The sequence below is a fragment of the Arachis stenosperma genome, chromosome 9, assembly GCF_014773155.1.
Source record: "Arachis stenosperma cultivar V10309 chromosome 9, arast.V10309.gnm1.PFL2, whole genome shotgun sequence".
Taxonomy (NCBI): domain Eukaryota; kingdom Viridiplantae; phylum Streptophyta; class Magnoliopsida; order Fabales; family Fabaceae; genus Arachis; species Arachis stenosperma.
The window spans coordinates 7,445,722-7,579,355 of record NC_080385.1 but is presented as its reverse complement, the minus strand read 5'-3'; the positions used below and the strand labels follow the sequence as shown (position 1 = coordinate 7,579,355).

Below are 133,634 nucleotides of genomic sequence, written 5' to 3'. Positions count from 1 at the left end.
GAAAACCCAATATAAAGGTGAAGATTGAAGAAAACATCCTACGAAAAGTTAAAAGTTTTAAGTATCTTGGGTGCATCATACAGGATAATGGAGAGATTGAACAGGATGTAAATCATAGGATCCAAGCAGGTTGGTCAAAATGGCGGAGTGCATCTGGTTTTATATGCGACAAAAAAGTGCCTCTAAAACTTAAAGGTAAATTCTATCGCACCGCTATAAGACCGGCTATGCTGTATGGTACGGAGTGTTGGGCGGCTAAAGGGGAGCACGAACATAAGCTGAGTGTGGCATAGATGAAGATGTTGAGATGGATGAGTGGTCATACGCGATTGGATAAAATAAGGAATGAAGATATAAGGGAGAAAGTTGGAGTAGCACCCATTGTGGAAAAGATGGTTGAATTGCGTCTCAGGTGGTTTGGACATGTGAGAAGAAGACCGATAGAACATCCAGTCAGGAGGGTGGATGGGATGGAAGATGGACAAAAGGCGAAAGGCAGAGGAAGACCTAAGAAGACCATCCATGAGGTGGTTAAACGAGATCTACATGTAAACGGTCTCTCTGTAGACATGATACATGACAGAGCACAATGACGTCGTTTGATTCATGTAGCCGACCCCACTTAGTGGGACAAGACTTTGTTGTTGTTGTTGTTGTTGTTTTGATTTATTTTATACGGAGTTAGTTGAAAATTTACTAATATTATCAAAAATTTTCGAAGAACCAAAAAAATCAACAGATAGATGCATTTGTTTATATAAATTATTTTCTATGTTTTTAATAAAATAACTAGTCATCAAAATAAATAAAATGTTTGTATATATGTGTATATATTATTTTATATCTTTTTTTGAAAGGAAAAGAGTTCAACACACTATGGTGAAGCAAATAGGATCAAACCAACTAGAAGACAGACAACTCCCAAAGACTCATACCCTAACGATCCAAAATCCCCACGTCATCTCCAGCATAACCATCAACAACCCTAGAGATGCATACCTCTCCACTCGTCACAACTCATGGCAGTCATTGAGATGATCTCGTCAACACCTTTACCTGCATTCTGAAAAATCCTCCTATTTCGCTCCATCCAAATGTGCCGGATAATCGCGCAGAAGCATCTCAGGCGCTTCTTCCGGTCTTCCTTTCTTCTCGGCTCATCTGTCCAACTCAGAAAGTGGTCCTTCACTCGCTCCAGAAATACCCAGGGCCGGCCAAACACAGATATCCATGAACTCCACACCTACCAAGCAAAATCACAGCCAAGAAACAGGTGATGGACTTGCTCGTCATCCTTATTACACAAGACACACTGCGTATCATCCTGACTAATAATCCCCATGCGGCTTAGCCGTTCCTTTGTATTCACCCTGCCTACCAGGACAAACCAGACAAACAGCTCCACTCTTGGCGGAGCCAACCCTTTCCAAATGGTCTTCGTAAAGCTGTAACTGGTGATATCCTCTAGTAGCATTCTTTCTTGTAGCACCTGCACAAAGGAGTTAGTCGAAAAAATACCAAGTCTATCATATTTCCACACGACTCTATCCTCCCTATTATTCGCTAGCCTCACAGGTCTCAACACCTCATGTAGCTGACTCAGTAATTCTACCTCCCACTGAAAGAGCTCACGCCTTCACTAGAAGTTCCAAACCCACTCTAACCCATTCCAAAACCCACAATCCCCAATAACCGACCCACATTAGTTTGAAACAGAGAAGAGCCTGGAAAATCAATCTTTCAAGGAACCACAATGCAACCAAACATCCTCCCAAAACTGAGTCCTTCGTCCATCACCAACCTCCATAGCCAGACCTGTAATCATCTTATCCCTCAGATACTGCTCCTTGAAATCTATATGGCAGATATCCCTCCAAGGGCCTCCTCTAGTAGGGAGCACTTGCGTGGATAGTAACTCATTAGGCCTCAAGTTATTACATGAACAGACCACCTTCTTCCATAAAGGGCACTCTTCCTTCGTAAAACGCCACCACCACTTGAACAATAGTGCGGTGTTCCGAACCATAGCATCTCCAACTCCCAGCCCACCAACTTTTTTAGGGGCATGCACCAACTCCCATTTTACCAACGCCATTCCCTGTCCCCCGTCCTCCTTACTCCACATAAATTTTCTTTGTAGGAAAATCAACTTCTCTGCAACCACTTTCGGCATCTTGTATAGGCTCAGATAATACACTGGTAAGCTATTCAAGACCGATTTTATAAGTACCAGCTTCCCCGCTTTGTTTAGCACCTTAGCTTTCCATAGGCTTAGTTTCTCCTCCACCTTATCAATGATAGGCTTCCAGGTCTTAACCAATCTCGGATTAGCTCCTAAGGGAACTTCAAGGTATTTAACAGGGAGGGTACCTTCCTTGCAACCCCATAGTCTACACATCCACTGTACCCACTGCTCTTCACAATTGAGTGGAATCAAACTGGACTTGTCAAAGTTGATATTGAGCCCTGACATTAGCTCGAACCAGCGTAGCAGCCGCTTGTAATTCTGCATGGTCTCATCATGTGGTGGGCAAAACAGGATAGTGTTGTCAGCAAACTGGAGGTGTGAGAGCTCCACACTGTCTCGACCAACCACCAAAGGGGAGATACGACCATTCCTAACTGCCTCGCTAATCATTCTATGCAGGACATCCACAACCAGCACAAACAGGAATAGAAAAAGCGGGTCCCCTTGTCTCAAGCCCCTTTCCATCTTAAACGGTTTAGTTGGTGATCCATTAATCAAAACTGACATCGAAGCTGTAGTCACACACTCCATAACCCAAGCCCTCCACCTGTGACCAAACCCCATCTTCTCCAGCACAATATCCACAAAGCTCCACTTGACTCGGTCATAAGCCTTTTGGAAATCTAACTTGATTATGGCTGCCTTCCCCTTTCTCCTTTTAAGCCAGTGCACTGTTTCACAAGCTATGAGAGCCCCATCATGATTTTTTCTACCTTGCACAAAAGCACTTTGAGTCCCCCTTACTAGCCTAGGCATCACTGCTCTCATCCTCCTAACACGTACCTTTGAAATGACCTTATACACACACCCAACCATACTAATAGGCCTGAGGTCTTTCATCTCCTTTGCACCAGTGAACTTAGGGGCTAGCGCCACCCACATAATATTGGAATCTGCGGGTAGCCTGGCTATCTGAAAAAACCCATAACCGCTCCCGTGAATTCCGCTCCAATCTCATCCCAGCATCGCTTAATGAAATTCATGTTGAACCCATCACATCCTGGCACCTTCGATGACTCACAAACCCATACTGCCTGCCTAATTTCCTCAGCTGAAGGCATCACCTCCAAGGACTCTGATTCTTCCACATCTATCCTTCCCACCAGCCCATCTCGGAACCCCAGTAAAGGAGAGCTCTCCTGATGATACAGATCTTTATAAAACTCTCTAATAGCTACTTTAATTCTAGTTTGGTTCCTTATCAGTCTGCCATTGACTACCAAATTATCAATCCGATTATTCCTCATTCTTGACGATGCTATATTATGGAAGTACCTTGTGTTTCTGTCCATTTTCTTGGCTTGCTGAGATTGAGACATTTGCTTCCAGTGGATTTCTTTCCTCACATACCATCGCTCACAGCAAGTAACTAGCGCCTTCCTTCTAGCCTCTATAGTAGCATCATACACTCCAGCACTTATCATATCATCAACCTTTTTGATATCTTCCTCAAACTTCAAGATCTTATTATTCATCTCGCCAAAGTTATTCTTGTACCAACTTCTCAACGGGCCCGTTAGCGCCTTTAATTTATCCGTAAATTGCAACTCCCCTAGACCCCTCCATTCCTCCTTAACCATACGAAGGAAGCCGTCATGTGTGAACCACGCATCAAGACTCCGAAAATGCCTAGGACCTCCCTTCATTCTCCGCTCCTCCACAATAATAGGGTAGTGGTCTGACAAGCCTCTTGGTCCTCCTCGTAGCCGAGTCTCAGGGAACTCCTATAACCATTCCACACTTACCAAAACTCTATCAAGTCGACTGCACGAACGACCTCAAAACCAAGTGAACTTGCGGTTTGTAAGTGGCAGGTCCACTTAGTGCATGTCCTGAATCCAATTCTTGAACTCTTCTGCGGATACAGGCAGACTAACAGTATCTTTTCATTCCTGGCACAACCCAGCAATGTAGCTCAACTCCTCCCACACCTGACGCTTCTCTTCTCTACTATGTGCACCATAGATCAAGAAAAAAGCACAGTTGAAGCTATTCTTTAGCACAACACCTTCAACACATAACCATCTTTTCCCCTTATAACAGTTGTTCATCTGAAAAAAATGTGTCATCCCAAATCATTAACAGTCTCCCAGATGCACCGTCCGACTCTATATATTCCCACCCTATCCCGGTACATCCCCAAATCCTATTGATGTCAAACCTTGTCACCACCTGTCTCTTAGTCTCAATCAATCCTAACATGCTCAGGTTAAATTTATTTTTCAAATCATTCACCATTCTCATCTTCCCATCATCCCCCAATCCCCTAACATTCCAAGAACAGAAAGTCATTTTGAACTATTTTTACACACCTAGTTTTTAGTTTTTGGTCTGCACCGCCGCAACTTTGCCTCTTGCTTTGCCAATTTTCTCTTTTGTGCTATTTCTTCATTTTGAGCCTGAAGAATTGTCATTATGTCCTCTTCCTCATTGCATAATATAGCCCCTGATTCGAAAGCCAGCTCCAATATTTTTTTATTTTCCAATAGTTGCTCCCCCAAGCGCTGGTCATCTGTGTGCACCCCATCAACCTGCTTACTATTCAAGGCTAGCGTATTACTGGTCAGCCTCCGCTCCGTACCCCCCTGTTTAGCCTGAATCCTACATGTACCCCCTAGTCTAGCATCCCCATCCGCCATGCTTACCTCTCCCTCTTCCACCGCACCATGACTGTCTCCACCCTCTTCGCCGCTCCCCATTTCCGATGCCGATGCTGCACACTCCAGGTTCTCCGCCACTATGCCTGGAGGACTGTCTTCCTCCTCGTCAATACCTGCCCACCCAGCATGACTCACCCTAGATCTTCTGCCAGTGCGGGTTCGGTCAACACCGTCGCAGACCAGCCAACTCCCCTGATCTGACCTTCCCCGGCTCCCTTCATTCCCAGCCCCGCAGTAGGTGTCGCACTCCCTAGCAAGGCAGTGCACCTCGTTCTCGAGGGAACCCTGCTGCGCCTTAAGGAGTGGATTGGTGGGTTGCAGAGCGCTCTTCTCCCAACCCGGTTCAGGTCCAGCGGCTGATGGAATAAGGCCTAGCCCAATATAGCAACCTTCCAGCCTCCTGTCATTTTTCCTGGCCCATTCTTTAGAGCATCCTCCCTTTTTTGTTTTTGTTTTTCAAAATTTTTTGTCCATTGCAGCCCATTAAGCAAGGAAGGGAATTCACAAGTAATCGTACGATTAGATTCTCCATCATAACTGGAAACGTTTTCACGCTCAAAATCCGGGATTTCTTGATTGACGCCATCAATGATTTGATTCGTTACTATTTTTGCGCAATTTTTATTTGCACTGCCTTTAACCCAATCATTTAAAAAATCAGCAGGAATTACCATCCTACCCTCGTCATCTTCCCCTCCTCGGTTCACCACCATCAGCGATGCTTCATCTTGCTCAGCTCCCTTTGATGAAAATAGTCACTTTTCCTGCCGATAAACTCCTTCCGTACTCGTAATTGCTATGTTCCGATACAATATCTCATCGGTTATGACTCTACTGTCCATAAAACAATCCCTGGCCTGTATGCCACCCATTCCATGCCCAACCTCCTTGACCAGAACGTCGTACCTCCCGGATCCAACATCGACACAGATCCGCTCCTAGATCACTTTCATAGTGCCCGTATCAACTAAGACACGGCCTACAGTGAAAGCACTGCATAATTCTGTCTCTTTCGCACACCCGACTACTGTTCCCCAAAGACCGCCTATCAAATTAAAATTGTCAACTGACCATGCATGCAACAGGAGGTCGTAGCATTCGAGCCACACCCTTTTGGTAACACTGCGCTCTGATTCATTCCACTTCCTTACTTTGTGAAAAGTTTGCAAGAGATCATTCAACTTAAACGTGTAAGTTTCATCCGCATTCAGGACAGTATCAAAGGTCAAAAGAGCTTTATGATCTCCCAGATCCCAAACTTGGACGATAGAAGGCAGCTGCCTAACTATTGTACCTCTCAAGGAATTAAAATCAATCGGCTTCGTTGTAATCCCTACAAGGCTTTTCTGTAGCCATTCAATATTATCTGGCACCACTGCAACTTCCAGTACCTTAGTCTCGCCAATCTCATGCCCAGTCTTTATAGTTTCCTTCGTCCTTCCCTCTGTCCCAGTGAGCAAGGATTCTTCATCGTGTCTAATCCGTTGTGATTGCTTAACCGATGGGCCTGGTGCATGATCTTTCTGTCGTTGCTTCTCCACGTTCGTTGGTCCCGAGGTTCTTCTGTACTTAGCCTCTCCTACAAAGAGGATCTTGCTTCTCAGCCTCAGATGATTCATTTTCGCTATAGCTTTCGATGCCCCTCCTTTCGTCGTGTATCGGATGAAAGCAAACATGTAGATCTCTCCGTTTTTCTATTTTCTGGACAGATATATATTGTTGATGCGCCCAATCCAGTTGAATAACTGAAACAATTCTCTTTTTGATATATCTTCCAGGAGATTATCCACAAAAATAAAGAAAGACTCAGATTCCAGCCGATACTCTTCTCTGTTCCAAAACTTTGAATTCCTTGCTCTGTTCCTTAGACCTACCCCTACTGTGTTTCTTTCTCTCGCTCTCGCTCTCTCTCTCTCATCATGCCTCGGTTAATTTCGCTCTCATCATGCCTATATTATTTTATATCTATATAGCACGTTAATAATCCATAATAAAATATTATTTTTCTTGCAATTCCTGGGTGCCTGGAAACTTAAATATGGAATCAGATGCAATGGAAGACCCAAAGTAAAAAAACTAATTAAAAACTTGAATAAGATATTCAAATGAACCACATCGCTAATTCTTGACCGGTGTATATATATACACACAGCACTATAGCATAAGGAGGATCACAAAGCTCTAAAACATTAAATACATCATTGAATTTAATTAATTAAGGTCTTCATCACAATATATCATAATCATACACAACAAAGCAGCAACATGAGTTCTAATTTCTCCAGCAACAATAGCGGGGAGCAAACCATGACAGGAGTGTTGAATTCAACTGGGCCCACATCTGGAGAAGGAAACAACTCCATATTTTGCTCCAATTGTATTAAGCTGCGAGGTGGTGGCTTTAAGTCATGTTTCGCAAAAATTAAAATTCGAAGCTGCTTTATTACCTGCTGTCCTTGTCCCTGTTGTTGTTGTTTTGATAAGTCATAATCATCTCAATTAAAATGTTTTAGAATGATGTTAATTATATAATAGTAACTATCGTAATATTTTTCTTAGTAAGATAGATTCTATTACTATATATATAGGTGGATTCTAATAAAAAAAACACTCTTCCTTGTCTTTGAAATGTAATAACTATCATTATCTTAAATTTTGTCTTATTATCTTTGCATTGTGATCCAATTATTACTACTATCTAATATTGTGTTTTATAGAAGTTTTCATATATCTGAATGCTAATAATATAATAATGATTGTAGCAATTCTGATCTAATTCTACTCATAATAAAAAGCTCGCATACATGTTAATTGTGTCTTTAGCATCATATTTGTTGTACTAAGTTCGGGTTTTTTCCCTAAAAATACAAGTGGAAAAAAATAGTTTTATGTGAAAAAGTTTTTAAAAAAATGGATCATTATATAAAAAATGTATACATGAAAAAAAAAGGAAGATTCAAAATATTATAAAATGGACACTAAAATCAAATCAATGTATTTGAACCTTAATTCAGTGTAAACATTAACACTCTTTCTTTCTCCTTACTCATTTCTTTATTTTTAGTCCTTAATTTTTTTAAATGACCACTTTAGTTTCCAATATGAGAAATGTTATTTATACACTAAAATTAACTAGTAAAATCAGTCACTAATGTATTTGTGTATAAATACATGTGTGGTTTAATTTATTTTTAATGTGTATTTGTATTTCAACATGTATTTTATATTGGTAACTTATTTTAGTAGCTAATTTTAGTGTACACATAGCATAATCCTTCTAATATTTGTTTATTACTCATTAGTTCTTAAACTTATTAAAAGATATTTATTGCATAACTAATTTGTTCCAAATTTAATAATTGTTACAATAATTAAAATGTTAGAGAGATAATAATTTAAAATTATTTTATTTAATTTAACATCTATAATCTAATATGACAACATACATTTATAATTATACATTTATTCTAGAAATAATTAATGAAGGCAAACAAAGACCAAAAAATAAGTTATGATTACGTATAATGAAAGACAGAATAATGTCTTTCAAATCATTTGGGGAAAAAAACTAGGGGTGGCAAAAATCTCCAAGAAGCGGGGATCTCCGCGGGACCGCTTCGAATGGGTTCTGATGATGGGGAATTTTTTCTGTGGGGATGGGGATGAGGAGCAAAATTTTCCCGAGACAGGTGCGGGGACCCGAGCGGGGATCCCCGCCCCATCCCCGATAATTTCCTGAATGTTTGAAATTTCTTAAATAACCTTACTTTATTTCTAACATAGGGTTTTTTAATAATTTCACCAATTAAAAAATCCTAACCCTATTATTCAGTCTTCCCTACTCACTGTGTTGTTTGCTACGCCATCTACTCTCTATTTCCAGTCCCAACTCTCTTCCATCTCCACTTTGTTCAAATTCCAAAACTCCCACAGCACCATACGTTGTTCTCTCCCACAGTCCCAACTCTCTCCAGTTTCCACTTGATGTTAAAGACTACATCTTATTGTTTTTTCTTAGAATGGAAATTGTATTTTAAGATTTTATTTTATAGACTATAATTTACTATGTTGTATTTGTGGACTTATAATCTTGGATAAGATATGTTTGTGTGTTTGAAATAGTATTTTCTAGTTTGTTTTTTTATTTTTTTGATATTTTTTACTATAATTTTCATATGAATGTTACACATAAGAGAATGGGGAGCGAAATGGGGCCCTGCGGGAAATACGGAAAACACGGGGAATGGGGATGGGGACAATTATCCCCCCACGGCAGGGATCGGAGTGGGGATGGGGATTAATTCTGGGGACGGGGACGGAGAGCAGGAAGGCATCCCCCGCCCCCGCCCCGTCCCATTGACATCCCTAAAAAAATCCCTCAAACTTGTAGATTCAAGTTCAACATGAGTGAACATTGAATTTTCAACACGAGTGGCGATAATTTCAAAATGACTCCCTTAAGATAGGCAACTCAGGCCAAAATGAATTGTTTTCGCAAGAATTTGAATAATATATAATTATTGACTATGTTACATGTCTACTAAAATTAATAACCAAAATTAGTTATTTGTACGGTTAGTCAGTTATTGGACGGTTTAGAGATGCTTGTCGGGTGCAAAGGTAGAGCCTGGTATCGGTTCGGGTCTGGGGCGCGAGTTGAGAGAGCAACCGACTTCTCGAGCTCTTCGTTAGTTGAGGGGGGTGCCACCTGCAATGACACTCCAACGCTCAAGTCAGAAGGTGTGCAGGTGGTATGAGAATAGGGGATATGGTGACGTACCTCTGGGGAGGGGTAGGGCCCTCCCCTTATATACCCTGTCAGTAGGGCGGGCCCCACAGGGGGAGGCCACCTTCCAGGAAGTTTTGTGCCCCACAGCTGTTATGCAGTTGGCCAAAGGGACACGTTTCTGAGTCGCAGAACCAGACGGGTTGTAGACGCCCTTCCGATCGCGCAGATCGGGTTATTTGTGGGCCGGGCCGCAACAGTGCCCCCAACACGCCAGCTATGGCCGTGAACACCGTTGGTGTCGCGTTTTGCTTTCTCTTTCGCGAGTCGTCGCCTAGTCGGTCGTCCGTGGGAAGGACGCGCCTTCTGCGCGCGGGTATGCCTGTTTGTGATTTGGGAGCATCTTTTGTCGCCTCGTTCTTCGCGTTGAGCATGTAATGCTCTTAATGGGTAATTCAAAACCCCACGGGAAAAGACTAATTTGCATCTTCCTTTTGCGCTTCTTAGAGTTGGTTTCTTTTCAGTTTTTCTCTGGTTTCATTTCGGTTTCATTATATTGTTGCTACGTTTCTTTTGCTTCCTCCATTTTCTTCCAAAATCTTTACTACGAGCCCCTGCTTTGTTCAGATCTTCCCCAGCTTTTTGATCCTCCCTGATCATTGCCAATATCCTGGCAAGCTCCCTATTCTTTTCTTTGGTATTGGTATGGAGTTGCTTATTTTCATCGTTCGTCTTCCTGTCGTTGCACTCTTGATTTGAATTGCATGTTTGCTGGCGTTTTAGCATTAGGTAGATACTGTAGGGGGTTACCATTCTAGGATTTTGTTTTTCTGGCCTTGCTCTTGGTTGTAGATTTATACCTTATTTTGTAGTTGTCGAATAGGTGAGTTATATTTTCTGGTATTAGTACCGGCTTCTCGGCCTCTTAGACTGATATTGGGTGGTGCCTCCACTGTAGGTATGGCCCAGCGTCCTGTCGTGAGGGTCGTGAGACCGGCACCCTATGACCGATATGCTTGGGTGACTTCGGATGTGAAGGACACCTCTAATCAAATGTCCCTAGAGGAACTTACGGAGTTCCGACAGGCCGACTATCTTTGTGGAGGAACCGACGAGGAGGCTAATTACGCAGCTTTCGTTCCTGCCAACAACAAACGAATATATCAATTAAATCTGCACTCTCCCCAGGTCCCCGATTGGATGTGGTTGTATAAGACCATGTTTACTCACCTGGGAGTTAGCCTTCCCTTCTCCCTTTTTCAAATGGTGCCATTTAATCGTTGCGACGTGGCGCCGTCCCAATTGCATCCGAACAGCTGGGCTTCCATCCGCTGTTTCGAGATGGTATGTGAGCATCTGGAGTTTTCGGTCTCTGTCAAAGTGTTTCTTTTTCTTTTTACTTTAACAAATTCTTCAAAAGAGGAGAGAGCTAAAAAGGGCTACATGTCCTTCTAGGCGGCCCAAGGCCAGAGGATCTTCGGCGTCTTTGAAGATTCTTATAACGGTTTTAAGGATAAGTATTTCAAGGTCTGTCCCGCAGAAGGTCGGCATCCCTTTTGGCTGACATTAGAAGGGGAACGTCGCATACCGATTTACTGGAGTTTCGGGGCGGGAGCTAACGCCTTTACCAAAATAACATATAAAGGGTTATCTCCTGAGAACAAGAGGGTTGCCAACGTATTATTGGCTATTTTTGGGAAGAATCTCGTTAATCCCCATCTCCTCATGGGTGATCGGGACATGGCTAGGAATTATATATGGAGTAGCCGTATGGTGATTTACCCGTGTTTACAATTGTCCTTTTTGTTGTTTCGGTTTGACGATTAACAGGCTCTTGTGTTTTGTTGCAGTGTCAATGTCTGTCGAGGTAACAGGACTTGATGCTTTGTTCAACACCTTCTTAGCTGATGGCAGTGATAATGACTCTGCTACTCCTGCCCAGGAGGTGCCAGCTGACGATGTCATTGAGCCTGAGCTCCCGTCCCAGCCTACTCAGGGGGAGGGGCCTGGAACCAGCACCACTTCGGGTCCTCAACAGGAGGCAGGGGCTGGTTCGGGTCCCCGACCAAAGGGGGATCTGGGGGACGAGGAAGAGGGTGACGAATCAAGGAAAAGGAAATCGCCTTCTAGTCCTGAAATTGAAGTGTTGGTTGAGAATCCTAAGAAGAGGAGGCCGTCTTCCAGTCTGGAGGGGGTTCTGGTGCACGAAATTGCAATAACACTTTTGCAATCCCGCACAACTAACCAGCAAGTGCACTGGGTCGTCCAAGTAATACCTTGCGTGAGCAAGGGTCGATCCCACGGAGATTGTCGGCTTGAAGCAAGCTATGGTTATTTTGTAAATCTTAGTCAGGATATCAGAAATTATCAGGATTGATTGTAAAAAGCAAAAGAACATGTAATGGTTACTTGTACTGCAGTAATGGAGAATGGGTTGAGGTTTGGAGATGCTCCATCTTCTGAATCTCTGCTTTCCTACTGTCTTCTTCATCAAACACGCATGTCTCCTTCCATGGCAAGCTCGTGTAGGGTCTCACTGTTGTCAGCAGCTACCTCCCATCCGCGCAGTGAAAGCTAATGCAAAGCACTCTGTCACAGTGCCGCCAATCACCGGTTTGGTTCCCTCCCCTACCGGAATAGAATCACTCTTTTGCGTCTGTCACTAACGCCCAGTAGGTTACAGGTTTGAAGCACATCACAGTCATTCAATCATTGAATCCTACTCAGAATACCACAGACAAGGTTTAGACCTTCCGGATTCTCTTGAATGCTGCCATCAGGTCCTGCCTATACCACGAAGATTCCGATTAAAGAACCCAAGAGATAACTACTCAATCTAAGATAGAACAGAGGTGGTTGTCAGGCATATGTTCATAGTTGAGAATGATGATGATTGTCACGGATCATCACATTCATCCGGATTAAGAACAAGTGTTATCTTAGAACGGAAGCAAGCATGATTGAATAAGAAACAGTAGTAATTGCATTAATCCATCAAGACACAGCAGAGCTCCTCACCCCCAACCATGGGGTTTAGAGGCTCATACTGTGGAAGAAACGTGTACAAAATGTTATGAGGTCATAAGGTTCTGATTACAATGTCAAAAGGTCCTATAAGTAGTAAACTAGTATCCTAAGGTTTACAGAAATGAGTAAATGACAGAAAAATCCACTTCCGGGCCCACTTGGTGTGTGCTTGGGCTGAGCATTGAAGCTTTTATGTGTAGAGACGTTTTCTGGAGTTAAACGCCAGTTCTCATGCCAGTTTGGGCGTTTAACTCCAACTTTTAATCCAGTTCCGGCGTTTAACGCTGGAATTTCTGAGGCCGGATTGCTACGCGGGTTTGGGCCATCAAATCTTGGACAAAGTATGGACTATTATATTGCTGGAAAGCCCAGGATGTCTACTTTCCAATGCCGTTGAGAGCGCGCAAATTGGGCTTCTGTAGCTCCAGAAAATCCACTTCGAGTGCAGGGAGGTCAGAATCCAACAGCATCTGCAGTCCTTTTCAGTCTCTGGATCAGATTTTTGCTCAGGACCCTCAATTTCAGTCAGAAAATACCTGAAATCACAGAAAAACACACAAACTCATAGTAAAGTCCAGAAAAGTGAATTTTAATTAAAAACTAATAAAAATATACTAAAAACTAACTAAAAGATACTAAAAACATACTAAAAACAATGCCAAAAAGCATACAAATTATCCGCTCATCACAACACCAAACTTAAATTGTTGCTTGTCCCCAAGCAACTGAAAATCAAAATAGGATAAAAAGAAGAGAATATACTATAGACTCCAAAATATCAAAGAAACATAGCTCCAATTAGATGAGCGGGACTAGTAGCTTTTTGCCTCCGAACAGTTTTGGCATCTCACTCTATCCTTTGAAGTTCAGAATGATTGGCATCTATAAGAACTCAGAACTCAGATAGTGTTATTGATTCTCTTAGTGAAGTACATTGATTCTTGAACATAGCCAGTGTATGAGTCTTGGCTGTGGCCCAAAGCACTCTGTCTTCCAGTATTACCACCGGATACATACATGCCACAGACACATAATTGGGTGAACCTTTTTAGATTGTGACTCAGCTTTGCTAAAGTCCCCAATTAGAGGTGTCCAGGGTTCTTAAGCACACTCTTGTTGCTTTGGATCACAACTCTATTTCCTTCTCTTTTTTTTTTCTTCTTTTCTTTTTCTTTTTTTTTTTTTTTCTTCTTTCTCTTTTTTTTTTCGAAATATTTTTTTTTTTTTTTCACTGCTTTTCTTGCTTCAAGAATCAATTTGATGATTTTTCAGATCCTCAATAACAGTTCTCTTTCTCCTCATTCTTTCAAGAGCCAACAATTTTAACATTCTTAAAACAACAAATTCAAAAGACATATGCACTGTTCAAGCATTCATTCAGAAAACAAAAAGTATTGCCACCACATCAAACTAATTCAACTAGTTTCAGAGATAAATTTCGGAATCCTGTACTTCTTGTTCTTTTGTGATTAAAGCATTTTTCTTTTAAGAGAGGTGATGGATTCATAGGACATTCATAGCTTTAAGGCATAAACTTTATTAATTTTATTAATTAAGAACAAGACTCAAATATAGATGTAAGATGAGACTAAAAATAAAGGAAAAAGGATAATAATAAAAACGAAAAACAGAGGCCTCTAATGATAGAGGTTTCACAGAGTTAGGACTCAACAACCTTGATTTTGAGAAGTGGATGCTCCCCCAGCTTGAGAGGAGAGCTTTTGGCGTTTCAGTTCCTTGATATCACGCCCCTGCTTCTCTTGTTCCTTCAGCAATTTGCAGATCATGCAGTTCTGATTCTGCTGTTCTTCCTTCAGTTGCTCCATAGTCTCTTGCAGCTTGTTGATGGATGCTTCTAGGCTGGCCCAGTAGCCAATTTCAGGGAATTCAGGGAGGAACTCACGCGCCCTCCTTTTGATGGAGTTGTCTTGCACTTGTCCTTCCATTGACTTCTTGGTGATTGGGTGTTCAATGGGTATGAACTCATCTACTCCCATCTTTACCCCAGCCTCTTTGCAGAGCAAGGAGATTAAGCTTGGGTAGGCCAATTTGGCTTCAGTGGAATTCTTATTTGCAATTGTGTAGATCTCACAAGCAATCACATGATGCACCTCCACTGCTTTTCCAAGCATAATACAGTGAATCATCACTGCTCTCTTGATGGTGACCTCGGAACGGTTGCTAGTGGGCAATATGGAACGCCCAATAAAGTCTAGCCAACCTCTTGCAATTGGCTTGAGGTCTCCCCTCTTGAGTTGGTTTGGGACACCCTTAGAATTGGTTATCCACTTAGTTCCAGGGAGGCATATGTCCTCTAGAACTTGATCCAACCCCTTATCTACTCTCACCATCCTCCTATTGAAGGAATCAGGATCATCTTGTAGTTGAGGTAACTTGAAGATTTCTCTTATTTTGTCCAGATGGAAGTACATAACTTTCCCTCTGACCATGGTTCTGTGGGTAGGAAAAGCGGTTCCAGTCATTCTTTGCTTATCTGTGAGCCACAGATTTGAGTAGAATTCCTGAACCATGTTCCTTCCAACCTTTGTCTCAGGATTGGTCAGAACTTCCCAACCTCTGTTTCGAATTTGCTCTTGGATCTCCGGATATTCATCTTCTTTCAGATCAAATTTAACTTCCGGGATCACTGACCTCAGTCCCATTATTTTGTGATAATGGTCCTCATGTTCTTTGGTTAAGAACTTCTCTTCATTCCAAAGATTCTTTGGATTGGTCTCTTTCCTTCCTCTTGAGTTGGTTTGTTTTCCCTTGGGAGCCATGATATTGATGAATCTTGGCTTAGTGATCACGGAAAAGCACACCAAACTTAGAGGTTTGCTTGTCCTCAAGCAAAAAGAAAAGAAATAAGAGAAGAGAGAGAGAGAGGGAGAGAAAATTCGAATGGTGTGAGGAAGGAGGGGTGAGGAACGTTCATTTATAGAGTGGGGGGAGGAGAATTTCGAAAACAAAAGAGAGATTTGAAAGGAAATTTGAAAAGATATGAAAGATTTTTGAGAAAAGGGTGAGTTTTTGAAGAAGATTTGGGATTATTTTGAAATAGATTTGAAAAATTGTTTTGATTTTTGAAGATTTGAAAGTGAATAATGAATGATTGAAGTGTGATTTTGTAGAAAAGTATGGGTGAGAAAAGGAAAGTTTGAAAAAATCTAAGTTGAAAACAAAAATGTGGTCCCCCCACCAAGCTGGCGTTAAACGCCCAGAATGGCACCCATTCTGGCGTTTAACGCCCATTTGTTGCCCCTTTTGGGCGTTAAACGCCAGAAAACCTTCCTCACTGGGCGTTTTTCTGAACGCCCAGTGATGCTGCACACCTGGCGTTAAACGCCCAGAATGGTGCCCATTCTGGCGTTTAACGCCCAGAATGGTACCATTACTGGCGTTAAACGCCCAGAATGGTGCCCATTCTGGCGTTTAACGCCCAAAATGCCCCTTACTGGCGTTTTTTCGCCAGTAAGCTCATTTTCTCTGCTTTTTGAGCTGAATCCTTCTGTAACTCTGTGAATTCCTTCATTTTTGATACTTGCCTCTGTAAGAACTAATCATACAACTTCCTAATGACTGGGTTGCCTCCCAGCAAGCGCTTCTTTACTGTCTTTAGCTGGACTTTCACTGAGAATCACTCAAGTCTCAGTTCTGAGCATTCCTGCTCAAAATTTCCTTCAAGATAGTGTTTGATCCTCTGTCCATTAACAATGAACTTACTGTCAGAATCAATATCCTGAAGCTCAACATACCCATATGGTGACACTTTTGTAATCACATATGGACCCCTCCAACGGGATTTGAGTTTTCCTGGAAACAGTCTGAGCCTAGAGTTGAAGAGGAGAACTTTTTGTCCTGGCTCAAAGACTCTGGTTGACAATCTCTTGTCATGCCACTTCTTTGCCTTTTCCTTATAGATCTTAGCATTTTCAAAGGCATTGAGTCTGAACTCTTCTAGCTCATTTAGCTGGAGCAATCTTTTCTCACCAGCTAACTGTGCATCCATGTTTAGGAATCTGGTTGCCCAGTAGGCTTTATGTTCCAGTTCCACAGGCAAATGACAGGCCTTCCCATACACCAATTGGTATGGGGAGGTCCCTATAGGAGTCTTGAATGCTGTTCTGTATGCCCACAGAGCATCATCCAAGCTCTTTGCCCAATCCTTTCTTCGGGACATTACAGTCCGTTCCAGGATTCTTTTTAGCTCTCTGTTAGAGACTTCAGCTTGCCCATTTGTCTGTGGATGATACGGAGTTGCCACTTTATGGCTGATTCCATATCTAACCATAGCAGAGTATAGCTGCTTATTGCAGAAATGAGTGCCCCCATCACTGATTAGCACTCTGGGGACGCCAAACCTGCTGAAAATGTTTTTCTGGAGGAATTTCAGCACAGTCTTGGTGTCATTGTTGGGTGTAGCAATTGCTTCTACCCACTTGGATACATAGTCCACTGCCACCAGAATGTAAGTGTTTGAGTATGATGGTGGGAATGGCCCCATGAAGTCAATTCCCCATACATCAAACAATTCTATCTCTAATATCCCTTGTTGAGGCATGGCGTATCCGTGAGGCATGTTACCAGCTCTTTGGCAACTGTCACAGTTACGCACAAACTCTCGGGAATCTTTATAGAGAGTAGGCCAGTAGAAGCCGCACTGGAGAACTTTAGTGGCTGTTCGCTCACTTCCAAAGTGTCCTCCATACTGTGATCCATGGCAGTGCCATAGGATCCTTCGTGCTTCTTCTCTGGGTATACACCTGCGGATCACTCCGTCAGCACATCTCTTAAAGAGATATGGTTCATCCCAAAGGTAGTACTTGGCATCTGAAATTAGTTTCTTTCTCTGCACATGACTGTACTCTTTGGGTATGAACCTCACAGCTTTATAGTTTGCAATATCTGCAAACCATGGAGCTTCCTGAATGGCAAAGAGTTGCTCATCTGGGAAAGTCTCAGAGATCTCAGTAGAAGGGAGGGACGCCCCAGCTACTGGCTCTATTCTGGACAGATGATCAGCTACTTGGTTCTCTGTCCCTCTTCTGTCTCTTATTTCTATATCAAACTCTTGCAGAAGCAACACCCATCTGATAAGCCTGGGTTTTGAATCCTGCTTTGTGAGTAAGTATTTAAGAGCAGCATGGTCAGTGTACACAATCACCTTTGATCCCACTAAGTAGGATCTAAACTTGTCAATGGCATAGACCACTGCAAGTAACTCTTTTTCTGTGGTTGTGTAATTTTTCTGTGCATCATTTAGAACACGGCTAGCATAATAAATGACATGCAGAAGTTTGTTATGCCTCTGTCCCAACACTGCACCAATGGCATGATCACTGGCATCACACATTAATTCAAATGGTAATGCCCAATCTGGTGCAGAGATGACTGGTGCTGTGACCAGCTTAGCTTTCAGGGTCTCAAATGCCTGCAAACACTGTGTGTCAAACACAAATGGTGTGTCAGCAGCTAGCAGGTTACTCAGAGGTTTAGCAATTTTCGAAAAATCCTTGATAAACCTTCTGTAGAATCCTGCATGCCCCAGAAAGCTTCTGATTGCCTTAACATTGGCAGGTGGTGGTAATTTTTCAATTACTTCCACCTTTGCCTTATCCACCTCTATTCCCCTGCTTGAAATTTTGTGCCCAAGGACAATTCCTTCAGTCACCATAAAGTGACATTTCTCCCAGTTTAAAACCAGGTTGGTCTCTTGGCATCTTTTCAGGACAAGTGATAGGTGGTTAAGGCAGGAGCTAAATGAGTCTCCATATACTGAAAAGTCATCCATGAAGACTTCCAGAAATTTCTCTACCATATCTGAGAAGATAGAGAGCATGCACCTCTGAAAGGTTGCAGGTGCATTGCACAGACCAAAAGGCATTCTCCTATAGGCAAACACGCCTGAAGGGCAGGTGAATGCTGTCTTCTCTTGGTCCTGAGGGTCTACTGCAATTTGGTTGTAGCCTGAATAGCCATCCAAAAAGCAGTAATAATCATGGCCAGCTAGTCTTTCTAGCATTTGGTCTATGAATGGTAAAGGAAAATGATCCTTTCTGGTGGCTGTATTGAGCCTTCTGTAGTCAATACACATGCGCCACCCTGTGACTGTCCTTGTAGGAACCAGTTCATTTTTTTCATTATGAACCACTGTCATGCCTCCCTTTTTGGGAACAACTTGGACAGGGCTCACCCAGGGGCTATCAGAAATAGGATAAATAATCCCAGCCTCCAGTAATTTAGTGACCTCTTTCTGCACCACCTCCTTCATGGCAGGATTTAGCCTCCTCTGTGGTTGAACCACTGGTTTGGCATTATCCTCCAACAGGATCTTGTGCATGCATCTGGCTGGGCTAATGCCCTTGAGATCACTTATGGACCACCCAAGAGCTGTCTTGTGTGTCCTTAGCACTTTAATCAGTGCTTCCTCTTCCTGTGAATTTAAAGCAGAGCTTATAATCACTGGAAAAGTATCACCCTCTCCCAGAAATGCATATTTCAGGGATGGTGGTAATGGCTTGAGTTCAGGCTTAGGAGGCTTATCTTCCTCCTGAGGAATTTTCGAAAATTCCTTTGCCTCTTCTGGCTCTTCCTGATCAGTTGGAGCATCTTTGAAGACGTCCTCAAGCTCTGATTCTAGGCTTTCAGCCATATTGATCTCTTCTACCAGAGAGTCAATAATGTCAGCGCCCATGCAGTCCTCTGGTGTGTCTGGATGCTGCATAGCTTTTACAGCATTCAACTTGAACTCATCCTCATTGACTCTCAAGGTTACTTCCCCCTTTTGTACATCAATGAGAGTTCGTCCAGTTGCTAGGAAAGGTCTTCCTAGAATGAGAGTTGCACTTTTGTGCTCCTCCATTTCCAGCACCACAAAGTCAGTTGGAAAGGCAAATGGCCCAACCTTGACAATCATGTCCTCTATTATGCCTGATGGGTGTTTAATGGAGCCATCAGCAAGTTGGAGGCATATCCTGGTTGGTTTGACTTCTCCAATCAACCCAAGCTTTCTGATAGTGGATGCAGGTATTAAGTTAATACTTGCTCCAAGATCACATAAGGCTACCTTGGTGTAAGTGCCTTCCAATGTGCATGGTATCAGAAAGCTTCCAGGATCTTGAAGCTTTTCTGGTAAGCTTTTTAGAATGACTGCACTGCATTCTTCAGTGAGAAATACTTTTTCAGTTTCTCTCCAATCCTTCTTATGACTTAAGATCTCTTTCATGAACTTAGCATAAGAGGGTATTTGCTCAAGTGCCTCTGCAAAAGGAATCTTTATTTCAAGAGTCCTTAAATAGTCTGCAAAGCGGGCAAATTGCTTATCCTGTTCCGCTTTGCGGAGTTTCTGAGGATAAGGCATCTTGGCTTGATATTCTTCAACCTTAGATGCTGCAGGTTTATTCCTTACAGAAGTGGTTGAAGAAGCCTTGTTAGAGGGATTACTGTCAGCACTCTCAGGTGTCTGATTCTCCTGGGGCGTTGAACGCCAGGAGTGGATGAAGTTTGGGCGTTAAACGCCAACTTCTCCCCTTTTCTGGCGTTTGAACGCCAGAACTGGGCAGGGAATGGGCGTTTAACGCCAGCTTTCCTCCCTGTTCTGGCGTTTGAACGCCAGTTTTGGGCAAGGAATGGGCGTTTAACGCCAACTTTCCTTCCCTTTCTGGCGTTTGAACGCCAATAATATTCCTCTCTGGGCTCTTACTGTCCTCAGAGGGATTTTGAACAGTGGCTTGGTCATCCTCTGTCAACTGTTCCTTAATTGACTTCTTGCTCTTTTGAGCAGTGGCTTTCAGTGTTTTCCCACTCCTCAGTTGAACTGCTTGACATTCTTCTGTTATTTGTTTAGATATTTGCTGTTTTGCTTGATTCAACTGCAGTTCTATGCTCTTGTTAGCAACCTTAGTATCATGGAGCATTTCTTTAAATTCTGCTAACTGTTCTGTCATCAGGAGCAATTGTTGACTGAGCTCATTCATCTGTTCCTGAGGATTAGGATCAGTGACTAATGCCATGATCTCCTCCTTTGGAACGTACTCATTGCTAGAATACAAGTATTGGTTTCTAGCAACAGTGTCTATAAGCTCTTGAGCTTCTTCAATTGTCTTTCTCATGTGTATAGATCCACCAGCTGAGTGGTCTAAAGACATCTGAGCTTTTTCTGTAAGCCCATAGTAGAAAATGTCTAACTGTACCCACTCTGAGAACATTTCAGAGGGACATTTTCTTAGCATACCTCTATACCTCTCCCAGGCATCATAAAGGGATTCATTATCCTCTTGTTTAAAGCCTTGGATGTCTAGCCTTAGCTGGGTCATCCTTTTTGGAGGGTAAAAATGATTCAGGAATTTTTCTGATAACTGTTTCCATGTCTTTATGCTTGCTGTAGGTTGGTTATTTAACCACCTTTTTGCTTGATCTTTTACAGCAAATGGAAACAGTAACAGTCTGTAGACATCCTGATCTACCTCTTTATCATGTATTGTGTCAGCAATGTGTAAGAACTGTGCCAGAAACTCAGTAGGTTCTTCCTCTGGAAGACCGGAATACTGGCAGTTTTGCTGCACTATGATAATGAGTTGAGGGTTTAGCTCAAAGCTGCTTGCTTTGATGGGAGGTATACAGATGCTACTCCCATATGCAGCTGTACTGGGGTTGGCATAGGACCCCAGAGTCCTTTTGGACTGGTTATTTCCACTTGAGTCCATGATGGACAGAAGGGAAATGATAATAATTGCAAAGAGATAAATTTTGTTTATTTTTTTATTATTATTATTTTTTTTTTTTTGAAATAACCGAAAAATTAAAATAAAATAAAATAAAACAAAAGGAAAATAAAATAAAATTCGAAAATTAAGAATAGAATAAGATCAAAGCAAATTGGGAACTGAATCAATTAGTAAAGAAAAAGATTTTGAAAACAGCAATTAAGAAGATATGATTGAAAAATTTTTTTGAAAAAGATTTGATTCTTAAAAAGAGGAAAGAGAAAAACACAAAAAGACACCAAACTTAAAATTTTAGAAAATCAAATAATTTTTTCGAAAATTTTTAAAGGAAAAACACAAAGAGGACACCAAACTTAGAACTTTTATGAATCAAAAAGGGCTAAGAACATGCAAGAACGAAAATTTTAAAAGAAAAACAAACGCATGCAATTGACACCAAACTTAGAATATGAAACTAGACTCAACTAAAAAGACTCTAAACCAACAAAAATAAAAAAAAATCCTAATCTAAGCAACAAAATAAACCGTCAGTTGTCCAAACTCGAACAATCCCCGGCAACGGCGCCAAAAACTTGGTGCACGAAATTGCAATAACACTTTTGCAATCCCGCACAACTAACCAGCAAGTGCACTGGGTCGTCCAAGTAATACCTTGCGTGAGCAAGGGTCGATCCCACGGAGATTGTCGGCTTGAAGCAAGCTATGGTTATTTTGTAAATCTTAGTCAGGATATCAGAAATTATCAGGATTGATTGTAAAAAGCAAAAGAACATGTAATGGTTACTTGTACTGCAGTAATGGAGAATGGGTTGAGGTTTGGAGATGCTCCATCTTCTGAATCTCTGCTTTCCTACTGTCTTCTTCATCAAACACGCATGTCTCCTTCCATGGCAAGCTCGTGTAGGGTCTCACTGTTGTCAGCAGCTACCTCCCATCCGCGCAGTGAAAGCTAATGCAAAGCACTCTGTCACAGTGCCGCCAATCACCGGTTTGGTTCCCTCCCCTACCGGAATAGAATCACTCTTTTGCGTCTGTCACTAACGCCCAGTAGGTTACAGGTTTGAAGCACATCACAGTCATTCAATCATTGAATCCTACTCAGAATACCACAGACAAGGTTTAGACCTTCCGGATTCTCTTGAATGCTGCCATCAGGTCCTGCCTATACCACGAAGATTCCGATTAAAGAACCCAAGAGATAACTACTCAATCTAAGATAGAACAGAGGTGGTTGTCAGGCATATGTTCATAGTTGAGAATGATGATGATTGTCACGGATCATCACATTCATCCGGATTAAGAACAAGTGTTATCTTAGAACGGAAGCAAGCATGATTGAATAAGAAACAGTAGTAATTGCATTAATCCATCAAGACACAGCAGAGCTCCTCACCCCCAACCATGGGGTTTAGAGGCTCATACTGTGGAAGAAACGTGTACAAAATGTTATGAGGTCATAAGGTTCTGATTACAATGTCAAAAGGTCCTATAAGTAGTAAACTAGTATCCTAAGGTTTACAGAAATGAGTAAATGACAGAAAAATCCACTTCCGGGCCCACTTGGTGTGTGCTTGGGCTGAGCATTGAAGCTTTTATGTGTAGAGACGTTTTCTGGAGTTAAACACCAGTTCTCATGCCAGTTTGGGCGTTTAACTCCAACTTTTAATCCAGTTCCGGCGTTTAACGCTGGAATTTCTGAGGCCGGATTGCTACGCGGGTTTGGGCCATCAAATCTTGGACAAAGTATGGACTATTATATATTGCTGGAAAGCCCAGGATGTCTACTTTCCAATGCCGTTGAGAGCGCGCAAATTGGGCTTCTGTAGCTCCAGAAAATCCACTTCGAGTGCAGGGAGGTCAGAATCCAACAGCATCTGCAGTCCTTTTCAGTCTCTGGATCAGATTTTTGCTCAGGACCCTCAATTTCAGTCAGAAAATACCTGAAATCACAGAAAAACACACAAACTCATAGTAAAGTCCAGAAAAGTGAATTTTAATTAAAAACTAATAAAAATATACTAAAAACTAACTAAAAGATACTAAAAACATACTAAAAACAATGCCAAAAAGCATACAAATTATCCGCTCATCAGGTTCTCACCGTTATGGAGAAGAACTTTGATGCCGGTAACTTTATCGATTCCCAGCTGCTTCCCGGTACCGAGGAATTCTTTTACGGTGGGGACCTTGCTTCCAAGCAAGGTGGATGTACCGAACTTTGCATCGAGGTGCAACTATAGCGAGGAAGGTGGAATCTGCCTTGGCGGAAACACGGTATTTGGGAACGAAACTTGAATCTTCTGTCAAGGCCAATGCCAAGTACAGAGATGAAGTGAAGTTGCTTCGGGAACAACTTGCTGCTGCCGAGGAGAGGGCCAAGGCAGCCGAGGAGAAGGTAAAGGTTGCTGAGGAGGAGGTCAAAACTGCTAAGGAAAAGGTCAAGACTGCTGACGCCTCCGTGGCGCATCTTACAGAGCGAGAGCTCACCCTGGAAAGTCAACTTAATACTGCTCAGGGTCGGGTGGTCACGCTGGAGAAGGAGCGTGGTGAGGCCCTCTCGTCGGCCAAGGCGGCCCAGGGTGAAGCTGTTGAATTTAAGAAGAAGTATAAAGACACCATGAAGCAGGGCAAGAGTGCCATCTTGATGACTGAGGAGGCCCTCAAGGCTCAAGTGAAGCTACTGGCTCCCAATTTTGATACATCGGCTGTTGGTGTTTTCAAAACTATTAGGGATGGCAAGATTGTTGACATGCCAACGAAGTAACTTTTAGCTTTGTAGACTGTAAACTTTTGTGGATTTAGAACTTTCGTAGTTTTAACAAATATGCTTGCCGTTTGGTCGGCATATACCAAACTACTTCTCTTCTAGCTTTGTTAGTAATCCTTTTATTTTGTATCCTCTTTACCGTTCTGTTGGTAGTCGGCTATTTGTTTATATTTACTTACCATTTTGCTGGTAATTGGTGAAGCTGGACCGGGGCTTTTATTGTTTTAGTAACCACGCACGGTGACGTTCTTTACTTTGGTGGTTTCCAGGGTGATCAGTCTCGGCATACCGTTTCGTCGTTTAACCGGCGTAGCCATTCAATTAGCAATGCTCAACGTAAAAAGGAAACGACAAATAGTAGATGAATAATATAGGTAAATGGTTCTAAGACAAGGTAATAGTAAATATATGACAAAGGCAAATAACTCAACAGAAAATAACACGGGTCTTACTAAACCGTTTACAGAGGCAGGTCATCTGCTCGGTTGGCGCTTCTTGCTTACTATGAATAGAATCTCCTTAAGTTACCCGCATTCCAGGTCCTCGAAACTTCCTTGCCGTCCAGCTGCTCTAACTTGTAGGCGCCATTGCCGAGGACCTCCTTTACCCTGTATGGGCCTTCCCAGTTTGCCGCTAAACTTCCTTCACCTGGAGTCGGTAGCCCTATGTCGTTGCACAGCAAGATCAGGTTGCCCCGTTCAAATTCTCTCTTGAGTACCTTGGCATTGTAACATAGGGCCATTCTTTGCTTTAACACTATTTCTGATAGATGGGCCGTCTCCCTGGCCTCGTCTATCAAATCCTTTTCTACGGCTTCCTCAACTCCTCCTAGAAGCATTTGTGGGCTAGGCTCGCCGATCTCCACGGGTATTATTGCCTCTACCCCATACGTGAGTACGAAGGGGGTCTCCCTGGTAGATGACTGCTGCGTCGTGTGACAGAACCAGAGGACTGAGGCTAACTCGTCCGTCCATGCCCCCTTTTCTGGTCAAGTCTCTTCTTGAGGCCTTGCAGGATAATCTTATTCGCACCCTCAACTTGACCGTTGGTTTGGGAATGCTCTACTGACGAGAACTTTTGCTTTATGCCCAGGCCGGCAAGGAACTCATGGAATTTTTTATCAGCAAACTGGGTCCCGTTATCCGAGATAACGATTTTCGGGATTCCAAACCTGGCTATCACCTGTCTCCACATGAACTTTCGACAGTTTGCCGAGGATACACTAGCTAACGGCTCGGCTTCTATCCACTTGGTATAATAATCGATGGCCACTAGGGTCGATTCCCCATTGCGAGAAAGGTCGGGAAACCGTTAGTAGGCTTAGCTCGGCCGCTGGTGCTTTGTGGAAGTTGGCGTTCTCTTGGCATCTTTTGCACCTTCTAACGAATTCTTTAGAATCTGCCATTATAAAGGGCTAGTAATAACCGACTCTGACAAGCTTTCTGGCTAGGGCCTTTCCTTCAATGTGGTGGCCGCAGCATCCCTCGTGGACTTTTCTAAGAACGTAGTCCATTTGGTCGGGACGCAGACACTTCAACAGAGGTTGGTTAAGCCCTTTCTTAAACAATTGGCCTTGTACAATTGTATACTTGGCCGTTTCTCGCCTTATTGTATTTGTCACCTTCTCGTCGCTGGGGAGTTTGGCCTTTTCCAAGAAATCGATGATTGGGCTCATCCAGGAAGGATCTACTTGGGTCAGATGCAACACTACTGTCAATTCCTTTATCAAACCCTGAATGAGAGATCGGTTCTCCGTCCCTAGTTTTGTGCTCGCCAGCTTTGATAGGAGGTCTGCACGTGCGTTCTTCTCTCTCGGTACGTGCTGAACTGTGACCTCCTCAAATTGCTTACTCCATTCCCTGACTTTCTCTAGATATTTCTGTAATAGTGAATCTCTGGCTTGGTAGGTCCCATTGATCTGCGAGGTCACGACCTGTGAGTCGCTACATATTTCCAGTCTGGTAGCTCTGACCTCTCTTGCTAGAGCTAGGCCACCCAATAAGGCCTCATATTCTGCTTGATTGTTCGATACCGGGAATTCAAACTTGACTGACTGCTCGTATACAACTCCACTTGGGTTCTCTAAGATGATTCCTACTCCTCTGAACGTTTGGTTGGATGCTCCGTCCACAGGGAGCTTCCACCGTGTGCTCGGAGTCCCGGCAGGGTCCCCTATGACCTCTACCAGGAAGTCAGCCATGGCTTGAGCCTTGATCACGTGCCTGGGTTCATACTGCAAGTCATATTGGGAGAGTTCAACAGCCCAAGTCATCATTCTACCCGCCAGATCAGGTTTCTGGAGTACTTGACGGATTTCCTGATCCGTCCTGACGATTACTTTGTGCCCTTGAAAGTACTGCCGCAGCCTGCGGGACAAGGTCAGGAGCACATATGCCACCTTCTCCAGCTTGCTGTACCTTAGCTCTGCTCCTTATAGTGCCTTACTCACGAAATATATTGGTTGTTGGATCTTCCCTTCTTCTCGCACCAAGACCGCCGCCAATGCCTCATCGGTTACTGCCAAGTACAAGTACAGTGCTTCTCCATTCTTAGGCTTCCCTAGGACGGGTGGTGCCGAGATTATTTCTTTGAAGTTCTTGAAAGCCTCCTCGCATGCCGGGGTCCACTCGAACGCTATCCCCTTTTTCATCAAGTTGAAGAAGGGTAGCGCTTTGGCTGCCAACACACCGAGGAAGCAGGACAGCACGGTGAGTCTGCCTGCCAACCTTTGGACATCTTTGACGCATCCCGGGCTCTTCATTTGTAGGATTGCTTTGCACTTTTCCGGGTTGGCTTCCACTCCTCTCTGGGTTATCATGAACCCCAAGAATTTCCCGGCTTCGACGGCAAAGGCACACTTGAGTGGATTGAGCCTCATGCCGTGTTGTCGAAGATAGGAGAAGACGTTCTCTAGGTCACTGATGAGGTCCTCAGCCTTGGCCGTCTTGACCAGGATGTCGTCTACGTACACCTCTACCATCCCGCCGATGAAGTCTTTGAATATCTTATTCATCAGCCTTTGGTACGTAGCCCCTGCGTTCTTTAGTCCGAACGGCATCACCTGGTAGCAGTATGTCCCTCCTGGCGTTATAAACGCCATTTTCTCCTCATCTGCCTGGTGCATCGGTATCTGATTGTACCCGGAATAGGCATCCATGAAACTCAGATATCGGTACCCTGCCGTTGCGCCAACAAGGGCATCAATGTTGGGAAGGGGGAAAGAATCCTTGGGACATGCTTTGTTGAGATCGGAATAATCCACGCGCATTCTCCATTTTCCACTGGGATTTTTAACTAAGACTATGTTCGACAGCCAAGTCGAGTAGTCGAGTTTCCGGATGAAGCTCGCTTCTAGTAGATTGGCCGTTTGCCTGGCCACCTCTTCTGCCCTTTCTTGGGACATTTTCCTCCTCCTTTGAGCTACCGGCTTTGCTTCTGCTCTTACGGCTAGTTGGTGTGACATGAACTGGGGGTTTATACCTGGCATGTCGACCGGGGTCCAGGCAAACAAGTCGCCGTTAGCTCTAATCATCTCCATCAGGGGTTTTTTCAAGTCGTGAGGCAGGTTTCTGTTTACAAAGGTGAACTTTTCATCCGAATCGCCGATCCTGAACTTTTCGAGGTCCCCTTCAGGTTCCGACCTGGACTTGTCATCAACCCTAGCGTCCAGGTCGGCGAGGAAGACACCGGATGCTTCCTTAGATTTCTTCCTCCGAGAAAGGCTGGCGTTGTCGCATGCGACCGCCGTTTTCAAATCTCCCCTGACGGTCCCCACTGATCCGTCATCAGCAACAAACTTCATTAGCAGCAGTTTGGTGCAAATCACTGCTCCAAACTCGTTAATGGTCTTCCTCCCCAAGATGAGGTTGTAGGCTTTAGAGTCTCTTAAGTCAACGAACTCCGCCATTAGCGACCTCTTCCCTCGACCTCCGCCAATGGAGACCGGGAGGGAAACTACTCCGTCAGGCTTGATGAAGTTATCGCCCAGGCCGACGACGCTGTGTTGGTGGCCCCTCAAGTCGGCATCCCGTAGGCCCAAAGCATCAAATACATTGCGGAACATGATGTTGGAATCGGCTCCCGTGTCTACCAGGATCCGTTTTACCAGGCCGGTGCCTACCCTGGTCGTGATCACCATCGGAGGGTTTTCCGTCGCATCGTCAAACCATTGGTCTTCGGGGCCGAATGATATCGACGGTACCCTCCGGGAGGGCGGCGTGGAGCCAGAAGACATAGCTAAGACCTTGGCGTTCTTCTTGCTAGCCGATTTTGATCTGGGGGAACATCTCTCCCGATCACTACATTTGCAATAGTGAGGCCGCGTTCATTATCTTCCTCGGGCTCTCGTCTTTGTCTCACGACGCGGTTTTTGTCCTTGCTGGACCAGTTGTGGTCCCGCCTCCTTGGTTCCCTTATAAGGTGGGAGAAATCGGCCAGCTTCGCCTCCCGAATGGCGTGCTCCAGGGCGTCTTTAAGGTCGAAGAAGTCTTGGGTTTTGTGGCCATAGCCCTTGTGGTAATCGCAATAGAGGTTTTTCTTTCCTCCCATCCTATCCTTGAGCTGTCGGGGCTGCGACAAGATGCCCTTGTCGGCAATCTGCTGGTAGACTTCAACGATTGGAGCTATCAGGGGGTATAGTTGGTAAACTTTCCTACCCGGGGAAATGGCTTGAAGGTTTTAGCTGATCCTCCGTCTTTGGAGTGCTCCTTCGACCTTTCCCCGCCACTGAGCGGGCGAGCATTGGAGTAAGCGGGGTGCCACTTATTGGCTGCCACGACCTGGCTGACTTCTTCATCATTGGTATATTCCCTAGCCACGTTCTGAATTTCTTGCATTGTCCAAACGGGCTTGGTGGTAAGGTGTTTCCTGAAATCCTCATTCAATAACCCATTGGTCAAGCACAGGCTGGCTACCGAATCGGTTAATCCGTCGATCTCTAAGCACTCGTCGTTGAATCTATCCAGGTATTTCTGAGTCGGCTTGCCGGTTTTTTGTGTTACTCCCAGCAGATTGATCGGGTACTTCGTTTTGGCGATACGTGTAGTGAACTGAGCTAAGAAAGCACGACTGATGTCAGCAAAGGAGGTTATGGAGCCCTGAGGGAGGGCGTTGAACTAAGGAATTGCCGGTCCAGCTACGGTTACAGGGAAAGCGCGACATCTTACTTCATCGCCCACCCCTTCCAGGTTCATCCTGGCCTCAAAGGTCGTTAGGTGCTTCTGGGGGTCTTGGGTCCCATCATACTTCATGTCCGTTGGCTTATCGAAGTGCTTCGGTAGCCGGACTTCCAAGATCGAGTGGTGGAAAGGAGTTGCTCCCATGACCACCGGTTATCGCCTTTTCCTCATTCTTTCTCTACTATCTTCCCTGTGTGGTCGGCTTCTCCTTGACCTCTCTCTGTTGTCTTCTTACTGTGGTCGGCTTCTCCTTGGTCTTTCTCTGCTGCCTTCTCGGTCTTCTTCTACGGCTTCTCTCGTCGGTGATCGGGAGTAAATCACAGGATCTCGTCGTCTCCTTGGCACTTCCCTACTTTCCTGGCTCTCAGACTCTGTCCGGGGGCTTGGAGTGCGCCTGGAGCGACTTCTTTCTCTCCTTTGAGAAGATCGGGAACGCTCTTGATTGGGAGTCGGTTGATGGCATTCTCTGCTGGCCACTTCCCGTTCTAGGTTTTGCACTCTGTGGCACAGTTCTTGTATTATTCTTGCGCTATCACTGCCCGTTCCTCCAAAGGGTCGTCTCTCGGGTTGTCGCGGGGGGGATCTGGTGCGCTCACGAGTGGGAACGCCTATGGCTACCCTACCGCTTCTGGGGTCCATTCCCTCCCTGTGGGGCTCGCCTCCGTTGTCCGCCCCTACTGTGCCCAAAATAAAGTCCATGTCCTCACAGACGGCGCCAATGTACGGTTAGTCGGTTATCGGACGGTTCAGGGATGCTTGTCGGGTGCAAAGGTGGGGCCTAGTATCGGTTCGAGTCTGGGGCGCGAGTGGAGAGAGCAGCCGACTTTCCGAGCTCTTCGTGAGTTGAGGGAGGTGCCACCTGCAATGACACTCCAACGCTCAAGTCAGAAGGTGTGCAGGTGGTATGAGAATATGGGATATGGTGACGTACCTCTGGGGAGGGGTAGGGCCCTCCTCTTATATACCCTGTTAGTAGGGCGGGCCCCACAGGGGGAGGCCACCTTCTAGGAAGCTTCATGCCCCACAGCTGTTATGCAGCTGGCTAAAGGGGTGCGTGTTCGGGTCGTAGAACCGGACGGGTTGTGGATGCCCTTCCGATCGCGCGGATCGGGTTGTTTGTGGGGCGGGTCGGCCGCTGTGCCAGTTGGGCCGGGCCGCAACATTATCAATATAAAATATATGTTAAAATATAAATACACATTAAAAGTAAATTAAATCACACATATATTTATACATAAATACGTTAGTAGTTAATTTTAGTGATTGATTTTAGTGTACAAATAATATTTTTGTATAATTATATACTATATGTATGAACAATTTCTTTTGCAAGAATATGAATAATACTATGTGAACAAATATGAAAAAAAAATAACTCTTAGTTGTATAATAATTGTACAAAAAGATTATTTATATAGCATTATTGATAATAAAAACTAAAAAGAAAAGAAAAGCAAGAATAAGTCAACTCAAAAGTGGCAATACTATATTATACAATAAATGAGTTTTGTATCATCATAGTGACCTCATCTCTTAGTTGTATCATTCAAAGAATATTTTTTAGTTTAGTCATGAAGCAACAAATGAGTTTCTTTTATATATGAGACAAAAAAAATTTAAAAAATTAGTCTAAAGTAATATAAAATTAATTATTTTATTTTTTGTATTTTTAATTATTGTAAAATAATTAAATAATATTAAATATAATAAATAACTAATTATAAATATCACATGTATAAAATTATAAATATTAAATTAAATGTGATAACTTTAATTATTGTCTCCGTAATATTTTATATATATGACATATGTTATATTATAGTAGTCTTCATGCAGTTGATATTTGTTCACACGCTCATACGCATACGAGCATAAAGTTATTATGTATCTCATTCTTCTTTTTACCTCTTTTGATTTTAGAAAAACGAATTCTTCTTTGTCACATTCTGAAGCTTTCCTTGTTCACACACATTCGCATATAGAATCTTTCAACAACCTTGAATATCCAAATTAAAAGAAGCCTGCAATATGCAAACGGTAAGCAACAAAGTTTATATCATATTCCATGTCATTTTCTTTTAAATTATTTATTCTTAAGGATGGAATAGGATGCAAAGTTAAGGAGGCGAAGTAAAAAAATTAACAAGCTAAATCAAATGCAAAATGACCCATCCTTTCCAATATACAAAACTTTTAAGTAAAATGACAAATAAGTCTTTGAAGATTTATACTTTAAATAAATTAATTTCTGAAAAAAATATTAATAAAGACTTCTATCATAATAGATAAGGACAATTATTAGTCCTTATAATTGGGATAGAAAATTTTAATTTGAATTTCACTTGTTTATATTCTTATATTAGAAAATTTTATTAGTCTTTTCTTAAGAATTAATTTGTCCAAAAGTATAACCTTTCAGAAGACTTAATGGATTAAAGTTTAACATAGCGCTCAAATATTATTTCATCCAATAAGAAGATATTCAATTCTTTATATATTGCAAGTAATTAAAACCTTATATATTAATATCAAAAAGGCAACTATAATCCATAAATAATGGTAAAATATTTTTGTTATAATCCCTGCCTGGATATATGGAAATCTGGAATCAGATGCAAATAATTAAAGTTAAGGATCTAAAGTAAAAAAAACTAATTAAAAACCTGAATAAGATATACAAATAAACCATGCCTAATCCTTGTCCAATGTGTATATATATACACTATTATAGTATAAGGAGGATCACTAAGGTCTAAGACATTACATCATTGAATTGAATTAAGGCCTCCATAATATATCATACACACCAAATTAAAGAAGCAACATGAGTTCTAATAATTATTCCAGCAACAATAGCGGAAAGCAAAACACCAAAGGTGCGGTAAATTCAAGTGGATTCACATTTGGAAAAGGGAACAACTCCATGTTCTGCAACTGTGTTAAGCTGCCAGGTGGTGCTCTTTGTGGTGTTTTATGCCTTTGGCAACAAGTTTCTGGTTGCTTTAAGTCATGTTTGGCCATTGTTAAGATTCCAAGCTGCTTTACCTGTTGCCCCTGCCCTTGTTGTTGTTGTTTTGCTAAGTCATAATAATCATCTCATATGAAATACTTAGCATCATCTTGTTATATTTAAATCTTTGTCGTTAGTTAAGTTGTCTTATATGTTATATGGTTCATGTTAGAATCTTTCTTACTAGCTAGTTTGTGTCAAAATTTTATGATATCATCATAAAATTTACTATTGATTAGTGAGATGGTGAATTCTACAATTGACTATTATTACGATAAATATAATAATAGATATATAATTTTAACAATATATAAAAATATTATTGAATAGTAAAAAATATAATTTTAATATATTTTTATGTATTGTCAAAATTTTAGAATTATCTTATGTTTTTATAGCCACTAAAATGATAGTCATGATAGTATTCACTTTAGTTAGTAAGATAGATTCTATTAGAGCTATACATATATAAAAGAATCTAACAAGTAACAAAAATCTAAGTATTTACATGAGATGATTTTACTCTGATATTTAAACAAAAAAAGAAGAAAAAACTCCTGTGTTATGTTGCTCCGGTTTGGAAAGAACTCCTTCTCTTTGAAGTGTAATAATTATCGTTATACTCTTGTCTTATTTTATCTCTGCATTGTGGTCTCATTGTTACTAATATTGTGTTTTATACTTTTATAAAAGTTCTCCTGTATCTGAATACTAATAATAATTGCAGTAGTTCTAATTCTACTGGTATTGAAGAGCTTGCATGTTAATTGTCACTTGAGCTTTATATTTGTCTACTAGTAGGCATACAAGGTTCAAACCATTTTCCCGTACAAATACAAATAAATAAATAAGAGAGTAGTTTTATATGAAAGTTTCAAAAAAAAGGATCTTTAAATCTTATATCAGTATCCAAGATTAGAACATATATAAGAGATGTATAGATTCTTTCTTTCTCCTTACTCATCTCCTTATTTTATGAATAAATTCTTAAATCAGTCCTTATTTTGTAATTGTTCCAATAATTCAATTTAATTCCATTTTATTTCAAACATCCTGATTCCTGAAGAAGCTTGAAATAGCTAACCCATCTTCGTGGATGAAAAGAAAAATCATAAGCAGGAATATAACTCGAATCAATTTATCTAATTTTCAAAAATTACTTTTGCACTCGTTGCATAAATCCAACGACTCACCATTAGGTGAGTGAACAGTTTCCTTTGTATCCTAAACTTACAGGGGAAAAAATGTGAATAGAAAGTCCTATTTTTTTCAATGTCTCTAAATACATTTTAAGATTTTCAATCTGCAACTATTTTAACAGGAATTTCAGGACTCAAAAAATAATACACAACAATGCCTTCATAAATAATAATTTAGGATAGCAGGTTAGATATCCAAGGCATCCATATCTGGCACCCGGCTGGGAGCTTTATTTTTGTCCTTTGGATTATCCACAATAGCTGCCTCCGTTGTTGTCAGTAGCAATGAGACACTGCAATTAGAAAAAATTAATTTAAGTATGATATTAATTCCCGAAAATTTTCATACTGCCTTGCTTAAATAAGTGCAGATTTCAGTTTCTGAGTATTAAAGAACAAGTTAATTAACAATAAACCACTGCTAATAAGATCAAACGTTTCGATTTAAGCATCCCTCGTCTGCACAACATTAAAAATATTGTTGTTGCGCACCAAGTCCATTCAACATTTACATTATCAAAATTTGTAATTATTTAAATTGTTATCAGCTCATGACAATTTCATAAATTGAATTGCATCTAGGTAAAAATAACTGCAAGGCGATCATATGATTTTACCTGGCAGCATCTACCAAAGCCGTTCTAACAACTTTAACAGGATCTATGATTCCAGCCTTTACCATATCAACATAGGCACCTGCTTTAGCAAAATAAGCATCATCATAAGCAACAAATAAAGCATTACGAATAACTCATGTATAAAATGTATTACTAGAGAATAATAATTCATAACTTCTTATAAAAATGTCTAGTACACAAGACACACAGGGTGTAAACTAAAAACCAGCGATAAAAGTTGTAGTCTGTAAATATATATGTAAACTGGTTACAAACCTTTGGAAGCATCAAAACCCAAATTATGATTGTCTTGTTCTAACAATTTGCTCTGAACCAAAGTGCCATCGAAACCAGCATTTGAAGCTATTGTAAGGGTAGGTGCCTATGACAAAATATGCACTATGAGGAAAGATGTTGGATTAAAAATCACAAAGCAAAGTAAAATAGACAGAAACGTCTTTTCTGTACAAAAAAAAAAAATAGTAAAGTAGCGTGCAAGAACCTTAAGTGCATTCTGAATAATCTGTACTCCTCTTTTCTCATCCTCGTTCTTTGTTTCGAGGTTCTCCAACACTTTTGTAGCATATAAGAGAGCAACTCCACCACCTGAATAAAACAAGATGATCAATAATACATGTCAAAGGTAGAGGCTGATTTGCTGGGTCACTGTATACTTTCCACCTAGTTAGAAAAAAAATAGCCAGAGTACCTGGAACAATTCCCTCCTCGACTGCTGCTTTAGTGGCATTTAGGGCATCTGTCACCCGATCTTTCCTTTCCCCAACTTCTGCCTCACTAGCCCCTCCAACCTGGAGATATTATTTGATGCCATTTCAAGAAACTTGTACAAAAACTATCACAAACTAAATATTTTCGGGAGGTGAGATACAAACCTTGAAGACAGCTACACCACCGGATAGTTTTGATAGGCGTTCTTGTGCTTTTTCTTTATCGAACGCGGCAGAACTCTTGTTCATTGCTGTCCTAAGCTATAAAACAATATCCATGTACTAAATCATAAGTTACATAAAAGGAAATATAACATGAGTAGTGGTAATTGGTAAACATTCTGATTATTATAAAAAGATTGTTAACTATTTTAAATGAAATGGTAGTGTTCAGATCACTTTTAAATGTCTATGCAACAAACATCACTCAATGCACAGAGTTGCACAATAAAAAAATTTGCAGAAGGAACAAAACACTAGAGGGAATGAATATGATCACTCTGATTTTGATATTTATAACAAAATAATTCACACGGCAAAATGCTAAACTCATGTCACATTGCATTATTCAGGGAATAGAGTTATGGCAGCAAATAGAAAATACTTGGTGCAAATATTGAATTAAGCCTAAGCTAACTGCAAGAAATAGATATAAAATCACTAAGCTAAATGACTTTGAACAAAATACTAGAATGAAACACTTCCAAAAATTCAAAAAAAAAAAAAAATACCTCCTCACATCTCTCTTCAATAAGTTTCTTATCCCCACCTCCGTGTAGAATGATAGTGTCATCAATGGAGATAGTAACCTGTTGTGGATTCATGTCGTTACATATAATAGTATGAAGAACCAAAAAACCCGTATGTTCATTTGAGTGCACACCTTTTTGGCAGTACCAAGCATTTCTGGTAGGACTTTGCCAAGAGTAAAACCTCGCTCTTCTGTGATGACCTGTTTCCAAACCCATCATAATCATTTTCCGAGTAAATGACAAGCAGTTTCTAAAAATGACGCACCCTAACAAGAACCAATAAGCAGTATCTAAGAAATAAAGAAGCGGAGGAGATAATCACCTCTCCTCCAGTAAGAATTGCAAGATCATCTAGATTTGCTTTTCTGTTATCACCGAAACCAGGAGCTTTTATAGCACAAACCTAAAATGCAAGAAACATGAAATGAAGTAAGTGGAAAAAAAGCAACACAAAATCAAGTTTCAAGCTGTTGCCAATATAAAGGGCAAATACATGGATGACTATACAATATTCAACATCTAACGTAAGTAAACATAACAGAAAATCAGAAATCAGAGAGCAACACAAGAAAGCAGACTCAGGTTACCAACATAAACCATAAATGACTCTAAAATTAGAGGGAAATGAAACAGAATATATAACCAAGAGGAAAGCCATGTAATCACCTTAAGCCCAGCATGATGCTTGTTTAGTATGAGCATAGCCAATGCATCACTCTCAACATCTTCTGCTATAACCAAGAGCGGTCTTTTTTTCTGATTAACATTAAACAACAATAAAAACAATGAGAAGAATCAAACTGCAAATGGAAACAAGCACATTGTCAATATTAGTTTGCAAACCTCTACTGACAGCTCCAATATTTTCAATAATGAATTCATGTCTGAAATCTTCTTGTCATGGATGAGGATAAGGGGGTGATCCAATTCCTACAAAATCAAAGTTGTTATTATTAATATCACAAATAAAACCAAAAATAGATAAAACTACCCAAATTAATGAAGCTTTTAATTAACTTGATGTACATCACAAATATCTGAATAAACCAAGTTCATATTTGTGACATTGATTCCACTGCTTAGCATGAAGCTATAAACTTATACAATGGAAAATGAAAATAGGGTTCAAAACAATAAGCTGGAAACTTGCATCCTTGCCACATAATCATAATAATCACGAATAAGGCCATCTTTATAGAAACATTATTTCGCAGAAGATAATGCAAAACATAATAATAATTATAAATGAAACACCATCTAAGCATGCCAACATCAGATGCTTATGAAAAGCAAATATACTAGAACATAATATGTCAGTTCAGCCTTTTAGAATATTTGATATAGTCATATAGATGCTAGTGACAAAAGAAGTATTATACACTTACACATTTCTGGGTTTTTTGATCAGTAATAAAATAGGGAGATATATAGCCTCTGCCCAACTTCATTCCTTCAACAACTTCCAACTCATTGTCCAAAGTGTTTCCATCCTGAAAGCTCTGAAAGTTAGCTAACCTGGACTTGAGAATGGTAAACAAGTTCACAGAAAAAGACAAAACATTCACGTACAGCAACGGTAATAACTCCTTCCTTTCCAACTTTTTCCATTGCCTTTGCAATCAATTCACCAATGTCTCTCTCTCCATTTGCAGATATAGTCCCAACCTGCAGGTTATATAAGTGAAATAAATGGGCAACAAACATAGTTCAATAGATAATAGATAATTGTCAGTAAATATATTGTAAAACTTCCCACTGTCAATAGTATTTAGTGTTTACGCTCTTAAAATCAATGATAGAAGGGCATTAGGGAAGTAAACCAAAAGTATACTTCATATATTTTTAAACAAAAATTCATTTTTCTGAAAGACGCTTGTACCTGGGTTATCTCTTCAGGTGTGCTTATCATTACTGCCCTGCTTTTCAAATCAGTAATTACAGCATCAACTGCCTTATTTATTCCATTTCGCAAATCCATGACATTTACACCAGCTGCAATCGATTTGCAACCTTCTGTCAGTATTGCCTGAGTTAACACAGTCGCACAAGTTGTACCTGGAATCACAGAAGAAACATAGACTTGTTAGATAAATAGATCTAAGTTATGAACAACATGGAAAAATACCTTAAAATTTTTTTGATACTTGAACAATCATGGAAAATACCTTCTGACATTTATTTTAAAAATAAATTTATAACTTGACTGCCTCATGATTGAAAACAATTCCTTCTGAGTTCAAAATCGCTTCAGCTAGAATTCATACTAAAGCAATATCATCAAAGAAAACACAAATCCTTAATGAAAAGTAAAATCACCATCTCCAGCAGCAGCGTTGGTAGCCTTGGCAACCTGCTTAACAAGATCAGCACCAATATTCTTAGCCTTATCCTGAAATTTGATACTCTTAGCTACTGTCACACCATCCTTTGTGATCCTTGGGTTCCCATAACTTTTCTCAATAATCACATTACGACCCTAATTCAACCAACCAAAAAACAACAAACATTGAAAAAAATAACTAAATAAAGTAAATTTGCACACTAATCATGTCAATTTCATTTATTCAATCCCAAACAAACTCAAGAATACCTTAGGTCCCATCGTAACTTTGACAGCATCAGCAACCTCAGTGACACCCTGAAGAATTGCAGCACGAGCTCCGACGCCAAAGTTGATGTCTTTGCTCGCATAGTTTCTACTTGAAATAACCCTGCAGCGTATCTGTTCCAGCAACACATAAATAAAAATGAAGATTGCAATTCGTAGGATTGGAAGAAACAAGAGTGGAAAAGGAGAGTGTAATTGTTCATACAACGTTCTTTGAGGTTGAGGAAGTGATGGAGGAGGCTAGCTTGGAAGCTAATCGATACATTGAAACAAAAATTGGGAATCAGAAATGAAAGAATGAATGAAATGAATGAATGGAACTCAGAAATGACGGAGACAGATGAGAGTAGTAGGGCTTTACAGAGGGTTTAAGCTTCACTATTTTTTATTTTTTATTTTTTTATTCTTTGGTTATTAGTATTACTATTATTTTGTCTGCAGATTCTTGAATGTTCTTTATTTTTTTGTTTTCTTTTGGATTTCCTGTTTATACGAAGCGAAAGCCCAAACTTTAAAAGACAATGGGCGAACCTTAATGGGCCTCAACTATCACTTATTTTTATTAGTAAATTATATAAAAAATATAACTAAGTTGGTTGGTGTTTTAACTTTTAACTCACTAGTCTGCTTAATCAAGTATTGGAAGTTTAAATCTCTGCGACGGATTAGTCATTGACTTATTGGATTAGAAGATCCTGTGGGTAACCAAAAAATAAAATATTGTTAAAGATAATTGGACAAATTAACCCTTGATTTATCGAATTGGCGGATCCGGTGCTTAACCAAAAAATAAAATATTATTAAAAATAATTGGACGGAATAGTCTTTGATCTATTAAATTAAAAGATTCTGTCGAGTTGGGAGATCCTCTGGATAACCAAAAAATAAAATATTATTAAAGATATTTAAATTATTTTTATAGAATAAAAGTGACACATTTAAAACAACATTTTTGTATTATTTACTAACAAATATACATGATATTTATCATAATTTTTATTTTTCAAAAAATTTATAGTTTTATTAAAATGAATTTCTTATTCAATAATTTGAAATTCTAATCATAGTAACAGTGAAAACTGAAAAGTAACCATAGTATCTATGCGACTTCTTTTAGCAAAGTATAATTTAAAAAAAGAATCGATTGATAAAAAATAGAGTAAATGACAAATTCGTCCCTGGCCTTTTTTTCTGCGGACATTTTCGTCCCTGAGGTTTGGAAAATACTTTAATGTCCCTGACCCTTTAAAAAAGTGGACATATTTACCCCTTCGTTAGAGTCGCTCCGTTTGCCCTGACGGAAAACGGTGACGTGGCTCCCGTGGCGCTGACCTGGCCGTTACGAGCTGCCACGTGGGATGGACTTTTGAAAAGAGGACGTATTAGTCCTTTCACACCAAAACGTGTAGCTTTTCGAAACAGGACATATTAGTCCTCTCACCCCAAAACGACGTCGTTTCTCCCCCACCCCCAATCTATGAAATCCTTGAGCCCTAATCCTTTGAATTCAGTGTGAAGGTGAAGTGGGTGAAGGAAGAAAGGAAGCATTCCGACCCATGGCATCCGACGGAGCTCGGCCACAAGTCCGACGGCCAGACCATCGAGTGGCTCCTCTGCCAGGCCGAGCCCTCAATCATCGCCGCCACCGGAACCGGAACCACTCCCGCCAGCTTCTCCTCAGTTTTCGTCTTCGTACGCGGCGATGCTGGCTCTCTCTCTTCTCCTTCCTCAACCTCCGCATCGTCTTCGCTCGACCACAAGCCCTTGCTTACTCCCACTCCCTTCATACTCGGCAAGTGCATACGCACTGACGACGACGCTTCCGCCAAGGACGATGACGTCTCCGTGGGTCGGCGTGGGGTCCTTAGTGATTGCTATTTCAGATAAAGTTGAGATTTTTTCTATGTGCTTCTTCTAAGCTTTTGCCTTTTTGTAAATTAGTATCTCTGTGCTCCAAAGTTAAATTCTTTCCAGTTGATGGTAAAGTTACTGGCTTTGTGGTGAAATTGCTTTCATAAAGTCAGAGAATTTTGTGTTTGTTGAGGAGGATTTGGATTTTGGGGGGAATGAAATCAAGTTTAGTTGTGAAAGGGAGGGTTTAGGTGATGTGTGTATTTAGATGAGAAAGGTATTGGATCCTCTCACTGGAAATTGGCGCTCTATCACCAGCATAGGAACCAATATGGCATCTTATGATGCAGCAGTTCTCAACGGGAAGCTTCTCGTCAAGGAAAGCTGGTTATGGCCCTTTTATGTCTCTCCAAGGGGACAAGTCTATGATCCCAGAACAGATAATTGGGAAAACATGGCTGTTGGACTTAGAGAAGGCTGGATCAGTTCAAGTGTCGTTGTTTATGGCCACTTGTTTGTTGTCTCTGAGCTCAAAAGAATGAAGCTAAAGGTCTATGACACGGAAACAGACTCCTGGGATGCCATAGATGGCCCCCCTTTGCCTGAGCAAATATGCAAGCCTTTTGCTGTCAATGCTTGCGATTGCCATATTTATGTCGTGGGCCAAAATCTTCATGTTGCTGTTGGTCATAACTCTAGACTGCTTCCAGACGAAAATTCTGACGAAAAATGGAGCTTCAGTGTTCGGTGGCTTGTAATCGATGCATCGGAGAGTTTATTTGATCACACTCCTCTAAGCTCGGAGAGTTTATCTGATCACACTACTTCAAGCTCTCAGGTGCTGTTTGCATAATTTTTCTTATTCTCTCAGATCCGTTTTCTCCATATGCAATTTTTGGTAAGTTGCTGATTCTATTTGAGAGTGTAGCAATTTTTCTAGAATTATAAGGAGTTCTTACATGTTCTTCATAAATTGCACAATTTAGACTGGTTGAATTGTGAACTGAGTCTGTGAAATTGAATTTGTGCTCTGTTGTTGGTGAATATGTCGCTGAATTGCTTGTTGAATCTAAATTTGCTTAGACTCCAGCCTCTCATTTTTCTTGAAATTTCGTTAATGTTGCTGCGATTTGTTACTCTATTGATTCTTTGTTTATGTGTTTTGGATGCATTGCTGATGATTCTGGAATTGCAGAACTGGAAGTGCTGAATTTGCTGCTTCTGGATTTGGTGAAGTATTGTTGATTGGAAATGCAGAAGGAAATTAAAGTGTGTTTGGAGGGGTGGGGAGAAACGGCGTCGTTTTGGGGTGAGAGGACTAATATGTCCTGTTTTAAAAAGCTACACGTTTTGGTGTGAAAGGACTAATACGTCCTCTTTTCAAAAGTTCATCCCACGTGGCAGCCCGTAACGGCCAGGTCAGCGCCACGAGAGCTACGTCACTGTTTTCCGTCAGGGCAAATGGAGCGATTCTAACGGAGGGGTAAATATGTCCACTTTTTCGGAGGGTCAGGGACATTAAAGTATTTTCCAAACCTCGAGGACGAAAATGTCCGTGGAAAAAAAGGTCAGGGACGGATTTGTCCTTTATTCAAAAAAAATAAATTCAAAAGTAGACAATTGATTTATTTCTCCTTATTTTAAATACTTTAAAAAGTAATAATGTTTCACTATTAGTAAAGTTTCACTAGGGGTCTAGGATGACACTTGTAGCCAGATTGTAGTAGAGTAGATCAATAGTTTAATAGCATGTATAACAAGCTGTCCCACTTAGTAAATTAACATCAGTATTAGTTAGAGTAGAGTAAGAAATTTAGTCAGGCAATTATCAAATGTGTGGCTCACATTGAGTGTATATATATCAGTTTACAATAATGAAATCGTACCTTTTGCTTCTCTCTGCTATTTCACATTTTCTGAGTCTCCCTCTCTTGCGTGGAGCAACTCCTCTACCTCACCACCACGCTCTGCAATCGAACAGAGTTTCCACATGGTGCGGTGAGCGTGGAATTGCAAAAAGAGTGTAACCACCCTGCGCAAGATCACATCTTTGAGGAGATTCGTGTGAAGTAGTGCTTACACGATTCGATCATCAATGGAATCGAGCGTGGATGACGGAGAGGCGAATTCGGAGAACCAAGCGTTTTCGGCGAGCGATATGCAGAAATTCGCACGCATGATGGTCCAATTCAACGCGTTTCAAGCACAAGCGTCAAGATCCAACACGAATTTACTGCAAGATTCGCCTAGTCACTTCTATTTGCACCCTAGCGAAACCCCTGGAATTTCACTCACGGATGCTCCATTAACCACCTCGAACTACCATTCGTGGTCAAGGTCAGCGACACTTTCACTCAATGCGAAGAACAAACTCCGATTTATCGACCGAACCCTAGTGAAGCCAGAGAGAGATGACCCTTCCTTCGGAGCCTGGGATCACTGTAATACATTTGTTCTATCTTGGCTACACAGATCTCTCAGTCCAGAAATTCTCCAGAGCGTCTTATGGTGCAACAACGCTTACGAGCTATGGATGGACCTGAAGCACAGATTCAATCAAGGGGACCTGTTCATAATTGCAAATCTGGAAGAAGAATTGTTTTCATTGAGACAAGGTGAACTCACTATCACTTCTTACTATACTAAGTTGAAGAGTATTTGGGAGGAATTAGATGAGTTTAGACCTATTGCATTGTGTTCTTGCCTTCATAACTGTGAATGTGGAAAGAATCTTGAAATGATTAGAGAGCACAGAGAGCAGTCCCATGTAATTAGGTTCCTTCGAGGATTGAATGATCAATATGCGAATGTACGCTCCTAACTCATGCTTGTAACACCCTTACCAACTGTAGCAGCAGCTTTCTCCTCGCTTTTACAGCAAGAGAGTCAATTGATGCACTCAATAGATCCTGAAGCAAGAATGATGGCAAATACTGTCAATACGAATGCATTTGGGATTTATCAGAATAATGGAAATAGTTCAATTAGAGGAAGAGGTAGGGGCTGTGGGGGCAGAGGTAAAGGACATGGCCAAGGAACACCAAAATTATGCTCTCACTGTGGCAAGACTGGTCACCTAGTAGACACCTATTATTACAAGCATGGATTCCCACCACACATGCAAAGGAATCAATTCAAAGGGAATACTGATGGCCCAAGTGCCATGAACTCAGTAAATTCCATAACTGCTACGAGTAATGAAGAGAGCAGCATTGAACCTTTAATCCAGAAGGATGAAAGAGTCAGTCTTGATGGGTTATTTTCGGATAAGCAAAAAGAAGCCCTATTTACCTTGTTCCAACAACAATGTAGTGACCCCCCAAATAATGGAAATTTGGCATCTGTACATGCACCATCCGCAGGTACCTTCTATCTTTTATCAATTTCCAGCCATATTTTAAATTGTCATGACTGGATTTTGGATACAGGAGCTAGTGCTCATGTGTCATTCTCACTCGATTTCTTTCAATCCGTTAAAACAATAAAACATGTTCAAGTCATAATGCCAAATGGTTCTAAAGTTGTCACAACCATTTGTGGGACAATTTTCTTTTCAGCAAGTTTCTACTTGACTGATGTCTTATATATCCCTACTTTCAAGTATAATCTCATTTCAATTTCAAAAGCAGCTGATGCACTTTCTTGTTCCTTTTTGTTCAATGCACATGATTGTGAGATTCAGGAGCGACTTACCTTGAAGACGATTGGAGCTGCTGATCAAAAGGGGGGATTGTATACAATGCGGATCAAACCTGTTTTGGCAGCAACACCGGAACTGATGCATACAATAAAGGGTGATGTAGCTAAATCTGTGCCTCTTGTACACACACACAATATCATTCATACATTAGATGATGCAACACTTTGGCATCATCGTTTAGGACATATCTCAAGTAATAAGATACAACAAATGAAAGTTGCATATCCATTCATTACATATCATAGTAGTGATGTACCATGTTTTCCATGTCACTATGCAAAGCAGAAACACTTGCCTTTTAATGAAAGTCACACCAAATCTGAAAATGTTTTTGATCTAGTGCACATGGACATTTGGGGACCTATAGCTATACCATCTATTTCGGGCCACAAGTATTTTCTCACAGTGGTTGAAGACAAAAGTAAATTCACTTGGCTATTTTTTTTGAAAAACAAATCTGAAGTCAGAAAATTGATTGAAAATTTTGTCCAACTTGTTGAAACTCAACACAATAGAGTCATTAAGTGCATTCGATCTGATAACGGTCAAGAATTTTTGATGCCCTCATTCTACCAAACCAAGGGTATTATACACCAAACCAGCTGTATGGAAACTCCACAACAGAATGGGGTGGTAGAAAGGCGACATCAAGAAATCTTGAACGTAGCCAGGACACTTATCTTTAATTCAAACTTACCACTTTGTTTTTGGCACTTTGCCGTGGCTCATGCCGTCCACATTTTAAATAGAACACCTCACATTAAGATAGCACCTTGTAGTCCCTATCAGGTCTTATATCATACCTTACCGGATATTAAACGCCTAAAGGTATTTGGTTGTTTGGTTTATGCATCAACTTTGGTTTCTCATAGAAGAAAGCTTGACGCTAGAGCTAGAAAATGTGTTTTCTTAGGATTTAAGTCAGGAACTAAAGGATATGTTCTGCTAGACACAAAAACCCGCGAGATAATAATCTCAAGGAATGTGAAGTTTTATGAACAGTTCTTCCCTTTCAAAAATACCACTGGTCCCATTTCTTTAAAAACAACTACTAACTATAAATCACATGAACATGTTGATCCTTTTCTCCACCATGATCCTACTTCGCATCCCTGCACTAATACACATCGGCTGGATAATATGGTGCTGCCGGCAGCTCTATATCCGCCCCCTAATCCGTCTCCAGATTTTGATTACACTCACACACCAATGGCAGCATCTCAACTCACTCCTCATGCATCATCAACTACCACTAATCCACATTTTTCACCACATTTGCATTCACAAGATTCTGCTCACAGTCGCAATTTAGATACATCACACCCACCTATGCAGAATTCAGCACTGCCTAATGTGCAGCCAGAGGTGCGCCGATCCACTCGAATTAAACACAAACCTGCCTACCTTCAAGACTACCATTGTATGCAATCCACCACCACTGATCAACAGTCCTCCAGTCAATACCACAAAAAATATCCTCTCTCCAATTATGTGTGCTTGAATTCCCTTTCAGCAGGTCACAGGGCCTTCTCGACTGCTTTATCTACTAATATTGAACCACGAAATTATGAGGAGGCAATCACTCATAGTTGTTGGAAGAAGGCAATTAGAGATGAACTCAATGCTCTTGAAGAAAACAAGACATGGACACTGACTCCTCTACCCAAAGGAAAGAAGGCGATCGGTTGTAAATGGGTCTTTAAGACCAAGTTTAAGCCTAATGGTGAAGTTGAGCGACATAAAGCCAGATTGGTGGCGAAGGGATTCACCCAAACTGCTGGGTTCAATTTTTTTGATACGTTTAGTCCTGTGATTAAACTAACTACTTTGAGAGTCTTGCTCACCATTGCTTCGACTAAAAACTGGTTTGTGCATCAGCTCGATGTCAATACCGCGTTCTTACACGGTGACTTGCCCGAAGAAGTGTACATGAAGCCACCCTTAGGTCTTCAAGTCCCAATTGGTTCTGTCTGCAAATTACAACGCTCTTTGTACGGCCTCAAACAAGCCAGCCGCCAATGGCACCAGAAATTATGTTGCGTGCTCATTCAGTTTGGGTACTCTCAGTCCAAGGCCGATAGTTGTTTGTTTACCAAGTCCACCGCTGCATCATTCACTTACATCCTTGTCTACGTGGATGACTTGGTTTTAGGCAGGAATGATCTTAGAGAGATTGAGAGAGTGAAACACTTGCTTGATGACAAGTTTAAAATCAAGGATCTTGGGGCATTAAAATTCTTCTTGGGGCTCGAATTCGCTAGAAGCCACAGAGGCATAGCAATGTATCAAAGAAAATACACATTGGACCTCCTTGAGGAATTTGGACTACAAGATGCAAAACCAGTCACCACACCTATGGATTATACCACAAAATTGTCAAAGTCATTAGGGAATCAATTGCAGGATGTTTCTGCATACAGAAGACTGATTGGGCGGTTGATCTATCTGACAAATACTCGTCCGGACATATGTTTTGCGGTAAGTAAGCTAAGTCAATACCTGGACTGTGCAACTGATACCCACTTCAAGGCAGCACTCCATATCCTGAGGTATCTCAAAGGTGCTCCAGCCAAAGGTGTTCTATTCTCAGCTTCAGACAACCTCAACTTGACAGCATTCTCTGACTCCGATTGGGCAGCTTGTCCCGATACTCGCCGGTCTGTGTCTGGATTTTGTTTTTTTCTTGGCAAGTCCTTGGTGTCATGGAGATGCAAGAAACAACAAACTATCGCGCGCTCCTCTGCTGAAGCGGAGTATCGAGCAATGGCGCTCGCCACATGTGAAGGTACCTGGCTTTCTTTCCTTCTTCGAGATTTCCACGCAACACCTCCGACGCCAATTACCTTGTACTGCGACAACCAGTCTGCACTACATATCGCAGCTAATCCTGTGTTTCACGAACGAACAAAACATATCGAGATTGACTGCCACACTGTGAGAGAGAAGGTCCAAGAAGGCATTTTGAAGCTGCTCCCTGTTTCATCAGCAAATCAGGTTGCTGATATCTTGACTAAACCTCTAGCACCTAATCCTTTCTTGTCTTGTGAAGTCAAGTTGGGTCTGATCAATTTTCACACTCCCAACTTGCGGGGGGATGTAGTCAGATTGTAGTAGAGTAGATCAATAGTTTAATAGCATGTATAACAAGCTGTCCCACTTAGTAAATTAACATCAGTATTAGTTAGAGTAGAGTAAGGAATTTAGTCAGGCAGTTATCAAATGTGTGGCTCACATTGAGTGTATATATATCAGTTTACAATAATCAAATCATACATTTTGCTTCTCTCTGTTATTTCACATTTTCTGAGTCTCCCTCTCTTGCGTGGAGCAACTCCTCTACCTCACCACCACGCTCTGCAACCGAACAGAGTTTCCACAACACTTGCCCATAGATTGCATAACCTTTGTGGGACATTTTTCGGTGGCTGTCGATTATTAGAGCAGCAGCACCACCATGTGTGGTTTGGGATGAATTCATTATTATTTATTATTATTTGGGATGAATTATGTCTTCATTTAGTTTGTCGATATGATTTTGTTTTTGTTGTTAGTGTTGTTAAGTCAATCTTCTGGTGATCGGTTGCCCGGTTTCCGCACATTTAATTTGTAAGTTGATGAACAAAATTTCTGCTATATTACTATATCATACACGGTTTCATGTGTGTAGATAAATTTTAGTCATAGATATTAGAATATCTATCCTTTGCTTGTAAAATTGTGAAATCTTTGTTTGTTCTCAAAGAGATAAGATCGATCGTGTGCACGTGATAATCATTCACATTCATAGATTCGACAAATTCTTACACATAAACCTTCATATCAATCACAAGAAACTGAAATAACATAACAGTAGGAGGAGCTACATCTCGTTCCTTTTCCTCATCACATGAATCTCCATATATCAAATCCAATGTGCAAGATTTCTTCAAGTTTTTCCCTGTTCAAATATACGTTTCCGCAATAAAGAAAATTAAATTTACTAGCCCAGTAAGTAAGTCACATCAATAATTCAATTATCACTTATTATTAATCAATTAAGAGTAATTTTTTTTTACCAAAAATAGAAAGATTCGAACCATAACTTCTTAGGTGAATATGAAAAAATTGTGTTATTTGAACTATAATTAAGTATTTGTTTAGATGTCATTATCTTAATAAAAAATCTTTTTTTCAATGAATAAGAAAATATACCCAAATAATTCTTAATGTTAAATTGTTTTTAAAGAGTTTAAAAAATCTTAAAATAATTTTTCAAAAATTTTAAAAAATAAAAACAATAATTTCAATTAAATTAAACAGATTCATTTATGAGAACTATTTTGTGTATTTTAAAGTTTGAATAATTGATCAATATATTATAGTTTTAAATAGCATGGTCTCTCCATACTCATTTAAGAGTTCGCGGGTTTAAATAAAACCTTTGAATAACTGATATTAAAAACTTCAAAAACGACAAATTTGGGGGTAATTATTCATCGATTTAAAAGATTACCTCAAGTCCTCTACTACTTCTTCTCCTTCAAGTATCAGGGAAGGTTCTAGCAAACTTTGCTTAAACTTCTTTGTTGGAGGAATTGATGATTCTTCTTGCTCATCATCATTAGATTCAGAACCTTCTTCCTCATAAGATTCTTCGCTGCTTCTCTTGGATTTGCGCCCTCTTGGTCCTTCTTCTTCCTCCACATTTTGATATATCCAGCGAATGCCACACTCTTGTATCATTGCATCCAATTTATTCACCACCCCAGCAAAGAATTCAACTGTAAGATTTGCATTGTTGCAAGTGGACGTGGATCCCTTCTCATCATTGATGTCTTTTCCTTTTCTCCCTCTAATTGGCTCCATTATCTTCTTACAACATTTCTCGTCATACCATAAAAACGCATGATCTGAAGTAATATTGAGATGATGGTAGAATTGATCCCAGTGCCATTGTAACAAGGAGAAGCTTTCTGTATGAACCTTTTCACCCCAACTTGTTTCCAAGGAACATTCACACCCAAAGTCTAGGAGGTCACGTACATTGTACCATGTGTGTTCTTCTATGCAACTCCATTGTTCTTCAGAAACAACAATGAACAAAAGGAAACCAACTAAGTTGGAATCTCGAGGCACTTCAACACTCAACTTATAAGTAGCTTCTTCAGTAGAGTGGACATCAAACAAGTCATGAATATTACTGCCTCTAACTGGCAACAAATAACAAATCTCACCAAAATCTGTATAACAATCGAAGACTCTTTCTTTTTCTTGGTTTTCAAATTCTGTTCCTGATGATGATGATGGTGTTATCAAAAGTTCTGTCCTTACAATAACATCTTTCAAAATGATACCATACGAGTCTTCATCCAAATTATTGCAGTTCAAGAACAAAAATGTAGCCTCGTCTTTCCTGGTTGGTTCGCTTATTGTACTCAACACTGTCTTCAGAAGCTTGCAATCCCAGACCCTAAGGCGTTTCAAGGAAGGTGGAAGCATTGGCAAAAGTTCCAGCATATCACATTGAAAAATGTTAAGAACTTCAAGGCGTGGAAGGCACTTAAGGCTTTGGGGCAAGGTTCTGACATTAATGCAACGATATAGGTTTAAGTGCGCTAATGATGATAACAAAGAGAAGCTTTCTGGGATTTCAGTTAAGCTACAACAATTATCAAACACTACACGTACTACAGATTGAAAGACAGGGCTAGGTAGTACTTTATGTAAGGTGATTGCAGTGTCATATTTATGTTGAACAGGGTCAGAAAGCGAGATTTGAAAGGCAAAGTTTGTAGGAAGATCCATAAGGCTCTCACTAATTGGAAAGGAGAAGTGTTGAAGATCCTTAAGATGAAATATTGATGATGGTAGTTTGTTCAAAGCAGTTGACCTGAGATGCAGATGAATTCCGGAATGATCACCAATCATTGGGACTGAGAATTCTTGGAGATTAGGGCAATTATAAGCAACAATTGATTGAAGAGATGGTGAACAATATTCACTTGATAGGGCTGTGAGTGCGTTGCATTCATATACATGCAAACTTTCAAGCTTTGGAAGAGAGAAAACAGAAGGGTGAACATGAGTCAAGCTTGCACACCCAGTGAGCCGCACTAGTTTTAGATTTGGGCAACCTGACAAGTCTGGACACTCTTTCATGCTTCTAGAACATTCAAGGTTAATTACCTCCAGACTGGGTAGATTCTGCAACACAAATGAATCAAGAGAAAACTATTTAATATACATTTTATCTTTAGGATTAACTGTTTTCGACGATGTGCACTTTCAAATTCTGAGTTAAATACTTAAATACTTCAACTATTAAAATTAATCATTTTATATTTATATTTAAATATATATAGATTAATTTATTTTAACATATTTTTTTATATTTTAATGTGTATTGTTTAATCTTAGTATGCACTTAGTATGGTTGCTTAAATATATATCAACTAATAAACTAAATCATATTATGTATTTATACACAAATATATTAGTGACTTATTTTAGTGTATGAATAGCATTTTTAAATATATATATAGAGAGAGAAGGAGGGAGAGAATTTTATTTTAATGTATGAATAGTATTTTTAAATATATATATTTAGAGAGAAAGAAAAAGTCCTATTTAAAAATTTGTTGACTAATAAATTATTACATACAAAAAAACAGAATTTAAATTTTTGACATTTATTTAAATAGATTAATAAATTAATTAGTAGACTAATCCAATTAATTTTTTTAATAGCTAATTTTATTATATACCAAACAAGATTGAAGAGAATGAAAGCCCAAAAGTCAACGAGTCAAATTGGTTTTTTAAAGTGGCTCCTAAGCCTTTTTGGTGGGCATTTAACAAGCATGGTTGTTTTTACTTTTTCTTTTTATGTTGCATTCTAGTATAAATTATATATTAAATTTGAATTTGGATTCTCTAAAATAAAAAAATTAATAAAATAATAAAATAAAAGGTTCATCATTATTGATTTTGTAACTTCTATAATTTTATAATTTTTATGAAATATATGTTTTGCTATTGTAATTTAAAAATAATTAATTTCTCATTTTATTATTTTATCATATTTTTCACTTTAATTAAAAGATATTGATCCATTAAGTTCCACGTAAAATTTAATAAAATCATTTTATGGTTTCAAGTTGGATTCAACAAAAAAATATAGTTTTGTGATGACACCAACTTGGGTCAATAAGCATGAAGACAAAAAATAATAAATAAAAATTGTTATGAAATTATAAAAAATCAATTATCATATCAATTATTTTATAGTTGTGTATATATATATACATATATTGATTCACACAATTTTTTAAACTAAATAATTAGTTAGTAGAATAATAATAAAATTTATTATGGTAGCTAGATTAATTAAATCTACAATAAATTAAACAGAATAATTATGTCAAAAATATAATAAAATTTTTTTTATGAGATTTTAAACACGTATTTTTATACTTTGTAATTCATTGATAATTGATTGTTTATACATGTTATATGATGTGATATGATGGACAAAAAATAGAATAGCAACAAGCATGATACATGTTAGGATAATTTGGAGATTAATTTGATTTAATCCAATTTAAAGAATCAATTTATTTCACTCTTTTTGCAGAAAACAAATGAATATTTTAATCAGTATACATTCGGAAAAATACTTGTACATACCTGTTTCCCATCCCAAAGTTTTTCAACGTTGCTGTATGGCATGGAAAGCTGAACAAGCTTACTAGGCCAACTAGTTGTTAGAGATTTCAATGGACAACCATCCCACTGGATATATCTCAAATTATTAGGCAACTCAAGATTTGTTGGAAGGTCTAGTGTCTCATTAGTTCTCTTCTTCTTCCTCTGAAAAGCTTTATTATCTGCAAAAGCAAGTAACCTTAGGTTTGGCATCTTCCTAAATGCCTGGGAACTTATGCACAGCTCATCAGTGTTTTGAGTCATATCCAAGAATATTGTTTCAATTGCATCAGTCCCCTATGCCAAACAAATACAACAAAAAATGTTAGTACAATTTTTAACAAGCTGCATTTTTTCGATATGATAATTTAGAAACATCAATCTATCTCTTACTTTGTTATTTTTCAATATATCTCGAACTTCTTCAGATTTCCACAACCTACTACGTCCTCCTGGGTTCTTAGTGGATTCTTCATCGACAATTTTGTGACCCATTTCCTGTATCAAATCATGCATTTGTATACTATCATTGATAGTTATTCTTATCAAAGCCTTGTCTAAAAGGGTTCTTATCCCTCTCTCCGCAAAGAAACCACAGGCATTCAATAACCTTGTTACTTTATATCGGTTTTGCCCTTTGAAAAAACATGCAATGTCAAGAAATATATTTTTTTCTGCATCATCCAATTCATGAAAACTCCATCTCAATACCTGCTGAATATCTCCATTGGGAACTGCTTTCAGTTTTGCCAATGCACTCTCCCATTCATTATAACTTTTTGATCTCAGAAAAGATCCCAAAACTTTCAAAGCCAAAGGGATCCCACTTGCATAAGCAACTGCTATCATTGATAGATCCCAATATTCATTTTCAGGACAATGCTTGTTGAAGGCATTTAAGCTGAAAAGTTTAAGGGAATTCTCAAAATTCATTTCTTTTACTTCATGAATGTAATCTACAATGACTCTACCCTGAAGCACATGCTTATCCCTGGTTGTCACAATCACTTTGCTACCAAATCCTAGATAATCATGGCCAACTCCAAGCAAAGTTTCTAAGAGTTCAGAAGTATGGACATCATCTAGTACAATGAAAACTTTCTTACGCCTTAATCTCCTTATGATAGCTGAGGATATTACTTTGGGAGTGCTAATATGAACCTTTTCCTCCAGCAAATCACAAAGGAGTTTCTTGAATATGTGATTGAGTCCATGATTTGATGATTCTTCTCTTACATTTTCCAAGAAACAACTAGCCTCAAATTTGGAAGAGAACTCTTTGAAAATTGCAGCGGCAAGGGTTGTTTTACCTATACCGCCCATGCCCCAGATTCCAATGGTTTGAACTTCCCTTGATTGCATTTTCAGAAAAGCTTCAATGCATGCATAGTTTTGATCTCGTATAAAAGGACTTCTGAGTTCATTTGTATATTTGTGATTCAATTTCTGTACAACCATTTTGATTATGCCTTCAATGATCTCAGCCTCGGTCCTAGATAGCATGTGCAAATTTAACCAAAGGAAAATCAATACAAAAGTTTTGTCAATCTCTAAAAATTTCATGAATAAAAGTACCAATTTTTTTAGATAAATTTATTCGTTCACAGTATCTTTAGACAGTAAATAAGAGAGAAAAATTAAAAAAAATTAAGAAAGCAGATGTGAAGAGAAATTATGAAAAAAAAATGCTACTTTAATTTATTTTTCTCTCTATTTTTTTACATATATAAAGATGAATAACTTTTTAAGTGAACACCCACTTATTTTTATATAAAATTGAGGATTTGGATCTCTAAAGTTTGAATTTCACTTTAGTGAGTAAAGTGTGATCTCTCATTATTTATTTCATAGGTGAAACTAAGAGAAAATATAAGAAACAAATTATTCAAGGGTGAGAAATCACACTTTATTTTTTAAAGTGAATATTCAAAATTTAGAGGATCCAAATTGTAAAATTAATAATTGAGAGTTATTAAATAATAATTTAATCAAACATATCAAATTATTTAATGATTCTCAGTTAATAAGTTCATATAAATAGAGATAATTCCAAGTGTAGGGTTTTGGGGGCAAGTGCCCCAATACATTTTAATTTTTTTTAATAGGATATGATAATAATATTTATTTGATCCTATTAGATTGTTAAATTTGACTTCACAATAATTTTTTATTCAACTTTTGGTATTTAACGGTCAATTTAAGAATTTTATAGTAGATATTTATTAGAATTATCAATTCTCAAATTTAAACAAAATTAGTGTTCTTTCTTAAAAATTAACTCAAAAGAGTATTATTTATTTTCTTTTGAAATTAGCTTTAATTTTTTGCATAGCAACGACATTAATTGAAAAAACTTTTCTAACTATGAATATCAATAAAAATCGACTTCTAATTGTATTGGGAAGTGAATTTTTAAATAATTATTTAGTAATATATATAAAAAGAGAAAAAATTTGATTATAGTGTTAAAAAAAGATACTTCATTTTTTAAAAATATAAAACCTAAAAAAATAAAATTATAAATTATACATTATTACTTAAATTACTATTTTAGTGTTTTAATTTGTAATTTAGATATTTTGAAGATTAATTGTATTTTATAATGACAAAATATAATAATAACAATAATTATATTATATATACATAAAAAATAATTATCTATATAAAATATATATTAAAAATGAATTAAAAAATACATGTATTTATATACAAATATATAGTAATTAATATATGATTTAATAGTTAATTTTTTATGTACATATACTATTTTTATTATAAAAATTATTGTCATGTTATATAAATTTTGTCCCATTATTAAAATTTTTTGAATTCGTCATTTCATATAAAAATAACTACATATAAACTATGAATTTGAAAAAACATTTGTATAATCCAATTTTTATATATGTTTTATCTTCGGAAACTTAAAACTTCATTTTCATAAAATTTTAATGTATTGAAGGTGTAAAATAGTTTTATATATATATATAAATAATGTTATATTAATAAAAATAATTAATTTTTATATTAATCGTATAAATGGTAATCCAAAAAATAAATCTGTAAATGTGATTAAATAATTATATACAATGTTTTATATTGTTAACAGGTTAAAATTAAATTCTATAAAATATTAATAAGTTATGTTTTAACCCAACTATTGTGTGTTTATACTTTACTGCGCATCATGTCTTTTATAATTTGATTGATAAATGTAAAGTTATATGTTTTGTTGGAGGAATTAAAAAGATACAAATTGTTAGAAATAAACTCGTAAATAAATATTTTATACCCTACTTTTCACTACAATAATATAGATTATTTTTTAGAGTTATAATGTGTAAAAGAAAATTAAAATTTGTCAAAAAAATAAATTTTGACACTATTTTAACTATGAAAATATGTTAATAAAAGTTTTGTCAAAAATAATATTTTTAACATATAAGTGATTGTGAAAAAAATTTAAATCTTATTTTGATAAATATTGGCTGTCAAAAATAATTTGTTAGAAAATTTTGAGAACATATTTTCTGTGATACTTATTAATTGTCAAAAATGCTATTTATTTTGACACTTATTGACTATAAAATATTCTCAACAAAAAATCTTAACAAAGAATGAGATGAGATCTTAAAGCTAAAGAATAAATTGAGATTTTGAAGATAAAAAATGAGTAGTATAATCTTAAACTGGGAACATTGTGATATCAAAATTAACAAAGCCAAAGAAGAAGAAAAATCGTGAAGTAAATTGAAAACAAATGAGTGTCAAAATTGAGGAGTAATTTTCTACGTTTAAATTATTCATCAAAAAAACATAGAAAATTTGATATTCGTGATATTTATCAAAAATATATATTAATTTTGACATTTAATTATGGTGTTAAAAAATAAAATGTTAAAAAAACTCTATTTTTTTGTAGTGTTTTATTGGTATATAAAGTTGTGAAAACACTAATTGAAAAACAAATTCCTTTACGCTTTTTTAATTTTTATTATCTGCGTGTGTACGGTATATATGTTTATGCTTTTTTTTTTTTTTTTGTCTTCTTAATGATCATTCTCTTCTTTCCGTATGTGTTTATTAAGGGCTTTACTAGTGTGTAGAAAGAAAAGATCTTCTACATGTGTAGAAGACAGATGTCACTTCCAGACTTCCTTGATTAAAGTTTTTGCAAAAAACAAGTACTCTGAACTCTGAAGGGACATTTGCTGCAGTGGTTCAGTTCATACAGAAGGTAGCCATATGAATTAGTGCTATACCCATGGTTAATTAATGTTTAGTTTTAGTGTTTAATATAATCAATACAAATTTTATATTTGTAAAATATATATGTGGGCCGGGTTTAATATGATGTGTTGGGTCTAATATAAATGTTTATCTTAAAAAAAGACTTTGATGACTTTAAGACAAAACTATAATATAATTTAATGATTTTTCTATAAAATATTAGAATAAAAATTAATCCTATTAACGTTTAAAATTGCATGAAAAAATATTATTAAATAACTAAAAATACTTAACTAATAATTATTCAATTGTCTTAACTAAATTTTTAATATATAATTTTTTACTTATAAATTTTTTTCAAATTTATTGTTTTTTATTTTTATCTTATTTGTTAACTTAACTTTTTAATAGATTAATTTTTTACTGTTTTTTTAACATTTAAATTGAAATTTTATATTAATTTTTTTATAGTGACCAATCTCCAATAACACCATAACAATTACAATATTAATTTAATTCTTAAAATTTTTTCATATTATGATTTAGAATAAGTAAATTGATTTATTTTTTAATTTATATATATATATATATATATATATATATATATTATTTTCTATAGTACTTCTTAAATATGTGGCTTTTATATATTAATATTAACTTAGATTTATCTTTTTGGACGTAAATTTTGTTAATTTACGACTATATAGCAAGATCTATTAGGATTATTTTTTTTATAACAAAATAATCTAAAATAATAATATTAGTAAAATAATAAAATAATATTTTAATTTTTTTAAATTTGTAATATTTATTATTTGTGAGTCTCATTATTTTAATCTAAAAATAATTAATAATATAAATTAATTTATTTTTTATATTAATAGTAAAATAATAATGATGCAGCAGCTATCTTTAATGTTTAATTTAGGAGACAATTTCTACAGTTGTACAGAAATTGACATAAAATAATATTAGATGAATGTTATGGTGTCTAAAAAGTAGTGTCTATTTATTAAAAAGAGTTAAAAGTTATTATTTAATTTAAAAGATATAAGAATAAATAATTTTTAAAAAATCAAAACTTATTACAAAAAATAAGTTAAGCAAAGTTTAAGCAAAAACTTATAAGCAATATAAAATTTGCCATAATATTAAAACAATGATTAATTAATCTCTTATTAGTCTTTAATATAAACATGCAAATTTAATATTTATATAATATATATAAGTTTGGTTTATATATTATATATTAAAATTATATATTAAAAATTTAGTTAAGACAATTGAATAATTATTAGTTAAATATTTTTAGTTATTTAATAATATTTTTATTCATGCAATTTTAAACGTTAATAGGATTAATTTTTATTCTAATATTTTATAGAAAAATCATTAAATTATATTATAGTTTTGTCTTAAAGTCATTAGAGTATTTTTGTAAGATAAACATTTATGTTAGACCCAACACCCGGCCCACATATATATTTTACAAATATGAAATTTGTATTGATTATATTAAACACTTAAATCAAACATTAATTAACCATGGTTATAGCACTAATTCATATGGCTACCTTCTGCATCAACTGACTGCAACAAATGTCCCTTCAGAGTACTTGTCTTTTGCAAAAACTTTAATCAAGGAAGTGACATCTGTCTTTACACATGTAGAAGATTTTTTCTTTCTACACACTAGTAAGGCCCGTTTATTAATTGTCTAGTTGAAACTCCAGAAGATGGGTGGAGAGAAACTCGCATTAATTGAAACTCCAGAACTTAGGTGGAGAGAAACTCGCATTAATTGATTACGCGTGGGCCAGTTTGGTTAAATTTTTTAAATAATTTTTTTTAAAAAAATTTAAAATATAAGAATTTTCATTAATAATAACATTTAAATAAATTATTTTATGTTTAAAAAATTATTATAGAAGTTTTTGTTTTAAAATTATATATTAAATAAAAATAATAAAATAACTTTTGAAAATAGGAAAAGTCATATTTTTTAATTTTTTTAAAAATTCTTAAATAACTTTTAAAAAAATTAAAAAATTATCTAAAAAATTATACCAAACAATATTAATATAATTTTTTATAAATCAAAAATTAAAAAAAATAACTTTTGAAGTTTCCAACTGAACCCTAGTCCATTTGTATAAAAAAAATTAGAAACTTACCTATAACTAACTTTATAAGGAGTTATTTTTAGATTACTGACATAATATTATTTAGTTTGATAAAAAAGTTTCTTAAAAAATAGATTTAAACAGATCAAATAATTATCTTTTAAAATTATTTTTCAATTTTTTTACATATTATTTTTAAATAATAAATTTGATACTTTTTTTATTCTTTTTAACCAAAATTCTTTTTAAAATTTTTTTATTTTTATTTATTTAATTCTCGTAAAATATATCTATACAAATTGTTAAAAAAGTAAAGTTTATTATTCTAAACAAATCAAACTCAGTATAGTAATGGCTAAAGACAAAAAATTAAGATAAAAAAGAGAAAAAAAATTAGGATTCACATATATAGAAGGAGAAAACTAAACTTACTATACTAAAAAAAATGGTATAATCTTTCTCGATTTTGTTCTGAACATGAAATAGTGATAAGATGCACTGTTATGTATTTATTAAATGATTTTATTATTTATAAAAAATTAAATAAAAACAAAAATTAAGGAATACATTTAAAATAAAAAATTTGATTAAAACATACGAATGAATAAAAAGCACATATCCAATTAAAAATTTGAAATTAGTTCTAAAAATTTGAAAGAAGAAAAAGAATTTTAAGAGCATAATAAAAAAAATAAAAATAACTGTTTAGTTCAATTTAAATTAGTTTTTAAATTAAACTATTTATATACAATAAATTAATTTTTTTCAAACCAAATAATATTAGCAATTCAGAAACAATTTTATATAAATTGACTGCAGGTGAGTTTCTGTCTATAAAAATTATCATCTATTTTTATAATAAAACTTTATAAATAAAATTAATTAAATTTGATTGATATTTATAATTATATTTCATAAATAACGTAATTGAATTAAATTTATATTGATTTAATTACTATGTTAGTTCTATAGTTCTTCCAAATTTTAAATTTTATATATATTAAATATAAATTTGTGATTAGATGCTTATGTGTTGTTATTTTAAAAAAATACTAATTTTAAAATATTTATTTTTAAAATATATCATAATTTATTTTACATCATACAAGAGAAATATTGTTTAAAAAAAGTTAGATAGTATCCAATTAAATTTTTTTATCAAATATAAAGATTTAATTACAAATTTTTAAATTATAAAAACAACTAAAAATTTGATAGAATTATAAAAGATTAATAAAATAAATAAATCTTTATATTTTATTAATAAAATTTAAAAAAATAAAAATATTATAATAACAAAGAAATTTTATATTTAAAAAATTAATTATGCTTTTATAAATATATTTTATTATTCTATTTAAAAAGTAATTATTTTTGTAATAAATCACCTTACCCAAAAAAAGCATAATATAATACATGCGACTATTCACAAAAATAATTAACAAATAGTTGATAATTTCTGTTTGTAGAATGTGTATCCAAAAGTGAGACACAGATTTAAGTATACAAACTATATTTTTATTAAAAGAATATATTATTTATATATCAAAAAATAATTATTAAATAAGCCAGTGAAATATAAAATAATATATCGATATACAAAAATATAACTAATATTTTGTATACATGTAATATTTTTGAAAATTAAATATAAAAAACAAACAAACAAATAAAAGATTCACTTGCCTGCGGCCATTGCACTCGAAGCCGGAGATATTGGCAGCGTCAAAGAGTACCTTTCTCCACTGGCGAACAAGGCCATGGTCCAAGTTTCTCTCATATTCCGCAAATATGGAGTAGTAGCTGCCCGTTTGCTTCCGAACATGGCTTGGTTCAATCTTGTAGAACACAGGAATGACATGGTAGTCTCCATTCTTGTTCTTGCATTCCATGATCTCAACGAGCTCCCGCAAGCACCACTTGGACTGCGCATAGCTTTCGGAGAAGATGACCAGATACACAATCGAGTCTCTTATGGCTTCCACGAGTTCTTGCCAGATCTCGCCACCTTTCTCAATTCTATAGTCTATGAATGTTTCGATCTGGTTTTTGCACAGAGCGGAATGAAGATGGCTAGTGAAACCGTTACGCGTGTCCCTACCGTTGAAGCTGATGAACACATCGTACCTAGTGAGAGGTGGAGCAGCAGCAGCAATATTGGAGGATGCCATATGCATATTTTGGGTTTGGCTCCACGTGTTGATGATACTATAGTACATATATAATGGCAAAATATATATTCTACTCACCTTTAATTTCGCATTGGAAAAGAAGTATAGGGAGATAATGAATTAGTCTTCGTTACGTTATTAATCAGTATTTCTGCCGATTTTTATCTAACTCTTGTTTATGATGGTGTTTAATGGAAATATTGCCTGATAAAAATATTTTTTTAATAAAAATGTTTTTATATATGTATTTTTTAGATGTATCTTTTTATATATGTGTTTAAAATATAATAATTAATTATTGTTGGTAATAAGTTGGCAAATAGTATATTAGTATCCTATATTTTTTTATAATAAAAATATTAAATAATGTTAATAATAGATATATCGGATGTTTATTTTATTAGGTGTGTGAATGATTATTCTAATATTAAAATTTAGATGGATAATTTAAAGATATAGTATATTTTGATTTAATTGGTGATTGTTTATGTTGTTCAAAAAAATTATTGATTACCTAATATAACTCGTATTGCATTTTGTTAAGAGAAAAGAATATTTTTCTTTCTTAAGAGGTGAATGACACCACACCTTCGTCTCTATTTAAAATTTTTTTATGTACGATTAAAATAATTTATTTTTAATTTATTTGATCAAAATATCATTTAATAATTATTATAATATATAGATTAGTGATAATTATTTAGTTGATTTAAATAATAATAATATAAAATATTTATTACCGTAATAAATTTGATTTATCAATTAGATTTTATCACATAGTATAAGATATTTTAATTTATTACAAAAATATTTAATTTAATTTTTTTATATATTTTATGATTAATGATTAAATATTAAAAATAACTATATGTTTTATATTATTATTATCATTATTATTATTATTTGAATCAGCTAATTATTAACTCATATATGATTATAATAAATATTAAAAATATTTTGATCAAATTAACTAATGAGTAAATTATTTTAATTTTATAAAAGAAATAAATATATATTTATAAATAAAAGTAGAAAGATTTGTGTTATCTATGCATTTTAAAGAAAAGAAAAATTCTTTTTCTCTTTTATTACTTAATTATAACACGGGAATAAAGTGGTGGTGGTGGTGTATGTTAATTATACAGATTTTTTTTCTCTACGAATTAGAGACCAAGAGATGCATTGTATGGATCCCTAGATGTGCGGCAAAGATGGAGATAGAATTCTGTTTTCATTTGCCTTTAAAATTATTATATTTGAAATAGGGGTGACAATGGATAGAGTAGGATAAGGTTTGGATTCAATTTTAACTCTATCTGAATTTTTATGTAAATTTAATTTTATTTTATTTGTGGGTTGAAAATATCTCAACTTTAATTCTATCCGCTCTTAACCTGCAGGTACCGATCTTACTCGCAGGTTATAAAAAATATACAATATTATTATATAACTTGGTGATAATTTAAAATAAAACTGATTTTTATGTAAAAAAAAAATTAAATTATCAATTAATGATTTTCTTTTAATGGTTAAGGATCTTTTACATTTACTGAGAGGTCTTTGATTCAACATCCACTTAAAACACATTTTTATATAAATATATAACATAAATATATATAGAATGCGGATTGATCGGATAGAGTTGAGACTCAACCCGCATCCCTATCCTACCTGCTTCGAATCGGGTAGAATCGGGTTGAGTACCCGCGAATAGGGTACATATTGACACCCCTAATTCTAAAGGAAAGAAAAATGAATGTATAACTGATAAGATTGGTATAATGCTGCGTACAGTTATTCTTTTACAGAATTTGCGGTAGAAAAGTGCAAAATCTCCTTTTTAAAATGGTTATGTGTTGATTAATATATTCACATTTTAGAGAAAAAAATGTATCTGCTAATTTACTTAGTTTGAAAACTCAGAAATACGTTCTATATTGTCTTCATAATATATTTCCTTCCAAATTTTTTTCAACAGTGCGAAAAATGTTATCATCAAAACCGTACCTTGTTTTAAAAAATATAGTTTTCGTTAAGATATGTCTGACACATGAGATTATCCTGTGAAAATTTGTGCTTGAGCTCAGCCTAAAGATCGAAAGCTTTCTTGACCAACATTACACTTCGGGCGATTTTACTACTTAAGAACCTGATAATCCAATTTCTGATGAAGCTATTATTTCATTTCTAAATTGTTCGAAGAGGGTTTCCAACTAGAAGTTAAGTGATGGTTCTATTAAACTATTCGACAACAATAAAGAAGTCTCATGTTCTACAAATTCAATTTAAAAGAATACATAAATTTACTTTTAATTTTAACTTTTATTATCTTATCTTATCTTTATGTTACCTTCTTATCTTATCTTTACTTTTATCTTTCGTAGACAATACTTTATATATATATATATATATTTAATTTTACTTTTATAATTCAATCAATCAAAAAATATATAATAAAACATTCTTTATTTTTGCGTACTCTTTATGTACTCTTTCAATTTTGTTAGGTTCCATCAAGAAATCCTACTTTGTTTTTAGATTTTAAATTCATTAACATGCCCTATGATTAGTGTTTCATTATTCGGGGAATAGAGTTATGGCAGCAAATAGAAAATACTTAGTGCAAATATTGAATTAAGACTAAGCTAAGATCCGATTAATTCCTTTCATATTGATCAATTAGTTGCATATAATAGTATGAAGAACCAAAAAACTAGTATGTTCATTTGAGTGCACACCTTTTTTACAGTACCAAGCATTTCTGGTAGGACTTTGTCAAGAGTAAAACCACGCTCTTCTATGATGACCTGTTTCCAAACCCATTATAATCATTTTCCTAGTAAATGACAAGCAGTTTTTAAAAATGATGCAACCTAACAAGAACCAATAAGCAATATCTAAAAAATAAAGAAGGGGAGGAGATAATCACCTCTCCTCCGTAAGAATTGCAAGATCATCTAGATTTGCTTTTCTGTTATCATTAAAACTAGGAGCTTTTATAGCACAAACCTAAAATGCAAGAAACATGAAATGAAATAAGTGGAAAAAAAAGTAACACAAAATCAAGTTTCAAATTGTTGCCAATATAAAGGACAAATACATGGATGTCTATACGATATTCAACATCTAACGTAAGTAAACATAACAGAAAATATTAAATCAGAGAGCAACACAAGAAAGGAGTGATGAAACAGAATATATAACTAAGAGGAAAGCCATGCAATCACCTTAAGCCTAGCATGATGCTTGTTTAGTATGAACATAGCCAATGCATCAGTCTCAACATCTTCTGTTACAACCAAGAGCGATCTTTTTTTTCTAATTAACATTAAACAACAATCAAAACAATGAGAAGAATCAAACTGCAAATGGAAACAAGCACATTGTCAATATTAGTTTGCAAACCTCTACTGACAGCTCCAATATTTTCAACAATGAATTCATGTCTGAAATTTTTTTGTCATGGATGAGAATAAGGAGGTGATCCAATTCCTACAAAATCAAATTTGTTATTATTAATATCACAAATAAAACCAAAAATAGATCAAACTACCCAAATTGATGAAGCTTTTAATTAACTTAATGTACATCACAAATATCTGAATAAACCAAGTTCATATTTGTGACATTGATTTCACTACTTAGCATGAAGCTATGAACTTATACATTAATTCCTTTTATATTAATCAATTGGTTCTGCAAGAAATAGATATAAAATCACTAAGCTAAATGACTTTGAACAAAATATTCAAAAAAAAATATCTTCTCACATCTTTCTTCAATTAGTTTTTTATCTCCACTTCCATGTAGAATGATAATGTCATCAATGAAAAAAATACATAACAAAAAATTTTTTATTTTTGCGTACTCTTTATGTACTCTTTTAATTTTGTTAGGTTCCATCAAAGAATCCTACTTTGTTCTTGGATTTCAAATTCATTAACATGCCCTATGATTAAAAATAATAGTTGCTTTCATTTAAAAGAGTAGAGACTAATACTTGTCCTGACTCTCACTTGATTGAAGGTAATAAACACTCATTAGATCAATTTATCACTGTCATTGCTTTAGACATTATTAACACTTGATTCTCAGTCATGGCAGGAAAAATATTGCAAGAAATGAGCTGAGATGATGAACGAAAAAAAGAAAGTAGTTTCACGAACAAAAAATATAAAAAAAATGTGCTTCTTGAATCAGAGTTGCGACAGCGTAAGGAATTCTGATACCATATTGGACTTCCTCATAAAGAGAAAAAAAAACATGTATATGGCTATTATTGAAACTGAAAACTCAAAGCTTATATAATAGATTACTTAACTTAACGGAAATAGAATTATTCACACTATATAATAGATTACTTAACTTATATATATATATATATATATATATATATATATATATATATATATATATAAGAAAAAAAGACAAATAGGTCCCTGACCTTTTGCCCCGTGGACATTTTCATCCCTAAGCATTTGAAAATACATTTAAATCCCCGACCTTAGCAAATCTTGGACGGATGAGTCCCTCCGTGGAATTGCCTCCGCCGGACCCGTCGGAGAAGTCTGATCTGGCTCCACTGAGAATGATGTGGCACGCCTGGCTGACAGCTGGACTGTTGAGTGGAAAGGTCCGTTCGAAAAATTGGACATTGAAGTCCCTGCACCACAATGCGACGTCGTTTTGCCATTCCACCCTTACAAGGTCCGTTACAATACCCATTACACCCATACCTCCCTTTCTGAATTACCAAAAACCCTAAGGAATAGCAACGATCATCATACTCTGTTTCTCCTTCCAAAAAGATCACTACCCAGGCTGAGACGTTCGCCCGTGTGCAGTGGCTGTCGAAGAGGCGTCCATTGTTGTCTGAGTTGCTGTCTTGGTCACCCAAGGTAAGAAGTCTGTACTGTAGCGTAGTTAGTGGATTGTGAGGTTACATATGTATGCAAGTATGAAGTTTGATGTGTAAGTGTTGATCGTGCATGTTGATAGAAGTTGTGACAAAAGTTTTAGGATTTTTTTCGGCTGAGATTAAATTACTGTTAGGGCAAAAGAAATTTTATCGTTATTTTTCGGTTGAAGGTTCTTGCTGTTTAATATGTGAAAAGTGTAATTACTGTTCATTATTTACAGTTTTTCATTTTTGTTGTCTCAGATGGTTGATGTGTTTGTAGTGCCTGTGTTCCATCATGGAGGTAATTTTGTGAGAGAGAGTAATGGTTGTCTGGTTTACAAAAATGGGAAGGTGGAGAAGTTTTCAGAAATGGACCTTGACTTCGTTAATTTTGGAGACTTGATCACACTGTTCAAGGGCTTGGGGTACCAATCATACAAGAGTGTTTATTGGTATGATCCAATGAGTCCTGATATTGAGTCTGGGCTGCATATTCTGACAGGGGATGCTGGGATTAACGAAATGCGAGAGAACAAAATGAAGAATACAGAGAGTGACGAGTTTTACCTATACTTTGACCACCCTGTTGATGAACCTGAGATTGTGGAGGATGCTGGAAAGCAAAGAAAAAGTCCTGATGATAGAGAGGTTTTGGTGGATGATCAGAGTTTGTCATCTGATAATGGGTATGAGAGCACGGAGGATGAGCCCTACAAAGCTCCACCTCCCGGGTTTGAAAGTGACAGTGATGAGGATGAAACAAGTGCTGATGATGAGGGTAGTAAAAGGCAGAGAGTAAAGAAGGGAAAGAAGAAAGCTGTGTCTCCAAAGAAGACAACTGCAAACAGGACAGGTGCTAAACGAAAGAGGAAGACGTGGAAGAAGATGGCACAAAGCAGTGGATCCAATGAGCAGCAGACCAGAAATAATGTTGGGCCTGATCCTAATGTGCAGCCCAACAGAGGCCTACAACCCAACATGGACCAAGATGTTAGGTTCTATGTGAGTTTGATGCAAGATGATGATGATGACCCAGTATATGACTATGAATTTGAGACTTTACATACACCTATTTCATCAGATGATGAATCTAGCAAGCATAAATTCCCTGAGTTTGATGACGATTATTAGCATGGAGAGGGGAGGTTTGAGTTAGGTACAAGGTTTGCCACCATTGACAGATTTAAGAAAGTTGTAAAAGACTCATTCATTGCTGAGGGTAGGGAGCTTAGGTGGATTAAGAATGACAAAGAGAGAGTGAGGGTGGGATGCATGGATGATGAGTGTCCATGGCTGGTGCATTTATCATACAACAAGTTTTTGCAATGCTACCAGGTTATGACTTACAAAAATGACCATACATGTGCAAGGGACATGGGAAGTAATGCGGCTGATCAACATTGGATTAGCTTAAAGGTTGAGAAGAGAATGAATACACAGCCTCATATGAGGACAAATGAGGCTATTGACTTTCTGATAGAAGAATTCTCACTCACTGCACATCCAAAAATGGTTTACAGAGCAGTTAGAGAGACAAGAGAGCGAATCATGGGTAATGAGAGGGAGCAGTATAGTAATGTTAGAGATTATTTGTTAGAGATATTAAGAAGCAATCCAAAATCCAGGGCAGAGTTGTGTGTCACTCCTATACCTCAATCCCCCCTGTTTTTGATAAGCTTTACATATGCTTAGAAGCATGCAAACAGGGGTTCAAGAGTGGATGTAGGCCATTGATACATCTTGATGGCTGTTTTCTGAAGACTTATTATGGTGGACAACTTCTCACAGCAGTTTCCCAGGATGCCAATAACCAATTTTACGTGGTTGTCTATGAAGTAGCTAGGTCTGAAACTAAGGAATCCTAGAAGTGGTTCTTGACTCTTCTCGAAGAGGATTTGGGGGATGTGCAGACTCATGGATGGAACTTTATGTCCGACCAACAAAAGGTAAACTTGATGATTAATTAGTGTTGATTAAGACTATATTATTTCTTAATACATCTATCCACATGCTGCTTTAGTTAATATGAATTAGTGATGTTAGTATGAATGTACTACTGCTGTACTTCTAAGTATGAGTTGCTGCTGTTTCAGTTAAAAAGACTTAGTGATATTAGTATGAATGTACTACTGCTGCATATCTAAGTATGAGTGCATGCTATTTTAGTTAACAAGAATTAGTGCTGTTAATATGAATGCACTATTGCTGTGTTAAATATGAATGCACTACTGCCTTTTTTACTATGAATGCAGTGCTGTTTCTGTTACTATGAATGCACTATTACTTTTTTACTATGAATGCAGTACTGCTCTGTTACTTTGAATCAATTACTGCTGTTTTAGTTAATATATTGTTGAAGACTAGTTTGATTAACAAAGATGGTATGATGACTGGTTGGTTACTTGGTTTATTTGTTAAACTGATATGTAGGGACTGCTACCTGTTCAGCAGAAGAGGCTGGATCGTCTTATTGGGCCCAGCAACAAGTGGGTTGCAGAGTGGACAGGTGATGAAGAACGAAAGAGATTCGAAGTGAGTCGTAAGACAACAAAGGTAGATGTGGATCTCATCAAGCAAACCTGCTCCTGCAATAAATGGCAGCTGACTGGTAAGTTTTAATAGCATTGTTAAATCTGTTCTGATTTACTTCGTTTACTGTTCTCAATTTTCTGGTTTCATTAAAGATAAGTGAATGATGTTGCTCTGTTATAGGTATGCCCTATATCCATGCAGTGGCAGCAATCAGGAAAAGACATGATCAAGCAGAAGAATATGTGCACCAAGACATATGCATATTCTATTCAACCAGTGCCTAGTCAGGAATTTTGGACACGGAGTGAGTATTCGAGACCAGATCCTCCAATCATAAAGAGACCAATTGGGAGACCAAAGGTCCACAACAGACAAAAAGATCTGGCTGAACCAATGATGCAGTAAGGTGCCAAGCTTAAGAGGTCGTTTAAGGTAACTTGTAGTAAATGTGGGTTAGAGGGACATAATTACAAGACATGCAAGGGTGCTCCATCTAACCCCAACTGGAAACCTAAGACCAAGAAGTCCAAGAAAGGTGGGACAAGTCAGTCATTAGTTGTCCTTCCACTATCACAGTCAGCACCACAGGATGATGTTAGTAATGTTTTTATTCTTAATAATCTGCTATATTTGGTGTATATTGGTGTATATTTCAGTATTCATATAGTAATGCATAACAGTGATCAACTTAAATTTACAGGATGCCCCTAACAGCCAAAGTGCTCCATCTAGCCAGGCAGCTACTAGCCATGCTGCATCTACCCAAGCTACATCTACCCAGGCTCCAGATGTAAGTATAATAATATAATTGTGATATGTTGAGCCTCTACACTGTTATTTATCCTAAATCTCATGAATACTATCTGATTTATCACAACCAGGTTCCAAGTCCTGTGCCAGCAACACCAAACCCTGTAACACCATCTCCCGTGGCAGACCAACCCCAGCCAGGTCGTGTGACTAGAGGTACACTTTTTAGGCCTCCACTCCAAGTTCCATCCACAGCTCACCAAACATTTCAACCAAAAACTTCAAAGATCAGGCCCAAACAGAAGATATTCAGGCCACCCGCCCCACTTTGCCCCACTTCACACCCGCCTCCAACTCAGCCTGTACCCCCACAGCCTCAACCATCTCAAGTCAAGCCAGGACCGAGTACAGTTGCTTCCAAGGAGACACTGGCAGCAGCAAGCACAGCAACAACAAGATTGTTCAAATTCATTCCTAATCCACCATCCATCAATCCAAAGACATGAAGAAATGTGACATCTTGGGCATCTTGGGCAGGCCACTATGCCTTGTAATAGCATTTAGGAAAGTTGAATGTGATAACAATGTTTTTTATTTTGGATAATTAGTGGCTTTTTGAAGAAGCTCTTAGGCTTTTATAAACTGTTGCAATATTGTTAGGTGTTTGAGGCTTACTTTTGTGATGTTAAGCTTCATAATACTATACACTTAAACAGATTTGTTCCTTTTGAGTAACTTTCAATATATGTTTTGTGGTTAAGTATACAACTTTTATGCCTACTTTTCTCAATCATTCAAGGCTTCTTCACATATTGACAACATGATTTCAACATCATATTCATATCATAACTTGAACTGCATTTAAATAGATAATAGGATACAAATCTTCCCTAAAGACCATGTTTCAATACACAACAGAAAATAGGTTCAAGAAATTTTCCAACTCTACTTTCTAAAATTAATTTCTCAGTCACTACATACATAAAATGCAGCCATAACAGCACATACAACAATAACAACACAACAAGCTAAGGGGTTTTTTTTCTTCTCCAGCACAGTAACCTTCTCCTCCAGAATAGCAATCCTATGCTGGAATCCCTCATCCTCTTCAACAACTTCTGCCTCTTTCTCAACCAGAGGTGTTTTATCCAAGACGCAACCACTGCTTCCAATTCTAGCCAGATGCTCATCCACCCAAAGAAAAAACTTGTAGTGTGGTTGATTTCCCTGACAAAACCCCAAAAATAAAGCACCACTCAGAACCAATCCAACAGAACAAAATTCACAGGTTTCTTATCTTACCTTATAGAATGGGCAACCCATGAAGACTCTGTTTGGGTTCCTACTCGTCCTCGACATATACATTATCGCATAAACTCCACAGAAGCATCTTCGGGCGACATCGTCCTTCAGGTCTCCATCGTAGAGAAGATAAGGATCTGAGCTTGAGGCAGAATCTTCCTCTCTTACTCCCCTGTGGCTTCTTCTCGAGGTTGCTGATGCTCCATTCGCATTCGCAGCCATGGCTGATGAACGTTGAGCTCCTCACCACTGGCCTCGACAAAGAAGGGCAATCAATTTAAGAATTAGGGTGGAATGGCAAACGACGTCGCATTGTGGTGCAGGGACTTCAATGTCCAATTTTTCGAACGGACCTTTCCACTCAGCAGTCCAGCTGTCAGCCAGGCGTGCCACGTCATCCTCAGGGGAGCCAAATCAGACTTCTCCGACGGGTCCGGCGGAGGCAATTCCACGGAGGGACTCATCTGTCCAAGATTTGCTAAGGTCGGGGATTTAAATGTATTTTTAAATGCTTAGGGACGAAAATGTTCACGGGGCAAAAGGTCAGGGACCTATTTGTCCTTTTCTCTATAAATAATTTGTCAGATATACATTTAATAAAAAATTTAATTTATATTTTTTAAAATTAAAAATTCTAATATAAGTTTAGATATAAATAGAATATTTAAATTTATTTTTATTTTTAATTATATTTATGTCTATTAAAACTTATACTTATTAAAAATCACTTTTATTTTGTCTTACCAAATATTATTACTATAACTTTTGAAATGTTTTATTTAAAATATAAAAAAGAAAATTAAAAACTTTTAAAATATATAAATTTTATCAAATTTAATAAGATTATAGAAGGAAGTAAGTCCCAAAAAGAATTACAAAGTCTTCAAGGTGTAATAATAAGATAGAAGGCGAAAGATACTCTAAAACTAATAGCATTTTATTTTGAAACATGTCTAAATAATTAAATATTGAAAAATTAGAAGTCAAGATTCAAAGAATAAAAATACGAGAGATATCGTTTGGTTAGCATATTTTTTTTACGTGTTAAAAAGTACAGAACGAATTTTTTTTTTTTTGCTTTTTTTTTTTTGTTTCATTTTTGCTTGTTTTTAGTTTAACAAATATAGCAAGGGGCCGGGGTCAGTTAATACATTTATTTGGCACTTATTATAAAGCATTTGAGTAGGGGTAGGTCCAAACACATTTGAAATGTGTTGCCCATAGGGGTGGTAAAGCGGGCTGGCCCGCTCCAACTCATCCCGTTCCGCCTAGGCCCGCCCCATAAACGGGGCGGATTGGCCCGCCCCACTAACTAAAATGGGTTTAAAATGCTAGTCCGCCTCGCTTTATGGCGGGTTGACGGGTCGGCGGGCTAGCCCGCTTGACTCTTTTTTTTTTATGAAAAATAAAATTCATTAAAATTTAACCAAAAAATAATAATTAAAAAAATTAAATACAATAAAAAATAGTCAAATTATAATATAATTTTTTTATTATTTTTTTTAATTTTTAACTTTAATAAAATTGTTCAAAATAATATTTGTCAATAGAATCATCTTTATTTTAAAAAATAAGTCACATAATTTGACCATATATACAAAATTGTAAAATAAAATAAACAAAATTAATAACTATAAGAAGAATAAAAACAAAAAATAAAAAAAAGTGTTTAAAAATTTTATAATTATTAATTTTATAATAGTAATCACTCTTTTATTTAATAAAAAAAAAAGAAAAATAAAAATCTTCGGCCCGGCAGATCGACCCGCTCCGCCCCGCCAAAATCCGCCAATTTGGTGGTGCGGGTTCGGCGAATTTTTTTAATTTGGCGAGCTCAAAATTCTAGCCCGACCTATTTTTTTTAGCGAGTTTAGCGAATCGGCCTAACGGATTCAACCCGTTTTACCACCCCTAATTGCCCGTTATAAAAGGCAAATATTTGGAGAATGATTCGTAACGCATTCATTCATTCATTTAATCTCTCTCTTTTTTATTTTTTTGACATTTCTAGACTTATCTATCTTTTGATTACGGTACTTTAATATTTTGTGTTTGTATATTGGATTATTGGGAATCACAATTAATTGTTTTTGATATTACTGGGTCCGTTTAAAATTAGCCAAAGTCTTTTGAATTTATCTAACACTATATAATTTGAAGCGTTAGATTAGATTGATAATAAATTTAATGATTTATATTTAATTTATAAATAAATTATTAAAAATTATCGTAAAAAATAATAAGTCTTTGATATTTTAAATTTGATTCTATATAACAAGTTCTCATTTCAGATGCTTGCTACCACTTCTTCTCTTTCGTATTATTTCTTTTTCTTCGTAAGACCTCTTTCTCATCAGGTACCTTATGCTTGCTGTCGCTTTTTCCTCTTCGTGAGGACTCTGGCCTGCCGCTTCTTTTTCTACTGTCTTTCTCACCAGGTACCTTCCTGTTTTAACGCAATTTTTCGATTTCATCAAAATTCCTTTGAACGTGTCGAACGCAGTGCCTCTTCAGTTCTACGGGATCCTTCTCGGTGCCATTATCAAGAGAATTTTCATTGGCACAAGTTAATCTTCAAAGTTTTATACTTTGGCAATTTTAATTCTGTGTATTTTACAATTAAAGTATGTTGATGATGATGATTGTTTTGTTTCAATATGTGATTTGGTGAATTTTATTTAATCTGCCACCAGCTTCGTGGTGCTCGTGTTTCTCAATTTGTTCTGTTGCATCGCACTCCTCTTCGCGTAAAGATTAGAGTTTAGAGTTTGACTTGTGCACCCATCTTCTACTTTACTCCTTTTCAACTCAATTGAAGTTGTAAACTTATTTCTTTTAATTTTCTCTTTTCTTATTATTCAAAGTTTCATCATATGCTTCTTTTATTTAGATTAATCATAATACTGAATTTTCTGTTATTTAGATTTCAAAGGGTTAGTTTTTTGGATACTTTTTATTGTGAGATCTTTATATCTTGATTTAGAAATGTTGAAGATGAGTGGACAGATATTTATTTTTGTATATTATAATCTGTTGTCCAATATAAGATATTTTGTTAATTTATATAAAACACCCAAATGAGCCAAGAAGAGCTCAAAATTACCTAATTCAGCCAAATCAAAAATCAGTACATGAATCTACCAGGACGAATTATTATATAATTCGAATCAATATGATTCGAATTATATTTACATGTAATTCGAATTGATATGATTCGAATTACTAGGAAGGCAACAAATGAATGAAGTTCGAAACAACTTGTTTCGAATTATACCAACATAATTCGAATTTAGTTAATTCGAATTACTAGGAGAACACATTGTTAAGTAATTCGAAACAAGTTGTTTCGAATTACACTTAAATAATTCGAATCTAGTTAATTCGAATTACTAGGTTAGGTTGTGATACTACATAATTCGAAACATATAGATTCGAATTATATATATATAGTGCGAGCCAGGGCTGTATATATATGCTGTGAACTCATGTTGCTCTCAACAAAGAGGTGAGATGGCTAGTGAGGAGAGTTTACTAGTTCTGGTACATTACAGAGGGTCGATTAAGAGAAAAACTCGGTCCGGCGTGAAGTTCACTGATAAGGATCCCCTATGTATTATCGTGACGCCGACAACCACCTACGATGCACTTGTTAGCTCTGTGCTGGAGAAGCTGGGTCTTGAAGGCGTTAAAAGGGTCAAGAAGTTTTTCTACCGCATTCCAACAGCGGTGCTCCATGACACCGTGAAGTTTGATTGTTTCACAATCGGTAGTGACGAGGACTTGCAGGTTATGTTTCTTTCTCGTAGGCAGTTTTCCGAGGTAAGGACACCAGAGCTGTTGGCAAAGTTGGTTGATGTGGTATCTAGCTCGGGTGGTTCGAACCGGAATGCCACTACTATAGCCGCGGTTGCCGGCTCGAGCTCGAGACCTGCTGTTGCTTCATCCTCTGCTCCTGTGTATGAGCCACCGATGCAGCCTGTTGCGTCCCCTTCGTTTGCCGTTGATCTGAGCGGCAATGTTGGAGACGAGGTTCGGTATGGGAAACATATTCCCACCGAGGTACATTGTCCCACACCGTCTGATGTTGGTGATGGTTTGTTTGATGATCCAGATGACGATGACGTGGAGCCGGATATGATCGCTGATGAAAGCGGCGATGATGTTGGAACTACTGTTCCGACAAGGGCTACAGGTGGATCTAGTTCTGGCACACAGCAGTATCCACCCCATTTTTCCTCATTGGACCTGGATGCCATGCGGCAGGACGACAATGCTCTGCAGGCCTCAGGATTTGGTGCTAGAGATACCGAGGGGTCTGCTGGTATGAACGAGTTCCAGGTTGGCCAACAATTTCAGGATAAAGATGAGGCGCTGTTGAGTGTGAAGACGTACAGTATCCGCCGAGGGGTCCAGTACAAGGTCGTTGAGTCTGACTACCGCAGGTATGTGGGAAAGTGTTCTGAGTTTGGGAATGGGTGCACATGGCTAATTCGGTTGAGTCTCCGACAGCGGAAGGGTATCTGGGAAGTGAAGCGATACAACGGACCGCATACATGTCTTGCCAGCTCCATCTCCAGCGACCATAGGAGTCTGGACTACCATGTCATATCCACCTTCGTTATGTCGATGGTTAGGGCTGATGCAGGTGTGAACATCAAGGTGCTTCAAAATGCCACGGCCGCACACTTTGGGTTCAGGCCTACGTACAGGAGGGTATGGATGGCGAAGCAGAAGGCCGTTGCCGTGATATATGGGGACTGGGACGAGTCGTACAATGAGCTCCCTAGGTGGGTTTTAGGAGTTCAGCTGACGATGCCTGGCACTGTAGCCGTACTCAGGACTTGCCCTGTTCGAGTTGGGGGACAGGTTGACGATTCTCAGGTTTATTTTCATAGGCTGTTCTGGACTTTCCCCCCTTGTATCCAGGCATTCCGTCATTGCAAGCCTTTGGTGAGTATTGATGGCACCCATTTATATGGGAAGTATGGGGGAACACTGCTAGTCGCCATTGCACAAGACGAAAACTCGAACATCCTCCCCGTGGCATTTGCACTAGTTGAGGGTGAGAATGCTGAGTCATGGTCTTTCTTTCTTTCCCACCTCCGTGAGCACGTGACACCTCAGCCGGGTCTGTTAGTTATTTCAGATAGGCATAACGGCATAAAGGCTGCCCTCGAGGCTCCGGATGGGGGATGGCTACCGCCTGCTGCGTACCGGGCGTTCTGCATTCGACACGTTGCAGCGAATTTTGCCTTGACGTTCAAGGGAAAAGATGCCCGGAGGCTTCTTGTTAACGCCGCATATGCCAAGACCGAGGTGGAGTTCGAGTACTGGTTTGACATTCTGCGCTCTGAGAATCCGGCAATGTGTGACTGGGCGAACCGAATCGAGTATTCGTTGTGGACACAGCACTGTGATGAGGGTCGGAGATTCGGGCACATGACGACCAATATTTCGGAATGTGTCAACTCAATCCTGAAGGGGGTTAGAAACCTCCCTGTTTGCTCGCTGGTTAAGGCCACATACGGAAGGCTAGCTGAGCTATTTGTCCGTAAGGGTAGGGAGGCCGAGGCTCAGATGGGTACTGGACAACAATTCAGTCAATACCTAGTAAAGTGTATCGAGGCCAACCTGAGAACAGCCAGGCACTTCACGCTGACTGTTTACGACAGGGATAACTCGGAGTACACCGTTGCTGAGACGACTCCGACAGGCTCATTCTCTCTTGGTACATACAGGGTCTCATTAGGGTCTAAGACTTGTGATTGTGGATACTTCCAAGCACTTCATTTTCCCTGTCCGCACGCACTGGCATGCTGTGCTTATTCACGGCTTACATGGCAGCCTTACGTCCACGAGGTATATCGCCTTAGCTCCGTTTTCGGTGTCTATCAGATGGGATTTGCCCCTCCGATTCTGGAGGGTTTCTGGCCACCTTATGCCGGGCCTACCGTTATACCGGATCCGAGTATGAGGCATGCGAGGGAGGGTCGTCCTAGATCCACAAGAATTCGAACCAACATGGATGAAGCAGATCCGAACCGGCCAAAGAGATGTGGCCTCTGCAGGCAGCCAGGTCACACCAGGCGTAGTTGTCCACAAGCCGCAGGCCCCAGCGGGACTGCTGGAAATCAGTAGGCGATTTGCTATGTATGTGTTTGTTTGTTAAAGTATTAGCACTTGTCCTCTATTTGCTTATAACTTTTAATGTATTACAACTTGTCTGGAACAACTTTGTTTCGTATGTGTAATGAAACTTGTTATTTGTACCAAATATTTCTGTTGAATGTCTTTTAAATCATTGAAATTTATAACTAGAACAAACAATATTATATCATGGTATGACTGATAACGAATAACATAACATGAAACTATAAATCATAACATAAAAGTAGAATACATCGACGTAAATGACATAACAAAACATGAGACTACATAACATAAAATCAAATAACATAATAAGAAAGTACATACCATAACAACGATAACAAACCAAGAAAGTACACAACATAAATATGACAACAAGACATACACCACTATCCATGAATCATCTAAACAGGTGCGATCCAGTGCCGCAACGGCGTGGCACCCGTGTCCGGTAGCCCCTACGAATAAGTGGCTCCTCATCCTCAATCGACTCGTCGCTGTCATCCGGAACTGGCTATCTCGGGGTCATAGGCGGTACATGGACGGGTCTGGATGACGACGGGCCGGCAACTGAGTGTGATCCAATACTCTGCGCCGATGCTGGGGTCCCACCCATAGCAAAAGGATGCGCAGGAGCTACCGTGGCAGGCTCATTCAGATCAACGTCTAGCGGTGCCTGTGTCCCTGTCGTATGAACCCGTCCGGCTGCAGCCTCATCCTCCTGCATGATGGTCCGGATATCCTCAAGGAAATGTGGTCCACCAAACTCGTGCACAATGCCATCACTAGCAAGTAAGTCTCCAAACATCGAGCCAGGACTCACCCATGGAGTACTATCCTGAAGGGTATGATCATCACCGGGAACACCTACGAAGTAATCTCCAAGACCTCCACCACCAAGCCCAGCATCAGTGTGACTCGTGGGATCTCCCATACCAGATCCAGGAGACCCACCATCATGCCCGCCCTGATGCGCCCTATCAGCCCCCGCAACATCACCTCCCCCAGGCATCTGGGCACCCTGTCTAGCAGCACCCACCCTCCTCCTGCCTCCACGACCACGAACTCTCCCCCCACCCCTAACTGGGTCGTCTCCGGCATCCATAGCCTGATCTACCCAGTTCCACTCACGCTGGCTACGACGTGTCCCAACTCGTGCTCTCCTCTCAATGCGACGTCTGTCAGGAACATCCTCGACCCGGTCCATGTCTGGAAGTCGGCCTGCACCCCTCTGCGTCGCCTCATCTGGAATAGGAACACCTCTCGGATCCCCCAATAACATCTCCGGCGACAAAAACCTCTTCCCGTGCTGATACCACCATGTCAAGAACTCATGTGACGGTCCAGGGTCGGGCACGATGTCAAACTGTAGAATATGATCAGCACGCTCCTGCCAGTAAAGATGCCACTCAGGGTACTGTGCCGGGAACCAACGGTCACCTCGTCTCCCGTCCTTCGACATCAGGAAGTCGATGTTCAGGGCGGGAGACGGTATGGGCTGAACGCCGCCAAACTGAGGTAAAACTCTATCAACCTGATGCCACTCGACAACCGCAAAATAAATCAGGGACGTCCTGCATCGCCATAACATCGTATGCCGAGGCTCCAACACCTCAGGATGGACAACCTGGATGACGTCGACTGCGCTATAGGGCATCCATATGAACTGAAAAAATCAAAATCAAATCGTTTGTACTTTCAGTTAAGTGATATAAACTGAAACAATGACTTGAGATACACAAAAGTTCTGCTTACTTACCTGCCGAGGCTGTAACAAGTCGATCTTCATGCGAGCCATCTGTACCCGAGGTCCCTTGTTGCTAATCCCAGGGTTGTAACCAGACCATTTGCGTACAAGAAAACAGAAGAATATAGGGCATAATTACAAAATAATAACAAGAAGAATATCTAGTACAAAACAATAACGGTACCTCGAGGCAAGGGGCCAGCTGATCTCATCATACCCAGATGGTCTAAGTGTGAGAAACCTCCAGAAGATCCACGACTGTAATAACTGTAACGGGCCAGCTAACTTCACCACATGTCTGTTGGCGACTCGGCACATGCACCTGTACCGCCATGCTAGTGCCGCCGACGCCCAACTGTAGCGACCCATCTCCTCAAGCCGAGCAACATATGGTAGCCATCTGATGTGTATACGATTGCCAGACTTGTCGGCAAACAGCTGCGTACCCAATAACATCATGATGTAGGCCCGGGAAAATCGCCTAACTGTCTCCTCATCTGCCCCATCTGGACACTCTGCGAATGTCTCCTGAAACCAGGTGCAGTTGACTGCGAATTTCTGCACCTGGTTCTCCAGAGGTAAAACACCGAGCAACTCATGGAACCACTGCCAAGCAGGTCTCCCACCCTCAATGTAAAGGTGGAAGTCCGTAAGGCAACCACTAACATAATCTCCGTCGACTGGCAACCCCAGCTGGTATGCGACGTCCTGAAGCGTTATAGTGCACTCTCCGAACGGCATGTGGAAGGTGTGCGTCTCAGGCCGCCACCTCTCGACGAATGCGCTGACTAGGGGCTCGTCTAGTCGGAACCATCTGTCGTTCAGTCTCGCAAGATGGTAAAGTCCCGCCATCTGCAAGTACGGGACGTACCTCTCATCAAGACGCATCCCCTGTTGCCGCCTAACACTGGATATGCAACGACGAGGCTGGCCAGTACATAAACCGCATAATTAGAACAGATGCACAAACCACTAACATAACAAAAACCATTAACAAAAACCATTAACAATAAACCGCTAAAACAAAACCATTAACACAAAACCATTAACAAAAACCATCAACAATAAACCATTAACAAAAACCATTAACAAAAACCGTTAACAATAAACCGCTAAAACAAAACCATTAACAATAAACCGCTAAAACAAAACCATTAACAAATACCATTAACAAAAACCATCAACAATAAACCATTAACAAAAACCATTAACAAAAACCATTAACAATAAACCGCTAAAAAAAACCATTAACAATAAACCGCTAAAACAAAACCATTAACAAAAACCATTAACAAAAACCTTCAACAATAAACCATTAACAAAAACCATTAACAAAAACCATTAACAATAAACCGCTACAACAAAACCATTAACAAAAACCATCAACAAAAACCACTAGCCTACACTATTTTCCTAAACCATTAACAAAAACCATTAACAATAAACCGCTACAACAAAACCATTAACAAAAACCATTAACAAAAACCATCAACAAAAACCACTAGCCTACACTATTTTCCTAAACCATTAACAAAAACCATTAACAATAAACCGCTGCAACAAAACCATTAACAAAAACCATTAACAAAAACCATCAACAAAAACCACTAGCCTACACTATTTTCCTAAACCATTAACAAAAACCATTAACAATAAACCGCTACAACAAAACCATTAACAAAAACCATTAACAAAAACCATCAACAATAAACCACAAGCCTACACTATTTTCCTAAACCATTAACAAAAACCATTAACAATAAACCGCTAAAACAAAACCATTAACAAAAACCATTAACAAAAACCATCAACAAAAACCACTACCCTACACTATTTTCCTAAACCATTAACAAAAACCATTAACAATAAACCGCTACAACAAAACCATTAACAAAAACCATTAACAAAAACCATCAACAATAAACCACTAGCCTACACTATTTTCCTAAACCATTAACAAAAACCATTAACAATAAACCGCTAAAACAAAACCATTAACAAAAACCATCAACAAAAACCACTACCCTACACTACTTTCCTAAACCACTTTCCTAAACCACTAACAGTAACATAAACCATTATAAAAAACCATTAACAAATACGGTTATCATAAGCCGCTTTCATAAACCACTAACCTCGTCGTTGATCACACCGGCGATATGAGCTACTCCATCCAAACGATAAAGCCTTCCCGGATCGTCCCCCATCGACAGAAACAGCCGCTCTGGTCGCACTCGTACTGAACGTTGGTCTTTTTCTCTGGGATTTAGTGGGGTTGGAGAATGAGAAAGTGATTCGAATGAACTTGGCTCGAACTCTTTTTATAGCCGAATCCCTTGTAATTCGAATCAACTTGATTCGAATTACTATGCAACTCCATTTTCACCTAATTCGAATCAAGTTGATTCGAACTCCTCTAATATCCACTTCTCCTAGTAATTCGAATTAACTAAATTCGAATTATGTTGGTGTAATTCGAAACAAGTTGTTTCGAACTTCATTCATTTGTTGCCTTCCTAGTAATTCGAATCATATCAATTCGAATTACATGTAAATATAATTCGAATCATATTGATTCGAATTATATAATAACTCGTCCTGGTAGATTCATGTATGAATTTTTGATTTGGCTGAATTAGGTAATTTTGAGCTCTCCTTGACTCATTTGGGTTTTTTACCCACATTTTTAAATTGAAGTAATCTATGAAAATACATGATAAGCCATTTTCTTGTCTTCTTTCTTTTCTTTTCTTTTTTTACTTTTTTCTCTTTTTTTTTTAATATCCTGTATATGAATATTTGCTAAAGTTTTAGTTATATCTTAACTCCCTTATTGATTAATTCATGTGCCAATTAATGATGTTTGTGTAAAATTTTTATTGCTGTTGAACATTTTGAATCATCTTTGTTCTTGTCAACACATGTCTTGAAGTATGCTTCGGCTAGATATTGGATCAATGGTGTTTATGGAGAGGGGTGTTCATGGATCGGATCGTATCCGCAGATCCGCGGTAAATATCCGCATCCGATTCGAAAATTGTGGATTCGATCCGATCCGCACCCTTTACGGATCGGATCGCGGATATATGCTCTACATCCGCATATCCGATCCACGGATCCGCAAATATGCACAATAATAATTAAAAATAAATAAATATATATGTTTGGTATTATATTTACTTGTTTGTATGTTTTAGTTAGTAATTATTATTCATATAGTGTATTATTTTATTTTTGTTATTTAGGAAAAGTTTGATTAAAAATATTTTAGGAATAAATAAATTTAAAAGTGTGAAAGAAATATTTTTATTGAATTTTTTACATAGAAATATGATTAAAAAGAGAATGTTCAATTATGCAGATATATCCGATATTCGATCCGATCCAATCCGCACATTTACGAATCAGATCGGATCCGACACTAAAAAACACGGATATCATATCCGATCCGATCCAATGAGAAGTGTACGGATCGGATCGAATTTTCGGCCATATCCGATCCGCGTACATCCCTATTTATGGAGTTACTTTTTAAGTTAGAAGTCTTCATTTTTCTCACTTTCAACATTTCTTTGTTTTTGGTGTACTACTTTCTTGTTTTGCGCTATTCACAGTGTCCTAAAGTCTTTAAAATTTACCCTATTCTTAATGTGCAGTATACGATGATTGTACTAAAAAGTTCAATGTCCATAGTCTTTGGTGGGAATGAACAACCTACCGCTTACAGTGAATTGGTGTCTATTAGTGGTCTATCCCAATATGAACAAGAAGCTTAGTGCTAAAATCACTTCAATTCTTGAAAATAAAATTATAAACTGTCTGTGCCTAAGTCAAGATTCTTTCTTTTTTAGCATTTTAATCGCCTGAATTAATAAAAATTGGTGCTTTCTGTTCATAATTTTTTCTCTCCAATATTCTATTCCATTGCTGGGCCTGATACAACAAATGCAAATGTTATGTTTGTCATTTCAGCTGTTCAGACCGGTGATTATCAAAATATTAAATTGTGCGTGGTTCGTGACTATTAATACAACTGCAATATAATAATTGCTTTTAGTGTAAAAATTTCTACATAGTTGTAGCACAACAAGTCAACAACTATAACCACAACTTATAAAATGACAGAGATGAGGATGAATTTTTAACCTTTTACTCTTCTTAATTATTGGTTGACACACTCAAAATTAGGTTTATCTTTTGAATTTTCTTTTTTTTGCGTTAAATTGAAGATTTAAGATAATATAATAAGAAACAATATTCCAAGCACTTATGTTAGAGGCAAGTTTTTCATGAAACATACAAAATCATCAATCTTGATTTATAAATACATCTCATATTTTTTTTTAAATTACGTTTTGATGATTATCAATGGATAAAAGAAGAGGATTGAATCTTGACATTCTTTTAATTTGTTTCTATTCTTGGATGCTATTGTAATACTTTGAGTAGAAAATAAGAAATACTTTGATTTTGTCTCTTATAATGCAGAACCAGAAATAGAGAAAAAAAAAAGAAAATGACACACAGATATATCTTAGTTAGGATGGCAACTGATTTTCATGGGGCGGGGATGTGCCCCCACCCCTCCTCCATTACCTGTTCCCGTCCCCGCCCCATCCCCGCAACGGGTGGCGGGGATCTCGTATCTGCCGGGGACTTAGGTATCTGCGGATTTTAAAAAATTGAAAAAAAGAAAAAAATTTTGAGAAATATAATCAAAATCATAGCAATCAAAATCAGAAATGTAAATTAGGGTTAACAGAATCAAAATCCCAGCAAATAATTAACATAATCAGTATCACAACAATCAGAATCAGAAATATAAATTAAGATTAACAAAATTAAAATTATAGCAAATAATTAACATAATCAGTACCACAGCAATTAGAACATAATCAAAATCACAGCAATCAGAATCAGAAATATAAATTAGGGCTAACAGAATCAAAATCACTTTAAAAGAGACTTTGACGCGAAGAGGCTGACGATCTTGCTGGACGACGAATAGGTTCTAACGGCGAGGAGGCCCTGACGCGAAGACGACGACGACGACGTTCTCCTCAACGACAACGACGTTCTCCACGAGATAGGACTTAGGCACGTGATGACGCATTACTGCGGTGAGCCGGTGACCAATGACCTCGAGAGTGAGAGGGGAGGATTTTGGCGGTGAGGGGTAGGAGGTGGAAGATGATGAGAAGACGCGGCGATGCTCCAACGCGAAGAGGCTCCGACGCGAAGACGCACTCCATGTTGCAATGAGCGTGACGGTAACTTCGACATGTGGCGATGAAGGACTGAGGGGGTGGGAGGTGGCGTTCGGCAGTGGTGACCGTGCATCCGTTCGTGAGAGGACTCAGAGGAGAGGAAAGGCTGAGAGTGTGAGGGTGAAGAGTCTGAAGAGTTTCAATTTGGGGAGTGACGACTAGGGTTATTGCATATATGTTATATATATAGTAAGGGTATTTTAGACTTTTCATATATATGGGGATTTATTAATGGGTCCCACGGGGCGGGGACCTCTATCCCTGCCCCCGCCCCGTTTATTACACGTGGCCCCGTCTCCCGTACCCGTGGGTAAAAGACTGTCCCGATGGATAAATCCCCGCAGGTACCCGCCTCGTTGGGGATTTTTGCCATGCCTAATCATGGTTCAGCTATTCAATGCAATGTAACCTACATTTAGTTTTTATCACAATAGTGATGGAATTTCACTATCTTTCAACAGAATTACATTCACCAATTCTCCCTAGGATTCTAACCAATCCTATCTAGGACAAATCCAGTTTCTAACCCAAACTAAACTTGACTAGGAACTCACCCTAGCTTTCAACAGCAACGTGCTAACCCAACTTGTAAGAAAATTCTCTCAAGATCATGACAACAAAACAGAAAAACTTACAAAGAATTTCTGAAATAACTATGGCTTTTTCTCCAAGTCTAACTCTGTGCCTTTTTTCACTCAGTGATTTTTTCTTACAAACTTCACTGATTTGCCTTTTACCATTGAAACACAGATAGATTAGCAAACTGACAAAATGAGATACTCAATGATAACCATGAAGGATAAGAATAAACAGCTCAGTGAGTTATGAGAATCCAAACGTTGTGCTCTCACTCTTTGCTCCAATCCTTAGCCGTTCACCCCTTTAATAGAGGCTTCACCACTTGTTGGTTTTCTTCTCCCAAAAATCAGAAGCAGCAGCGACGTGACAAAGGAGAGAGGATAGAAGTAGTGACCGAATCAAATATGCAAACATATCTTCAATCTTCTTTTTCAACTTGATTCTTGAATCTGGACCGTGTATTCTTACTTTGACTCCAAATTTGATTTTTTAGCGTTGATTCAAAGCAGAAATTTATCATTTTCATCATTTTTAACTTTTTACTTCTATGCATGCAAAGAGATTATTTTTCGTTGAATTTCAATGAAGTACAAATCCAAAAATGTCTCTGATGATGTTTTAGAAGTGATGTTTACTTTTAGTCCTAGCCTCATTGATTGAATTGGTAATGCATTTTTGGTTTCTTGATTTTGTCTTAGCACAAAATTTTTCTTTTTCCTTTCTTTTTTTTCCAGAAAAATCACATGGGGTTGGAACAGAAAAAAGAAAGAGAAGGAAGAATTTGGTTTCAATGGTGTGAAGTAATTTGTTCAAATAAAATAGAACTTGAATCACTTAGTTACTTACTATCTAAGTGAATGAATAGGTTTGGATGTGCATCACCATTTGGACTTTTGTTTGGATATAAGCTAATTTGCTTCCTTTCCTTCTTTCTTATGAGTATTTTGTTTAAGTTGAACTATATTTTGGCTTGTGTTCATGTTTTTTGGGTTTGATATGATTAAATTATTTTTTACATACTAAATAAAATAAATCACACAAATAATTAACTAATAACTTAATAATATTTAATCATCGTTTTAACAATATCTTTGTTTTTTAGACTCAAGGCGTTTCAATCTCATTTGAATTATATTTCCATTTTATGTACTGTATAGAAAATCGTTAGGGTCAAACAAGTCTTATTAAAACACAATATGAATATTGAGCCAATTTAGATTCCAGAAGGCATACGGCAAAACCAATTAGTGATCGATTAATTCAAGATGAGTGAAGTTGGAAAACAAAACCAAAGGGAATTCAAAATCTTTCCAATAATTTCAGTCCAGATATCGGTATTATACTTTATAATTTTATAAAGTAATTTTACCTTGTCCTAAAGTATTATTTTTTGGTGTCTTGTCCTAAATTATGTTTCCTACCAAAGACTTTAGTAAATTTCTACTTTATAGTTTTGGGATTTCTTTGTGCTGTTGATACATTATTAATCCAGTTATTCAAAAGACTTGGTCCATTTTGGCTGCTGGCTCATTTTCTAATTCAGTCCAGCGCAGCTAAAATGGCGCTCTCTAATTGTCTTAATCCAATTAAGCTTACCTAATTATTTCGATAAAACACTTTAAATTATTTATTTTCGTATTTATTTTATTTTTTTTAAAATTAATCTGGTGAGCTTTTTTTTTTTAAGTTTAATTTTGCATTCCAATTAGGTAGAATTGTGAGTGACACATCTTTTTAGTGTAAATCTCAGATTGGCTTCCAATTTTTTACCAAACATTTTTTATTTAATAATTTTCTATTACACATGAAATTTTTAAATATATAAATAGTGGAAGAAAATAGTTGATTAAAATATAAATAATACCAAAAAAACCCTCTAAAATAAGAAGAATTGTAAAATGACAAAATAAAAGATTATTCATTGTTGAATTTATAATTTCTATCAGAGTTTCATTAATCAAAGAAGTGATTAGAGTAGCACTTTTTGTTTTACCAATTTCTTCAAATGTTAGAAAAGCTTAATCCAAATAATACCAATACCGTTTGAAAAACTATTACAATATATTAGTCTTTTAGACACAGACATACACAGAGAAAGACTTAATATATTCACTTTGTTTTAATAATAAGGAACAAAAATTAATCCATTCATAATTTATACATTTCTTTGCGCACACACACATTTTTCTTCAAGCTAAAGAAAAGTTATTATATAAATTTAAAAGTTAATCAATAATATCTAAATAAAAATAACTTTGTTAATACTTAATAGTGAAAGAGTGCATGGTTATTTAGTCTAAGTAATGTTTCAAATACTTTTAAAGTTAATAATTTTTTTAATATGTATATTTTTGTCAAAAAAGAAAAATGATGTCTAACGTCATTATTACATACATCATTATGGTTGCGTAGCATTGCTAGTGTCATTCGGCTCTTTTTTTCTTTTGTTAAATTCTTGGCCCAAAGCATAGAAACATATGAGAAGTTGAGAACTAAGACGCTTGCTTGATGCATCATGTGAATAAAATATTAGCCAAAAAGAGATTATATAAAGCTTAGCCTTCTTCCATTCAGAGACACTAAGAACCGCAGAAAAAGTGAGAACAGTGTGAAGCAAAATCCAAGGTAGGTTGTTCAACTCTTACATCTACTTCACTATTTTATGGACTATATATCTGAATTGCTGAAGTTTTCCCTGAAACTGTGTGGTATTTGAGATTGAAATTAGTAAATTACCTAAAATTACTTATTTAATGCAAGAGTGATTATTAATTTGATATTCAAGTTGAATGAGTTTGGATATCATTCTTATTCTGTTATAATTGACTAGTTCGATCTATGTAGAATAGAAAACAGAATCTGTTATTTTTCAATTTAAGGTGGTTATTATTGAGAATGATATGTAATGAAGTCGGAATTTTAATCAAAATGAGGTATTCTGGATTCTATGAGGTACTTGAATTGATCATGATGTCAGAACACTAGTGTTCCTTTTACAACCACCATTTGGTCTTGCTCTTGCATAAAAGTAAAACTACTCTTCTGACTAGATACATCCTTTTATATATGGAAAGTATATGTTAATTGAGGGCACTGATTCTGTATGTATGAATGTGAAGACTGAATTTGATTAGTTAGATCTTTCGTTAATAGTTGAGATTATAATATAAAGCCGCATTTTTTTTGGAGTGATCATGTGACTTCTTAATAACTTTAAATATTTACCATCTATATGTAATATTATACGATCTAGATTTACATCTTTTTCTTTTATTTGATTTTATTTCCATCTGATTTTCCTATTTATGTTTTCTATTTTGTTAGTAATCATATTTTCTGTTTACTTACATTGTTACACATGGAAGGACTGACTCAAACCTCAGTTGACTTCTTTGTTTACTTGAAAATATGAAAGCACACTCCAAATGGATCTGCAGAAATTGAATCTCGGTTATACAAATGAAACCGAAAACTCTTTTGTGAAGGACCAAAACTATGCACATATTGAATCTTTATTGAGAACCCAACCAAGAGAAGTTCAAGTAATTGGAGTCTGGGGCATGGGCGGTATAGGTAAGACAACCATTGCTGCTGCTATATTTGAAGAGTTCTCTCCCAAATATGAAGTCAATTGTTTCTTGTCAAATGTAAGAGAAGAATCATCAAAGCATGGATTCAAATACATATTCAATAAGCTTCTTTGTGAGTTACTACAAGAAGATATTCATATTGATACTCCCACAATCATATCCTCTACTATTATGAGTAGATTGAGGCACAAGAAAGCTCTTATTGTTCTAGATGATGTGAATAGTTCTGATCTTCTTGATAATTTGCTCGGAGTAGGACACAATTATCTAGGAGTTGGTAGCAGAGTTATTGTGACAACTCGAGATAAGCATGTCCTTACATGTAGAGCAGTTGACCAAATTCTTGAAGTCAAGGAAATGAACTATCATAACTCCCTTAAACTCTTTAGCTTGAATGCCTTTAACCAAATTCATCCACCTGAGAATGGATTCCGGGAGCTATCGAAGAGAGCAGTTGCTTATGCCAAAGGCAACCCTTTAGCTCTAAAGGTTTTGGGATCGTTTCTTCGTTCCAAAAGTGAAAATGAGTGGGATAGTGCACTAACAAAATTGAAAGGAACTCCTGATGCAAATGTTCATAAGGTGTTGAAATTGAGCTTTGATGAATTGGATGATGCAGAAAAGAATATATTTCTAGACATTGCATGTTTCTTCAAAGGGGAAGAAAAAGACAAAGTAATAATGATATCGAATGTCTGGTTTCCTTGCAAATATAGGGATAAGAAACCTTTTAGACAAGGCTCTTATAACAATAACCAAAATGAAGCGAATACAAATGCATGACTTGATACAAGAGATGGGTCAAGAAATTGTTTGTGAAGAGTCTGCTAAAATTCCTGGGGGACAAAGTAGATTGTGGAACCCTGATGAAGTTTGTGACATACTGAAGAATGATAAAGTAAGAGAAAATGATTCTTTGTATTGTTTCCAAAAACATATATGAAATATAGCTTATTGAATATTACACTAACATTGATTGTTGTATTTATTTGTCAGGGGACTGATGCAATTGAAAGCATATTCTTGGACATGACTCAAACCACAGATCTATATATAAGCTCCAATGCATTTAGAAAGATGCCAAATCTAAGGTTACTTGCCTTTGCTGATAGCATTGGTCATGGGGAAAGGAGAACAACAACAACAACAACAAAGCATTGTCCCACTAAGTAGGGTCGGCTACATGAATCAAACGACGCCATTGTGCTCTGTCATGTATCATGTCTACAGAGAGACCGTTTACATATAGATCTCGTTTGACCACCTCACGGATGGTCTTCTTAGGTCTTCCTCTGCCTTTCGCTCTTTGTTCATCTTCCATCTCATCCACCCTCCTGACTGGATGTTCTATCGGTCTTCTTCCCACATGTCCAAACCACCTGAGACGCGATTCAACCATCTTTTTCACAATGGGTGCTACTCCAACTCTCTCCCTTATATCTTCATTCCTTATTTTATCCAATCGCGTATGACCACTCATCCATCTCAACATCTTCATCTCTGCCACACTCAGCTTATGTTCATGCTCCCCTTTAGCCGCCCAACACTCCGTACCATACAGCATAGCCGGTCTTATAGCGGTGCGATAGAATTTACCTTTAAGTTTTAAAGGCACTTTTTTGTCGCATATAAAACCAGATGCACTCCGCCATTTTGACCAACCTGCTTGGATCCTATGATTTACATCCTGTTCAATCTCTCCATTATCCTGTATGATGCACCTGAGATACTTAAAACTTTTAACTTTTCGTAGGATGTTTTCTCCAATCTTCACCTCTATATTGGAGTTTTCCCTTCTCAGACTGAACTTACATTCCATATATTCCGTCTTGTTACGGCTTATGCGTAGACCATACACTTCTAGAGCTTCTCTCCATAACTCCAACTTCTTATTTAGGTCTTTCCTTGACTCTCCCATAAGGACGATATCATCGGCAAAAAGCATGCACCATGACACAGGCTCTTGGATGTGCTCTGTGAGTACTTCCAAGACTAATGTGAAAAGGTATGAACTTAAGGATGATCCCTGGTGTAATCCTATACCAATAGGGAATTCCTCTGTCACACCACCTTGAGTCTTCACACTAGTTGTGGCCCCATCATACATGTCTTTAATTGCCCGAATATATGTGATCCTTACTCTCCTCTTTTCTAAAACCTTCCATAAGACCTCCCTTGGTACCCTATCATACGTTTTTTCCAAATCAATAAACACCATGTGCAGATCCCTTTTATTACTACGATACCTCTCCATCATCCTTCTTAATAGGTATATCGCTTCAGTGGTAGATCTGCCTGGCATAAATCCAAATTGGTTCTCTGTTACTTGTGTCTCTTTTCTCAACCTCCATTCTATCACCCTTTCCCATAACTTCATAGTATGACTCATAAGCTTAATCCCTCTATAGTTTCCGCAACTTTGTATATCCCCCTTATTCTTGTAGATAGGTACCAATGTGCTCTTTCTCCACTCATCAGGCATCTTCTTTGACCTTAAAATCTCATTAAAAAGCTTGGTTAACCAGTTGATGCCTTTTCCTCCAAGACCCTTCCAAACCTCAATCAGAATATTATCAGGTCCTACTGCCCTGCCATTTTTCATCTGCTTTAGAGCTTCTTTTACCTCGAAGTCTCGAATCCTTTGATAGTAGTCAAAGTTTTGATCTTCTTCCCTTGTGCATAATCGACCAAGGCTCGGAAAAGTCTTCTGTCCCTCATTAAATAACTCGTAGAAGTAGCTCTTCCACCTTTCATTAATCTTCTCCTCTTGAGCCAACACCTCTCCATCCTTATCCTTTATGCACTTAACCTGATCCAAATCTCTCGTTCTTCTTTCCCGACTCTTTGCGATTTTATATATACCTTTTTCTCCTTCTTTCGTGCCCAAAGACTGGTAGAGACCCTCATATGCTCTTGTTCTTGCTTCACTTACAGCCACTTTTGTCTCTTTCTTAGCCGCCTTATATTTTTCCCAGTTATCTGCATTGCGGCATAAAGACCACTCTTTAAAGCATTCCCTTTTTATCTTTATCTTTTCTTGTATACTCGCATTCCACCACCAGGACTCCTTGTCTCTTGGTCCTATTCCTTTAGATTCACCAAAACTTTCTTTTGCCGTTCTTCTAATAACTTCTGCCATCTCCCTCCACATCTCTTCCGTGCTTCCATTCCCATCCCACTTTGCCTCTTCTCCTACCCGTCTTAGGAAGCTTCTTTGTTCCTCACCTTTCATCCGCCACCACCTCGTCCTTGGGTTCTTCGTATGATGTCTTTTCCTCAACTCTTGCTCAACGCGAAAATCCATGACGAGCACCCTATGTTGTGTTGTCAAACTCTCTCCCGGGATAATTTTACAGTTAATGCAAAATTTCCGGTCGACTCTCCTCAACAAGAAGAAGTCGATTTGAGAGCTTGTCATGCCACTCTTATAGGTTATAAGATGTTCGTCTCTCTTTTTAAAACATGTATTTGCGATGAGAAGATCAAAAGTTGAGAAAAAGTCCAAAATAGTTTTACCCTCGGCATTGATCACCCCGAAACCATGGCCTCCGTGAATACTCCCATATCTAGTCACTTCTCTCCCAACATGGGGAAAGGAGAACAAACAATAATTTGTATCTTCCAACAAATCTTGAATTACCTAATAGCTTGAGATATATTCAGTGGGATGGATATCCATTGAAATCTTTACCATCCATTGGTTGGCCTAAAAACTTGGTTGAGATTTCCATGCCATACAGCAATGTGGAAAAACTTTGGGACGGAGTACAGGTATGCATGATATATGACTATGTATGTATATATTTGTTTGTCTTTGAGAGAATTTCAAATGTTAAATCCTAAACCTTAAATTCAGTTATCCCAAAAATTAATAAATACTGATTTGATTTATCATATATATTGTCACAGAATTTACCAAGTTTAGAGATAATTGACCTTCGAGGCTCCAAGCGCTTGATAGAGTGTCCGAATTTCTCAGCCACCCCAAATTTAAAAGAAGTATGGTTCAATTTCTGTGAAAGCTTGCCTCATGTTCACCCTTCTATTTTCTCTCTTGAGAAGCTTGAATTTTTAGCTGTGTATGGATGCAAAGAACTCAAGAGCCTATGCAGTAGCAATTGTTCACCTTCTCTTCATACAGTGGTTGCCTATAATTGCCCTAATCTCCAAGAGTTCTCAGTCCCAATTCTGCATCAAGATTCCAAAATTCATTTGCATTTGAGATCAACTCCTTTGAAAGAACTTCCACCATCAATTCTGCATCTTAAACACCTTGTAAACTTCTCTTTTCCCATTAGCAAGAATCTTGCAAAACTTCCTGCAAATTTCGCTATTCAAATCATGCTTTCTGACATCAGTGAACACGAGCAAGATGCGGTCTTCACTCTGCATTCAGTACTACCCAGCCCTGCATTCAAACATGTAAAGCTTCTCAAATTTGTAAGTTGATGAACAAAATTTCTGCTATATTACTATAAATTTTAGTTATAGATATTAGAATATCTATCCTTTGCTTGTGAAATTGTGAAATCTTTGTTTGTTCTCAAAGAGATAAGATCGATCGTGTGCACGTGATAATCATTCACATTCATAGATTCTTCAAATTCTTACCTATAAACCTTCATATCAATTACAAGAAACTGCAATAACATAACAGTACTTCCCGGAGGAGATACATCTCGTTCCTTTCCTCATCAAATGAATCTCCAAATATCAAATCCAATGTGCAAGATTTCTTCAAGTTTTTCCCTGTTCAAATATACCGTTTCCGCAATAAAGAAAATTAAATTTACTAGCCCAGTAAGTCACATCAATAATTTAATTATCACCTATTATTAATCAATTAAGAGTAATTACCTTTAACATCAAATACTTTAGTCTAATGTTAAATTGTTTTTGAAGAGTTTAAAAAATCTTATTAAATAGATTCATTGATGAGAATTATTTTGTGTATTTTAAACTTTAACTGTTTTTGACTAATTTTCTTTAGTCATCCAATATTTTCTTATTCTTCAATTAGTTAAAAGATTACCTCAAGTCCTCTACTACTTCTTCTCCTTCAAGTATGAAGGGAGGTTCTAGCAAACTTTGCTTAAACTTCTTTGTTGGAGGAATTGATGATTCTTCTTGCTCATCATTAGATTCAGAACCTTCTTCCTCACAAGATTCTTCGATGCTTCTCTTGGATTTGCGCCCTCTTGGTCCTTCTTCTTCCTCCACATTTTGATATATCCAGCAAATGCCACACTCTTGTATCACTGCATCCAATTTATTCACCACCCCAGCAAAGAATTCAACTGTAAGATTTGCATTGTTGCAAGTGGACGTGGATCCTTTCTCATCATTGATGTCTTTTCCTTTTCTCCCTCTAATTGGTTCCATTATCTTCTTACAGCATTTCTCGTCATACCATAATAACGCATGATCTGAAGTAATATTGAGATGATGGTAGAATTGATCCCAGTGCCATTGTAACAAGGAGAAGCTTTCTGTATGAACCTTTTCATCCCAACTTGTTTCCAAGGAACATTCACACCCAAAGCCTAGGAGGTCACCTACATTGTACCATATGTGTTCTTCTATGCAACTCCATTGTTCTTCAGAAACAACAATGAAAAAAAGGAAACCAACTAAGTTGGAATCTCGAGGCACTTCAACACTCAACTTATAAGTAGCTTCTTCAGTAGAGTGGACATCAAACAAGTCATGAATGTTACTGCCTCTAACTGGCAACAAATAACAAATCTCACCAAAATCTGTGTAACAATCAAAGAATCTTTCTTCTTCTTGGTTTTCAAATTCTGTTCCTGATGATGATGGTGTTATCACAAGTTCTGTCCTTACAATAACATCTTTCAAGATGATACCATACGAGTCTTCATCCAAATTATTGCAGTTCAGGAACAAAAATGTAGCCTCGTCTTTCCTGGTTGGTTCGCTTATTGTACTCAACACTGTCTTCAGAAGCTTGCAATCCCAGACCCTAAGGCGTTTCAAGGAAGGTGGAAGCATTGGCAAAATTTCCAGCATATCACATTGAAAAATGTTAAGAACTTCAAGGCGTGGAAGGCACTTAAGGCTTTGGGGCAAGGTTGTGACATTAATGCAACGATATAGGTTTAAGTGCGCTAATGATGATAACAAAGAGAAGCTTTCTGGGATTTCAGTTAAGCTGCAACAATTATCAAACACTACACGTACTACAGATTGAAAGACAGGGCTAGGTAGTACTTTATGTAAGGTGATTGCAGTGTCATACTTATGTTCAACAGGGTCAGAAAGCGAGATTTGAAAGGCAAAGTTTGTAGGAAGATCCATAAGGCTCTCACTAATTGGAAAGGAGAAGTGTTGAAGATCCTTAAGATGAAATATTGATGATGGTAGTTTCTTCAAAGCAGTTGACCTCAGATGCAGATGAATTCCGGAATGATCACCAATCATTGGGACTGAGAACTCTTGGAGATTAGGGCAATCATAGGCAACAATTGATTGAAGAGATGGTGAACAATATTCAGTTGATAGGGTTGTGAGTGCGTTGCATTCATATACATGTAAACTTTCAAGCTTTGGACGAGAGAAAACAGAAGGGTGAACATGAGTCAAGCTTGCACACCCAGTGAGCCGTACTAGTTTTAGATTTGGGCAACCTGACAAGTCTGGACACTCTTTCATGCTTCTAGAACATTCAAGGTTAATTACCTCCAGACTGGGTATATTCTGCAACACAAATGAAAATTATTTAATATACATTTTATCTTTAGGATTAACTGTTTTTGACCATGTGCACTTTCAAATTCTGAGTTAAATACTTAAATACTTCAACTATTAAAATTAATCATTTTATATTTATATTTAAATATATATATATATATATATATATATATATATATATATATATAGATTAATTTATTTTAATATATCTTTTTATATTTTAATGTGTATTCTATATTGGTTGTTGATCTTAGTATGCACTTAATTAGTATGGTTGCTTAAATATATATCAACTAATAAATTAAATCATATTATATATTTATACACAAATATATTAGTGGTTTATTTTAGTGTATGAATAGGATTTTTAAATAAAAAAAAGTATAGATAGACAATGAAAATACTAAACAATGTGAACAATAGATATATATATCGGATGTTCATTTTACTAGATATACGGATGGTTATTTTAATATTAAGATTTAGGTGAATAATTTAAAGATATAGTGTGTTTTTATTTAATTAGTGATTGTTCATGTTGTTTAAAATAATCATGTTTACCTAACACTCCCTTTTTAAAAAAAAAAAATAAAAAATATATATATATATATATATATATATATATATATAGAGAGAGAGAATCCTATTTAAAAGTTTGTTGACCAATGAGTTATTGCATCTAAAAAATAGAATTTGAACTTCTGACATTTATTTAAATAGACTAATAAATTAATTATTAGACCAATTAAATTAAATTTTTTAATAGCTAATTTTATTATATACCAAACAAGATTGGAGAGAATGAAAGCGCAAAAGTCAACGAGTCAAATTGGTTTTTTAAAGTGGCTTCTAAGCCTTTTTGGTGCGCATATAATAAAAAATTTTTATGAGATTTTAAACACGTATTTTTATACTTTGTAATTCATTGATAATTGATTGTTTATACATGTGATATGATGTGATATGATGGACAAAAAATAGAATAGCAACAAGCATGATACATGTTAGGATAATTTGGAGATTAATTTGATTTAATCCAATTTAAAGAATCAATTTATTTCACTCTTTTTGGAGAAAACAAATTAATATTTTAATCAGTATACATTCCGAAATATATTTGTACATACCTGTTCCCCATCCCAAAGTTTTTCAACGTTGCTGTATGGCATGGAAAGCTGAACAAGCTTACTAGGCCAACTAGTTGTTAGAGATTTCAATGGACAACCATCCCACTGGATATATCTCAAATTATTAGGCAACTCAAGATTTGTTGGAAGGTCTAGTGTCTCATTAGTTCTCTTCTTCTTCCTCTGAAAAGCTTTATTATCTGCAAAAGCAAGTAACCTTAGGTTTGGCATCTTCCTAAATGCCTGGGAACTTATGCACAGCTCATCAGTGTTTTGAGTCATATCCAAGAATATTGTTTCAATTGCATCGGTCCCCTAGAAACAAATACAACAAAAGATGTTAGTAATATGGATATATTTTTAATTTGTAATGGAACACAATTCAATCAAAGCATCAATCTATCTCTTACTTTGTTATTTTTCAATATGTCTCGAACTTCTTCAGATTTCCACAACCTACTACGCCCTCCTGGGTTCTTAATGGATTCTTCATGGACAATTTTGTGACCCATTTCCTGTATCAAATCATGCATTTGTATGCTATCATTGATTGTTATTCTTATCAAAGCCTTGTCTAAAAGGGTTCTTATCCCTATCTCCGCAAAGAAACCACAGGCATTCAATAACCTTGTTACTTTATATCGGTTTTGCCCTTTGAAAAAACATGCAATGTCAAGAAATATATTTTTTTCTGCATCATCCAATTCATGAAAACTCCATCTCAATACCTTCTGAATATCTCCATTGGGAACTGCTTTCAGTTTTGCCAATGCACTCTCCCATTCATTATAACTTTTTGATCTCAGAAAAGATCCCAAAACTTTCAAAGTCAAAGGGATGCCACTTGCATAAGCAACTACTATCATTGATAGATCCCAATATTCAGTTTCTGGACAATGCTTGTTGAAGGCATTTAAGCTGAAAAGTTTAAGGGAGTTCTCAAAACTCATTTCTTTTACTTCATGAATGTGATGTATGATCACTCTTCCCTGAAGCACATGCTTATCTCTGGTTGTCACAATCACTTTGCTACCAAATCCTAGATAATCATGGCCAACTCCAAGCAAAGTTTCTAAGAGTTCAGAAGTATGGACATCATCTAGTACAATGAAAACCTTCTTACGCCTTAATCTACTTATGATAGCTGAGGATATTACTTTGGGAGTGCTAATATGAACCTTTTCCTCCAGCAAATCACAAAGGAGTTTCTTGAATATGTGATTGAATCCATGATTTGATGATTCTTCTCTTACATTTTCCAAGAAACAACTAGCCTCAAATTTGGAAGAGAACTCCTTGAAAATTGCAGCAGCAAGGGTTGTTTTACCTATACCGCCCATGCCCCAGATTCCAATGATTTGAACTTCCCTTGATTGCATTTTGAGAAGAGCTTCAATGCATGCATAGTTTTGATCTCGAATAAAAGGACTTCTGACTTCATTTGTATATTTGTGATTCAATTTCTGCACAACCATTCGGATTATGCCTTCAATGATCTCAGCCTCCGTCCTAGTATATGTAAATTCAACCAAAGGAAAATCAATATATAACCAAATTAAAAGAAAGTGTTTGACTGTTTATAGTCAGTGACAAAAAATTGTAAAAAATAAAATCTATCTAAGGTAAAATAACAAATTTTTAAAATATTTTTTAAATTATAATATTTACAAAACATTATATCAAAATTCAATTTTTAAAATATTTTTGAGAATATATATTTAATTTCATCAAAAATTAAAAATATATGTTTATCAGTGTATTAAAAAATTGGAAATAATGTTAATAATAAGTTACTCTTATAAAAAAGTCTTAAAAAGTAATATTAGAATTAATATTTAATATTATAAAAATATATTTAAATCTTAAAAATAAAAACATCTAAAATTCAATCAAAAAAATATCTAAAATCTACGCAATAAAATGTACTTGATAATAGTACTTAAAACTGAAAATACATTTTACTCTAAGATAATAAACTTTAAATTAACATAAAACTAATAAGTTTCTTTAACTATACCAACTATTTGTGTTTATTGTGCATCATATCTTTTAAATTTTTTTTTTTTTTACCAAAAGGAAAACAAACAACAATAAAAAAAATTTAAAAAAAATTACTTAAGAAATTAAAGACAATTCTGTTAAATACTACTCTTAAGTCCTTTTCAAGGCAACAGAAGTTTCAATTGGAAAGAAAGAGTCCTCATTGTAGTCTTTGTCATAATGTCTGCTACGTGTTTGCATCAGCATGCCATTTTCAAGACATAAAATCTCAAATTTTTAACACCAAATGATCAATAAAATCAGAGCAATCCTGTAAATTATTAACAATAATAAAGGCCTGCACACAGTCTGTCTCACATGTAATATCTCTTTGCCCTGAGTTCCAAACTAAAAGAAAGCCTCTCCAAATAGCAAGCAACTCTTCTTGTAGAATACTAAGTCTCTTAATTATTCCCAAACAGTCTTGTTGCCACATTTCCTTCCAATCTTTACTAACACAGGCAAAACCAACCCGAACACCATTGCCAAGATAGCTAGCATCATAATTAATCTTAAAGATACCTATTGAGGGGGAATCCAAGAGCCATTAATGGTGGAGGGGATAGACACTCGTTTAAACTCAAAAATATTCCAGAGATCCTTTTCCAAGGACAAAGCCATATCAGTCACCTTATTCGTGGTCCAAGGCTCGTGAGAATGAAAGATCTCGTTATTCCTCGAACGCTAAATCCACCAGAGACCAGAAGAGAATCTAAAGGGGCACTGTTTAAACTACCTGCGCTTTTGGACAATCCCGAATGTAATGTAAAACTGATTCCTGACCTGTGAAACATCGTGGACAGCTATCCATGTGCGAAATGCCTCTCCTAAAATGAAATGCAGCAGTAGGAAGAGCCTCCCGAAAATATAACCAGACTAAGAATTTGTGATTTTCCGGAAGATGTTGATGCCAAAGCCAAAGTCAATTCTCCCTATCCTTCCAACTAAACATCTTCTTACTGAGTCACAAAGAGCCACTACGAGCATCATAAACCTTTGAAACTGCACCAGTCCAACACCAACCGACCTCTAAACTAGCTTGAACATCCACGTTGTAAGAGTTAATATAGTTATGCAGAGATTGATTCAGAAGAGAATAGATATTCTCAAGGTTCTACTGTTCAGATGACCAAAGGTCCAAGATTCAAAAATCCAAATCAGAAATGTGAACATAATCCATCTCATGACACAGTCGTCCCTCTCTTCTCCATTTAGAAAACCAAAAGTTCTGTTTCAAATCCCCAATGCACCAAATAAAATCTTCCTTTAAGATATTCCAAACTCGACATATACTCTTCCAAACATAAGATCTCCTGCTTCGAGACCGACTGAAGCAATCATCCTTAGAGAAATGATATTTCTCCGTTAACAATTGAACCCATATCTTTTCAGGATGGTGAAAAAGTTGTCAAACTAACTTTTCAATAAGAACAATATTAGCACAAAAAGAATATCTGATTTTTAGACCCCAAACTTCTTTGGGGCGACCAACACCTTCCAGTTAACTAGAGTCAGGCCTCTACCATCAATTTGACCCTTCAACAGAAAATTCCGTATCATAGATTCTATCTTATTAGTTACTCATTTAGGAAAGAGAGATACCTGCATGTGGTAAGTAGGAATCGCAGTCACTACCGAATTGAGCAAACAAAATTTGCCCACCTTATTAAGCAATCTGCCTTTTCAGCTGGCTAGCCTTTTCCAAATCTTGTCCAGAAAATCATTGAAAGTTGCACGTGTCACCCGAGAGAGGTTAAGATTCACCCCTAAATACTTGCCTAAGAGCATAGTGCTTTAGATTTCTCCACATTGACCTTCATCCTAGAGGCTCTGCAGAAGGTTTCCAAAGTTACCATTACAGTTTGAACTTGCTATTTTTCGGCTTTACAGAAAAGAAGCAAATCATCGGCAAACATCAAATGAGAAATTCTTGGACCCCCTCTAGAAATCGCAACCGGCTTCCATAAGCCCCTATCAACTTATTGATTAATAGAACAAGACAATCTCTCCATATATAACATAAACAGATACAGTGACATAGGGTCTCTTTGCCTAAGACCCCTACTCAGAGTGAAGCTATTTAATCTATCCTCATTCCAGAGGATAGATAACGAGGAAGCAAGGATACAATGCATAATCAGATTGACTGCCGATGGAGAAAAGCTAAAACTCACAAGAGTTTGTTTCAGAAACCCCCAATCCACTCTATCGTACGCTTTCTTTAGATCAATCTTAAAGGTCACGGTACCTTTCTTTGAGTTTGTCCTTTTCATGAAATGGAGAATTTCTTGTGCTACAATAATATTGTTTGGAGTTCCTCTCCTCGAGATAAACCCTCCTTAAAGAGGCCCAACAATTTTTTTTGAGATAGGAACGAAGCCTATTAACCAGGATCTTCGTTATAATTTCGTAAACCACATTACAAAAATTAACAGATCGTAAATCTTTTATAAAAATCGAGTTTTTTATCTTCAGAATAAGAATCACAAGAGCTTTCATTATTTTTGGATCCATATTCAAATCAGAGAACGACGAACCATAATTCAAACATCAAATTCAACAATTTTTCAGTATTTAAAAAAAAATTAAAACTCATTAAAACTCAATACCTTAAAAAAATATATACTAAAAATAGCTGACTTATCTCCTTCTAAAATAATTGATGCTATGAGGCAACAACAACCTTCGTCATGTTTTGCTGGAGGAATTAAAAAGATACAAAATTTTTATAAATAAACTCTAAATAAATATTTTATATCCTACTTTTATCACTGTGTGAACACGCTAATATTTTATACCCTAATTATAAAACCAATTCCTCACCCCTAGGTAGTACCTTTTCTTTACGTTTTTATTAAAAGATGTAAGGTGAAAATTAAAATTAATCATTAATAATAAATTAATTATTATATATTTATATATATTATTTAATTTATTTTTAGTGTAAAGTTTATATTTTAACATATTATACATTGATAACTAATTTAATGATTATTTTTTGTATGTATATCAATCATAACTGTTTTTTATTATCTTCGTGTGTACGAATATATGTTTATGATTTTTAGTCTTTTTAATTTATTCCATTCTCTTCTTTGGGTGTGTTAGTTGAAACTCAAGAAGATGGGTCTCCAACTTGAGAGTAAAGAAAGAAACTCGCATTAATTAATTAGCTGTATAAGAATCATTATTCATATTTATAATAAACCTTACTTTATCAATGATATCCTAATAAATTATAGTTTAAATGGAATAATCTTTTGTTTTGTATCTAAAACTTTCGAGTTCGAGTCTTATTTAAAAAAAAACTTTATGAATAATATATAATTAATTTTTTTGATATTTATAATTAATTTCATAAATAATGCAACTAAATTAAATTTATATTTTATAATAAAAATATAAATAAAACTATAAAAATAAAACAATAAATATTTTTCATACTTAAAAAATTAATTATGCTATTATAAATATATTTGTTTGTTTAATTAAAAAATTTATTAATTATTTTTGTAATAAATCACCTTACTAAAAAAAATGCAGAATATAATACATACATATATTCACACAAAAATGAACAAATAATTGATAATTCTTTTGTAGAATGCATATCCAAAAGTGAGACACTGATTTAAGTATACAAATTTTATTTTTCATAAAAAATTAATAATCATACTATTTGTATACTAAAAATAATATTAAATTAATTATTTATATAAAATATATATTAAAAATTGTTAAAAAATAACACATATATTTATATAAAATAAAAATTTAATTATTTTATTAGTCTTTATAATTTTACTAAATTTTTAATTAAATTTTTATATTTTTTTAATTAAATTTTTACACTATTTTTAATTTTGTAATTAAGTCATTTTTATATTTAAAATATTAAATTAACAAAATATTATTCAAAAATACATGCAATTAAACATCTAATTAAATTTTTAATTATAAATACTTTCAATTTATTTGGTTAACTCTCTAAGAAGAACCTAATAATAAAATTAAAAGTATTATAGAAATTAATTAAAAAAATATAAAAATTTAATAAAAAATTTAATAAAATTATAAAAATTAACAGAATAATTAAATCTAAAATAAAATATAATTGATTTAGTGGTTGATTTTGTAATATTTTTGAAAAATTATATATGAAAAAAATAAATAAATGAAACAAAAGATGCATGGTGGGATTCACTTACCTGCGGCCGTTGCATTCGAAGCCGGAGATATTGGCAGCGTCAAAGAGTACCTTTCTCCACTGGCGAACAAGGCCATGGTCCAAGTTTCTCTCATATTCCGCAAATATGGAGTAGTAGCTGCCCGTTTGCTTCCGAACATGGCTTGGTTCAATCTTGTAGAACACAGGAATGACATGGTAGTCTCCATTCTTGTTCTTGCATTCCATGATCTCAACGAGCTCCCGCAAGCACCACTTTGACTGTGCATAGCGTTCGGAGAAGATGACCAGATACACCATCGACTCTCTGATGGCTTCCACGAGTTCTTGCCAGATCTCCCCACCTTTTTCAATTCTGTAGTCTATGAACGTTTCAATCTGGTTTTTGCATAGAGCGGCATGAAGATGGCTAGTGAAACCGTTACGCGTGTCCCTACCGTTGAAGCTGATGAACACATCGTACTTATTAGTGAGAGGTGGAGCAGCAGCAGGAGGAGAATGAACATTGAAGGATGCCATATGCATATTTTGGGTCTAGCTCAAGGTGTTGATCGATGATACTAAACTAGTATATATAATGGCAACTATTAAAATACGTACGATTAAAATACTTTATTTTTAGTTTATTTGATCAAAATATCATTCAATAATTATTATAAAATAATTATTATAAATAAAGATGCGAAAACGTTTTTTAATAATTAAAATTTGACACATTTAATCGATTAAATCATGTTATTTTTATTAAAATTAGGCTAGACAAATTAATTTAATCAAAAAATTGTAAATTAAATCTTGAACTGGTCTAAATTAATATTATTTTTTATAAAAAATGATACAATACCCTATTATAGAAAATGACTAAAATACTTATATATATATATATATATATATATATATATATATATATATTTTAGAATCCTACATTTTAGTCCTTTATTTTTCTATCGTAGGATTAGGATTTAAAATTTTTAAAATTAATATATATAATAAAAATATTTTAATCATTATCTATAATAAGGGTATTGTAGTTATTTTTTATAAAAAAAATATTAATTTAGACCAGTTCAAAATTTGATTCACTATTTTTTCGATTAAATCAATTTGTCTAGCCTAATTTTGACAAAAATAACACGATTTAATCGATTATATATATTAAATTTTAATTACTGAAAAACATTTTTAAAAAAAGACGTTTTAGACGTCTTTAAAATAACATTGGACTGTTATTTATTTTGTTGCCATCAACTTTCTTTGTTGTTAGTTTTTTAGGTCTGTTGTTAATTTTATAGAACTAGAATTGTTAAAATTTTACATTATTCAGAACTGTGTAAGTGTGCTAGTGTTTGCCTAATTAAAAATTGAAAATTAGATACTAAATTGATATATATCTTGAAGTTGTCAATTTATGTTGGTACTAACATTATTTTCTCAAAAATTGGAGCTATTTGTCATCAATTAAGAGTGTGCTCCATATATTGTTACATACTTACACACAAGACTAAAGTGAAATATACTAATACAATTTGGTATTGTATTGCTTTACATCAGGACATGGAATAAATTCGCTTAGTAATTTGGTTATTCAACTTAGGAAAGTCTGTAACCATCCTAACCTCTTAGAGTCTGCCTTTGATGGTTCATGTAAGTACCATGCTATTAGAGGTTCTATTGGTTTGGTGCTTTATGGTTCTCAACTAAGCTGTGTTCACTACTAGAAACACGGTGATTAGCCACGGAAAAAACCGTAGCTAAAATCAAGAAAAACCGTGGCGATGAAGCGTTAGCAACGAATGGGTATCCGTGGCTAACAAGGGCGACGCATTTTCAGTTAGCCACGGTTTTTGGCCTGTTAGCCACGGTTTTGTGACCCGTGGAGACATTTAAATAGCCACGGTTTTTACTATTTTAGCCACGCTTTAAACCGTGGCTAAATGACAACAATATAATCAACAAGTAATATTGGCGGGCTGGGTTTTTTGGCCACAATTTTGTCCGTGGCTAATATTGGCGGGCTGGGTTTTTTGGCCACAATTTTGTCCGTGGCTAATGTTAGTGGGTTATTTAGCCATGGTTTTTTCCGTGGCTAATCATAAAAGATAAATTAAAATATATATATATATATATAAAATAAAGATGCTACTTAGTACAAAATTATATCGTATAAAATTAAAAAAATTAGCCATATCCATATAAGTAGAATTCTTATTAATAAAAATATGAAATTTAAGTAATAATGTTGAAAAGCAAATATCCTGAACTAAATGAGTTTAAACTATTACAAAATCAAGTATCATAATGCATCATTATTAGATCTCTAACGTCTTCATTGGAGTACCTGCGAAAACATTCAAATAAGATTGTGTTATCTCTTAATTCATGAAAAAAAATGTTCCAAGACATTATTTAAAATAATAGTTTAATGTTAAAAAAAAAAAGTAAAAATGCATACCCAATAAAGCTGAGTTTTCATTTTCACAACATAAAACATATCATTAAACTCCTCATCAATCAATATATTATATATTGCTAGACTTATATCCTGCTAAACAATTTTCAATTCAATTGCTTCATGTAAGTAAGTAAGATATCAGATTACAATCAAAATCATTTAGAGACAGAATTTAAAAATAAAAATAGAAATGTATTAGCAATTAACAAGATCAATATTTTAGAGTAGAAAGTTGAACTTACCAGGTAACTATCGAGCATATCGAGCATGCGGATCTCCCAGGTAAATGTCCCTTGTTCCATGGCAACATGCATCCATTACTTTAAGTTACCATTGTTCACATATTCATCCATTAGTAGCTTAAATATTGAAACAAAAACAAATAAAAATGCTATTGATAATACAAAGAAACAGATCATATTATGTACTCAGGAGTTGTGAGAGCATAGATAATAACTTAAAATGATTTACTTTGCTAAAAATAAATACCTGTTAACTCCCTCCAAGTAGGCACATAAGATGTTTATGTCTAATATGACCTATAGCCTCCACTTCAGTTATGAATTCTCTTTTCTTATTCTCTATTAAATAATTTCAAATTTCAATCACACAACAACTTCGCTTTAACAATTGAAAGAATCAACAATCTCAATTACTGTGTAGTATTATAATAAAAGAAAGGTTAAAAGAAGCAAATCAAATAAAATATCCTTACAATTTTTTAAGAAGTTTTTTTTACTGTCACCTCATTTCTATTTGATCAACGTATAGAATGCTTCTTACCATTCTTGGAACTTCCTTCTTCTTCATACATCAAACTAAAATCTCTCTCGTTGAGATAGTTTAATCTACATTTATTAACATTGTTATGATCACAAAATAACACTCATATAAAAAGAAATATTCACAAAGACTAGGCTCTTAAAAAAGTTAAGTATATAAAAAATTACATGTTTGAAGAATGGATGCTATCATAGTGATCTAAATGGTGGAACTTCTTCTTCTAAAGTGGTTTAGAATATATAGAACTAAATGCATAAAATTAGACTCAAAAGTAAGAAACACAAAAAATGATAAGAAATGTAAATAATAACTCTTATTTCCTACCTTGTTATGGCTATGAGCATTACCAAAATAATGTTGATTTTAGGAATTTCAGCATATAAAAGAGAACTAAAGTTAACTAGGAATATAATTAATCACATTAGTACGTACTACTAAGTAGACAATTATATTTATGCATTTAAATTATACTTTATACCAAAAGTTCATTCTCTATACCATCAAAAGGATAAATGAATAAAACATGCAAATCCAAGACAATGCACTCATTTCCACCAACAACAAGAAGAGAAAATTTAAATCGACTAGTATTTTAGAGAGGCAAGATTCAGAGCACCACCTCCAGAGAGAGTGACGGTGAAGGAGGTGCAATGAAGCAACCTAGGGTTCCTTCAAGTCTTCTTCGCGATTTGCCGTAGAATCGGATTCCGCCGATTTTGCTTGCTTCTTTGGCAATTCGAACTGACGGTACTTAACTACTGCAAATCATAGTCCCTTCTCTTCCACAAAATGTCTAATGCGATCGTACTCAGAATTTAAATAGGAACGGATTGAGCATAACGGATTTACTCTAAAAGGTTAGTTGACTTGACCGGAGTGCAGGAGTTAAAAAATTACGGATTTGGAGAAACTGAAGAGAATGTTATTAGCGAGAGGGGTTGGTTGCATGTTATCAAACTTGAATCAATTATAAGAGCTAACAAATAGGGAATTTGGGGAAAAAAATAGTGTGAGGAAGTTATCGTAAAATCTGGGTGAGTGGGCTACTAAATAAAAGTTACATTTAACATTACCGCTAAAAATTTCATTTATCTTATTATAAATGTTAATTTGAATTTTGTTTAGTGAAGTAACTATCATTTTTAATTTAGAATAAAATTTAATTTTAATAAAAATATTAAATTGTAAATTTTATAACTTTAAATTATATTTTAAAAATTTTACATACAAATTAAAATTTAGAATTTTGACCCGTTGGATTTAAAAAAAATGGAATCAATAAAAATTAAAATAAATAAACTTAAAACTTAAAAATTTGATACCTTTGACTTAAAAAAGAATAAAAATTTTGTACATAGTTAAAAAATGAACTTCCATAAAGTTTATTTTATTTTATTTTTTTATTAAATTAATAAAATGTTAATAAATAGACAGAATAATAAAATGTAGTTATAAAACTAATATTCTGAATTTTAAGAGTTAGAACTTTGTTCATTAATATTGCACTAAATTAATAGTGAGTAATTAAATTAGTTATTATTCCAATCAATCATAGTTAATATTTTTTATTTTTTAGAATTAGTTAGAGTTATTTTATTAAAGATAAATATGTACTTTTTTTGTACTCTTTTGATATTCTTTTTATAATTTTAACATTCATTTTTAATTGGATTATTTTATTTCATTACTAAAGTCTCTAAATTAATGCATAATGTGGAATTCAACACTGAAACTGTATTTGGCCAAAAAAGAGTACGAATAAAAAAAAGTGACAACTAAAAAATATAAATAGTAAAATTGTATGTATATGAATTAGTCTTTTTTTATTATATTACAATATGATTTTTATAAAGTAATGAACAACACAACCACACAAAAAAAATTACTTTTAAATCAAGAAAGAAAAATTAAAAAAAGATTCGGAGATATGGCAGAGTATAATTTTTCAGCGGCAGCACTAGAAAGGAAGAAGGGAGAAAAAACTAACAATTGGAGAATTGGAAAAGCCTGCATAAAAATTGAAAAAAAGTATACACTGCATAAAAATATTTTGAAAGGAATGGAGGAAAACGCTAAATTAAAGGCGAAATTTTGAAGTGAAAATCTTTTGAATTCGTCACGGTGATCATTAGGTCTGTGGTAAACGAGGAAAGTCATCTCAAGTTAGCTACTAACAAATAAAACCGTCGAAAAATCCACAAAATTTAGCCACGGAGATACAAGACGTTGCAAGTGATTATCACGATCATATAATTTGCCACTATTTTTCATTCGTGGGTATCTCCCCGTTGGTAATACCCATATTTCTGGTAGTGGTTTTGCTTTCTTAGGGCTTTATCCTCCTGTAAATGAGATAGTTGAACAATGTGAAAAATTTTGTTTGCTTGAACGGCTGTTGAAAAGGTTATTTGCAAGGAAACATAAAGTATGTTCACCAATTATGTGATTGTTTCTCAATACATTATTTTATTTTTTCCAAGTTGTTATGGTTATTTGTGTTTGCCAATTGCTTTTAGGTTTTGATATTCAGTCAGTGGACCAAAGTGTTAGACATACTAGAATACTATTTTAGTGAGAAAGACTTTGAAGTTTGTGAAATTGATGGTAGTGTTAGACATACTGCATTAGCATGAGCCGTTAATCTAGATTTATTTGTTGCTCTTGTTATATAAGTTTTATATACTTATTTAGATTTTTAATCCAATAATCTAGATTTATTTATTGCTCTTGTTATAAGTTTTATATACCTCTTTAGATTTTTAATCCAAGTTGTACAATTTATTAATATTAATTTATAGCATGGTTGTCTGCAAATTTTATTCCAAATTGTGCTCACATGCTGATTATATTAATTTTGTTGCTCACATGCTGATCATATAGTGGACCAAATTTTATATACTTCTTTAGATAAATTCAGCACTTTATGAGTTCTGATATAATTATGCAACATGGCTGGCACATTTTACAATATCATCTTTTGCTAAAACTCAGCTGTTATAAACCATGCTTATCTTTCATTTGAATCCATGTACATTATATGCTGAATTTTCTTTCTTTCTTCTTGTATTATTATTACTATTTTGTTAATTTATTTTTTAACTTTTTCAGTTTGTTACTTAATCAGGGAAATCAAGGTATCAAAGACAAGCAGTGGCAGAAAGCCATTGGAGTCTTGCAGATTAATCACAAAACTGATTACTTTTAGTTAGCTATGTTATTTAGTTGGCATTTAGGAAAAGGGACAAAACATTTTATTTCTCTTACTAGACAATTAGATAGATGCCTTTCCTATCTTCACCTTTTCTATAGTCTTTATTTATTATGTAATTTCGGTCTGCTCACAGAGGGAAACTCAATTTTAATGATGATTTTGTTGTATTAGCCTGAATATAAATGTTTGTAGATTTGCTACACTTCTTTGGCAATTAAAGCAAGTGTTTCAGGTGAATTTTCTTTTCAAATTTTTACTTTCAGTTAAAAAAAAATCACATAATTAATCTTAAACCTTCCAAGTGTTTACCTAGATGTATTTATCCTGTGTTTAAACTGTGCTAGTTTGGAAAACTATATGGTTCTTCTTTTGTCAGCTATATATATTTTGATTTCTTGACCAAACGTATATATATATATATATATATATATATATATGTATGTATGTATGTATGCCTATCCCATGATAGTTACCTTGGGACATAATTTGCCAGTTTCTCGTGCATTAGGGATTGACTTCTCAATCAACCACCAGGCCAGGTCACCATTCTCTGTTTTTAATAGGTACATAATTAATATTAATTTGTCACATTATATTATTTATATATCGCAACGACAATGATAATGGAGATCTTGTTTTGCCAATGTCCATTCTTATTAGCTGTGTGAATGCACAATGGGGCTTGGTCTGACTTTTGTGATCGAGTCTCAGCCTTATCTGAATGCTGTTTTGATGCCACTTGGGCCTAAAGTGATGTGCTTCAAGGCCTGCACACACTACCCAACTCTCTTTGATCATTTCCAGAGGGAGCTTCGGGAGGTTCTCCAGGACCTTCAGAATAAGTCCTTGCTCCAAGACTGGTGCCAACCGCAGTCTTGGAAGCAACTTAAAACTCTCGCCAATTCAGGTAGTTTTTACATTGTAGAGATTAACCTGTATACAACTTTCATTTGGTAACTAACTTTGTCAATTTGATAATAAAATATGTGCCATTATGGTTAGAGTCATACCTTGCCTTGAAATAAGGTCTGGACAGTTTTTGTAAGAGTTTGGACTTATTGCAAAGGTTTGTTCTTGTAATGCCTGCAAAGAGATATTAGTTGGCTTGTAAAAGTTGTTAACTTGGTTATCAAATTTCTATATTTGTGTTTCACTTGCTATTTCATACCATGAATAATTTTTGCCCTCTTTTGCTGCAAAGTATTGCAACAGAAATGCAGAGTGAGTCTAAATGGAAGCAGATGGGAGAATTAGCTATGTCTAATGGAAGGGTACTTTTCTATGTTATTTGAAATTTAAATTGTATTTCTCCAACACCTAAGCTGAATTTCATTTCTAACTATCCATGTCAAAATATTCTGAAGTGAGTGCCTTGTTGTCTTGCAGTTAGATATGGCTGAGGATTGTTTGAATCATGTGATGAATTTGAGCGAATTATTACCGTTGTATGCTTCTTTAGGAGAAGCTGAAGAAGCTGAAGGAATATCAAAGTTTGTTTTTTTGGCTAGTTGTAAAAAAATTAGGTAGCTTTGTGGAGAAATTATTTTTTTACTATAACAGTGAAGATTGTGGGGGTTATAAACATCTGCTGTTTTTTTAAAAAAAATGCATGCTGAATTGCGGCGGTTCCTGACCGCCACAACTTTTTTTAAATCCTGTTCTTCAAATAGCGGCGGTTTAAAACCGCCGCAAATAACTCATTCCATTTAGCGGCGGTTATACCAGCGGTTGTTGAAAACCGCCGCTAAAACAATTGCCCGCGCCACTATCCAAGACAGTTTACTTAACCGCCGGTCTTTGATTTTGTGGCGGTTTAAAACCGCCGCTAATAATAAAAAAACCGCCGCAATGTCTGTACTCTCTTGTAGTGTGAGTGGCTCCCATTATAATATATAGATTATGGGGGCATCTAGTGTACAGATGCAAATTTAAAGATTTTTGTCTTTTATGGCTTTGAAAGCGTGTCACTAAAAGTGTTACTTAAATGGAAAGTGTTTCCCTTAATCGTTAACTTGGCTCTGATATCAATTTTTCTTAATGCAGATTTTTGAAATATTTTTCTTGGGTTGGATTTGCATTAATAAAATCTTCTATTTCTTTTAATAACTTTTCTATTTCTCTTGATATGCATTCTATACAATTTTTACAGAATTGTTCTACTTCTTTTCTATTTCTTGTGTAAACGTTACTATTCTGTAATCTTACTTCATAATATCTTTTTTGACTTTTCTGAAGATCTAAATCATTTTTTAATTCTTGTAGTGTTTGATTTGCTAAACCAGGCATTTTATATGCTGCTTAGATTATAGGATTTTGTAAAGGTGATAAAGGAACTTGTAATTCTTGTTCAGATTCAATTTGTACTTGTTCTAGGGGGTCAACCTGTAGAGGTTGTATTACTTGAATATTTTGAACATGTATTATTGATTCAAAGGCTTGTAATGCAATCATATTTTGTATGTGGAGATAGTGCAGTCTACGAGCACGATAAATTTGTTTATTCTTAATATTTTCTTTTAGACTTTTGACTGATTTTTTAGTTTTAAAACGTTGTATTAAATTTCTTGTTCTAATTATTTTCCTATTTACCTTTTTGATTTCTGCTTCTAAATCTGAGGATTCAGTTGCCAAATTTTTTATTTTTATAGCAATAGCCATTATCCTTGTTTTCATATTTCTTTTTATTGCTTTTAAAGAAATAAGACTTTTTTGAAAAACTTTCATATTAAAATTTCCGCATCTTCTGCCATAGCTTCATTGTTATTTTCTAAAGATTCTATTATTTTTTCTAATTCTTCAACTTCTTTTTTCAGATTATTATAAGATAATACTAAAGCTTCGAAAGCTCTTTGATTTATTTCAGAAAACCTTAAATATTTCAAATGATTTTCTCTTTCAAAGAGTTCTTATTTCTTATTTTGATAAGACACATATATTTCTTCTTTATTTATTGTCATAGCTTGTTTTTTAAGGTTTCATTTAGTGTTTCAATCTTTTTTGTCAATTCTCTTATTTCAGAATCTTTTTCATCGTCTTTTAAATGGGATAAGCTTAAAGGACTATTAATTTTAGATTCTCTTATTCGAAAACTAGAGGAACATGATTTTCTTGATGGTTCCCTTAATAATAAAACTGGTTTTTCAATAGGTTTACGCCTTGGTGTTTCAGTTTTAACAACCTTCTGGAATAAATCATCAATATAAATTCCTTCTTTATTTTTAAATTCTATACTATGATGACTATTGGTTAATGCATAGTTTATTGCATATGTAATTGAAAAAGGTTCGTCATTTTGTTCCATTAAACTTTGTCTATGAAACTTATAAGCTAAGCTTATGGATCTATCAAAATTCTTTGTTGATAAGGGGATAGCATATCCAATATGGGTATTAAATTTAACATTTACATTTGCCAGATTTCCATGAATAATTCCAATTATTTGATCTGTGGAATCAATAATTCTTTTATCACAGATTGCTAAACTTATTGGTGAATTAATTCCTTTCATATATGTTGATTTTACTAAAATTTGGATGGTACTAATATGAATCCATCCGATCTTAGATCTTTTTTGTTGATCTTTAATTTTCTTTATTTGTTCATTTATTTGTTCTTCATCTATTAGAGCTATTTCAAGTTCTCCATTAGCAGATTCTATTTTTACAGGTGCTTCAAACTGCATTTTTCCATAAAATATTATGTTCTTTCTATTAAAAATTTCTTTTAAAAAGCTTTGTTTAAAATTCTCATTTGCTTTAAGATCTAGTTCTGATTTTAAAATAGCTTGTTTTTCATTATCAAGTAAAGCAGTTATTTTATAATAATCAGATTCTTCAGTTATTTCCAAATCTTCTAAATAATTCATAATATAAAAAGATTGAGATGAAGATGTACCTTTCTGGAGATGAACTTTTATTTAATGTTATTTTACAATAGGTGTTTTTCTCCAGAGGGGAGATTTTACAAATTAACTCCAGAGGGGAGTTTAGAATTATTTTTCTAATGACTTTGGTGATCAGACTTCAGAATCGCCTTGGCTTCTTCCTCTTTGCCCTCCTGGCTTGTGAGTACTTCTAGCCTCCTGCTTTCGGATTTCTGATACTTTAACAAATGACTTAGCACTCTATTTATAATGGTTGGGTCTGATGGACAAATCCCATCCTTACCCTTCTTGTGACGTCATTGTATGCGTCACTGAGCACTTAGCTTGCACCAACTACATTATTGGTGCTTTTGTGACGAAAGCTCTTACGTCATTCCACAATAATGTTGATGGATGACTCAGATGTCTCATCCTCTTCTTTACCCACGTGGGTGGGGTCTTCGGCATTGTTGCTTTCTTCAGACATTTCTGAGGTGCACAGCTGGCACCTATGGTCTTCTTTGTCTTTTAGTAAATGGCATAGATTTCTCCTTATCCCGTCAGGAAGCTTTTCCAGTAATCCAGAAAAGTTGTAGAATGCTGATTCAAAATCCACTAGGAGTCTCATCTCTCTTGATTCAATTTGGTTTTTCTTACTAGAAACAATTAGAGTGTTTCTGCTTTTGTAGTTTATTCTTGTTCTGGATTCTTGTTTCTGCTGGCCAATCTTCCTTCGTCGCTATAAATTGATAGATCTTGAACTTGTTCTATTGGTTGAAAGTCTCCAGGGAAGACTGACATGAAAACTACTTGAAATGCCGGGATCAGACATTCTCCTTCTTCATTGAAGATTGGCTGACTGCTTGTGAATTTTAGGGATATATCCCTTGGTTCTCTTGCATCAATCATATTTTTAAATTTTTTCACTGCATCTATAAAGCCTGCAGGAAATTCTTTAATGATATTTAAATTGTCAAAAATTAGGATTGTATCAATTAGCCCGTATTGGAAAAACTGATATGTATCAGAGGGTGAAGCTTCTGGGAAAATTACCAGCTTCGTTAGCTGTTCTTTGTTAATGGGATAATATCCCAATATTGCTATTTTGTCTAGAGTCCAGTTTAGAGTCAGATTTAAGATTTCTCTACAGTTTGATCTGCAGACCCTTTTCTTGTCATTTATTTCGGCCCTTGTGGGAATATTTTTCAACATTCCTGTTCGGACTTGGACTGGAGTCTTTTGGACTTGGGCAGGAGCTTTGTCAGCTCTTCTTAGAATTTGTTCTGGGTGGAGTACTTCATATTCTCTAAGGGATTCTTTTGCTTCTTCTATTGTTAAGAATCCTCCTTTGTGAATAGTTTTAGGCTGGTGAGTAAATGGGGCTGCTTTAGCCCAATCGTCATAAACTCCTTTCATTGGGTCATTATAGATGACATAATATTTTTTGTCCTGAGTTGATTTTTTAACTATTTCTGCCAGAGTTTTATTTTCAGGGATTTTTTCAGAAAAAATTAGTTTTGGGTTTTGTGGCTGGTCCACCACGCTTAGCTGGCTGAACTCTGATGGTGTTGTCAGCATTGGCATTGGAGTGGGTGATGGTGCTTGTTGGGTTACTTTCATGGCTTCCATGGCCTTTTTGATGGATTGAATTTGAGCTCTTAGCTGTTGACAGTGATTACACCTTTCAAGCTCTTGTTCAAGCTTCTGGATTTCTTGATTCATTGTGTTGACAATGAACTCCATTCTCTTGTCAATGTATCTGCAATAATATTTTTATTTCCTTTAATGTACTCGATTTTTATCGGATATTGTAATAGAAACATTTGCCATCTTACCAGACGACCCTGATTATAATCAGATTGTAAATTATATCTAATAAAACCTGTTAAATAACTTGAATCTGTTCGTAATATAAATTCCTTTGGGAGTAGATCAATTCTCCATTTCTTGATAGTTTTTATTGCTGCTAGAGTTTCTTTTTCATGGGTAGTATACCTCTGTTCTGTTGGTGTAAATGTTCCAGAAATATATCTGCATAGTAATTCCTTTGAGGAATGTTTAGAATCTAGTGATTCTTTTTCTTTGTTTAAGCTTTTTTCAGCTTTTTTAGCTTTTAGACAACCTGACCAGGTCTTGTCTGAAGCATCTGTTTCTACTATTAAATAGTCATCTTCTTCTGGAATATAAAGTTCTGGAAGATTTTTACAAAGTTCTTTAATTTTTTGAATCTGCAGGCTATCCTTTTCTTCCCATTTCCAACTCTTTTTTATACTTATTTTTGAAAATAAGTTTTTAGTATAATCTGTTATATTCTTTAAAAATCCTTGATCAGAAATATAATTTATGCATCCTAAAAATCTTTGTAATTGTTTTCTATCTTCCATTTTATCAGGAAATAAATCTACTTTTTCTAATATATTTGGTTGAAGTTTTAACCTCCCTTCAGTAGATAGAATTAATCCAAGAAATTCTATTTCTTGTTTTGCTAGCTTAGCTTTCTTTTTACTAAGGACTAAACCTTTTTCTTTACATCTTTCTAAGACAATTAGTAATTTTTGAAGATGATCCTCTTTATCTTGTTTTGTAAAAATTAGTATATCATCAATGTAAACTAGAACAAATTCATTTAAATCTTTTAAATTTTCTTCCATAAATCTCTGATAAATACCTGGAGCTTGTTTTAGTCCAAATGGTAGGACATTCCATTCGTAGAGTAATACTCCTGTTGATTCTTTTGTTGGACAAGTAAATGCAGTTAATTTCTTTGTTTCTTCGTCTAGACGAAGTTGCCAATATCCTGATTTTGCATCGAGCGATGAAAACCAAGTTGCTCCCTTGATTTTTTCTAGGATGGAATCCTTTCTTGGGAGCTTATGAGCATCACCTATGGTTGCTTCATTCATTTTTTTATAATTAATAACCATTCTTCGTTTTCCTCTTTTAATTTCGTTATTGTTTTCCACATAGAAGGCTAGGGCCGCATGAGGGCTTTTACTTAGTCTTATAATTCCTTTATCCAAAAGATCCTTACATTCGGATGAAAATTCTTCCTTATCTCGAGCTGAATAGGGGATTCTATTTGGAACATTTATTTCCCTTGTAGGAACTTTTAGCTTAATACTTATTAATTCTTTGTTTGTATTCTTAATATCTAAAGGATTCTCAGCACAAACTTCATTTAAAAGTTCTTCTATTTTAATTTCAAGGTCATTTTTTGGAGTTTTTATCTGAAAATATAGGTTCAAATAACATTCTTCTAGAATTGAAAATATTTTGAATTTTAGAATTTCGTTTATAGTAGTAGTTGGGATTTTTATTAATTTTGCCCTTTGGTTTAGAGAGGAATCATATGGGGCTTTTAGAACTATATATGTTAATTCTTGGATAAAAGGGTGATAAAGTTTAAGGAAATTATTTCCTATAATTAAATCTATTCCAGATTCTAATTTATATATAGATGGAATGATGAATCTGTAATTTTGAATGAAGACTTCAATCATTTCTGCTTTAAAATTAATTTTGTGTATAGATTTATCGGCTATTCTAATTCTTAGTGGATTTTTTAACTTTTTCCAGTTAAGTCTTATATTTGAACTTGCAAAACATTTTGTTGCCCCTGTGTCTATGAAGGCATTAATAAATTTTTCTGTAATTTTTACAGTAATAAACGTAGCGCTATTACTCAGTTCCTGAGTTTGTCTCTGAGTCTGTTTCTGAGACATATTCAAAAATATATTTTAGTTCATCATCAGATTCTTCTAAAGGTTCCATAAAACAAGTTTTTGCAACTTCTAGTTGTTTAGTTAGGTCTTTTTTATCCTTCTTTTTTGGACATTCATTTGCATAATGTCCTTCTTCTTGACAATACCAGCATTTACAGTTTTCTTTTTTATTTGGGCAATAGTTCTTTTGCTTTTTATTGATACTTCTTTCCCTAAAATATCTCTTTTTTCTCCAATTTGGATAATATTTTCTTTTTCTAAAATGATATTTTCTTTTTCTTTGGATATTCTTATAAGGATGGTACTTTCGAATATTTTTATTAGAACCATATTTTTGAGGAATTTCCTCATTATCTTGACAACAAATTCTAATTATATTATTAAATCTTTTCTGAGTAGCTTCTTGCATACAGCGTTCTTTTATTTCCTCTCTTATAGCAAATGTTGCTCCACCGAAATTATTTTCAATAGTTTTATTATTTATTTCTCTTATAAATCTTCCCATAATAATCTCATTAGCAGGATATGGGAGTTTTGTGATATACATGCTAAGATAATGATTTTTATCTTCTTCTTTTAATTTATAATAATATATTCTATATTCACAAATGTAGGAGTCTATATAGCAAAGATCGAATATTTGAATATTGGCCAAATGATTTTTTGCCTCTAAATATTCTTTTTCGGAAATTTCTTTTCTATGATTTATGACATTTTTTCCAAAAAATTCTTTGTATAGAACCCTCATTATGTGTGCTATTTTATCATAAGCTGTTGTTTTTTCAGCTAATTCTTCTATTATTTTATTATCTATTGATAACATATAATTTCTTATAGCTCCTTTTGTATGGAATCCTATGAAATTCCAGATATCCATTTCAGATAATTCATTTAATTTTGGGTTTGTATAAGCTTCTAATAGAAAAGAGTTCATCCAATCTTCGAAAATTTCTTTTTCATTCTTTTTGCAATCTAGATCAAGCATTTTTTCTCCTTCTAATTCTTGAATTTTAGGAACGTATTTAGATGGTATTTTGGTATATTTCGAATTTTTGCTTATAAAACCTTTTTTGAAGGCATAATTTTCAAAACCTGTTTCCCATTTAAATTGGGTTTGAGTATTATTCCCAGATGTTCCAGCTTCATCTTTTACTTGTACTGGATGTACTGGTTCTTCATCACTTGAATAGTCTAAAACATATTCTTCTCTTTCAGAAATTTCTGGTTCTTCTTTAATCTGAAAACCTTGTTCTATAAAATTGTCTTCTTGAGCCATTTTTAATTGTTTAAAAAGCATTGTGACTTCTTCTAATTTTTCATCAATATTCATAGTTTTAGAGGTGGTCTAATCTTTAGATTTGTTGTATCGATTTTATTTTGGACTTCTTCTTTCTTAGGGATTTCTTTTTGGAAGTGTTTTTCAAAAATCTGTTCAATTTTGTTTATTATATTAGGCTCTTCTTTTTCTTTATTTTTCTGAAATTTTATAGAGACTAATATTTCTTCAAGCATATCTATTATAGAATTTAATTGTGGATTGAAAGTATGATGAAGATGGGGATAATTATCTCCATGATAACATTTTTTAGAAACTCCGTGTGAAATATAAGTTTTTTCAGGTTTTTGAATTCCTTCAATAAAACTTAAAGTAAAATTAAGATTTTGGGAAAAATCGTTTTGTATTGATTTTAAAAATTCAGTGTCATTACAATTGACATTAGTTAAGATCATTAGTTTTTGATCTATTAATTTTGATAGATTAATTATTTCTTCTCTTAAATCTTCTAATTTACTAGTTTTTTCCATTAGGTGACGCTTTTCTTTGTAAAGGGCAACGGTTTTAAGTTAAAAGTGTGGTTTTAGAATGTGTGGTTCAGATTTTGCCACATAGCACATCTTTAAAACAACATCTTTACCATATATTTCACCATAGATTATTGATAATTAGTTAGTTGACTTAAATAATAATAATATAAAATATTTATTACCGTAATAAATTTGATTTATTTGTTATATTTCATCACACAGTATAAGATATTTTAATTTGTTACAAAAACGTTCAATTTAAATTTTCTTAATATATTTTTATTAATGATTGAATATTAAAATAAATATAATTTATTACGATAATATATAATAAATATATATTTTATATTATTATTCGTTTATCATTATTATTATTATTTGAATCAACTAATTATTATTATTATTTTATATATTATTATAATAAATATTAAAAATATTTTGATCAAATTAACTAATGAGTAAATTATTTTAATTTTATAAAAGAAATAAACATATATTTATAAATAAAAAGTCGAAAGATTAGTGTTATCTATGCATTTTACGTAAAAGAAACAAAATCTTTTTCTCTTTTGTTACTTAATTATAACTCGGGAATAGCACGGTGGTGGTGTATGTTAATTGTGCGGATTTTTTACTCAACGAATTATAGAGCAACAGTTGTATTGTATGGATCCCTAGACGCGGCAAAGATGGAGATAGAATTTTGTCCTCATTTGCCTTCAATAAAATTAGAGTAAAGTATTATTTTTATCTCTAACGTTTGAGGTAAGTTCTAAAGTTGTCCTGCCATTAGAGATATGTTAATAGAATTGACGGTGGGATAAAATTAAGACGATTTTAAAATATTAGGGATTTAAATATGACGAAAACGTTGGAAACAAAAACAATACATAGAAATAAATTTTAAGTTTATCCTTCAATAATATCTATTTTTATGATACATAATTATTCAATTATTTTTTAATCACATCTAGATAAATTACACTTAATCACATTACTTTCATTTAAATAAATTTATTTTTTATAATTTTACTCTTAAAAATTTTTATAATTTATTTTTACTTATCATTTTTATAATTCTAAATAAAATTTTTTATAACTTATTTTTACTCATCATTGTTTTACTCGTACTTTATAAAAATCTTTTATGATGACTAAAAATTTTTAAAAATAAAATTATAAAAAATAAATTTATTTCGAATGAAAGTAATGTGATTAAGTGTAATTTATTTAAATGTGATTAAAAAATAATTGAATAACTATGTACGATAAAAAATTGATATTATTAAAGGATAAACTTAAAATTTATTTCTATGTATTGTTTTTGTTTCCAACGTTTTTGTCCTATTTAAATCCCAACGTTTCAAAATTGTCTCAATTTTGTCCCGCCGTCAATTCTTTTAACGGATCTCTAACGGCAGAACAACAGTGAACCAATTTTAAAACGTTAGAGACTTAAATAGAACGATTTAAGCGTTAGGAATAACTTTAAAACTTACCCCAAACGTTGAGAATAAAAACGATACTTTACTCATAAAATTATTATATTCTAATGGCAAAAAAAATGGGTGTGTTAGACTGTTAGTTATCTATTATGCATATTTTTAGTAAAATTTGGGTTGGTTCAATCCAATTATCTAAAAACCAAACTTATTCTTTTTATAAATATCAGTTTTTGAATTGTACACTAAAAAATTCTAATTTTATATGAATAGAAAAAAAATTTAAAATATAAATAAAATTTAAATGACTTAAAATAAAAAATGATAAAACAAAATAAATGAGTTGAAAATAAATTAAAGTAATAAAATGTCTCAACAAAAGTTAAAAGATTTTAAAATCGAAAAATAATATGAAAATGTTAAAGAAAAAAACAAAGACTTTGTAAAGAAAAGTAAATTTGCAAAAGAATAAAAATTACAAAAAATTTGAAGAAATTTAAAAGATATGAAAATTTTTTTATAAAAACAAAAGGTTCTTTACATACTTAGAAAATCGCTAAAAATGTAAGTGTGCGAGAATATTTTTTAAAATCAAATTCTAATCTTTACTCCTTTTATGTTATGTCTATTTATAATATTTTTTAATCAATTGAAATATTTTTGATATGTTATCTACAAAAAAATCAAACATAATTATTTCTGCTATAACAAATGTGATAACCATCTTCAACTGTTTTAATTATTGACCTCTTCATTGCTTTTATCATGGACCTTTATTTTCGATTCACACTTTTTTCGATCAACCTAATTTATTCATTGATGATTTCTTTCTATCACTTTTAATATTTTTTTGATATAGTCTAGACAAATGTATGTCTTCAATTTATTTATCATCAAATTTAAATTATTTTTAGCCAATAGAATGTATTACTGATAAGATTGGTATAATGTTGGGTACAATTCTTTTGCAGAATTTGATAATATATTCTGTAATTTGCGGTAAAAAAAAAAAGTGCGAAATCTCCTTTTTAAAATGGTCTGTTTTGATTAATATATTCACATTTTAGAGAAAAAATTGTATCTGTTAAGTTATTTAATTTGAAAACTCAGAAATACGTTTTATAGTATCTTCATAATAAATGTGTCTTTCTTAAATTTTATATCTTTATAGTTTTAAATAAATAACTTCGAAAAAGAATTATCTTAAACAAATTGTCAGATATACATTTAATTAATAAATTTTTTAAATTATATTTTTTGTTAATTAATTAACAAAATTCAATTTTAAAATATATAAAATTTGTACTTTTTAAATTAAAAATTTAATATAGTTTTAAATATAAGTAAAATATTTAAATTTATTTTTAATTTTATTATATTTATGTCTATTAAAATTTATTTTGGCTTTTAAAAGTAACTTTATCAAAACACTATATACTATTGAAACTTATACTTATTGAAGATTAAATCACTTTTATTTTGTCTTACCAAATATTATTATTATAACTTTTGAAAAATTTTATTTAAAAAAATAAAAAAAATTTTATGAAATAGAAGTTTTATCAAATTTAATAAGATTATAGAAGGAAGTAAGTCCAAAAACGAATTACAAAGTCTTGAAGGTGTATGTAATAATAAGATAGAAGGCGAAAGATACTCTAAATAATAAATTAATAGCATTTTATTTTTGAAACATGTCTAAATATTGAAAAATTAGAAGTCAAGATCGTAAATTACTTAATGCAAACTGAAAGAATAAAAATGTGAGAGATATATCGCTTAGTTAGCATAATTTTTTTTACTACGTGTTAAAAAGCACTGAACATTTTTTTTGCTTGTTTTTATTAGTTTAACAAATATGGGCTCAGTTAATAAATTTACCAGGAGTGTTAGGGATTAGTAGATTATGTGATTTGTAATTATTAATTAGTTATCAATAATATTTTTAATGATGTGAGATTATATCTAATAGTATAAGATTATTCAAATTTTTTTAATAATTAAATGCGGGCCAAAATTTAATAAAAATAATCATCTCTAAACTTTCTTTAAATTTATTTGGGACTTATTAACTTATTATAAAGCATTTGAGTAGAGGTAGGTCTAAACACATTTAAAATGTGTTGCCCATTATAAAAGGCAAATATTTGGAGAACAATTCCCCTAGAATGATTTTGTCAATGGTAACGCATTCATTCATTCACTTATTTTCCCTCTTTTTATTTTTTGGCATTATTTCTAAACTTATTATTGTTACCTGAATGTATTAATTATAGTAGATTGGTATACTTAACTTAATTAACATATGTGATTAATAGTTAGTTATTAGTTAGCATATTTAATTAGTCTAAAATATTTATTTTGTAAATTGGTATATAAAATAGGATTTGTTAACTGATTATATTAACTCGTCATTTTACTTATATCACTTTTTTTCTCTACCAAATAGATTTTAGAATTTTTTCTCTCTACTCTCTATTCCATTTTTTTCTATCAATCAAACTTTACAATCCTTTTCTAACTTTCATTTTCACATGATATCATCTACCCCGAACATTTTTCACATTCTAATTTTCGTCGTCTACGTCCAGATCCAACATCTTTTCCAAACTCACACAGTAGAGATTAATGACTTTAGGATTTTGATAACAGTATTCTAATCAGCGAGTTAGAAAATCGTGTCTTAGAATTTCTTTCTTCTTTTTTCTTTCCTTCTGATGAGAGTTGCAATTTTTTCATCGACACTTCCTTTTTTTCTTGTGACTGAATCTCAACCACGATCAGTAAGTTTTAAAGAAGAAGATCTGGATTAAGCTTTTTCGGTAACTTCATCAATCACGCCCTACTTTACACCGAATCTCTTCAATGGATCCCACTCACAGTGACGTCAGCTCCACTGTAGCTTTTAATGTCGATATCAACACGCTTCTTCTTCAACTCACTCAACTCCAGAACCGCAAAAATTCAGAAACGGTGCATCCTCCTATTGATCAAAACAGTCCATACTTTTTTCATCCAACTGAAAGTTCTGGTAATCCCTTAATTTCTCTTCCCCTCAATTCTCAAAATTACATTAATTGGTCCTGCTCGATTTCGTTAGTACTTGAGTCCAAGAACAAAATTTCCTTCATTGAAAGCTCTCTCCCTCGATTGGAGGTTACCGATCCAATGTATGCGGCTTGGGGACGTTGTCCTCTCTTGGCTACATTTATCTCTCTCACACAATATTCTTCAGAGTGTCATCTGGAGAAATGTGGCTTCAGATCTGTTGAATGATTTAAAGAAACACTATTATCAGGGAGATCTGTATCATGTCTCAGAGTTGTATGAAAAGTTGTATAGTGCAAAAAAAGGTGATCTTTCAATCATTTCCTATTTTACCAAGATGAAAGGGATTTGGGAAGAAATTGATAACTTCAGGTCGATTCCTATGAGTATTACCTGTACTAGCAAGTGTATCTATAATTTGGAAGCAATATGATTATACCGCAATGAAGACTACATTGCAAAATTTCTGTGTGGCCTCAATGATCAATTTGTGACTGCCAAAACCCAAATTATGCTATTAAAACCCATTCCTGACATGGATACTGTGTTTGCAATGCTAATCCAATAAGAACGCTAGCTCAGTCCTTTAGTTGACACTCCAGATTCACAATCTTAGACGCTGCTAATTCTGGTCACAATTCCACCAGAGGCAGAGTTAGATGGGGTGTGAATGGTAGAGAAAGAAGTCCAGGCAGATCTCATAGCACAAAGCATTGCTCCTTTTGTGGCAGAACATGACACATTGTTGATACATGCTACAAGAAGCATGACCTTTCCCCGTATTTGTAGAAATGTGGAAGCATCAATAACACTTTCACTGATGAAAATGATGAAATCAGTACATTACCTTCGACTGCTATTAAAAATGGTGAGAATTCAAGTTATAGCTTGACCAATGATCTGATTGCTTTAATGTCCATTGGTGCGCGAAATTGTGATCACTACACAACTTTGCACAACTAACCAGCAAGTGCACTGGGTCGTCCAAGTAATAAACCTTACGCGAGTAAGGGTCGATCCCACGGAGATTGCTGGTATGAAGCAAGCTATGGTCACCTTGTAAATCTTAGTCAGGCAGACTCAAATGGGTATAGTGGTATACGAATAAAGCATAAAGATAAAGATAGAGGTACTTATGTAATTCATTGGTAGGAACTTCAGATAAGCGTATGAAGATGCCTTCCCTTCCGTCTCTCTGCTTTCCTACTGTCTTCATCCAATCCTTCTTACTCCTTTCCATGGCAAGCTTATGTAGGGTTTCACCGTTGTCAGTGGCTACCTCCCATCCTCTCAGTGAAAATGTTCCTATGCTCTGTCACAGCATATGGCTAATCAGCTGTCGGTTCTCGGTCAGGCCGGAATAGAATCCAGTGATTCTTTTGCTTCTGTCACTAACGCCCCGCCTGCTAGGAGTTTGAAGCACGTCACAGTCATTCAATCATTGAATCCTACTCAGAATACCACAGACAAGGTTAGACCTTCCGGATTCTCTTGAATGCTGCCATCAGTTCTCGCCTATACCACGAAGATTCCGGTTAAAGAATCCAAGAGATAAACATTAGAGCCTCGTTTGCTTGTAGAACAAGAGTGGTTGTCAGTCACTTTGTTCATACGTGAGAATGATGATGAGTGTCACATAATCATCACATTCATCATGTTCTTGGGTGCAAATGAATATCTTGGACAAAGAACAAGCGGAATTGAATAGAAGAACAATAGTAATTGCATTAATACTCGAGGTACAGCAGAGCTCCACACCTTAATCTATGGTGTGTAGAAACTCCACCGTTGAAAATACATAAGAACAAAAGTGATCATTGGTTTCGGCCCCAGAGAGGGAACCAGAAGAACCAAGATCTGATCTAAGAACTAGATGCCCAAAGATGAAAATACAATAGTAAAAGGTCCTACTTATAGAAAACTAGTAGCCTAGGGTGTACAGAGATGAGTAAATGACATAAAAATCCACTTCCGGGCCCACTTGGTGTGTGCTTGGGCTGAACAATGAAGCATTTTCGTGTAGAGACTCTTCTTGGAGTTAAACGCCAGCTTTTATGCCAGTTTGGGCGTTTAACTCCCATTTAGGTGCCAGTTCCGGCGTTTAACGCTGGAATTTCTGAGGGTGACTTTGAACGCCGGTTTGGGCTATCAAATCTTGGGCAAAGTATGGACTATCATATATTGCTGGAAAGTCCAGGATGTCTACTTTCCAACGCCGTTGAGAGCGCGCCAATTGGGCTTCTGTAGCTCCAGAAAATCCACTTCGAGTGCAGGGAGGTCAGAATCCAACAGCATCTGCAGTCCTTTTCAGTCTCTGAATCAGATTTTTGCTCAGGTCCCTCAATTTCAGCCAGAAAATACCTGAAATCACAGAAAAACACACAAACTCATAGTAAAGTCCAGAAAAGTGAATTTTAACTAAAAACTAATAAAAATATACTAAAAACTAACTAGATCATACTAAAAACATACTAAAAACAATGCCAAAAAGGGTACAAATTATCCGCTCATCACAACACCAAACTTAAATTGTTGCTTGTCCTCAAGCAACTGAAAATCAAATAAGATAAAAAGAAGAGAATATACTATAGACTCCAAATTATCAATGAAACTTAGCTCCAAATTAGATGAGCGGGACTAGTAGCTTTTTGCCTCCGAACAGTTTTGGCATCTCACTTTATCCTTTGAAATTCAGAATGATTGGCTTCTTTAGGAACTCAAAATCCAGATAGTGTTATTGATTCTCCTAATTAAGTATGATGATTCTTGAACACAGCTACTTATTGAGTCTTGGCCGTGGCCCAAAGCACTCTGTCTTCCAGTATTACCACCGGATACATACATGCCACAGACACATAATTGGGTGAACTTTTTCAGATTGTGACTCAGCTTTGCTAGAGTCCCCAATTAGAGGTGTCCAGGGTTCTTAAGCACACTCTTTTTGCCTTGGATCACAACTTTATTTCTTTCTTTTTCTTTTCTTTTTCTTTCTCCCCTATTTTTTTCGTTTTTCTCCTTCTTTTTTTTTTGTATTCACTGCTTTTTCTTGCTTCAAGAATCATTTTTATGATTTTTCAGATCCTCAGTAATATGTCTCCTTTTTCATCATTCTTTCAAGAGCCAACAATTTTAACATTCATGAACAACAAATTCAAAAGACATATGCACTGTTCAAGCATACATTCAGAAAACAAAAAGTATTGTCACCACATCAAACTAATTAAGCTAGTTTTAAAGATGAATTTGAAATCCTGTACTTCTTGTTCTTTTGTGATTAAAAACAGTTTTTAGTTAAGAAAGGTGATGGATTCATAGGACATTCATAACTTTAAGGCATAGACACTAAGACACTAATGATCACAAGACACAAACATGGATAAACATAAAGCATAAATTTTCAAAAAACAGAAGAATAAAGAACAAGGAGATTAAAGAACGGGTCCACCTTAGTGATGGCGGCTATTTCTTCCTCTTGAAGATCCTATGGAGTGCTTGAGCTCCTCAATGTCTCTTCCTTGTCTTTGTTGCTCCTCTCTCATGATTCTTTGATCTTCTCTAATTTCATGGAGGATGATGGAGTGTTCTTGGTGCTCCACCCTTAGTTGTCCCATGTTGGAACTTAGTTCTCCTAGGGAGGTGTTCAGTTGCTCCCAATAGTTTTGTGGAGGAAAGTGCATCCCTTGAGGTATCTCAGGGATTTCATGCTGAGTAGGGTCTCTTGGTTGCTCCATCCTTTTCTTAGTGATGGGCTTGAGGTCATGCCTTCTCAGTTGAACCGGCTTTCCTCTTGAATCTCTCTTCCATTGAGTGCCCTCTTCACAAATGTCTGTGAGGACTTGGTCCAACCTTTGATCAAAGTTGACCCTTCTTCATGGCCACAACTTCATAGAAGTGGTCTTGATGCACCCTTGAGATGAATCTCTCCATCTCCCATGACTCGGAGGAGGAGGCTTTTGCCTTCCCTTTCCTCTTTCTAGAGGTTTCTCCGGCCTTGGATGCCATAAATGGTTATGGAAAAACAAAAAGCAATGCTTTTACCACACCAAACTTAAAAGGTTTGCTCGTCCTCGAGCAAAAGAAGAAAGAAGAGAGTAGAAGAAGAAGACATGGAGGAGATGGAGGTGGCTTTGTGGTTCGGCCTTTATGGGTGGGTTTGGGAGGTGAAGTGGTTTTAATTTGAATGGTGAGGTAGGTGGGGTTTTATGAAGGATGGATGTGAGTGGTGAAGAGGAAGATGAGATGATTGGTGAATGAGTGAAGAAGAGAGAGAGTGGTGGGGTTGGTGGGGATCCTGTGGGGTCCACAGATCCTGTGGTGTCAAGGAAAAGTCATCCCTGCACCAAATGGCATGCAAAATCACGTTTTGAGCCAATTCTGGCGTTAAACGCCGGGCTGGTGCCAATTTCTGGCGTTTAACGCCAGGTTCTTGCCCTTTTCTGGCGTTTAACGCCAGTCTGGTGCCCCTTTCTGGCGTTAAACGCCCAGAATGGTGCCAGACTGGGCGTTAAACGCCCACCTGCTAGCCTTACTGGCGTTTAAACGCCAGTAAGTTCTTCCTCCAGGGTGTGCTGTTCTTCTTCCTGTTTTTCATTCTGTTTTTGCTTTTTCAATTGATTTTGTGACTTCTCATGATCATCAACCTATAGAAAACATAAAATAACAAAAGAAAATAGATAAAATATAACATTGGGTTGCCTCCCAACAAGCGCTTCTTTAATGTCAGTAGCTTGACAGTGGGCTCTCATGGAGCCTCACAAATGCTCAGAGCAATGTTGGAACCTCCCAACACCAAACTTAGAGTTTGAATGTGGGGGTTCAACACCAAACTTAGAGTTTGGTTGTGGCCTCCCAACACCAAACTTAGATTTTGACTGTGGGGGCTCTGTTTGACTCTGATTTGAGAGAAGCTCTTCATGCTTCCTCTCCATGGTGACAGAGGGATATCCTTGAGCCTTAAACACAAAGGATTCTTCATTCACTTGAATGATCAATTCACCTCCATCAACATCAATCACAGCCTTTGCTGTGGCTAGGAAGGGTCTGCCAAGGATGATGGTTTCATCCATGCACTTCCCAGTCTCTAGGACTATGAAATCAGCAGGGATGTAATGGTGTTCAATCTTCACCAAAACATCCTCTATAAGTCCATGAGCTTGTTTTCTTGAGTTGTCTGCCATCTCTAATGAGATTCTTGCAGCTTGCACCTCAAAGATCCCTAGCTTCTCCATTACAGAGAGAGGCATGAGGTTTACACTTGACCCTAAGTCACACAGAGCCTTCTTGAAGGTCATGGTGCCTATGGTACAAGGTATTGAAAACTTCCCAGGATCTTGTCTCTTTTGAGGTAATTTCTGCCTAGACAAGTCATCCAGTTCTTTGGTGAGCAAAAGAGGTTCATTCTCCCAAGTCTCATTTCCAAATAACTTGTCATTTAGCTTCATGATTGCTCCAAGGTATTTAGCAACTTGCTCTTCAGTGACATACTCATCCTCTTCAGAGGAAGAATACTCATCAGAGCTCATGAAAGGCAGAAGTAAGTCCAATGGAATCTCTATGGTCTCATTTTGAGCCTCAGATTCCCATGGTTCCTCATTGGGGAACTCAATGGAGGTCAGTGCACGCCCATTGAGGTCTTCCTCAGTGGCGTTCACTGCCTCTCCTTCCTCTCCAAATTCGGCCATGTTGATGGCCTTGCACTCTCCTTTTGGATTTTCTTCTGTGTTGCTTGGGAGAGTACTAGGAGGGAGTTCAGTAACTTTCTTGCTCAGCTGTCCCACTTGTGCCTCCAAATTCCTAATGGAGGACCGTGTTTCAGTCATGAAACTTTGAGTGGTTTTGATTAGATCAGAGACCATGTTTGCTAAGTCAGAGGGGTTCTGCTTAGAATTCTCTATCTGTTGCTGAGAAGATGATGGAAAAGGCTTGCCATTGCTAAACCTGTTTCTTCCACCATTATTGTTGTTGAAACCTTGTTGAGGTCTCTGTTGATTCTTCCATGAGAAATTTGGGTGATTTCTCCATGAAGAATTATAGGTGTTTCCATAGGGTTCTCCTAGGTAATTCACCTCTTCCATTGAAGGGTTCTCAGGATCATAGGCTTCTTCTTCAGATGAAGCATCCTTAGTACTGCTTGGTGCATTTTGCATTCCAGACAGACTTTGAGAAATCAAATTGACTTGTTGAGTCAATATCTTGTTCTGAGCCAGAATGGCATTCAGAGTATCAATCTCAAGAACTCCTTTCTTCTGATTAGTCCCATTGTTCACAGGATTCCTTTCAGAAGTGTACATGAATTGATTATTTGCAACCATTTCAATTAGCTCTTGAGCTTCTGTAGGCGTCTTCTTCAAATGAAGAGATCCTCCAGCAGAGCTATCCAAAGACATCTTGGATAGTTCAGAGAGACCATCATAGAAAATACCTATGATGCTCCATTCAGAAAGCATGTCAGATGGACATTTTCTGATCAACTGTTTGTATCTTTCCCAAGCTTCATAGAGGGATTCTTCATCCTTCTGTCTGAAGGTTTGGACTTCCACTCTAAGCTTACTCAATTTTTGAGGTGGAAAGAACTTTGCCAAGAAGGCATTGACTAGCTTTTCCCATGAGTCCAGGCTTTCTTTAGGTTGTGAGTCCAACCATGTCCTAGCTCTGTCTCTTATAGCAAAAGGGAATAGCATAAGTCTGTAGACCTCAGGGTCAACCCCATTGGTCTTGACAGTGTCACAGATTTGCAAGAACTCAGCCAAAAACTGATGAGGATCTTCCAATGGAAGTCCATGGAACTTGCAATTCTATTGCATTAGAGAAACTAATTGAGGCTTAAGCTCAAAGTTGTTTGCTCCAATGGCAGGGATAGAGATGCTTCTCCCATAGAAATCGGGAGTAGGTGCAGTAAAGTCACCCAGCACCTTCCTTGCATTGTTTGCATTATTGTTGTTTTCGGCTGCCATGTGTTCTTCTTTTTTGAAGATTTCTGTTAGGTCCTCTACAGAGAGTGGTGCTTTGGCTTCTCTTAGCTTTCTCTTCAAGGTCCTTTCAGGTTCAGGATCAGCCTCAACAAGAATGCTTTTGTCTTTGCTCCTGCTCATAAGAAAGAGAAGGGAACAAGAAAATGTGGAATCCTCTATGTCACAGTATAGAGATTCCTTGAGGTGTCAGAGGAAAAGAAAAATAGAAGACAGAAGTAGAAAATTCGAACTTATCAAAGAAGATGGAGTTCGAATTTTACATTAAGGAATAGTGTTAGTCCATAAATAGAAGGATGTGAGAAGAAGGGAAGTAATTTTCGAAAATTAAGTAAAGGATTTTGAAAATTTTTTTGAAAAACACTACTTGATTTTCGAAAATGAAAGTGGAAAAGAAATCAAGTGATTTTGAAAAATATTTTGAAATTAGAAATAAAAAAGATTTGATTGAAAACTAGTTTGAAAAAGATGTGGTTAAGAAGATATGATTAGTTTTAAAAAGATGTGATTGAGAAGATATGATTTGAAAAACATTTTAAAAAGATTTGATTTTTAAAAATTAATGACTTGCCTAACAAGAAAAGATATGATTCAAACATTAAACCTTCCTCAACAGAAAGGGCAACATACTTGAAATGTTGAATCAAATCATTAATTGATAGCAAGTATCTTTGAAAAAGGAAAGAAATTGATTTTGAAAACACTTGATTGAAAAGATATGATTTGAAAAAGATTTGATTTTGAAAAACTTTGAAAACTTGAAGAAAAATTGATTTGAAAACAAAATCTTCCCTCTTGTGACATCCTGGCGTCAAACGCCCAGAATGGTGCACATTCTGGCATTTAACGCCCAAAACTATACCCTTTTGGGCGTTAAACGCCCAACCAGGTACCCTGGCTGGCGTTTAAACGCCAGTCTGTCCTTCTTCACTGGGCGTTTTGAACGCCCAGCTTTTTCTATGCAATTCCTCTGCTGTATGTTCTGAATCTTCAATTCTCTGTATTATTGACTTGAGAAGACACAAATTAAAAATATTTTTGGATTTTTAACGATCAAAATGCAACTAAAATCAAATAACAATGCATGCAAGACACCAAACTTAGCAGTTTGTATACTGCTGACACTAACAAAATGAGAATGCATATGAGACATATAAACACTCAAGTCAAGAGAATTAAAAATCAGAGTAATAAAATCATCAAGAACAACTTGAAGATTAATGAAGACACATGCATGAATGCAAAAAGAACAGAAACATGCAATTGACACCAAACTTAACATGAGACTCTAGACTCAAACAAGAAACATAAAATATTTTTGGTTTTTATGATTTTGTAATTTTTTTTTGTGCTTTTTCGAAAATTATATGGAAAAGAAAATAAAGGTATCAAAATTCTTAATGAGAATTCCAGGAATCATGCAATGTTAGTTTAAAGCTTCAGTCTAAAGGAATTAGACATGGCTAGCCAAGCTTCAGCAGGACATTGCATTCAAGAGCTAAATTGATGAGAATCAATCAGCTTTGGTGATGATAAGAACATCACCTTGAAACACTAGAATTCATTCTTAAGAACTCTGAAGATAAATACCTAATCTAAGCAACAAGATGAACCGTCAGTTGTCCATACTCGAACAATCCCCGGCAACGGCGCCAAAAACTTGGTGCGCGAAATTGTGATCACTACACAACTTTGCACAACTAACCAGCAAGTGCACTGGGTCATCCAAGTAATAAACCTTACGCGAGTAAGGGTCGATCCCACGGAGATTGCTGGTATGAAGCAAGCTATGGTCACCTTGTAAATCTTAGTCAGGCAGACTCAAATGGGTATAGTGGTATACGAATAAAGCATAAAGATAAAGATAGAGGTACTTATGTAATTCATTGGTAGGAACTTCAGATAAGCGTATGAAGATGCCTTCCCTTCCGTCTCTCTGCTTTCCTACTGTCTTCATCCAATCCTTCTTACTCCTTTCCATGGCAAGCTTATGTAGGGTTTCACCGTTGTCAGTGGCTACCTCCCATCCTCTCAGTGAAAATGTTCCTATGCTCTGTCACAGCATATGACTAATCAGCTGTCGGTTCTCGGTCAGGCCGGAATAGAATCCAGTGATTCTTTTGCGTCTGTCACTAACGCCCCGCCTGCTAGGAGTTTGAAGCACGTCACAGTCATTCAATCATTGAATCCTACTCAGAATACCACAGACAAGGTTAGACCTTCCGGATTCTCTTGAATGCCGCCATCAGTTCTCGCCTATACCACGAAGATTCCGGTTAAAGAATCCAAGAGATAAACATTAGAGCCTCGTTTGCTTGTAGAACAAGAGTGGTTGTCAGTCACTTTGTTCATACGTGAGAATGATGATGAGTGTCACATAATCATCACATTCATCATGTTCTTGGGTGCAAATGAATATCTTGGACAAAGAACAAGCGGAATTGAATAGAAGAACAATAGTAATTGCATTAATACTCGAGGTACAGCAGAGCTCCACACCTTAATCTATGGTGTGTAGAAACTCCACCGTTGAAAATACATAAGAACAAAAGTGATCATTGGTTTCGGCCCCAGAGAGGGAACCAGAAGAACCAAGATCTGATCTAAGAACTAGATGTCCAAAGATGAAAATACAATAGTAAAAGGTCCTACTTATAGAAAACTAGTAGCCTAGGGTGTACAGAGATGAGTAAATGACATAAAAATCCACTTCCGGGCCCACTTGGTGTGTGCTTGGGCTGAGCAATGAAGCATTTTCGTGTAGAGACTCTTCTTGGAGTTAAACGCTAGCTTTTATGCCAGTTTGGGCGTTTAACTCCCATTTAGGTGCCAGTTCCGGCGTTTAACGCTGGAATTTCTGAGGGTGACTTTGAACGCCGGTTTGGGCCATCAAATCTTGGGCAAAGTATGGACTATCATATATTGCTGGAAAGCCCAGGATGTCTACTTTCCAACGCCATTGAGAGCGCGCCAATTGGGCTTCTGTAGCTCCAGAAAATCCACTTCGAGTGCAGGGAGGTCAGAATCCAACAGCATCTGCAGTCCTTTTCAGTCTCTGAATCAGATTTTTGCTCAGGTCCCTCAATTTCAGCCAGAAAATACCTGAAATCACAGAAAAACACACAAACTCATAGTAAAGTCCAGAAAAGTGAATTTTAACTAAAAACTAATAAAAATATACTAAAAACTAACTAGATCATACTAAAAACATACTAAAAACAATGCCAAAAAGGGTACAAATTATCCGCTCATCATCCATCTTACAATAGTCAACCCAATCTAATAACAATATCAACCAAATCACTACATCAATTGAGGCAAAAGGCCTACAAATCACCAAAGGTACCCTTTTAGCTACATCTTTATTTGTCAATAAAAAATTTCTTATATTAGATACTTGGGTAGTGGACACAGGTACTATTGATCACTTTTGTTTTTCTCTAAATATTTTCAGTTTGAGCCAAAAGGCTTACAGATCACCAAAGGTACCCTTTTAGCTGCATCTTTATCTGTCAATAAAAAATTTCTTAGATCAGATACTTGGGTAGTGGACACAGATGCTACTGATCACGTTTGTTTTTCTCTAAATATTTTCAGTCTTTAAAAAATATTGTACCTGGCCCGTTACTGCGCACATGCCTGATGGCTCCATTGCCACTACTACCATTGCTGGCACAATAATTTTTAATACAAATTTTTACTTAGAGAATGTTCTCCACATTTCTGTCTTTAAATTCAATTTGGTGTCAGTTTCACGAGTTACAAAGATATTGAATTATTTATTTTTGTTTTCACATACATGGTGTCAGATTTGGGATCACTATCTATTGAAGATGATTGACAAAGCTAAAAGCAACACTGGTTTATACGTACTGGATCATTCAAATGATCATACTGTAGCTCATTGTATTACACAACATTCATCACAAATACTACATTACACATATGAGAATACTGTCTCGTCTACACAACAGTCACAATTGTGGCACAGCAGACTAGGGCACTTGAATAATTCAGTTTTGCAAACACTGCAAAAATATTTTTCTTTCATTAAATGTAACAATAATGTTGTAGCTTGTAAACCTTGTCATTTTGCAAAATAGAAGAAAATTCCTTTTCCTATTAGTAGTTCAGTAGCTGACTTGAATTTCGATTTAATACATGTTAATACTTGGGGCTCTCTATTAATTGTATCTACATCTGATTTTAAGTACTTTTTTACTATCATCAATGACAATATTTGTTTTACTTGGATTAAGTTCATGAAAAATAAATATGAGGTTTCATTAATTCCGCACAACTTCATCAAAATGGTTGAAACCCAATTTTCAAAATCCATCAAATGTGTCGGATCAGATAATGGTCCGAAATTCAACTTGCACAATTTCTTTGCTTCTAAAGAAATTTTACAGCAAAAATCATGTGTGGAAATTCCTCAGCAAAATAAGATAGCTGAGATGAAGCACCAATGTAACACATTCTCTTACGGTGACTAGGATTCTATTTTTTCAATCAAATGTTCCAACAAAATTTTGGGATTTAGCAGTGACACACGCTATGCATCTCATCAATAGAATCTCTAATCCCATTTTACAAAATCTACCCCCTTTCAAAAATTACATGGCAAATTTCCTGATCTAAACCACATCAAAATTTTTGATTGTCTTGTCTTTGCATCCACTTTAACACAAAATCGGAAGAAGTTAGATGCACGAGCTCAAAAATGTTATTTTCTAGGATATAAAGAAGGGATCAAATAATTTTTTTTCTTTATGATCTAAAAACAAGACAAACTTTTCTTTCTAGAAATGTCATATTTTATGAGTTTGAGTTTTCATTCAAAACCAATACTGCCTCTTCAGATGTCAACTCTGTTGCTATCACAAGCACATCACATGTCCCATGGACAGACCCCTTTGCATATCATGATCATCTTTCATTTTACTAACATGTGCATTCAACTCCAACTTTGCATCAGCATCAACAGACTTCTGTCACTGATTCTATTCCTCATAACACTGCAAGCTCAATTCCTAATGCACAAGCATCATCCTTGTCTCATGTACATACTCACATAGACACTCATGCATCACCTCACCCTGCACCTCTTGGAAAGTCTAGTAGGACTAGGCGAGTACTAGCATATCTAAATGATTTTTATTGTGCAAATAATATTACTGCTCAACAAGCTATGCCAATTTCAAAATGTAAATATCCAATTTCAATTCAATGTCTTACTCTTCTCTGTCCACTAACCAATTGAATGTTTCTCTTGCTGTTTCCACACATGATGAGCCAAAAACCTATGAAGAAGCCATCCAAAAAGACTGTTGGAAAGATGCCATTAACGCTAAACTTTTGGCACTTGAGCAAACTAAAACTTGGACTCTCACCCCTTTACCACCAGGTAAGAAAACTATTGGCTGCCGTTGGGTGTTCAAAGTCAAGTATAATCCCAA

The 133,634-nt window shown here is 35.8% G+C and overlaps 9 protein-coding genes, 1 non-coding gene and 1 pseudogene across 11 annotated transcripts; 5 read left to right on the top strand and 6 right to left on the bottom strand.

Moving 5' to 3' along the window:
- Positions 1–28,390: 28,390 nt before the first annotated feature.
- LOC130948976 (uncharacterized) lies at positions 28,391–29,475 on the bottom strand. Its single transcript, XM_057877823.1, has 3 exons — positions 29,320–29,475; positions 28,810–29,202; positions 28,391–28,750 (listed from the first exon to the last, which is right to left on the bottom strand). The coding sequence occupies exons 1-3, from the start codon at positions 29,473–29,475 to the stop codon at positions 28,391–28,393; spliced, it is 909 nt and encodes a 302-aa protein (XP_057733806.1).
- A 3,990-nt stretch (positions 29,476–33,465) lies between these two features.
- Positions 33,466–38,619, bottom strand: LOC130947821 (chaperonin CPN60-like 2, mitochondrial). The gene is made up of 17 exons (XM_057876539.1): positions 38,451–38,619; positions 38,228–38,359; positions 37,954–38,113; positions 37,517–37,692; positions 37,207–37,302; positions 37,023–37,127; positions 36,481–36,567; positions 36,304–36,393; positions 35,960–36,040; positions 35,769–35,837; positions 35,617–35,694; positions 35,051–35,146; positions 34,867–34,966; positions 34,660–34,763; positions 34,434–34,539; positions 34,158–34,236; positions 33,466–33,833 (listed from the first exon to the last, which is right to left on the bottom strand). Exons 1-17 carry the CDS (start codon positions 38,508–38,510, stop codon positions 33,728–33,730), a joined length of 1,725 nt encoding a protein of 574 aa, XP_057732522.1. The 5' UTR covers positions 38,511–38,619; the 3' UTR covers positions 33,466–33,727.
- A 1,808-nt stretch (positions 38,620–40,427) lies between these two features.
- Positions 40,428–41,364, top strand: LOC130948975 (F-box/kelch-repeat protein At1g30090-like). Its single transcript, XM_057877822.1, has 2 exons — positions 40,428–40,939; positions 41,292–41,364. The coding sequence occupies exons 1-2, from the start codon at positions 40,428–40,430 to the stop codon at positions 41,362–41,364; spliced, it is 585 nt and encodes a 194-aa protein (XP_057733805.1).
- Positions 41,365–47,552: 6,188 nt separating this feature from the next.
- On the bottom strand, positions 47,553–49,421 carry LOC130947529 (uncharacterized). Its single transcript, XM_057876227.1, has 2 exons — positions 48,289–49,421; positions 47,553–47,733 (listed from the first exon to the last, which is right to left on the bottom strand). Exons 1-2 carry the CDS (start codon positions 49,290–49,292, stop codon positions 47,679–47,681), a joined length of 1,059 nt encoding a protein of 352 aa, XP_057732210.1. The 5' UTR covers positions 49,293–49,421; the 3' UTR covers positions 47,553–47,678.
- LOC130948973 (disease resistance protein RPV1-like) lies at positions 49,336–60,119 on the bottom strand. The gene is made up of 6 exons (XM_057877821.1): positions 59,519–60,119; positions 52,191–52,971; positions 51,873–51,977; positions 51,462–51,776; positions 49,464–49,979; positions 49,336–49,356 (listed from the first exon to the last, which is right to left on the bottom strand). The coding sequence occupies exons 1-6, from the start codon at positions 60,049–60,051 to the stop codon at positions 49,336–49,338; spliced, it is 2,271 nt and encodes a 756-aa protein (XP_057733804.1). The 5' UTR covers positions 60,052–60,119.
- A 12,878-nt stretch (positions 60,120–72,997) lies between these two features.
- LOC130948972 (uncharacterized) lies at positions 72,998–75,625 on the top strand. The gene has a single exon (XM_057877820.1). It carries the CDS (start codon positions 72,998–73,000, stop codon positions 75,623–75,625), a length of 2,628 nt encoding a protein of 875 aa, XP_057733803.1.
- A 523-nt stretch (positions 75,626–76,148) lies between these two features.
- Positions 76,149–79,588, bottom strand: LOC130948971 (protein MAIN-LIKE 1-like). The gene is made up of 4 exons (XM_057877819.1): positions 79,517–79,588; positions 77,566–78,308; positions 77,394–77,454; positions 76,149–77,300 (listed from the first exon to the last, which is right to left on the bottom strand). Exons 1-4 carry the CDS (start codon positions 79,586–79,588, stop codon positions 76,149–76,151), a joined length of 2,028 nt encoding a protein of 675 aa, XP_057733802.1.
- A 6,225-nt stretch (positions 79,589–85,813) lies between these two features.
- Positions 85,814–91,280, top strand: LOC130948970 (disease resistance protein RPV1-like; annotated as a pseudogene).
- Positions 91,101–101,407, bottom strand: LOC130951341 (disease resistance protein RPV1-like). The gene is made up of 6 exons (XM_057879993.1): positions 100,904–101,407; positions 95,066–96,164; positions 94,656–94,970; positions 91,850–93,534; positions 91,429–91,566; positions 91,101–91,225 (listed from the first exon to the last, which is right to left on the bottom strand). The coding sequence occupies exons 1-5, from the start codon at positions 101,404–101,406 to the stop codon at positions 91,512–91,514; spliced, it is 3,657 nt and encodes a 1,218-aa protein (XP_057735976.1). The 5' UTR covers position 101,407; the 3' UTR covers positions 91,101–91,225; positions 91,429–91,511.
- Positions 101,408–107,988: 6,581 nt separating this feature from the next.
- Positions 107,989–109,319, top strand: LOC130951343 (uncharacterized). Of its 2 annotated transcripts, none has more exons than XR_009073937.1 (3): positions 107,989–108,234; positions 108,529–108,598; positions 108,714–109,319. XR_009073937.1 is itself a non-coding variant. In XM_057879996.1 (3 exons), the coding sequence occupies exons 1-3, from the start codon at positions 108,003–108,005 to the stop codon at positions 108,852–108,854; spliced, it is 432 nt and encodes a 143-aa protein (XP_057735979.1). In that variant the 5' UTR covers positions 107,989–108,002; the 3' UTR covers positions 108,855–109,319. The 2 variants fall into 2 exon arrangements, 1 of the variants encoding a protein (XP_057735979.1); XM_057879996.1 differs by having other exon boundaries at positions 108,540–108,598.
- Positions 109,320–127,651: 18,332 nt separating this feature from the next.
- LOC130952819 (small nucleolar RNA R71) lies at positions 127,652–127,755 on the top strand. The gene has a single exon (XR_009074995.1). It is a non-coding gene; the product is annotated as a small nucleolar RNA R71 (small nucleolar RNA).
- Positions 127,756–133,634: the final 5,879 nt, after the last annotated feature.

Bases quoted from the DNA above. Each gene is read 5' to 3' on its own strand.
- LOC130948976 (XM_057877823.1), bottom strand. From the start codon at position 29,475: ATGGGAGCAACTCCTTTCCACCACTCGATCTTGGAAGTCCGGCTACCG. The intron at 29,203-29,319 runs GTAAGATGTCGC...TTCTTAGCTCAG, and splicing joins TGGAAGGGGTGGGCGATGAA to TTCACTACACGTATCGCCAA. The intron at 28,751-28,809 runs GTAGGAAAGTTT...GTCTACCAGCAG, and splicing joins CCTTCAAGCCATTTCCCCGG to ATTGCCGACAAGGGCATCTT.
- LOC130947821 (XM_057876539.1), bottom strand. From the start codon at position 38,510: ATGTATCGATTAGCTTCCAAGCTAGCCTCCTCCATCACTTCCTCAACC. The intron at 36,041-36,303 runs GTGATTACATGG...CTTGCATTTTAG, and splicing joins AGCATCATGCTGGGCTTAAG to GTTTGTGCTATAAAAGCTCC. The intron at 33,834-34,157 runs GTAAAATCATAT...TTCTAATTGCAG, and splicing joins GCTTTGGTAGATGCTGCCAG to TGTCTCATTGCTACTGACAA.
- LOC130948975 (XM_057877822.1), top strand. From the start codon at position 40,428: ATGGCATCTTATGATGCAGCAGTTCTCAACGGGAAGCTTCTCGTCAAG. The intron at 40,940-41,291 runs GTTTGCATAATT...CTGGAATTGCAG, and splicing joins ACTTCAAGCTCTCAGGTGCT to AACTGGAAGTGCTGAATTTG.
- LOC130947529 (XM_057876227.1), bottom strand. From the start codon at position 49,292: ATGCTGGAACTTTTGCCAATGCTTCCACCTTCCTTGAAACGCCTTAGG. The intron at 47,734-48,288 runs GTAATCTTTTAA...ATATTTGAACAG, and splicing joins GAAGTAGTAGAGGACTTGAG to GGAAAAACTTGAAGAAATCT.
- LOC130948973 (XM_057877821.1), bottom strand. From the start codon at position 60,051: ATGTACTATAGTATCATCAACACGTGGAGCCAAACCCAAAATATGCAT. The intron at 52,972-59,518 runs GCAAGTGAATCT...CATGCTATCTAG, and splicing joins TTCGAGTGCAATGGCCGCAG to GACCGAGGCTGAGATCATTG. The intron at 49,357-49,463 runs GTACGTGTAGTG...CATTAATGTCAG, and splicing joins GCCCTGTCTTTCAATCTGTA to AACCTTGCCCCAAAGCCTTA.
- LOC130948972 (XM_057877820.1), top strand. From the start codon at position 72,998: ATGGCTAGTGAGGAGAGTTTACTAGTTCTGGTACATTACAGAGGGTCG.
- LOC130948971 (XM_057877819.1), bottom strand. From the start codon at position 79,588: ATGGGGGACGATCCGGGAAGGCTTTATCGTTTGGATGGAGTAGCTCAT. The intron at 78,309-79,516 runs GTTAGTGGTTTA...TGTACTGGCCAG, and splicing joins CCGGTGTGATCAACGACGAG to CCTCGTCGTTGCATATCCAG. The intron at 77,455-77,565 runs GTACCGTTATTG...CCCTGGGATTAG, and splicing joins AGCTGGCCCCTTGCCTCGAG to CAACAAGGGACCTCGGGTAC.
- LOC130951341 (XM_057879993.1), bottom strand. From the start codon at position 101,406: ATGCATATGGCATCCTTCAATGTTCATTCTCCTCCTGCTGCTGCTCCA. The intron at 96,165-100,903 runs GTAAGTGAATCC...TACATATACTAG, and splicing joins TTCGAATGCAACGGCCGCAG to GACGGAGGCTGAGATCATTG. The intron at 91,567-91,849 runs GTAATCTTTTAA...ATATTTGAACAG, and splicing joins GAAGTAGTAGAGGACTTGAG to GGAAAAACTTGAAGAAATCT.
- LOC130951343 (XM_057879996.1), top strand. From the start codon at position 108,003: ATGGGGCTTGGTCTGACTTTTGTGATCGAGTCTCAGCCTTATCTGAAT. The intron at 108,235-108,539 runs GTAGTTTTTACA...GTATTGCAACAG, and splicing joins TAAAACTCTCGCCAATTCAG to AAATGCAGAGTGAGTCTAAA. The intron at 108,599-108,713 runs GTACTTTTCTAT...GTTGTCTTGCAG, and splicing joins TAGCTATGTCTAATGGAAGG to TTAGATATGGCTGAGGATTG.